We start from the raw sequence: 136,610 nt of genomic DNA, 5'->3' as shown, positions 1-136,610 counted from the left end.
TCATGATCGTGATCATGATAGTACTCGGAAATTAAGGCTGCAGGCAAGGCAGCAGTCTGGGTCCCAGGTGCCTCCTTACTTGCGTCCCGTTATTGAGATCCGCAAGTCGGACCACAAGAAAAGTGGGGACCCTGGACACAGAATCCAGCTTGCTCGTGGCCCATGATGATGACTGTAATCTGAAAGACGGGATGCAGGCACCCCGGGTCTCAGGAGCCGCCTTCCCTGTGGCCTATGATCTTGACTTGAAAGTCGGACCACAGACAAGGCGGAACCCCAGGACCCAGGAGCTGCCTTGCCTGCAGCCGTGATCCTGACCGTGATTTGAAAGCCAGGCCACAGTCAAGGCGGCACCTCGGATCCCAGGAGCCATCCTGCCTATGGCCCAAGATTGTGATTGAGAAGCCAGGCTTCAGGCAATACAGGATCCCAGGACCCAGGAGCCACCTTGCCTGCATCTGCTGATTGAGATCTGAAAGCAGGACCACAGGCAAGTTGGCACCCCGGGACCCAGGGGCGGACTTGCCAGCAGCTGTGAACATGATCATGATCATGATTGTAATCTGAAAGCAGGACCATGGGCAAGTCGGCACACCGGGACCCATTTGAACCCGTGATCCTGATCATGTTCAGAGGGCTGTCCTCAGGAACAGCGGCACAACGGGACCCAGGAGCGGCCTTGCCTGTGGCCTATGACTGTGATTGAGAAGCCGCGTTTCTTCATGGTGGCATCCAAGGACCCAGGATCCGGAGTGCCTGAGCCCCGTGATTGAGGTCTGAAAGAAGGACCACAGGCAAGGCGGCACCCCAGGAATCCTCAGCCGTCTTGCCTGTGGCCCAGGATCATGATCACGATCAGAAAGCTTAGCCCAAGGCCAGGCAGCACCCCCGGTCCCAGGAGCCGCCTTGCCTGTGGCCCTTGATCTTGACTTGAAAGTCAGACCACAGACAAGGCGGCACCCCTGGACCGAGAAGCTGACTTGCCTGCAGCCGTGATCGTGATCCTGATCGAGATTTAAAAGCAGGACCACATGCAAGGCAGCACCCCGGGACCCAAGTGGACCCGTGATCATGATCATGTTCAGAGGGCTGTCCTCAGGCACGTCAGCACAACGGGACCAGGAGCGGCCTTGCCTGTGGCCCATGTTTGTGATTTAGAAGCCACCCTTCAGGCATGGTGGCATCCTAGGACCCAGGAGCTGCCTTGCCTGCAGCCGAGATCGTGATCCTGATCGAGATTTAAAAGCAGGACCACAGGCAAGGCTGCACCCCAGGACCCAAGTGGACCCGTGATCATGATCATGTTCTGAGGGCTGTCCTAAGGCACGGTGTCACAAGGGGACCCTGGAGCGGCCTTGCCTGTGGCCCATGATCGTGATTTCAAAGCCAGACCACAGACAAGGCAGCACCCCTGGACCCAGGAGCTGCCTTGCCTGCAGCCGAGATCGTGATCCTGATCGAGATTTAAAAGCAGGACCACAGGCAAGGCGGCACCCCGGGACCCCAGTGGACGCGTGATCATGATCATGTTCAGAGGGCTGTCCTCAGGCATGGCAGTACAACGTGACCCAGGAGCGGCCTTGCCTGTGGCCCATGATTGTGATTTAGAAGCCGCGCTTCAGGCATGGTGGCATCCATGGACCCAGGATCCTGTGTGCCTGCCGCCTGTGATTGAGGTCTGAAAGGAGGACCACAGGCAAGGTGGCACCACAGGAATCATCAGCCATCTTGCCTGTTGCCCAGGATCATGATCACGATTAGGAAGATGAGCCCAAGGCCAAGCAGCACCCTGGGTCCCGGGAGCCGCCTTGCCTGTGACCCATGATCATGATTTCAAAGCCGGACTACAGACAAGGCGGAACCCCTGGAACCAGGAGCTGCCTTGCCTGCAGCCGTGATCTTGATCCTGATCGAGATAGTATTCCGAAATTAAGGCCGCAGGCGAGGCAGCACCCTAGGGCCCTGGAGCCGCCACACCTGAGTCCCGTGATTGAGATCAGAAGGGCAGACCACAGGGAAGGTGGCACCCCGGTTTCTAGTAGCCGCCTTGCCTGTGGCCCATGATCGTGATTTCAAAGCTGGACCACAGACAAGGAGGAACCCCTGGACCCAGGAGCTGCCTTGCCTGCAGCCGTGATCATGATCCTGATCCAGATTTAAAAGCAGGACCACATGCAAGGCGGCACCCCGGGACCCAAGTGGACCCGTGATCATGATCATGTTCAGAGGGCTGTCCTCAGGCATGGCAGCACAACATGACCCAGGAGCGGCCTTGTCTGTGGCCCATGATTGTGATTTAGAAGCCGCGCTTCAGGCATGGTGGCATCCATGGACCCAGGATCCGGTGTGCCTGCCGCCTGTGATTGAGGTCTGAAAGCAGGACCACAGGCAAGGCGGCACCCCAGGAATCATTAGCCATCTTGCCTGTAGCCGAGGATCATGATCACGATTAGGAAGATGAGCCCAAGGCCAGGCAGCACCCTGGGTCCCAGGAGCCGCCTTTCCTGTGGCCCATGATCGTGATTTCAAAGCCGGACCACAGACAAGGCAGTACCCCTGGACCCAGGGCTGCCTTGCCTGCAGCCGTGATCTTGATCCTGATCTTGATAGTATTGGGAAATTAAGGCCGCAGGCAAGGCAGCACTTTAGGTCCCAGGAGCCGCCACACCTGCGTCCCGTGATTGAGATCAGAAGGATAGACCACAGGGTAGGTGCACCCCGGTTTCTAGGAGCCGCCTTTCCTGTGGCCCAGGATCGTGATTTCAAAGCCGGACCACAGACAAGGCGGCACCCCTGGACCCTGGGGCTGCCTTGCCTGCAGCCTTGATCGTGATCCTGATCGAGATTTAAAAGCAGGAAGACATGCAAGGCTGCACCACGGGACCCAAGTGGACCCGTGATCATGATCACGTTCAGAGGGCTGTCCTCAGTCACGGCGGCACTGGGGACCCAAGAGCGGCCTTGCCTGTGGCCCATGATCGTGATTTCAAAGCCGGACCACAGAAAAGGCGGCACCCCTGGACCCAGGAGCTGCCTTGCCTGCAGCCGTGATCTTGATCCTGATCGTGATAGTATTCGGAAATTAAGGCCGCAGGCAAGGCATCACCCTAGGTCCCAGGAGCCGCCACACCTGCGTCCCGTGATTGAGATCAGAAGGACAGACCACAGGGAAGGTGCACCCCGGTTTCTAGGAGCCGCCTTTCCTGTGGCCCAGGATCGTGATTTCAAAGCCGGATCACAGACAAGGCGGCACCCCTGGACCCTGGGGCTGCCTTGCCTGTAGTCGTGATCGTGATCCTGATTCAGATTTAAAAGCAGGACCACATGCAAGGCGGCACCCCAGGACCCAAGTGGACCCGTGATCATGATCCTGTTCACAAGGCTGTCCTCAGGCATGGCAGCACAACGGGACCCAGGAGCGGCCTTGCCTGTGGCCCATGATTGTGATTTAGAAGCCACGCTTCAGGCATGGTGGCATCCACGGACCCAGGATCCTGTGTGCCTTCCGCCTGTGATTGAGGTCTGAAAGGAGGACCACAGGCAAATTGGCACCGCAGGAATCATCAGCCATCTTGCCTGTGGCCCAGGATCATGATCACGATCAGGAAGCTTAGCCCAAGGCCAGGCAGCAACCTAGGTCCCCGGAGACGCTTTGACTGTGGCCCATGATCGTGATTTCAAAGCCGGACCACAGACAAGGCGGCACCCCTGGACCCTGGGGCTGCCTTGCCTGCAGCCTTGATCGTGATCCTGATCGAGATTTAAAAGCAGGAAGACATGCAAGGCTGCACCACGGGACCCAAGTGGACCCGTGATCATGATCACGTTCAGAGGGCTGTCCTCAGTCACGGCGGCACAAGGGGACCCAAGAGCGGCCTTGCCTGTGGCCCATGATCGTGATTTCAAAGCCGGACCACAGAAAAGGCGGCACCCCTGGACCCAGGAGCTGCCTTGCCTGCAGCCGTGATCTTGATCCTGATCGTGATAGTATTCGGAAATTAAGGCCGCAGGCAAGGCATCACCCTAGGTCCCAGGAGCCGCCACACCTGCGTCCCGTGATTGAGATCAAAAGGACAGACCACAGGGAAGGTGCACCCCGGTTTCTAGGAGCCGCCTTTCCTGTGGCCCAGGATCGTGATTTCAAAGCCGGATCACAGACAAGGCGGCACCCCTGGACCCTGGGGCTGCCTTGCCTGTAGTCGTGATCGTGATCCTGATTCAGATTTAAAAGCAGGACCACATACAAGGCGGCACCCCAGGACCCAAGTGGACCCGTGATCATGATCCTGTTCACAGGGCTGTCCTCAGGCATGGCAGCACAACGGGACCCAGGAGCGGCCTTGCCTGTGGCCCATGATTGTGATTTAGAAGCTGCGCTTCAGGCATGGTGGCATCCACGGACCCAGGATCCTGTGTGCCTTCCGCCTGTGATTGAGGTCTGAAAGGAGGACCACAGGCAAATTGGCACCGCAGGAATCATCAGCCATCTTGCCTGTGGCCCAGGATCATGATCACGATCAGGAAGCTTAGCCCAAGGCCAGGCAGCAACCTAGGTCCCCGGAGACGCTTTGACTGTGGCCCATGATCGTGATTTCAAAGCCGGACCACAGACAAGGCGGCAACCCTGGACCCAGCAGCTGCCTTGCCTGCAGCCGTGATCTTGATCCTGATCGTGATAGTATTCGGAAATTAAGGCTGCAGGCAAGGCATCACCCTAGGTCCCACGAGCCGCCACACCTGCGTCCCGTGATTGAGATCAGAAGGACAGACCACAGGGAAGGTGGCACCCCGGTTTCTAGGAGCCGCCTTGCCTGTGGCCCATGATCGTGATTTCAAAGCCTGACCACAGACAAGGCGGCACCCCAGGACCCTGGAGCTGCCTTGCCTGCAACCGTGATCGTGATCAGGATCGAGATTTAAAAGCAGGACCACATGCAAGGCGCACCCCGGGACCCAAGTGGACCCGTGATCATGATCATGTTCAGAGGGCTGTCCTCAGGCACGGCGGCACAAGGGGACCCAGGAGCGGCCTTGCCTGAGGCCCATGATTGTGATTTAGAAGCCACCCTTCAGGCATGGTGGCATGAACAGACCCAGGATCCAGTGTGCCTGCCGCCTGTGAATGAGTTCTAAAAGGAGGACCACAGGCAAGGTGGCACCGCAGGAATCATCAGCCATCTTGCCTGCTCCCAGGATCATGATCATGATCAGGAAGCTTAGCCCAAGGCCAGGCAGCACCCCAAGACCCCGGAGCCGCCTTGCCTGTGGCCCATGATCGTGATTTCAAAGCCGGACCACAGACAAGGCGGCACCCTTGGACCCAGGAGCTGCCTTGCCTGCAGCCGTGATCTTGATCCTGATCGTGATAGTATTCAGAAATTAAGGCCGCAGGCAAGGCAGCACCCTAGGTCCCAGGGGTCGCCACACCTGCGTCCCGTGATTGAGATCAGAAGGACAGACCACAGGGAAGGTGGCACCCCGGTTTCTAGGAGCCGCCTTGCCTGTGGCCCATGATCGTGATTTCAAAGCTGGACCACAGACAAGACGGCACCCCTGGACCCTGGAGCTGTCTTGCCTGCAGCCGTGATCGTGATCCTGATCGAGATTTAAAAGCAGGACCACAGGCAAGGCTTCACCCCGGATCCAAGTGGACCCGTGATCATGATCATGTTCAGAGGGCTGTCCTCAGGCACTGCGGCACAAGGGGACCCAGGAGCGGCCTTGCCTGTGGCCCATGATTGTGATTTAGAAGCCACGCTTCAGGCATGGTGGCATCCACGGACCCAGGATCCTGTGTGCCTGCCGCCTGTGATTGAGGTCTGAAAGCAGGACCACAGGCAAGGCGGCACCCCAGGAATCATCAGCCATCTTGCCTGTAGCCGAGGATCATGATCACGATTAGGAAGATGAGCCCAAGGCCATGCAGCACCCCGGGTCCCTGGAGCCGCCTTACCTGTGGCCCATGATCGTGATTTAAAAGCCGGACCACAGACAAGGCAGCACCCCTGGACCCAGGAGCTGCCATGACTGCAGCAGTGATCGTGATCCTGATCGAGATTTAAAAGCATGACCACAGGCAAGGCTGCACCCCGGGATCCAAGTGGACCTGTGATCATGATCATTTTCGGAGGGCTGTCCTCAGGCACGGCGGCACAAGGGGACCCAGGAGCGGCCTTGCCTGTGGCCCATGATTGTGATTTAGAAGCCGCACTTCAGGCATGGTGGCATCCAAGGACCCAGGATCCGCCGTGACTGCGGCCGATGATTGAGATCTGAAAACAGGACCACAGGCAAGGTGGTACCCCTGGACCCAGGAGGTGCCTTGCCTGCAGCCATGATCATGATCGTGATCATGATAGTACTCGGAAATTAAGGCTGCAGGCAAGGCAGCAGTCTGGATCCCAGTTGCCTCCTTACTTGCGTCCCGTTATTGAGATCCGCAAGTCGGACCACAAGAAAAGTGGGGCCCCTGGACACAGAAGACAGCTTGCTTGTGGCCCATGATGATGACTGTAATCTGAAAGACGGGATGCAGGCACCCCGGGTCCCAGGAGCCGCCTTCCCTGTGGCCTATGATCTTGACTTGAAAGTCGGACCACAGACAAGGCGGAACCCCAGGACCCAGGAGCTGCCTTGCCTGCAGCCGTGATCCTGACCGTGATTTGAAAGCCAGGCCACAGTCAAGGCGGAACCTCGGATCCCAGGAGCCATCCTGCCTATGGCCCAAGATTGTGATTGAGAAGCCAGGCTTCAGGCAAGGCAGGATCCCAACCCAGGAGCCGCCTTGACTGCAGCTGCTGATTGAGATCTGAACGCAGGACCACAGGAAAGGTGGTACCCCAGGAACCAGGGGCGGACTTGCCAGGAGCTGTGATCATGATCGTGATCATGATTGTGATCTGAAAGCAGGACCACGGGCAAGTCGGCACCCCGGGACCCAAGTGGACCCGTGATCATGATCATGTTCAGAGGGCTGTCCTCAGGCACAGCGGCACAACGGGACCCAGGAGCGGCCTTGCCTGTGGCCCATGAGAGTGATTTCAAAGCCGGATTACAGAAAAGGCGGCACCCCTGGACCCAGGAGCTGCCTTGCCTGCAGCCGTGATCGTGATCATGATCGAGATTTAAAAGCAGGACCACATGCAAGGCGGCACCCCAGGACCCAAGTGGACCCGTGATCATGATCCTGTTCAGAGGGCTGTCCTCAGGCACGGCAGCACAAGGGGACACAGGAGCGGCCTTGCCTGTGGCCCATGATTGTGATTTAGAAGCTGCGCTTCAGGCATGGTGGCATCCAAGGACCCAGGATCCGGTTTGCCTGCTGCCTGTGATTGAGGTCTGAAAGCAGGACCACAGGCAAGGCGGCACCCCAGGAATCCTCAACCATCTTGCCTGTGGCCCAGGATCATGATCATGATCAGAAAGCTCAGCCCAAGGCCAGGCAGCACCCCTGGTCCCAGGAGTCGCCTTGCATGTGGCCCTTGATCTTGACTTGAAAGTCGGACCACAGAGAAGGCGTCACCCCTGGTCCCAGGAGCTGCCTTGCCTGCAGCCGTGATCGTGATCATGATAGAGATTTAAAAGCAGGACCACATGCAAGGCGGCACCCCAGGACCCAAGTGGACCCGTGATCATGATCCTGTTCACAGGGCTGTCCTCAGGCATGGCAGCACAACGGGACCCAGGAGCGGCCTTGCCTGTGGCCCATGATTGTGATTTAGAAGCCACGCTTCAGGCATGGTGGCAACCACGGACCCAGGATCCTGTGTGCCTGCCGCCTGTGATTGAGGTCTGAAAGCAGGACCACAGGCAAGGCGGCACCCCAGGAATCATCAGCCATCTTGCCTGTAGCCGAGGATCATGATCACGATTAGGAAGATGAGCCCAAGGCCAGGCAGCACCCCGGGTCCCTGGAGCCGCCTTACCTGTGGCCCATGATCGTGATTTAAAAGCCGGACCACAGACAAGGCAGCACCCCTGGACCCAGGAGCTGCCATGACTGCAGCAGTGATCGTGATCCTGATCGAGATTTAAAAGCATGACCACAGGCAAGGCTGCACCCCGGGATCCAAGTGGACCTGTGATCATGATCATTTTCGGAGGGCTGTCCTCAGGCACGGCGGCACAAGGGGACCCAGGAGCGGCCTTGCCTGTGGCCCATGATTGTGATTTAGAAGCCGCACTTCAGGCATGGTGGCCCCCAAGGACCCAGGATCCGCCGTGACTGCGGCCGATGATTGAGATCTGAAAACAGGACCACAGGCAAGGTGGTACCCCTGGACCCAGGAGGTGCCTTGCCTGCAGCCATGATCATGATCGTGATCATGATAGTACTCGGAAATTAAGGCTGCAGGCAAGGCAGCAGTCTGGATCCCAGTTGCCTCCATACTTGCGTCCCGTTATTGAGATCCGCAAGTCGGACCACAAGAAAAGTGGGGCCCCTGGACACAGAAGACAGCTTGCTTGTGGCCCATGATGATGACTGTAATCTGAAAGACGGGATGCAGGCACCCCGGGTCCCAGGAGCCGCCTTCCCTGTGGCCTATGATCTTGACTTGAAAGTCGGACCACAGACAAGGCGGAACCCCAGGACCCAGGAGCTGCCTTGCCTGCAGCCGTGATCCTGACCGTGATTTGAAAGCCAGGCCACAGTCAAGGCGGAACCTCGGATCCCAGGAGCCATCCTGCCTATGGCCCAAGATTGTGATTGAGAAGCCAGGCTTCAGGCAAGGCAGGATCCCAACCCAGGAGCCGCCTTGACTGCAGCTGCTGATTGAGATCTGAACGCAGGACCACAGGAAAGGTGGTACCCCAGGAACCAGGGGCGGACTTGCCAGGAGCTGTGATCATGATCGTGATCATGATTGTGATCTGAAAGCAGGACCACGGGCAAGTCGGCACCCCGGGACCCAAGTGGACCCGTGATCATGATCATGTTCAGAGGGCTGTCCTCAGGCACAGCGGCACAACGGGACCCAGGAGCGGCCTTGCCTGTGGCCCATGAGAGTGATTTCAAAGCCGGATTACAGAAAAGGCGGCACCCCTGGACCCAGGAGCTGCCTTGCCTGCAGCCGTGATCGTGATCATGATCGAGATTTAAAAGCAGGACCACATGCAAGGCGGCACCCCAGGACCCAAGTGGACCCGTGATCATGATCCTGTTCAGAGGGCTGTCCTCAGGCACGGCAGCACAAGGGGACACAGGAGCGGCCTTGCCTGTGGCCCATGATTGTTATTTAGAAGCTGCGCTTCAGGCATGGTGGCATCCAAGGACACAGGATCCGGTTTGCCTGCTGCCTGTGATTGAGGTCTGAAAGCAGGACCACAGGCAAGGCGGCACCCCAGGAATCCTCAACCATCTTGCCTGTGGCCCAGGATCATGATCATGATCAGAAAGCTCAGCCCAAGGCCAGGCAGCACCCCTGGTCCCAGGAGTCGCCTTGCATGTGGCCCTTGATCTTGACTTGAAAGTCGGACCACAGAGAAGGCGGCACCCCTGGTCCCAGGAGCTGCCTTGCCTGCAGCCGTGATCGTGATCATGATAGAGATTTAAAAGCAGGACCACATGCAAGGCGGCACCCCAGGACCCAAGTGGACCCGTGATCATGATCCTGTTCAGAGGGCTGTCCTCAGGCACGGCAGCACAAGGGGACACAGGAGCGGCCTTGCCTGTGGCCCATGATTGTGATTTAGAAGCTGCGCTTCAGGCATGGTGGCATCCAAGGACCCAGGATCCGGTTTGCCTGCTGCCTGTGATTGAGGTCTGAAAGCAGGACCACAGGCAAGGCGGCACCCCAGGAATCCTCAACCATCTTGCCTGTGGCCCAGGATCATGATCATGATCAGAAAGCTCAGCCCAAGGCCAGGCAGCACCCCTGGTCCCAGGAGTCGCCTTGCATGTGGCCCTTGATCTTGACTTGAAAGTCGGACCACAGAGAAGGCGTCACCCCTGGTCCCAGGAGCTGCCTTGCCTGCAGCCGTGATCGTGATCATGATAGAGATTTAAAAGCAGGACCACATGCAAGGCGGCACCCCAGGACCCAAGTGGACCCGTGATCATGATCCTGTTCACAGGGCTGTCCTCAGGCATGGCAGCACAACGGGACCCAGGAGCGGCCTTGCCTGTGGCCCATGATTGTGATTTAGAAGCCACGCTTCAGGCATGGTGGCAACCACGGACCCAGGATCCTGTGTGCCTGCCGCCTGTGATTGAGGTCTGAAAGCAGGACCACAGGCAAGGCGGCACCCCAGGAATCATCAGCCATCTTGCCTGTAGCCGAGGATCATGATCACGATTAGGAAGATGAGCCCAAGGCCAGGCAGCACCCCGGGTCCCTGGAGCCGCCTTACCTGTGGCCCATGATCGTGATTTAAAAGCCGGACCACAGACAAGGCAGCACCCCTGGACCCAGGAGCTGCCATGACTGCAGCAGTGATCGTGATCCTGATCGAGATTTAAAAGCATGACCACAGGCAAGGCTGCACCCCGGGATCCAAGTGGACCTGTGATCATGATCATTTTCGGAGGGCTGTCCTCAGGCACGGCGGCACAAGGGGACCCAGGAGCGGCCTTGCCTGTGGCCCATGATTGTGATTTAGAAGCCGCACTTCAGGCATGGTGGCCCCCAAGGACCCAGGATCCGCCGTGACTGCGGCCGATGATTGAGATCTGAAAACAGGACCACAGGCAAGGTGGTACCCCTGGACCCAGGAGGTGCCTTGCCTGCAGCCATGATCATGATCGTGATCATGATAGTACTCGGAAATTAAGGCTGCAGGCAAGGCAGCAGTCTGGATCCCAGTTGCCTCCATACTTGCGTCCCGTTATTGAGATCCGCAAGTCGGACCACAAGAAAAGTGGGGCCCCTGGACACAGAAGACAGCTTGCTTGTGGCCCATGATGATGACTGTAATCTGAAAGACGGGATGCAGGCACCCCGGGTCCCAGGAGCCGCCTTCCCTGTGGCCTATGATCTTGACTTGAAAGTCGGACCACAGACAAGGCGGAACCCCAGGACCCAGGAGCTGCCTTGCCTGCAGCCGTGATCCTGACCGTGATTTGAAAGCCAGGCCACAGTCAAGGCGGAACCTCGGATCCCAGGAGCCATCCTGCCTATGGCCCAAGATTGTGATTGAGAAGCCAGGCTTCAGGCAAGGCAGGATCCCAACCCAGGAGCCGCCTTGACTGCAGCTGCTGATTGAGATCTGAACGCAGGACCACAGGAAAGGTGGTACCCCAGGAACCAGGGGCGGACTTGCCAGGAGCTGTGATCATGATCGTGATCATGATTGTGATCTGAAAGCAGGACCACGGGCAAGTCGGCACCCCGGGACCCAAGTGGACCCGTGATCATGATCATGTTCAGAGGGCTGTCCTCAGGCACAGCGGCACAACGGGACCCAGGAGCGGCCTTGCCTGTGGCCCATGAGAGTGATTTCAAAGCCGGATTACAGAAAAGGCGGCACCCCTGGACCCAGGAGCTGCCTTGCCTGCAGCCGTGATCGTGATCATGATCGAGATTTAAAAGCAGGACCACATGCAAGGCGGCACCCCAGGACCCAAGTGGACCCGTGATCATGATCCTGTTCAGAGGGCTGTCCTCAGGCACGGCAGCACAAGGGGACACAGGAGCGGCCTTGCCTGTGGCCCATGATTGTTATTTAGAAGCTGCGCTTCAGGCATGGTGGCATCCAAGGACACAGGATCCGGTTTGCCTGCTGCCTGTGATTGAGGTCTGAAAGCAGGACCACAGGCAAGGCGGCACCCCAGGAATCCTCAACCATCTTGCCTGTGGCCCAGGATCATGATCATGATCAGAAAGCTCAGCCCAAGGCCAGGCAGCACCCCTGGTCCCAGGAGTCGCCTTGCATGTGGCCCTTGATCTTGACTTGAAAGTCGGACCACAGAGAAGGCGGCACCCCTGGTCCCAGGAGCTGCCTTGCCTGCAGCCGTGATCGTGATCATGATAGAGATTTAAAAGCAGGACCACATGCAAGGCGGCACCCCAGGACCCAAGTGGACCCGTGATCATGATCCTGTTCACAGGGCTGTCCTCAGGCATGGCAGCACAACGGGACCCAGGAGCGGCCTTGCCTGTGGCCCATGATTGTGATTTAGAAGCCACGCTTCAGGCATGGTGGCAACCACGGACCCAGGATCCTGTGTGCCTTCCGCCTGTGATTGAGGTCTGAAAGGAGGACCACAGGCAAGGTGGCACCGCAGGAATCATCAGCCATCTTGCCTGTGGCCCAGGATCATGATCACGATCAGGAAGCTTAGCCCAAGGCCAGGCAGCAAACTAGGTCCCCGGAGACGCTTTGACTGTGGCCCATGATCGTGATTTCAAAGCCGGACCACAGACAAGGCGGCAACCCTGGACCCAGCAGCTGCCTTGCCTGCAGCCGTGATCTTGATCCTGATCGTGATAGTATTCGGAAATTAAGGCTGCAGGCAAGGCATCACCCTAGGTCCCACGAGCCGCCACACCTGCGTCCCGTGATTGAGATCAGAAGGACAGACCACAGGGAAGGTGCACCCCGGTTTCTAGGAGCCGCCTTGCCTGTGGCCCATGATCGTGATTTCAAAGCCTGACCACAGACAAGGCGGCACCCCTGGACCCTGGAGCTGCCTTGCCTGCAACCGTGATCGTGATCAGGATCGAGATTTAAAAGCAGGACCACATGCAAGGCGCACCCCGGGACCCAAGTGGACCCGTGATCATGATCATGTTCAGAGGGCTGTCCTCAGGCACGGCAGCACAACGGGACCCAGGAGCGGCCTTGCCTGTGGCCCATGATTGTGATTTAGAAGCCACCCTTCAGGCATGGTGGCATGAACAGACCCAGGATCCAGTGTGCCTGCCGCCTGTGAATGAGTTCTAAAAGGAGGACCACAGGCAAGGTGGCACCGCAGGAATCATCAGCCATCTTGCCTGCTCCCAGGATCATGATCATGATCAGGAAGCTTAGCCCAAGGCCAGGCAGCACCCCAAGACCCCGGAGCCGCCTTGCCTGTGGCCCATGATCGTGATTTCAAAGCCGGACCACAAACAAGGCGGCACCAATGGACCCAGGAGCTGCCTTGCCTGCAGCCGTGATCTTGATCCTGATCGTGATAGTATTTGAAAATTAAGGCCGCAGGCAAGGCAGCACCCTAGGTCCCAGGGGTCGCCACACCTGCGTCCCGTGATTGAGATCAGAAGGACAGACCACAGGGAAGGTGGCACCCCGGTTTCTAGGAGCCGCCTTGCCTGTGGCCCATGATCGTGATTTCAAAGCCTGACCACAGACAAGGCGGCACCCCTGGACCCTAGAGCTGCCTTGCCTGCAGCCGTGATCGTGATCCTGATCGAGATTTAAAAGCAGGACCACAGGCAAGGCGGCACCCCGGGACCCAAGTGGACCCGTGATCATGATCATGTTCAGAGGGCTGTCCTCAGGCACAGCGGCCCAGGGGACCCAGGAGCGGCCTTGCCTGAGGCCCATGATTGTGATTTAGAAGCTGCGCTTCAGGCATGGTGGCATCCACGGACCCAGGATCCTGTATTCCTGCCGCCTGTGATTGAGGTCTGAAAGGAGGACCACAGGCAAGGCGGCACCCCAGGAATCCTCAACCATCTTGCCTGTGGCCCAGGATCATGATCATGATCAGAAAGCTCAGCCCAAGGCCAGGCAGCACCCCTGGTCCCAGGAGTCGCCTTGCATGTGGCCCTTGATCTTGACTTGAAAGTCGGACCTCAGAGAAGGCGGCACCCCTGGTCCCAGGAGCTGCCTTGCCTGCAGCCGTGATCGTGATCATGATAGAGATTTAAAAGCAGGACCACATGCAAGGCGGTACCCCAGGACCCAAGTGGACCCGTGATCATGATCCTGTTCAGAGGGCTGTCCTCAGGCACAGCGGCCCAGGGGACCCAGGAGCGGCCTTGCCTGAGGCCCATGATTGTGATTTTGAAGCTGCGCTTCAGGCATGGTGGCATCCACGGACCCAGGATCCTGTATGCCTGCCGCCTGTGATTGAGGTCTGAAAGGAGGACCACAGGCAAGGTGGCACCCCAGGAATCATCAGCCATCTTGCCTGCGGCCCAGGATCATGATCACGATCAGGAAGCTTAGCCCAAGGCCAGGCAGCACCCCAGGTCCCCGGAACCGCCTTGCCTGTGGCCCATGATCATGATTTCAAAGCCGGACCACAGACAAGGCGGCACCACTGGACCCAGGAGCTGTCTTGCCTGCAGCAGTGATCTTGATCCTGATCGTGATAGTATTCGAAAAGTAAGGCCGAAGGCAAGGCAGCACCCTAGGTCCCAGGAGCCGCCACACCTGCGTCCCGTGATTGAGATCAGAAGGACAGACCACAGGGAAGGTGGCACCCCGGTTTCTAGGAGCAGCCTTCCCTGAGGCCCATGATCCTGATTTCAAAGCTGGACCACAGACAAGGCGGCACCCCTGGACCCTGGAGCTGCCTTGCCTGCAGCCGTGATCGTGATCCTGATCGAGATTTAAAAGCAGGACCACAGGCAAGGCTGCAACCCGGGACCCAAGTGGACCCGTGATCATGATCTTGTTCAGAGGGCTGTCCTCAGGCACGGCAGCACAACGGGACCCAGGAGCGGCCTTGCCTGTGGCCCATGATTGTGATTTAGAAGCCGAGCGCGCTTCAGGCCTGGTGGCATCCATGGACCCAGGATCCTGTGTGCCTGCCGCCTGTGATTGAGGTCTGAAAGCAGGACCACAGGCAAGGCGGCACCCCAGGAATCATCAGCCATCTTGCCTGTAGCCTAGGATCATGATCACGATTAGGAAGATGAGCCCAATGCCAGGCAGAACCCCGGGTCCCGGGAGCCGACTTGCGTGTGGCCCATGATCGTTATTTCAAAGCGGGACCACACACAAGGCGGCACCCCTGGACCCAGGAGCTGCCTTGCCTGCAGCCGTGATCTTGATCCTGGTCGTGATAGTATTCGAAAATTAAGGCCGCAGGCAAGGCAGCACCCTAGGTCCCAGGGGTCGCCACACCTGCGTCCCGTGATTGAGATCAGAAGGACAGACCACACGGAAGGTGGCACCCTTTTTCTAGGAGCCACCTTGCCTGTGGCCCATGATTGTGATTTAAAAGACACGCTTCAGGCATGGTGGCATCCACGGACCCAGGATCCTGTGTGCCTGCCGCCTGTGATTGAGGTCTGAAAGGAGGACCACAGGCAAGGCGGCACCCCAGGAATCATCAGCCATCTTGCCTGTGGCCCAGGATCATGATCACGATCAGGAAGCTTAGCCCAAGGCCCGGCAGCAAGCCAGGTCCCCAGAACCGCCTTGCCTGTGGCCCATGATCGTGATTTCAAAGCCGGACCACAGACAAGGCGGCACCACTGGACCCAGGAGCTGCCTTGCCTGCAGCTGTGATCTTGATCCTGATCGTGATAGTATTCGGAAATTAAGGCCGCAGGCAAGGCAGCACCCTAGGTCCCAGGAGCCGCCACACCTGGGTCCCGTGATTGAGATCAGAAGGACAGACCACAGGGAAGGTGGCACCCCGGTTTCTAGGAGCAGCCTTCCCTGAGGCCGATGATCCTGATTTCAAAGCTGGACCACAGACAAGGCGGCACCCTTGGACCCTGGGGCTGCCTTGCCTGCAGCCGTGATCATGATCCTGATCGAGATTTAAAAGCAGGACCACAGGCAAGGCTTCACCCCGGGACCCAAGTGGACCCGTGATCATGATCATGTTCAGAGGGCTGTCCTCAGGCACGGCGGCACAACGGGACACAGGAGCGGCATTGCCTGTGGCCCATGATTGTGATTTAGAAGACGCGCTTCAGGCATGGTGGCATCCACGGAACCAGGATCCTGTGTGCCTGCCGCCTGTGATTGAGGTCTGAAAGGAGGACCACAGGCAAGGCGGCACCCCAGGAATCATCAGCCATCTTGCCTGTGGCCCAGGATCATGATCACGATCAGGAAGCTTAGCCCAAGGCCAGGCAGCACCCCAGGTCCCCGGAGCCGCCTTGCCTGTGGCCCATGATCGTGATTTCAAAGCCGGACCAGAGACAAGGCGGCACCCCTGGACCCTGGAGCTGCCTTGCCTGCAGCCGTGATCGTGATCCTGATCGAGATTTAAAAGCAGGACCAAGGGCCAGGCTGCACCCCGGGACCCAAGTGGACCCATGATCATGATCATGTTCAGAGGGCTGTCCTCAGGCACGGCGGCACATGGGGACCCAGGAGCGGCCTTGCCTGTGGCCCATGAGTGTGATTTAGAAGCTGCGCTTCAGGCATGGTGGCATCCAAGGACCCAGGATCCGGTGTGCCTGACGCCTGTGATTGAGGTCTGAAAGCAGGACCACAGGCAAGGCGGCACCACAGGAATCATCAGCCATCTTGCCTGTAGCCGAGGATCATGATCACGATCAGGAAGCTTAGCCCAAGGCCAGGCAGCACCCCCGGTCCCAGGAGCCGCCTTGCTTGTGGCCCATGATCTTGACTTGAAAGTCGGACCACAGACACGGCGGCACCCCTGGACCCAGGAGCTGCCTTGCCTGCAGCCGTGATCTTGATCCTGATAGTGATAGTATTCGGAAATTAAGGCCGCAGGCAAGGCAGCACCCTAGGTCCCAGGAGCCGCCACACCTGCGTCCCGTGATTGAGATCAGAAGGACAGACCACAGGGAAGGTGGCACCCCGGTTTCTAGGAGCTGCCTTGCCTGTGGCCCATGATCGTGATTTCAAAGCCGGACCACAGACAAGGCGGCACCCCTGGACCCTGGAGCTGCCTTGCCTGCAGCCGTGATCGTGATCCTGATCGAGATTTAAAAGCAGGACCACAGGCAAGGCTGCACCCCGGGACCCAAGTGGCCCCATGATCATGATCATGTTCAGAGGGCTGTCCTCAGGCACGGCGGCACAACGGGACCCAGGAGCGGCCTTGCCTGTGGCCCATGATCGTGATTTCAAAGCCGGACCACAGACAAGGCGGCACCACTGGACCCAGGAGCTGCCTTGCCTGCAGCCGTGATCTTGATCCTGATCGTGATAGTATTCGAAAATTAAGGCCGCAGGCAAGGCAGCACCCTAGGTCCCAGGAGCCGCCACACCTGCGTCCCGTGATTGAGATCAGAAGGACAGACCACAGGGAAGGTGGCACCCCGGTTTCTAGGAGCCGTCTTGCCTGTGGCCCATTATCGTGATTTCAAAGCCGGACCACAGACAATGCGGCACCCCTGGACCCTGGAGCTGCTTTGCCTGCAGCCGTGATCGTGATCCTGATCGAGATTTAAAAGCAGGACGACAGGCAAGGCGGCACCCCGGGACCCAAGTGGACCCGTGATCATGATCATGTTCAGAGGGCTGTCCTCAGGCACAGCGGCCCACGGGACCCAGGAGCGGCCTTGCCTGTGGCCCATGATTGTGATTTAGAAGCTGCGCTTCAGGCATGGTGGCATCCACGGACCCAGGATCCTGTGTGCCTGCCGCCTGTGATTGAGGTCTGAAAGGAGGACCACAGGCAAGGCGGCACCCCAGGAATCATCAGCCATCTTGCCTGCGGCCCAGGATCATGATCACGATCAGGAAGCTTAGCCCAAGGCCAGGCAGCACCCCAGGTCCCCGGAACCGCCTTGCCTGTGGCCCATGATCGTGATTTCAAAGCCGGACCACAGACAAGGCGGCACCACTGGACCCAGGAGCTGCCTTGCCTGCAGCCGTGATCTTGATCCTGATCGTGATAGTATTCGAAAATTAAGGCCGCAGGCAAGGCAGCACCCTAGGTCCCAGGAGCCGCCACACCTGCGTCCCGTGATTGAGATCAGAAGGACAGACCACAGGGAAGGTGGCACCCCGGTTTCTAGGAGCCGTCTTGCCTGTGGCCCATGATCGTGATTTCAAAGCCGGACCACAGACAAGGCGGCACCCCTGGACCCTGGAGCTGCTTTGCCTGCAGCCGTGATCTTGATCCTGGTCGTGATAGTATTCGAAAATTAAGGCCGCAGGCAAGGCAGCACCCTAGGTCCCAGGGGTCGCCACACCTGCGTCCCGTGATTGAGATCAGAAGGACAGACCACACGGAAGGTGGCACCCTTTTTAGGAGCCACCTTGCCTGTGGCCCATGATTGTGATTTAGAAGACACGCTTCAGGCATGGTGGCATCCACGGACCCAGGATCCTGTGTGCCTGCCGCCTGTGATTGAGGTCTGAAAGGAGGACCACAGGCAAGGCGGCACCCCAGGAATCATCAGCCATCTTGCCTGTGGCCCAGGATCATGATCACGATCAGGAAGCTTAGCCCAAGGCCCGGCAGCACCCCAGGTCCCCAGAACCGCCTTGCCTGTGGCCCATGATCGTGATTTCAAAGCCGGACCACAGAAAAGGCGGCACCACTGCACCCAGGAGCTGCCTTGCCTGCAGCCGTGATCTTGATCCTGATCGTAATAGTATTCGGAAATTAAGGCCTTAGGCAAGGCAGCACCCTAGGTCCCAGGGGTCGCCACACCTGCGTCCCGTGATTGAGATCAGAAGGACAGACCACAGGGAAGGTGGCACCCCGGTTTCTAGGAGCCGCCTTGCCTGTGGCCCATGATCGTGATTTCAAAGCCGGACCAGAGACAAGGCGGCACCCCTGGACCCTGGAGCTGCCTTGCCTGCAGCCGTGATCGTGATCCTGATCGAGATTTAAAAGCAGGACCACAGGCAAGGCGGCACCCCGGGACCCAAGTGGACCCGTGATCATGATCATGTTCAGAGGGCTTTCCTCAGGCACAGCGGCCCACGGGACCCAGGAGCGGCCTTGCCTCTGGCCCATGATTGTGATTTAGAAGCTGCGCTTCAGGCATGGTGGCATCCACGGACCCAGGATCCTGTGTGCCTGCCGCCTGTTATTGAGGTCTGAAAGGAGGACCACAGGCAAGGCAGCACCCCAGGAATCATCAGCCATCTTGCCTGCGGCCCAGGATCATGATCACGATCAGGAAGCTTAGCCCAAGGCCAGGCAGCACCCCAGGTCCCCGGAACCGCCTTGCCTGTGGCCCATGATCGTGATTTCAAAGCCGGACCACAGACAAGGCGGCACCACTGGACCCAGGAGCTGCCTTGCCTGCAGCCGTGATCTTGATCCTGATCGTGATAGTATTCGAAAATTAAGGCCGCAGGCAAGGCAGCACCCTAGGTCCCAGGAGCCGCCACACCTGGGTCCCGTGATTAAGATCAGAAGGACAGACCACAGGGAAGGTGGCACCCCGGTTTCTAGGAGCAGCCTTCCCTGAGGCCCATGATCCTGATTTCAAAGCTGGACCACAGACAAGGCGGCACCCCTGGAACCTGGAGCTGCCTTGCCTGCAGCCGTGATCGTGATCCTGATCGAGATTTAAAAGCAGGACCACAGGCAAGGCTGCAACCCGGGACCCAAGTGGACCCGTGATCATGATCATGTTCAGAGGGCTGTCCTCAGGCACGGCGGCACAACGGGACACAGGAGCGGCCTTGCCTGTGGCCCATGATTGTGATTTAGAAGACGCGCTTCAGGCATGGTGGCATCCACGGACCCAGGATCCTGTGTGCCTGCCGCCTGTGATTGAGGTCTGAAAGGAGGACCACAGGCAAGGCGGCACCCCAGGAATCATCAGCCATCTTGCCTGTGGCCCAGGATCATGATCACGATCAGGAAGCTTAGCCCAAGGCCAGGCAGCACCCCAGGTCCCCGGAGCCGCCTTGCCTGTGGCCCATGATCGTGATTTCAAAGCCGGACCAGAGACAAGGCGGCACCCCTGGACCCTGGAGCTGCCTTGCCTGCAGCCGTGATCGTGATCCTGATCGAGATTTAAAAGCAGGACCAAGGGCCAGGCTGCACCCCGGGACCCAAGTGGACCCATGATCATGATCATGTTCAGAGGGCTGTCCTCAGGCACGGCGGCACATGGGGACCCAGGAGCGGCCTTGCCTGTGGCCCATGATTGTGATTTAGAAGCTGCGCTTCAGGCATGGTGGCATCCACGGACCCAGGATCCTGTGTGCCTGCCGCCTGTGATTGAGGTCTGAAAGGAGGACCACAGGCAAGGCGGCACCCCAGGAATCATCAGCCATCTTGCCTGCGGCCCAGGATCATGATCACGATCAGGAAGCTTAGCCCAAGGCCAGGCAGCACCCCAGGTCCCCGGAACCGCCTTGCCTGTGGCCCATGATCGTGATTTCAAAGCCGGACCACAGACAAGGCGGCACCACTGGACCCAGGAGCTGCCTTGCCTGCAGCCGTGATCTTGATCCTGATCGTGATAGTATTCGGAAATTAAGGCCGCAGGCAAGGCAGCACCCTAGGTCCCAGGGGTCGCCACACCTGCGTCCCGTGATTGAGATCAGAAGGACAGACCACAGGGAAGGTGGCACTCCGGTTTCTAGGAGCAGCCTTCCCTGAGGCCCATGATCCTGATTTCAAAGCTGGACCACAGACAAGGCGGCACCCCTGGACCTTGGGGCTGCCTTGCCTGCAGCCGTGATCGTGATCCTGATCGAGATTTAAAAGCAGGACCACAGGCAAGGCTGCAACCCGGGACCCAAGTGGACCCGTGATCATGATCATGTTCAGAGGGCTGTCCTCAGGCACGGCGGCACAAGGGGACCCAGGAGCGGCCTTGCCTGTGGCCCATGATTGTGATTTAGAAGCTGCGCTTCAGGCATGGTGGCATCCAAGGACCCAGGGTCCGGTGTGCCTGACGCCTGTGATTGAGGTCTGAAAGCAGGACCACAGGCAAGGCGGCACCCCAGGAATCATCAGCCATCTTGCCTGCGGCCCAGGATCATGATCACGATCAGGAAGCTTAGCCCAAGGCCAGGCAGCACCCCAGGTCCCCGGAACCGCCTTGCCTGTGGCCCATGATCGTGATTTCAAAGCCGGACCACAGACAAGGCGGCACCACTGGACCCAGGAGCTGCCTTGCCTGCAGCCGTGATCTTGATCCTGATCGTGATAGTATTCGGAAATTAAGGCCGCAGGCAAGGCAGCACCCTAGGTCCAGGGGTCGCCACACCTGCGTCCCGTGATTGAGATCAGAAGGACAGACCACAGGGAAGGTGGCACTCCGGTTTCTAGGAGCAGCCTTCCCTGAGGCCCATGATCCTGATTTCAAAGCTGGACCACAGACAAGGCGGCACCCTTGGACCCTGGGGCTGCCTTGCCTGCAGCCGTGATCATGATCCTGATCGAGATTTAAAAGCAGGACCACAGGCAAGGCTTCACCCCGGGACCCAAGTGGACCCGTGATCATGATCATGTTCAGAGGGCTGTCCTCAGGCACGGCGGCACAACGGGACACAGGAGAGGCCTTGCCTGTGGCCCATGATTGTGATTTAGAAGACGCGCTTCAGGCATGGTGGCATCCACGGACCCAGGATCCTGTGTGCCTGCCGCCTGTGATTGAGGTCTGAAAGGAGGACCACAGGCAAGGCGGCACCCCAGGAATCATCAGCCATCTTGCCTGTGGCCCAGGATCATGATCACGATCAGGAAGCTTAGCCCAAGGCCAGGCAGCACCCCAGGTCCCCGGAGCCGCCTTGCCTGTGGCCCATGATCGTGATTTCAAAGCCGGACCAGAGACAAGGCGGCACCCCTGGACCCTGGAGCTGCCTTGCCTGCAGCCGTGATCGTGATCCTGATCGAGATTTAAAAGCAGGACCAAGGGCCAGGCTGCACCCCGGGACCCAAGTGGACCCATGATCATGATCATGTTCAGAGGGCTGTCCTCAGGCACGGCGGCACATGGGGACCCAGGAGCGGCCTTGCCTGTGGCCCATGATTGTGATTTAGAAGCTGCGCTTCAGGCATGGTGGCATCCACGGACCCAGGATCCTGTGTGCCTGCCGCCTGTGATTGAGGTCTGAAAGGAGGACCACAGGCAAGGCGGCACCCCAGGAATCATCAGCCATCTTGCCTGCGGCCCAGGATCATGATCACGATCAGGAAGCTTAGCCCAAGGCCAGGCAGCACCCCAGGTCCCCGGAACCGCCTTGCCTGTGGCCCATGATCGTGATTTCAAAGCCGGACCACAGACAAGGCGGCACCACTGGACCCAGGAGCTGCCTTGCCTGCAGCCGTGATCTTGATCCTGATCGTGATAGTATTCGGAAATTAAGGCCGCAGGCAAGGCAGCACCCTAGGTCCCAGGGGTCGCCACACCTGCGTCCCGTGATTGAGATCAGAAGGACAGACCACAGGGAAGGTGGCACTCCGGTTTCTAGGAGCAGCCTTCCCTGAGGCCCATGATCCTGATTTCAAAGCTGGACCACAGACAAGGCGGCACCCCTGGACCTTGGGGCTGCCTTGCCTGCAGCCGTGATCGTGATCCTGATCGAGATTTAAAAGCAGGACCACAGGCAAGGCTGCAACCCGGGACCCAAGTGGACCCGTGATCATGATCATGTTCAGAGGGCTGTCCTCAGGCACGGCGGCACAAGGGGACCCAGGAGCGGCCTTGCCTGTGGCCCATGATTGTGATTTAGAAGCTGCGCTTCAGGCATGGTGGCATCCAAGGACCCAGGGTCCGGTGTGCCTGACGCCTGTGATTGAGGTCTGAAAGCAGGACCACAGGCAAGGCGGCACCCCAGGAATCATCAGCCATCTTGCCTGCGGCCCAGGATCATGATCACGATCAGGAAGCTTAGCCCAAGGCCAGGCAGCACCCCAGGTCCCCGGAACCGCCTTGCCTGTGGCCCATGATCGTGATTTCAAAGCCGGACCACAGACAAGGCGGCACCACTGGACCCAGGAGCTGCCTTGCCTGCAGCCGTGATCTTGATCCTGATCGTGATAGTATTCGGAAATTAAGGCCGCAGGCAAGGCAGCACCCTAGGTCCAGGGGTCGCCACACCTGCGTCCCGTGATTGAGATCAGAAGGACAGACCACAGGGAAGGTGGCACTCCGGTTTCTAGGAGCAGCCTTCCCTGAGGCCCATGATCCTGATTTCAAAGCTGGACCACAGACAAGGCGGCACCCTTGGACCCTGGGGCTGCCTTGCCTGCAGCCGTGATCATGATCCTGATCGAGATTTAAAAGCAGGACCACAGGCAAGGCTTCACCCCGGGACCCAAGTGGACCCGTGATCATGATCATGTTCAGAGGGCTGTCCTCAGGCACGGCGGCACAACGGGACACAGGAGAGGCCTTGCCTGTGGCCCATGATTGTGATTTAGAAGACGCGCTTCAGGCATGGTGGCATCCACGGACCCAGGATCCTGTGTGCCTGCCGCCTGTGATTGAGGTCTGAAAGGAGGACCACAGGCAAGGCGGCACCCCAGGAATCATCAGCCATCTTGCCTGTGGCCCAGGATCATGATCACGATCAGGAAGCTTAGCCCAAGGCCAGGCAGCACCCCAGGTCCCCGGAGCCGCCTTGCCTGTGGCCCATGATCGTGATTTCAAAGCCGGACCAGAGACAAGGCGGCACCCCTGGACCCTGGAGCTGCCTTGCCTGCAGCCGTGATCGTGATCCTGATCGAGTTTTAAAAGCAGGACCACAGGCAAGGCTGCAACCCGGGACCCAAGTGGACCCGTGATCATGATCATGTTCAGAGGGCTGTCCTCAGGCACGGCGGCACAAGGGGACACAGGAGCGGCCTGCCTGTGGCCCATGAGTGTGATTTAGAAGCTGCGCTTCAGGCATGGTGGCATCCAAGGACCCAGGATCCGGTGTGCCTGACGCCTGTGATTGAGGTCTGAAAGCAGGACCACAGGCAAGGCGGCACCACAGGAATCATCAGCCATCTTGCCTGTAGCCGAGGATCATGATCACGATCAGGAAGCTTAGCCCAAGGCCAGGCAGCACCCCCGGTCCCAGGAGCCGCCTTGCTTGTGGCCCATGATCTTGACTTGAAAGTCGGACCACAGACACGGCGGCACCCCTGGACCCAGGAGCTGCCTTGCCTGCAGCCGTGATCTTGATCCTGATCGTGATAGTATTCGGAAATTAAGGCCGCAGGCAAGGCAGCACCCTAGGTCCCAGGAGCCTCCACACCTGCGTCCCGTGATTGAGATCAGAAGGACAGACCACAGGGAAGGTGGCACCCCGGTTTCTAGGAGCCGCCTTGCCTGTGGCCCATGATCGTGATTTCAAAGCCGGACCACAGACAAGGCGGCACCACTGGACCCAGGAGCTGCCTTGCCTGCAGCCGTGATCGTGATCCTGATCGAGATTTAAAAGCAGGACCACAGGCAAGGCTGCACCCCGGGACCCAAGTGGCCCCATGATCATGATCATGTTCAGAGGGCTGTCCTCAGGCACGGCGGCACAACGGGACCCAGGAGCGGCCTTGCCTGTGGCCCATGATCGTGATTTCAAAGCCGGACCACAGACAAGGCGGCACCACTGGACCCAGGAGCTGCCTTGCCTGCAGCCGTGATCTTGATCCTGATCGTGATAGTATTCGAAAATTAAGGCCGCAGGCAAGGCAGCACCCTAGGTCCCAGGGGCCGCCACACCTGCGTCCCCTGATTGAGATCAGAATGACAGACCACAGGGAAGTTGGCACCCCGGTTTCTAGGAGCCGACTTGCCTGTGGCCCATGATCGTGATTTCAAAGCCGGACCACAGACAAGGCGGCACCCCTGGACCCTGGAGCTGCCTTGCCTGCAGCCGTGATCGTGATCCTGATCGAGATTTAAAAGCAGGACCACAGGCAAGGCGGCACCCCGGGACCCAAGTGGACCCGTGATCATGATCATGTTCAGAGGGCTGTCCTCAGGCACGGCGGCCCACGGGACCCAGGAGCGGCCTTGCCTGTGACCCATGATTGTGATTTAGAAGCTCCGCTTCAGGCATGGTGGCATCCACGGACCCAGGATCCTGTGTGCCTGCCGCCTGTGATTGAGGTCTGAAAGGAGGACCACAGACAAGGCGGCACCCCAGGAATCATCAGCCATCTTGCCTGCGGCCCAGGATCATGATCACGATCAGGAAGCTTAGCCCAAGGCCAGGCAGCACCCCAGGTCCCCGGAACCGCCTTGCCCGTGGCCCATGATCGTGATTTCAAAGCCGGACCACAGACAAGGCGGCACCACTGGACCCAGGAGCTGCCTTGCCTGCAGCCGTGATCTTGATCCTGATCGTGATAGTATTCGGAAATTAAGGCCGCAGGCAAGGCAGCACCCTAGGTCCCAGGAGCCGCCACACCTGCGTCCCGTGATTGAGATCAGAAGGACAGACCACAGGGAAGGTGGCACCCCGGTTTCTAGGAGCTGCCTTGCCTGTGGCCCATGATCGTGATTTCAAAGCCGGACCACAGACAAGGCGGCACCCCTGGACCCTGGAGCTGCCTTGCGTGCAGCCGTGATCGTGATCCTGATCGAGATTTAAAAGCAGGACCACAGGCAAGGCTGCACCCCGGGACCCAAGTGGACCCATGATCATGATCATGTTCAGAGGGCTGTCCTCAGGCACGGCGGCACAACGGGACCCAGGAGCGGCCTTGCCTGTGGCCCATGATCGTGATTTCAAAGCCGGACCACAGACAAGGCGGCACCACTGGACCCAGGAGCTGCCTTGCCTGCAGCCGTGATCTTGATCCTGATCGTGATAGTATTCGAAAATTAAGGCCGCAGGCAAGGCAGCACCCTAGGTCCCAGGAGCCGCCACACCTGCGTCCCATGATTGAGATCAGAAGGACAGACCTCAGGGAAGGTGGCACCCCGGTTTCTAGGAGCCGTCTTGCCTGTGGCCCATGATCGTGATTTCAAAGCCGGACCACAGACAAGGCGGCACCCTTGGACCCTGGAGCTGCTTTGCCTGCAGCCGTGATCGTGATCCTGATCGAGATTTAAAAGCAGGACCACAGGCAAGGCGGCACCCCGGGACCCAAGTGGACCCGTGATCATGATCATGTTCAGAGGGCTGTCCTCAGGCACAGCGGCCCACGGGACCCAGGAGCGGCCTTGCCTGTGGCCCATGATTGTGATTTAGAAGCTGCGCTTCAGGCATGGTGGCATCCACGGACCCAGGATCCTGTGTGCCTGCCGCCTGTGATTGAGGTCTGAAAGGAGGACCACAGGCAAGGCGGCACCCCAGGAATCATCAGCCATCTTGCCTGCGGCCCAGGATCATGATCACGATCAGGAAGCTTAGCCCAAGGCCAGGCAGCACCCCAGGTCCCCGGAACCGCCTTGCCTGTGGCCCATGATCGTGATTTCAAAGCCGGACCACAGACAAGGCGGCACCACTGGACCCAGGAGCTGCCTTGCCTGCAGCCGTGATCTTGATCCTGATCGTGATAGTATTCGGAAATTAAGGCCGCAGGCAAGGCAGCACCCTAGGTCCCAGGGGTCGCCACACCTGCGTCCCGTGATTGAGATCAGAAGGACAGACCACAGGGAAGGTGGCACTCCGGTTTCTAGGAGCAGCCTTCCCTGAGGCCCATGATCCTGATTTCAAAGCTGGACCACAGACAAGGCGGCACCCCTGGACCTTGGGGCTGCCTTGCCTGCAGCCGTGATCGTGATCCTGATCGAGATTTAAAAGCAGGACCACAGGCAAGGCTGCAACCCGGGACCCAAGTGGACCCGTGATCATGATCATGTTCAGAGGGCTGTCCTCAGGCACGGCGGCACAAGGGGACCCAGGAGCGGCCTTGCCTGTGGCCCATGATTGTGATTTAGAAGCTGCGCTTCAGGCATGGTGGCATCCAAGGACCCAGGGTCCGGTGTGCCTGACGCCTGTGATTGAGGTCTGAAAGCAGGACCACAGGCAAGGCGGCACCCCAGGAATCATCAGCCATCTTGCCTGCGGCCCAGGATCATGATCACGATCAGGAAGCTTAGCCCAAGGCCAGGCAGCACCCCAGGTCCCCGGAACCGCCTTGCCTGTGGCCCATGATCGTGATTTCAAAGCCGGACCACAGACAAGGCGGCACCACTGGACCCAGGAGCTGCCTTGCCTGCAGCCGTGATCTTGATCCTGATCGTGATAGTATTCGGAAATTAATGCCGCAGGCAAGGCAGCACCCTAGGTCCAGGGGTCGCCACACCTGCGTCCCGTGATTGAGATCAGAAGGACAGACCACAGGGAAGGTGGCACTCCGGTTTCTAGGAGCAGCCTTCCCTGAGGCCCATGATCCTGATTTCAAAGCTGGACCACAGACAAGGCGGCACCCTTGGACCCTGGGGCTGCCTTGCCTGCAGCCGTGATCATGATCCTGATCGAGATTTAAAAGCAGGACCACAGGCAAGGCTTCACCCCGGGACCCAAGTGGACCCGTGATCATGATCATGTTCAGAGGGCTGTCCTCAGGCACGGCGGCACAACGGGACACAGGAGAGGCCTTGCCTGTGGCCCATGATTGTGATTTAGAAGACGCGCTTCAGGCATGGTGGCATCCACGGACCCAGGATCCTGTGTGCCTGCCGCCTGTGATTGAGGTCTGAAAGGAGGACCACAGGCAAGGCGGCACCCCAGGAATCATCAGCCATCTTGCCTGTGGCCCAGGATCATGATCACGATCAGGAAGCTTAGCCCAAGGCCAGGCAGCACCCCAGGTCCCCGGAGCCGCCTTGCCTGTGGCCCATGATCGTGATTTCAAAGCCGGACCAGAGACAAGGCGGCACCCCTGGACCCTGGAGCTGCCTTGCCTGCAGCCGTGATCGTGATCCTGATCGAGTTTTAAAAGCAGGACCACAGGCAAGGCTGCAACCCGGGACCCAAGTGGACCCGTGATCATGATCATGTTCAGAGGGCTGTCCTCAGGCACGGCGGCACAAGGGGACACAGGAGCGGCCTGCCTGTGGCCCATGAGTGTGATTTAGAAGCTGCGCTTCAGGCATGGTGGCATCCAAGGACCCAGGATCCGGTGTGCCTGACGCCTGTGATTGAGGTCTGAAAGCAGGACCACAGGCAAGGCGGCACCACAGGAATCATCAGCCATCTTGCCTGTAGCCGAGGATCATGATCACGATCAGGAAGCTTAGCCCAAGGCCAGGCAGCACCCCCGGTCCCAGGAGCCGCCTTGCTTGTGTCCCATGATCTTGACTTGAAAGTCAGACCACAGACACGGCGGCACCCCTGGACCCAGGAGCTGCCTTGCTGCAGCCTTGATCTTGATCCGGATCGTGATAGTATTCGGAAATTAAGGCCGCAGGCAAGGCAGCACCCTAGGTCCCAGGAGCCGCCACACCTGCGTCCCGTGATTGAGATCAGAAGGACAGACCACAGGGAAGGTGGCACCCCGGTTTCTAGGAGCCGCCTTGCCTGTGGCCCATGATCGTGATTTCAAAGCCGGACCACAGACAAGGCGGCACCCCTGGACCCTGGAGCTGCCTTGCCTGCAGCCGTGATCATGATCCTGATCGAGATTTAAAAGCAGGACCACAGGCAAGGCTTCACCCCGGGACCCAAGTGGACCTGTGATCATGATCATGTTCAGAGGACTGTCCTCAGGCACGGCGGCACAAGGGGACCCAGGAGCGGCCTTACCTGTGGCCCATGATTGTGATTTAGAAGACGCGCTTCAGGCATGGTGGCATCCACGGACCCAGGATCCTGTGTGCCTGCCGCCTGTGATTGAGGTCTGAAAGGAGGACCACAGGCAAGGCGGCACCCCAGGAATCATCAGCCATCTTGCCTGTGGCCCAGGATCATGATCACGATCAGGAAGCTTAGCCCAAGGCCAGGCAGCACCCCAGGTCCCCGGAACCGCCTTGCCTGTGGCCCATGATCGTGATTTCAAAGCCGGACCACAGACAAGGCGGCACCACTGGACCCAGGAGCTGCCTTGCCTGCAGCCGTGATCTTGATCCTGATCGTGATAGTATTCGGAAATTAAGGCCGCAGGCAAGGCAGCACCCTAGGTCCCAGGGGTCGCCACACCTGCGTCCCGTGATTGAGATCAGAAGGACAGACCACACGGAAGGTGGCAACCTGGTTTCTAGGAGCCGCCTTCCCTGAGGCCCATGATCCTGATTTCAAAGCCGGACCACAGACAAGGCGGCACCCCTGGACCCTGGAGCTGCCTTGCCTGCAGCCGTGATCGTGATCCTGATCGAGTTTTAAAAGCAGGACCACAGGCAAGGCTGCAACCCGGGACCCAAGTGGACCCGTGATCATGATCATGTTCAGAGGGCTGTCCTCAGGCACGGCGGCACAAGGGGACCCAGGAGCGGCCTTGCCTGTGGCCCATGAGTGTGATTTAGAAGCTGCGGTTCAGGCATGGTGGCATCCAAGGACCCAGGATCCGGTGTGCCTGACGCCTGTGATTGAGGTCTGAAAGCAGGACCACAGGCAAGGCGGCACCACAGGAATCATCAGCCATCTTGCCTGTAGCCGAGGATCATGATCACGATCAGGAAGCTTAGCCCAAGGCCAGGCAGCACCCCCGGTCCCAGGAGCCGCCTTGCTTGTGGCCCATGATCTTGACTTGAAAGTCGGACCACAGACACGGCGGCACCCCTGGACCCAGGAGCTGCCTTGCTGCAGCCGTGATCTTGATCCTGATCGTGATAGTATTCGGAAATTAAGGCCGCAGGCAAGGCAGCACCCTAGGTCCCAGGAGCCGCCACACCTGCGTCCCGTGATTGAGATCAGAAGGACAGACCACAGGGAAGGTGGCACTCCGGTTTCTAGGAGCAGCCTTCCCTGAGGCCCATGATCCTGATTTCAAAGCTGGACCACAGACAAGGCGGCACCCCTGGACCCTGGGGCTGCCTTGCCTGCAGCCGTGATCATGATCCTGATCGAGATTTAAAAGCAGGACCACAGGCAAGGCTTCACCCCGGGACCCAAGTGGACCCGTGATCATGATCATGTTCAGAGGACTGTCCTCAGGCACGGCGGCACAACGGGACACAGGAGCGGCCTTGCCTGTGGCCCATGATTGTGATTTAGAAGACGCGCTTCAGGCATGGTGGCATCCACGGACCCAGGATCCTGTGTGCCTGCCGCCTGTGATTGAGGTCTGAAAGGAGGACCACAGGCAAGGCGGCACCCCAGGAATCATCAGCCATCTTGCCTGTGGCCCAGGATCATGATCACGATCAGGAAGCTTAGCCCAAGGCCAGGCAGCACCCCAGGTCCCCGGAACCGCCTTGCCTGTGGCCCATGATCGTGATTTCAAAGCCGGACCACAGACAAGGCGGCACCACTGGACCCAGGAGCTGCCTTGCCTGCAGCCGTGATCTTGATCCTGATCGTGATAGTATTCGGAAATTAAGGCCGCAGGCAAGGCAGCACCCTAGGTCCCAGGGGTCGCCACACCTGCGTCCCGTGATTGAGATCAGAAGGACAGACCACACGGAAGGTGGCAACCTGGTTTCTAGGAGCCGCCTTCCCTGAGGCCCATGATCCTGATTTCAAAGCCGGACCACAGACAAGGCGGCACCCCTGGACCCTGGAGCTGCCTTGCCTGCAGCCGTGATCGTGATCCTGATCGAGTTTTAAAAGCAGGACCACAGGCAAGGCTGCAACCCGGGACCCAAGTGGACCCGTGATCATGATCATGTTCAGAGGGCTGTCCTCAGGCACGGCGGCACAAGGGGACCCAGGAGCGGCCTTGCCTGTGGCCCATGAGTGTGATTTAGAAGCTGCGCTTCAGGCATGGTGGCATCCAAGGACCCAGGATCCGGTGTGCCTGACGCCTGTGATTGAGGTCTGAAAGCAGGACCACAGGCAAGGCGGCACCACAGGAATCATCAGCCATCTTGCCTGTAGCCGAGGATCATGATCACGATCAGGAAGGTTAGCCCAAGGCCAGGCAGCACCCCGGGTCCCAGGAGCCGCCTTGCTTGTGGCCCATGATCTTGACTTGAAAGTCGGACCACAGACACGGCGGCACCCCTGGACCCAGGAGCTGCCTTGCTGCAGCCTTGATCTTGATCCGGATCGTGATAGTATTCGGAAATTAAGGCCGCAGGCAAGGCAGCACCCTAGGTCCCAGGAGCCGCCACACCTGCGTCCCGTGATTGAGATCAGAAGGACAGACCACAGGGAAGGTGGCACCCCGGTTTCTAGGAGCCGCCTTGCCTGTGGCCCATGATCGTGATTTCAAAGCCGGACCACAGACAAGGCGGCACCCCTGGACCCTGGAGCTGCCTTGCCTGCAGCCGTGATCATGATCCTGATCGAGATTTAAAAGCAGGACCACAGGCAAGGCTTCACCCCGGGACCCAAGTGGTCCTGTGATCATGATCATGTTCAGAGGGCTGTCCTCAGGCACGGCGGCACAAGGGGACCCAGGAGCGGCCTTGCCTGTGGCCCATGAGTGTGATTTAGAAGCTGCGGTTCAGGCATGGTGGCATCCAAGGACCCAGGATCCGGTGTGCCTGACGCCTGTGATTGAGGTCTGAAAGCAGGACCACAGGCAAGGCGGCACCACAGGAATCATCAGCCATCTTGCCTGTAGCCGAGGATCATGATCACGATCAGGAAGCTTAGCCCAAGGCCAGGCAGCACCCCCGGTCCCAGGAGCCGCCTTGCTTGTGGCCCATGATCTTGACTTGAAAGTCGGACCACAGACACGGCGGCACCCCTGGACCCAGGAGCTGCCTTGCTGCAGCCGTGATCTTGATCCTGATCGTGATAGTATTCGGAAATTAAGGCCGCAGGCAAGGCAGCACCCTAGGTCCCAGGAGCCGCCACACCTGCGTCCCGTGATTGAGATCAGAAGGACAGACCACAGGGAAGGTGGCACCCCGGTTTCTAGGAGCCGCCTTGCCTGTGGCCCATGATCGTGATTTCAAAGCCGGACCACAGACAAGGCGGCACCCCTGGACCCTGGAGCTGCCTTGCCTGCAGCCGTGATCGTGATCCTGATCGAGATTTAAAAGCAGGACCACAGGCAAGGCTGCACCCCGGGACCCAAGTGGACCCATGATCATGATCATGTTCAGAGGGCTGTCCTCAGGCACTGCGGCACAACGGGACCCAGGAGCGGCCTTGCCTGTGGCCCATGATTGTGATTTAGAATCCACGCTTCAGGCATGGTGGCATCCACGGACCCAGGATCCTGTGTGCCTGCCGCCTGTGATTGAGGTCTGAACGAAGGACTACAGGCAAGGCGGCACCCCAGGAATCATCAGCCATCTTGCCTGTGGCCCAGGATCATGATCACGATCAGGAAGCTTAGCGCAAGGCCAGGCAGCACCCCAGGTCCCCGGAACCACCTTGCCGGTGGCCCATGATCGTGATTTCAAAGCCGGACCACAGACAAGGCGGCACCCCTGGACCCAGGATCTGCCTTGCCTGCAGCCGTGATCTTGATCCTGGTCGTGATAGTATTCGAAAATTAAGGCCGAAGGCAAGGCAGCACCCTAGGTCCCAGGGGTCGCCACACCTGCGTCCCGTGATTGAGATCAGAAGGACAGACCACAGGGAAGGTGGCACTCCAGTTTCTAGGAGCAGCCTTCCCTGAGGCCCATGATCCTGATTTCAAAGCTGGACCACAGACAAGGCGGCACCCCTGGACCCTGGGGCTGCCTTGCCTGCAGCCGTGATCATGATCCTGATCGAGATTTAAAAGCAGGACCACAGGCAAGGCTTCACCCCGGGACCCAAGTGGACCCGTGATCATGATCATGTTCAGAGGACTGTCCTCAGGCACGGCGGCACAACGGGACACAGGAGCGGCCTTGCCTGTGGCCCATGATTGTGATTTAGAAGACGCGCTTCAGGCATGGTGGCATCCACGGACCCAGGATCCTGTGTGCCTGCCGCCTGTGATTGAGGTCTGAAAGGAGGACCACAGGCAAGGCAGCACCCCAGGAATCATCAGCCATCTTGCCTGTGGCCCAGGATCATGATCACGATCAGGAAGCTTAGCCCAAGGCCAGGCAGCACCCCAGGTCCCCGGAACCGCCTTGCCTGTGGCCCATGATCGTGATTTCAAAGCCGGACCACAGACAAGGCGGCACCACTGGACCCAGGAGCTGCCTTGCCTGCAGCCGTGATCTTGATCCTGATCGTGATAGTATTCGGAAATTAAGGCCGCAGGCAAGGCAGCACCCTAGGTCCCAGGGGTCGCCACACCTGCGTCCCGTGATTGAGATCAGAAGGACAGACCACACGGAAGGTGGCAACCTGGTTTCTAGGAGCCGCCTTCCCTGAGGCCCATGATCCTGATTTCAAAGCCGGACCACAGACAAGGCGGCACCCCTGGACCCTGGAGCTGCCTTGCCTGCAGCCGTGATCGTGATCCTGATCGAGTTTTAAAAGCAGGACCACAGGCAAGGCTGCAACCCGGGACCCAAGTGGACCCGTGATCATGATCATGTTCAGAGGGCTGTCCTCAGGCACGGCGGCACAAGGGGACCCAGGAGCGGCCTTGCCTGTGGCCCATGAGTGTGATTTAGAAGCTGCGTTTCAGGCATGGTGGCATCCAAGGACCCAGGATCCGGTGTGCCTGACGCCTGTGATTGAGGTCTGAAAGCAGGACCACAGGCAAGGCGGCACCACAGGAATCATCAGCCATCTTGCCTGTAGCTGAGGATCATGATCACGATCAGGAAGCTTAGCCCAAGGCCAGGCAGCACCCCCGGTCCCAGGAGCCGCCTTGCTTGTGGCCCATGATCTTGACTTGAAAGTCGGACCACAGACACGGCGGCACCCCTGGACCCAGGAGCTGCCTTGCTGCAGCCGTGATCTTGATCCTGATCGTGATAGTATTCGGAAATTAAGGCCGCAGGCAAGGCAGCACCCTAGGTCCCAGGAGCCGCCACACCTGCGTCCCGTGATTGAGATCAGAAGGACAGACCACAGGGAAGGTGGCACCCCGGTTTCTAGGAGCCGCCTTGCCTGTGGCCCATGATCGTGATTTCAAAGCCGGACCACAGACAAGGCGGCACCCCTGGACCCTGGAGCTGCCTTGCCTGCAGCCGTGATCGTGATCCTGATCGAGATTTAAAAGCAGGACCACAGGCAAGGCTGCACCCCGGGACCCAAGTGGACCCATGATCATGATCATGTTCAGAGGGCTGTCCTCAGGCACTGCGGCACAACGGGACCCAGGAGCGGCCTTGCCTGTGGCCCATGATTGTGATTTAGAAGCCACGCTTCAGGCATGGTGGCATCCACGGAACCAGGATCCTGTGTGCCTGCCGCCTGTGATTGAGGTCTGAACGAAGGACTACAGGCAAGGCGGCACCCCAGGAATCATCAGCCATCTTGCGTGTGGCCCAGGATCATGATCACGATCAGGAAGCTTAGCGCAAGGCCAGGCAGCACCCCAGGTCCCCGGAACCGCCTTGCCGGTGGCCCATGATCGTGATTTCAAAGCCGGACCACAGACAAGGCGGCACCCCTGGACCCAGGATCTGCCTTGCCTGCAGCCGTGATCTTGATCCTGGTCGTGATAGTATTCGAAAATTAAGGCCGAAGGCAAGGCAGCACCCTAGGTCCCAGGGGTCGCCACACCTGCGTCCCGTGATTGAGATCAGAAGGACAGACCACAGGGAAGGTGGCACTCCGGTTTCTAGGAGCAGCCTTCCCTGAGGCCCATGATCCTGATTTCAAAGCTGGACCACAGACATGGCGGCACCCCTGGACCCTGGGGCTGCCTTGCCTGCAGCCGTGATCATGATCCTGATCGAGATTTAAAAGCAGGACCACAGGCAAGGCTTCACCCCGGGACCCAAGTAGACCCGTGATCATGATCATGTTCAGAGGACTGTCCTCAGGCACGGCGGCACAACGGGACACAGGAGCGGCCTTGCCTGTGGCCCATGATTGTGATTTAGAAGACGCGCTTCAGGCATGGTGGCATCCACGGACCCAGGATCCTGTGTGCCTGCCGCCTGTGATTGAGGTCTGAAAGGAGGACCACAGGCAAGGCGGCACCCCAGGAATCATCAGCCATCTTGCCTGTGGCCCAGGATCATGATCACGATCAGGAAGCTTAGCCCAAGGCCAGGCAGCACCCCAGGTCCCCGGAACCGCCTTGCCTGTGGCCCATGATCGTGATTTCAAAGCCGGACCACAGACAAGGCGGCACCACTGGACCCAGGAGCTGCCTTGCCTGCAGCCGTGATCTTGATCCTGATCGTGATAGTATTCGGAAATTAAGGCCGCAGGCAAGGCAGCACCCTAGGTCCCAGGGGTCGCCACACCTGCGTCCCGTGATTGAGATCAGAAGGACAGACCACACGGAAGGTGGCAACCTGGTTTCTAGGAGCCGCCTTCCCTGAGGCCCATGATCCTGATTTCAAAGCCGGACCACAGACAAGGCGGCAGCCCTGGACCCTGGAGCTGCCTTGCCTGCAGCCGTGATCGTGATTCTGATCGAGTTTTAAAAGCAGGACCACAGGCAAGGCTGCAACCCGGGACCCAAGTGGACCCGTGATCATGATCATGTTCAGAGGGCTGTCCTCAGGCACGGCGGCACAAGGGGACCCAGGAGCGGCCTTGCCTGTGGCCCATGAGTGTGATTTAGAAGCTGCGCTTCAGGCATGGTGGCATCCAAGGACCCAGGATCCGGTGTGCCTGACGCCTGTGATTGAGGTCTGAAAGCAGGACCACAGGCAAGGCGGCACCACAGGAATCATCAGCCATCTTGCCTGTAGCCGAGGATCATGATCACGATCAGGAAGCTTAGCCCAAGGCCAGGCAGCACCCCCGGTCCCAGGAGCCGCCTTGCTTGTGGCCCATGATCTTGACTTGAAAGTCAGACCACAGACACGGCGGCACCCCTGGACCCAGGAGCTGCCTTGCTGCAGCCGTGATCTTGATCCTGATCGTGATAGTATTCGGAAATTAAGGCCGCAGGCAAGGCAGCACCCTAGGTCCCAGGAGCCGCCACACCTGCGTCCCGTGATTGAGATCAGAAGGACAGACCACAGGGAAGGTGGCACCCCGGTTTCTAGGAGCCGCCTTGCCTGTGGCCCATGATCGTGATTTCAAAGCCGGACCACAGACAAGGCGGCACCCCTGGACCCGGGAGCTGCCTTGCCTGCAGCCGTGATCGTGATCCTGATCGAGATTTAAAAGCAGGACCACAAGCAAGGCTGCACCCCGGGACCCAAGTGGACACATGATCATGATCATGTTCAGAGGGCTGTCCTCAGGCACGGCGGCACAACGGGACCCAGGAGCGGTCTTGCCGGTGGCCCATGATCGTGATTTCAAAGCCGGACCACAGACAAGGCGGCACCACTGGACCCAGGAGCTGCCTTGCCTGCAGCCGTGATCTTGATCCTGATCGTGATAGTATTCGAAAATTAAGGCCGAAGGCAAGGCAGCACCCTAGGTCCCAGGAGCCGCCACACCTGCGTCCCGTGATTGAGATCAGAAGGACAGACCACAGGGAAGGTGGCACCCCGGTTTCTAGGAGCAGCCTTCCCTGATGCCCATGATCGTGATTTCAAAGCTGGACCACAGACAAGGCGGCACCCCTGGACCCTGGAGCTGCCTTGCCTGCAGCCGTGATCGTGATCCTGATCGAGATTTAAAAGCAGGACCACAGGCAAGGCTGCAACCCGGGACCCAAGTGGACCCGTGATCATGATCATGTTCAGAGGGCTGTCCTCAGGCACGGCGGCACAACGGGACACAGGAGCGGCCTTGCCTGTGGCCCATGATTGTGATTTAGAAGACGCGCTTCAGGCATGGTGGCATCCAAGGACCCAGGGTCCGGTGTGCCTGATGCCTGTGATTGAGGTCTGAAAGCAGGACCACAGGCAAGGCGGCACCCCAGGAATCATCAGCCATCTTGCCTGTGGCCCAGGATCATGATCACGATCAGGAAGCTTAGCCCAAGGCCAGGCAGCACCCGAGGTCTCCGGAACCGCCTTGCCTGTGGCCCATGATCGTGATTTCAAAGCCGGACCACAGACAAGGCGGCACCACTGGACCCAGGAGCTGCCTTGCCTGCAGCCGTGATCTTGATCCTGATCGTGATAGTATTCGGAAATTAAGGCCGCAGGCAAGGCAGCACCCTAGGTCCCAGGAGCCGCCACACCTGCGTCCCGTGATTGAGATCAGAAGGACAGACCACAGGGAAGGTGGCACCCCGGTTTCTTGGAGCCGCCTTGCCTGTGCCCCATGATCGTGATTTCAAAGCCGGACCACAGACAAGGCGGCACCCCTGGACCCTGGAGCTGCCTTGCCTGCAGCCGTGATCGTGATCCTGATCGAGATTTAAAAGCAGGACCACAGGCAAGGCGGCACCCCGGGACCCAATTGGACCCATGATCATGATCATGTTCAGAGGGCTGTCCTCAGGCACAGCGGCACAACGGGACCCAGGAGCGGCCTTGCCTGTGGCCCATGATTGTGATTTAGAAGCCGCGCTTCAGGCATGGTGGCATCCACGGACCCAGGATCCTGTGTGCCTGCCGCCTGTGATTGAGGTCTGAAAGCAGGACCACAGGCAAGGCGGCACCCCAGGAATCATCAGCCATCTTGCCTGTGGCCGAGGATCATGATCATGATTAGGAAGATGAGCCCAAGGCCATGCAGCACCCCGTGTCCCGGGAGCTGCCTTGCCTGTGGCCCATGATCGTGATTTCAAAGCCGGACCACAGACAAGGCGTCACCCCTGGACCCAGGAGCTGCCTTTCCTGCAGCTGTGATCGTGATCCTGATCAAGATTTAAAAGCAGGACCACATGCAATTCGCACCCGGGACCCAAGGTGACCCGTGATCATGATCATGTTCAGAGGGCTGTACTCAGGCACGGCAGCACAACGGGACGCAGGAGCGGCCTTGCCTGTGGCCCATGATTGTGATTTAGAAGCCACGCTTCAGGCATGGAGGCATCCACGGACCCAGGATCCGGTGTGCCTTTGGCCCGTGCTTGAGGTCTGAAAGAAGGACCACAGGCAGGCGGCAACCCAGGAATCCTCAGCCATCTTGCCTGTGGCCCAGGATTATGATCACGATCAGGAAGCTTAGCCCAAGGCCAGGCAGCACCCCCGGTCTCAGGAGCCGCCTTGCTTGTGGCCCATGATCTTGACTTGAAAGTCGGACCACAGACAATGCGGCACCCTTGGACCCAGGAGCTGCCTTTCCTGCAGCCGTGATCGTGATCCTCATCGAGATTTAAAAGCAGGACCACAGGTAAGGCGGCACCCCGTGACCCAAGTGGACCCGTGATCATGATCATGTTCAGAGGGCTGTCCTCAGGCACGGTGGCGCAACGGACCCAGGAGCCGCCTTGCCTGTGGCACATGATCGTGATTTCAAAACCGGACCACAGACAAGGCGGCACCCCTGGACCCAGGAGCTGCCTTGTCTGCAGCCGTGATCTTGATCCTGATCGTGATAGTATTCCGAAATTAAGGCCGCAGGCAAGGCAGCACCCTAGGTCCCAGGAGCCGCCACACCTGCGTCCGGTGATTGAGATCAGAAGGACAGACCACAGGGAAGGTGGCACCCCGGTATCTAGGAGCCGCCTCGCCTGTGGCCCATGATCGTGATTTCAAAGCTGGACCACAGACAAGGGGGCACCCCTGGATCCTGCAGCTGCCTTGCCTGCAGCCGTGATCGTGATCCTGATCGAGATTTAAAAGCAGGACCACATGCAAGGCGGCACCCCGGGACCCAAGTGGACCCGTGATCATGATCATGTTCAGAGGGCTGTTCTCAGGCACGGCGGCACAAGGGGACCCAGGAGCGACCTTACCTGTGGCCCATGATCGTGATTTCAAAGCCGGACCACAGAAAAGGCGGCACCGCGGGACCCAGGAGCTGCCTTGCCTGCAGCCGTGATCGTGATCCTGATCGAGATTGAAAAGCAGGACCACATGCAAGGCGGCACCCTGGGAACCAAGTGGACCCGTGATCATGATCATGTTCAGAGGGCTGTCCTCAGGCACGGCAGCACAACGGGACCCCCGAGCAGCCTTGCCTGTGGCCCATGATTGTTATTTAGAAGCCACGCTTCAGGCATGGTTGCATCCAAGGACCCAGGATCCGGTGTGCCTTCGGCCCGTGATTGAGGTCTGAAAGCAGGACCACAGGCAAGGTGGCAACCCAGGAATCCTCAGCCATCTGGCCTGTGCCCCAGGATCATGATCACTATCAGAAAGCTGAGCCCAAGGCCGGGCAGCACCCCCGGTCCCAGGAGTCGCCTTGCCTGTGGCCCATGATCTTGACTTGAAAGTCGGACCACAGACAAGGCGGCACCCCTGGACCCAGGAGCTGCCTTGCCTGCAGTGGTGATCGTGATCCTGATCGAGATTTAAAAGCAGGACCACAGTTAAGGCGGCACCCCGGGACCCAAGTGGATCCGTGATCATGATCATGTTCAGAGGGCTGTCCTCAGGCACGGAGGCACAACGGGACCCAGGAGCCGCTGTGGCTGCAGCCCCTGATTGAGATCTGAAAGCTGGACCACAGACAAGGTGGCACCCCAGGACCCAGAAGTGGCCTTGCCTGCAGCTGTGATCATGATCGTGACATGATCATGATTGTGATCTGAAAGCAGGTCCACAGGCAAGGCGGCACCCCAGGAATCATCAGCCATTTGCCTGTGGCCCAGGATCGTGATCACGATCAGAAAGCTGAGCCCAAGGCCAGCCAGCACCCTGGGTGCCAGGAGCCGCCTTGCCTGTGGCCCATGATCGTGATTTGAAAGCCGGACCACATACAAGGCAGCACCCCGGGACCCAAGTGGACCCGTGATCATGATCATGTTCAGAGGGCTGTCTCCAGCACGGCGGCACAACGGGATCCAGGAGCGGCCTTGCCTGTGGCCCATGATTGTGATTTAGAATCCCCGCTTCAGGCATGGTGGCGTCCAAGGACCCTGGATCCGCCGTGCCTTCGGCCCGTGATTGAGATCTGAAAGAAGGACCACAGGCAAGGCGGCACCCCAAGAACAATCAGCCATCTTGCCCGTGGCCCAGGATCATGATCATGATCAGAGCTGAGGCCAAGGCCACGCAGCAGGCTGGGTCCCAGGAGCCTCCTTGCCTTTGGCCCATGATCATGATTTAAAAGCCGGACCACAGGTAAGGCGGCACCCCAGGGATCATCAGCCATTTGACTGTAGCCCAGGATCATGATCACGATAAGAATGCTGAGTCCAAGGCCAGGCAGCACCCCGGGTCCAAGGAGCCACCTTGCCTATGGCCCAAGATTGTGATTTAGAAGCCGGGCTTCTGGCAAGGCGGCACCCCAGGACACAGGAGTCGCCTTGCCTGCAGCTGTGATCATGATCGTTACCTTGATCATGATTGTGATCTGAACGCAGGACCACAGGCAAGGCGGCACCCCAGGGATCATCAGCCATTTGCCTGTGGCCCAGGATCATGATCATGATCAGAAAGCTGGGCCCAAGGCCAGGCAGCACCCCGGGTCCCAGGAGCCGCCTTGCCTGTGGCCCATGATTGTGATTTAGAAGCCGGGCTTCGGGCGAGGGGGCACCCCAGGATCCTGGAGCCGCTGTGCCTGCAGCCCGTGATTGACATTGTAATACCGGACCACAGGCCAGGCCAAACCCCGGAACCCAGGAGCTGCCTTGCCTGCAGCCTGTGATAGTGATTTGAAAGGCGGGTCGCAGTCACAGTGGCATCTCGGCTCCCAGGAACAGCTGTGCATGCGGCCCGTGATTGACATTGTAATACGGGAACACAGGCAAGGCAAAACCCCGGAACCCAGGAGCTGCGTTGCCTGCAGCCCGTGATAGTGATTTGAAAGCCGGGTCGCAGTCAAGGCAGCACCTCAAGTCCCAGGAGCCACTCTTGCCTGCGGCCCGTGATTGAGATCTGAAAGGTGGACCACAGGCAAGGTGGCACCCCAGGACCCAGGAGCCGCCTTGCCTGCAGCCCCTGATTGTGATCTGAAAGCAGGACCACAGGCAAGGCGGCACCGCAGGAATCATCAGCCATCTTGCCTATGGCCCAGGATCATGATCACGATCAGAAAGCTGAGCCCAAGGCCAGGCAGCACCCTGGTTCCCAGGAGCCACCTTGCCTGTGGCCCATGATCGTGATTTGAAAGCCGGACCACAGACAAGGCAGCACCCCTGGACCCAGGAGCTGCCTTGCTTGCAGCCGTGATCGTGATCCTGATCGAGATTTACAAGCAGGACCACAGGCAAGGCGGCACCCTGGGACCCAAGTGGGCCTGTGATCATGATCATGTTCAGAGGGCTGTCCTCAGGCACGGTGGCACAACGGGACCCAGGAGCGGCCCTGCCTGTGGCCCATGATTGTGATTTAGAAGTCGCGCTTCAGGCATGGTAGCATCCAATGACCCAATATCCGCTGTGCCTGCGGCCCGTGATTGAGGTCTGAAAGCAGGACCACAGGCAAGGCGGCACCCCAGGAATCATCAGCCATCTTGCCTGTGGCCCAGGATCATGATCATGATCAGAAAGTTGAGCGCAAGGCCAGGCAGCACCTCGGGTCCCAGGAGCCGCCTTGCCTGTGGCCCATGATCGTGATTTGAAAGCCGGACCACAGACAAGGCGGCACCCCTGGACCCAGGAGCTGCATTGCCTGAAGCCGTGATCTTGATCTTGATCGTGATAGTATTCGGAAATTAAGGCCACAGGCAAGGCAGCACCCTAGGTTCCAGGAGCCGCCACACCTGCGTCCTGTGATTGAGATCAGAAAGACAGACCATAGGCAAGTTGGCACCCCGGTTTCTAGGAGCCGCCTTGCCTGTGGCCCATGATCGTGATTTGAAAGCCAGACCACAGGAAAGACGGCACCCAAGGACCCATCAGCCATCTTGCCTGTGGCCCGGGATCATGATCATGATTGGAAAGGTGAGCGAAAGGCCAGGTAGCACCCTGGGTCCCAGGAGTAGCCTTGCCTGTGGCCCATGATTGTGATTTGAAAGCCGGACCACAGGCAAGGTGGCACCCCGGGACAAATGGGCCGCCTTGTCTAGGCCCGGGATTTTGATCATGATCAGAAAGTAAGGCCGCAGGCAAGGCAACACCCTGGGTCACAGGAGCCGCCTTGTCTGCATCCTTTGATTGAGATAGTTAAGGCGGACCACAGGCAAGGTGGGACCCCGTGTCCCAGGTGCTGCCTTGCCTGTGGCCCATGATCGTGATTTGAATGCCGGACCACAGGCAAGGCGGCAACCCGGGACCCACTAGGTGCCTTGCCTGCAGCGTGATCCTTATTATGATAGTGATAGTAATTGGAAATTAAGGCCGCAGGCAAGGCAGCACCCTGTGTCCCAGTAGCCGCCTTGCCTGCGTCCTGTGATTGAGATCAGAAGCTGGACCATAGGCAAGGTAGCACCCCGGGACCTTGGAGACGCCTTGTCTGTGGACCATGATCATGATTTGAAACTCAGGCCACAGTCAAAGCGGCACCCCAGGACCTAGCAACTGCCTTGCCTGCAGCAGTGATTGTGATCATGATCTTGATCTGAAAGCAGGACCACAGGCAAGGCGGCACCCCAGGAACCATCAGCCATCTTGCCTGTGGCTCAGGATCATGATCCTGATCAGAAAGATGAGCTGAGGCCAGGCAGAACCCTGGGTCCCAGGAGCCCCCTTGCCTGTTGCCCATGATCATGATTTGAAACCTGGAACACAGGTAAGGTGGCAACCTGGGACTCAGGGGCCGCCTTGTCTGTGGCCCGTGATCTTGATCGGGATCAGAAAGTAAGGCCACAGGCAAGGCATCACCCTGGATCCCAGGAGCTGCCTTGCCTGCTTCCCATGATTGATATTATAAAGTCGGACCACGGGCAAGGTGGCACCCCAGGTCCCAGGAGCCGCCTTGCCTGTGGCCCATGATCGTGATTTGAAAGCCAGACCACAGGCAAGGCGGCATCGCAGAACCCAGGATGTGCCTTGCCTGCAGCTGTGATCGTGATCATGAATGTGATAGTAATCTGAAAGTAAGGCCGCAGTCAAGGCAGCACCCTGGGTCCAAAGAACCGCCTTGCCTGTGTCAGGTGATTGAGATCGGAAAGCCGGATCACAGGCAAGGTGGCACCCCGGGTCCCAGGAGCCCCCTTGCCTGTGGCCCATGATCATGATTTCAAGCAGGACCACAGGCAAGGTGGCTTACTGGGACCCAGGAGCCTCCTTTCCTGAGAACTGTGATCGTGATTTGAAAGCTGGCCACCTGCAAGGCCTCACCCGAGACCTCTGAAATGCCTTGCCTTCAGCCATGATGGTGATGTTGATCTTGATCTGAAATCAGGACCACTGGCAAGGCGGCACCCCAGGTCCCATCAGCAATCTTGACTGTGGCCCGTGATTATGATCATGATTGGAAAGCTGAGCCGAAGGCTAGGCAGCACCCTGCGTCCCAGGAACCGCCATGCCTGTGGGCCATGATCGTGATTTGAAAGCCAGACCACAGGCAAGGCTGCAACCTGGGAACAGGGGCCGCCTTGCCTGCGGCCTGTGATCGTGATCAAGATCAGAAAGTAAGTCCGCAGGCAAGGCAACAATCTGGGTCCCAGGAGCCGCCTTGCCTGCATCCGGTAATTCAGATAGGAAAGCTGGACCACAGGGAAGGTGGCACCCCGTGTCCCAGGACCCGCCTTGCCTTTGGCCCATGATCATGATTTGAAAGCCGGACCACAGACAAGGCGGCACCCCGGGACCCAGGAGGTGCCTTGCCTGCAGGGTGATCCTGATTATTTTCGTGATAGTAATTAGAAATTAAGGCCACAGGCAAGGCAGCACCCAGTGTCCCAGGAGCCGCCTTGCCTGTGCCCTGTGATTGAAATCAGAAAGAAGAACCACAGCCAAGGTGGCACACCGGGACCCAGGAGCCGTCTTGCCTGAGGACTGTGATCGAGATTTGAAAGCTGGGCCGCAGGCAAGGCGGCACCCCGAGACCTACGAACTGCCTTGCCTGCAGCCATGATCGTGATCTTGATCTTGATCTGAAAGAAGTCCACAGGCATGGCGGCACCCAAGAACCCATCAGCCATCATGCCTGTGGCCCGTGATTATGATCATGATCAGAAAGCTGAGCCGAAGGCCATGCAGCACCCTGTGTCCCAGGAACCGCCATGCCTATGGGCCATGATCGTGATTTGAAAGCCAGACCACATGCAAGGTGGGACCCCGGGACAAAGGGGCCACCTTGCCTGTGGCCCATGATTATAATAGTGATCAGAAAGTAAGGCCTCAAGCCAGGCAACACCCTGGGTCCCAGGAGCCAGCTTTCCTGCATCCGGTGATTAAGATAGGAAAGCCAGACCACAGGCAATGTGGCCCCCCGGGTCCCAGGAGTCACCTTGCCTATGGCCCATGATTGTGATTTGAAAGAAGGACCGCGGGCAAGGCGGCAACCCGGGACCTAGAAGATGCCTTGGCTGCAGCCGTGAACGTGATTGTGATCGTGATAGAAATTGGAAATTAAGGCCGCAGGCAAGGCGACACCCTGGGTCCCAGGAGCTGCCTTGCCCTCTTCCCATGATTGAGATCTGAAAGCTAGACCACAGGCAAGATGGCACCCCAAATCCCAGGAGCCGCCTTGCCTGTGGGCCATGATGGTGATTTGAAAGCCGGACCACAGGCAAGGTGACAACCCGGGACAAAGGGGCCGCCTTGCCTGAGGCCTGTGATTGCGATCATGATCAGAAAGTAAGGCCGCAGGCAAGGCAACACCCTGGGTCCTCAGCCTTGCCTGCATCTGGTGATTGAGATAGGAATGCAGGACCACAGGCAAGGCGGCACCCCAGGACCCATCAGCCATCTTCCCTGTGGCCCATGATCGTGATTTGAAAGCCGGACCACAGACAAGGCGGCACCCCGGGACCCAGGAGCTGCCTTGCCTACAGCCGTGATTGCGATCGTGATTTAAAAGCAGGACCACAGGCAAGGGGGCACCCCGGGACCCAAGGGGGCCCGTGATCGTGATAATGCTCACAGGGCCGGCCTCAGGCATGGCGGCACACTGGAACCCAGGAGCCGCCTTGCCTCTGGCCCATTATCATGATCCTGATCTGAAAGCCTGGCCTCAGGCATGGGGGCACCCCGGGTCCCAGGAGCCGCCTTGCCTGTGGCCCATGATTGAGATTGGAATGCAGGACCACAGGCAAGGCCTAACCCCGGGACCCAGGAGCTGCCTTGCCTGCAGCCCGTGATAGTGATTTGAAAGCCAGGTCACAGACAAGGGGTGCCCCTCAGACCATGGAGCCACCTTGCCTGTGGCTTGTGATTAAGATCGAGATCAGAAAAGAGGACCCCAGGCAAGGCAGCCCCTGGGCACAAAGGTGCCGCCCTGCCTGTGGCCTGTGATTGAGATCTGAAAGCAGGACCGCAGGCAAGGCGGCACCCCAGGACCCATCAGCCACCTTGACTGTGGCCTTTGTTCGTTTTCATGATTGGAAAACTGGGCCGCAGGCAAGGCACCACCCCAGTACCCAGGAGCTGCCTTGCCTGCAGCTCGTGATCGAGCACTTGATCGTGATCAGAAAGCTGGGCTCTTGGCAAGGCGGCACCCCGGGACCCAGGTACCTCCTTGCCTGCGGCCCGGGATTGAGATTTGAAAGCCAGGCCACAGGCAGGACAGCACCTTGGGACACAGGAGTCGCCTTGCCTGCGGCCCATGGTCGTGATCATGATCTGAAAGCTGGGCCGCAGGCAAGGAGGCACCCTGGGACCCAGGAGCTGCCTTGCCTGTGGACATGATAGTGATTGTGATCTGAAAGCCAGGCCCCAGGAGAGGCGATGTCCCCTGACCCAGAAGCTGCCTTTCCTGCGGCCCATGATTGTGACTGTGATCGTGATCGTGATCGTTATCAGAAAGTCGGGCCGTGGGCAAGGCGGAACCCCTGGACCAAGGTTCATAAAATTGTTATGAGAAAATATTGAAAATGTGTACTCTTACTGGTTATTTTATTAATAAAGACTGACTATTAATTGTGTTTGTGTGATCATGTTATTGCCATTGTTTAAAAGAAAAAAATTGTTATTTTTCAGATTAAGATCCTAGAATTCCAAGATATGCTTTAAAGAATGTGGAGGAGAAGGGAGTGTGTAGGCAATAGGCATGTATGACTCAAGAGGGCCTGAATTAATAATTGTTAAAACTAAATGATAAGAACATAAAAGTTCATTATTCTATTTTCTCTATTTTTTATACATTTGAAATTTCAATATCAAAAAGTTATTTTTAAAAGTGGGGATGGGTTGACAGTCTTGGGGGGATAACAAGTAGCCAAAGTCCTTAAACACAGAGATTTGAAGTCACGTGGAATCTGTGCATGCCTACAACCGTACCGTTCCACTCATTGGTGTTTAGAAAATTCAAGTTCTGAGAGGCTGAATGACACGCTGAAAGGTTTTTGAAATCTCAGGCTATTGCCTTCTTAATATCTTAAAATTATCAATGCTTATAAGAAACTAGAGGCCCGGTGCACAAAAATTTGTGCACTCGGGGGGGGAGGGGGGGTCCCTCAGCCTGGCCTGTGCCCCCTCGCAGTCTGGGACCCCTCGGGAGATAACAACGTGCTGGCTTAGGCCTGCTCCTGGGTGGCAGAGGGCAGGCCCAATCCCTAGGTGCAGCCCCTGGTCTGGCTCAGAGCAGGGCTGATTGGGGAGTTGGGGTGCCATCCCCTGTCATGCACAGAGCAGGGTGGATTGGGAGGTTGCGATGCCACCCTCAGTCACGCTCAGGGTAGGGCTGATTGGGGGGTTGGGGCACAGCCCCCTATTACACTCAAGGCAGGGTCAATGGGGAGGTTGTGGCACCACCCCCTGTGATGCACAGAGCAGGGCCAATCAGGGGGTTGGGGCGCTGCCCCCTGTCACTCACAGAGCAGGGCCAATCAGGGGGTTGGTGCACTGCCCCCCCCCCGTCATGCACAGAGCAGGGCCCATCAGGGTGTTGGGGAGCTCCCCCGTCACGCACAGAGTAGGGCCGTTAGGGGAGTTAGGGTACCGTCCCCTGTCACACACAGAGCAGGGCGGATCAGGGGGTTGGGGCGCCACCACTGTCACACTCAGGGCAGGGCCGATGGGGAGGTTATGGCTCTATCCCGTCACAGACACAGCAGGGCCCATGGAGGGGGGGGGGGGGGGTTGGGGCGCCAACCCCTGTCACACACAGAGCAGGCCGATCAGGGGTTTCAGGAGCTGCCCCCTGTCACGGTGATCCGGTGCCAGGAGGCCTCGCGGTTCCGCTGATCCCGGTGCTGGGAGGCATATTACCCTTTTACTATATAGGATAGAGGCCTTGGGGCCGGCTGGTTTGCCCTGAAGGGTGTCCTGGATTAGGGTGGGGGTCCCCACTGGGGTGCCTGGCCAGCCTGGGTGAGGGGATGATGGCTGTTTGCAGCTGGTCACACACCCTTCAGGGTGGGGGTCCCGACTGGGGTGCCTGGCCAGTCTGGGTCAGGGGCTGAGGGCTGCTTTCAGGCTGGCGGTTTTGACTGAAGCTCTCAACCACTCCTTTTTTCTTTTTTTTATGTTATTTTGGGCCAGCTTTAGCTCTGGCTCTAGCTCTGAGGCTTCCGCTGCTGGTTTGTTTGCCGTTCTGTAATCGAAACAATGTATAACTTCAGCTCTGAGATCCCAGCCGGCTATATTTGTTACAAAGTTTCAAACTGCCAGCTCAGAGGCCTGCAAGGCAGGCGGGAACATTGGAGTCTGCAGTCCCTGGAGCAAGCAAGCCTCATGTTCGCTTCCAGCTGCCTGGCTGCCGGCCGCCATCTTGGCTGAAGTTAATTTGCATAAGGATATGCTGATTAGCCAATGGGAAGGGTAGCGGTTGTACGCTAATTACCATGTTTCTCTTTTATTAGTGTAGATAACACAAGTTACATTTAATGAGGCAATGGGAAGATAAGCTGGCTGCCATGACTATAGATATCAGTTTTTATGTTTTGTTGTTTTTATGAAATATCTAAGGTGCATGCAGTAAACAGATTTATAGAAATATCTCACACAAACAACTATGGGTGTGGTCCATAGTGGAAAATTGGAAGTGATATAAATATGCATTAGTGGAAGAATGGTAATGCACTCAATGTGCAAACGTAAAAATGAATAAACTAGATATAAACGTGGGAAGTTTCCAAAACATAATGTTGAACAGAAAAAAAAGCAAGTATAAAAGATCAGCCAGGCACTGGCCGATGTGGTTCTGTGGTTACAGTGTGGACCTGCACGCCAAAGTGTTCAAGGACACATACCTGGGTTGCAGCTTCAATCCCAGGTCCCTGTTGAGTCATGAGCAGAGGTAACCAAAAGGTGTATCTCTCTTCTCACATCAGTGTTTCTCTCTCCCTCTCTTCCCTCCCTGCCTCCCTTTCCACCCTCTCTAAAAATCAGTGGGAAAAATATTCTTGGGTAAGGATGAACAACAACAGAAGAAAGTCAGTAGGATAGATGACAAAGACATGAATGAAAAAACTGGACTTGAAATACTAGGGAATAAGAACAATTAGTGCAAATAGGAATAATGCATATGGTGTTCAAGTGCACCTGTGAACTTTTTTTCTAGAGATGAGTGGTAGGTGTGTGTATGTTGGTTAGATTAGCTATACCTTTTTGTAGCCCTGAAATCTATCTATATCTACTCTAATAAAAGAGAAACATGGTACTTAGCGTACGACCGCTACCCTTCCCATTGGCTAATCAGCATATCCATGCACTGAAGCGAACAGGGAGGCTTGCTTGCTCCAGTGACTGCGGACTCCAACGTTCCCCACCTGACTTGCCGGCCTCTCAGCTGCAACTCTAAGCAACTATGTTGCAAATATAGAAGCTAAACATAACCCCAGAAACCGGCTTTCAGTCAGCCGGGCATCAGCCAGCTGGACCGCAACATTGTATCAAAGTTTTCAGCAGCGGAAGCCTCAGAGCTAAAGCTGGCCCAGAATAGAAAAAAAAAGAAAAAGATAAAAAGGAGCGGTAGGGAGCTTCAGTCACCCGCCAGCCGGAAAACTGCCCTCAGCCCCTCACCCAGACTGGCTAGGCACCTGAGTGGGGACCCCCGCCCTGATCCAGGACACCCTTCAGGGCAAACCAGCCATCCGCCACCCATGCACCATGCCTCTATTCTATATAGTAAAAGGGTAATATGCCTCCCAGCCCCAGGATCAGCTTGACAGGGGGCAGCACCCCAACCCCCTGATCTGTCCTGCTCTGTGCCTGATAGAGGGGAGCTCCCCAATCCCTTGATCGCCCTGTGGCTCTGTGTTTGACAGGGTGCAGCGCCCCAAGCCAACCCCCCCCCCATGGCCCCTGCTCTGTGTGTGACAGGATGCGGCACCCTAACTCCCCCCCCCCCCAACAGGCCCTGAACTGTGTGTGACGGGGTAGAACCATAACCTCCCCATCCTCCCTGCCCTGAGTGTGACAGTGGCGGCACCCCAACCCCCTGATTGGCCATGCTCTGTGTGTGACAGGGTGCGGCGCCCCAACCCTCTCAACCCCATGGGCCCTGCCCTGTGTGGGACGGAGGAGAGCCATAACCTCCCCATTGACCTTGCCCTGAGTGTGACAGGATGCAGCGCCCCAACCCCCTGATCTGCCCTGCTCTGTGTTTGACAGGGCGGTGCCCTAACTCTCCTATCCACCCTACTCTGTGAGTGACAGGGGGCAGCTCCTCAACCCCATGATGGGCTCTGCACTGTGCATGCCAAGGGGGAGCTCCCCAACCCCCTGATTGACCCTGCTCTGTGCGTGACAAGGTACGGAGCCCCAATCCCCCTGATAGGCCCTGCTCTGTGCGTGACAGGGGGCAGCACCCCAACCCCCTGATTGGCCCTGCTCTGTGAGTGACAGGGTACAGTGCCCCAAACCCCTGATCGGCCCTGCTCTGTGCTTGACAGGGGGTGGTGCTGCCACCTCCCCATTGACCCTGCCTTGAGTGTGACAGGGTGCAGTGCCCCAACCCCACAATTGGCCCTACCCTGAGCGTGATTGACGTTGGCATCCCAACCTCCCTATCCACCCTGCTCTGTGCATGACAGGGGCGGTGCCCCAACTCCCCATTCGGCCCTGCTCTGAGCCTGACCAGGAGCTGCACCTAGGGATTGGGCTTGCCCTCTGCCACCCGGGAGCAGGCCTAAGCCAGCAGGTCGTTATGTCCCGAGGGGTCACAGACTGTGAGAGAGCACAGGCCGGGCTGGGGGGGATCCCCTCCTCCACCCTGAGTGCACAAACTTTTGTGCACCCAGCCTCTAGTATATATATAAAACCCTAATATGCAAATAGACCAAATGGCTGAACAACCGAACAACTGAACAGCCGGTCACTATGACGTTCGCTGACTACCAAGGGACGTGCGCGGAACATGGCGGTGGCGCCAGCAGGCGGTAGAGTGTGGAACATGGTGGGAAATGGCCACAGAGGGACCGTGGAGCAGGTGAGCCGGGGCGCCAGACCAAGGCAGAGCACTGGTTGCTGTCATCAGGGCTGGCTTCTCATGGTTACAGAAAATTCTTTGCTCCCATGTGCCACTGTCCCGCCCGGCGCTTGCCAGCGCTGGCCCTGATCACTCAGTGCCGTCAGTGGGTGTGAGTGGTGGCTACTGGCCCCGATCACCCCTCAGGGTTTCTATACCTCCTCCTGTTCCTGAGGGGCGATCAGGGCCAGCAGCCGCCTCTCACACCCACTGCCTGCGACGGCCCCACTCGTACCCGCTGCGGGCAACAGAGCCACCGCTCGCACCCACTGCTGGCACTAGCCCTGCTCACACCCACAGCCAGCGCCAGAGCCACCACTCCCACCAGCTGCCAGTGCCTGGCGCCAGTCCCAATCGCTCCATGCTGTTAGCACATGGGAGCAGTAGCAGCAGGACCTAGGCTGCTGGCAGACAGGGGAATGGGGTCCATGGCAGGAGGGGCCGGGTAGGGGCACAGAGGATGGGCTGAGACCTGACTCTGTGCCCACTACAGCCTCGTGGCTTACAGTTCCTTTCAAGGTACAAAAATACATGCACTGAGCTCCTAGTTTTGATAAGACAAAGTAAAAATTGAACAACGTTCCTATTAGCCAGCCTCAGTGACAGGCCTGGGGGTGGCAGAAAGGTCCTGCAGCCAGCCAGATTGTCACTCATTCATTCACTCATCAGATAGACTTTATCCTATTTGTTAGTGTTAGCGATATTTTAAAAATTGAAAGGCTGTTTTCTGGGAGGCAAAACTCAATTTTCAGAATAACATCACTTCTCTGGACTTTGTTGTTTTAAGTGCTGAAAAAAGAATAAAGGATTTGTGAGGGGATTCATCTACTTATCTAGATTTTAAGACCTGAAGAGGAAATATTAACAGAATACATTCAGAATCTCAGATGAGAGGTATTAAAGAAAAATGCCTAAGGAATGGATGTTTAGACAATATCTATTTACATAAGACACAAAATTTTTATAGGATTTGGAAAATAAAAAGGAGACTTAGAATCTCAGTTGGTATCTAATTAGAACCAGGTTAAGAGATCTGGGTTTTTCCTCTCAACCCCGGTTCTAAGATGACAAGTTTCTGATGAGTGTCCTAGAAAGCAACAGCTCTGAAAACTGATCAAAAGACAATGTAACATCGCCATCTCCTGAGCACTTGATAACTATACACAGAAACTTGGGACCTGTCCCAAGGTATAGAAAACATAGGTTGAAGTGAAGGATCTATAATAATAAAAGGGTAATATGCTAATGAGACTGGATGTCCTTCTGGATGACCTTCCAGATGAAGCCAGGACTTCGAGGGAAGACCGGGTCCCAGGTGCCAGAGGGAAGCCGGTGCTGGCAGCAGGGGAAGGAAGGCCTACTCTTGCACGAATTTCGTGCATTGGGCCTCTAGTAAATATGTAAATGTACAATGCCTCAGGAAAGCTTTACAGTTGACATATTTATTTTATCCTTTAATACTAATGAAAGTAGTAAAGTAGAACATGTAACAGCAATGCTACAGAAGTATTTCAAATGATGAGGTTTGGTTTTGCTGTTTACAAATTACTGTACTATATTATTATTTACAAAAAGACAGTCTTAAGATGTCTTTTACTTCAGAATCGTGGCACATAAAGTGGGATTTAGGGTGCCAGAGGGGTGTACTGGAAAAGGCTTAACAGTCAGCCTTCTGAGGCATCAATGACATTGCTATTCTGTTGTTATCATTTAACTGTTTTAAAATTTCTAGTTCTGCCCTGGCTGGGGTTTCTCAGTGGTTAGAGCATCAGCCTTTGTGCCAAAGGGTTTCAGGTTTGATTCCCCGTCAAAGGCATGTACCTGAGTTGTGAGTTCAGTCCCCGACCCGGTTGGGGCACCTGCAAGAGGCAAGAAATCAATGTGTCTCTCTCACATTGATGTCTCTCTCTCTCTCTCTCTCTCTCTCTCTCTCACATTGATGTCTCTCCCCCTTTCTCTCTCCCTCTCCCTATGTCTCTCTCCCTCACTCTCACATTGATGTCTCTCTCTCTTTCTTCCATCCCTCCACAACTCTCAATAAAAAAAATCAATGGAAAAATTTCCTCAGGTGAGGATTAACAAAAAATAAATTAAAAGTTCTTGTTCTGCTAATGGACTAAACACACCGACAGCTATCATTTCATGTTTTGTATTTGCACAAGAAAATTAGGAATTTTTAAATGAAAAAAATTAATTTGCAATGGTCATTTGATCTTAATGTAAAGTCATGCTTCATGGAGTGACATGCAAACTCACCTTTTGTGGCTACTTACAGCCCTTCTAAAATCCCTACCACTTTAATATATATGCAGACATTTCTTCAATCCATTTGTTCTGTGATCAGTGATATCACCCTGTGATGGATAGTTGATGTCAGTCCATAGATATTTTGTGAAAATAATTCATTTATCATCACCTTCCTTGAGAAACAGAAATAGTACCTAATTGTTTTAATTAAATATGCATTTCCAGGTTTTGTTTTTTTTTTAGCTCATTGCTCTTAAGGAAATTTATTGTGAAATTTACAAAGCATTACCAAATAATGGCATGATTAATGAACAATTGTAGATTTACACCATACAATAGATAACAAAACTACTCGATTCACTCTTTAACAGGACAGCTCAGCTTTTATTTTCTGTACATATTTCAAATACTCCTAAATATAGTTTCCCAACTTTCCCGCTGATCACACCAGCTGGCAGTTTATGGGCTTCACGCTTCTCATAGGACAATGGGTAGGGGCCACGGCACAATTGGCTGGTATTATACCAAATGGCCAGAAGGGGCCACTTGGACACCCATCAGAAGTTTTTGTCAAGAACTTCTTTTACTACAATTCAAGACAAAGAAGAACGTTTATTTTTAAAGCACTCTGCATGGTGTCCATCAAAGAAAAACTTTAGTTATGCGGCATCAGGAGAGAGTTGGTGAAAGGAAACTGTGTTATCTCTGGTTGCCTTTAAGATTTAACAATGTGTTAAAGTATGAACTCTACTATTTATACATCCCACGCTACTAGGCAAATCCTGGCAGATGCTGAAAGAAGAAGGTCCACTAGAACTTTCCTGTCTTATTTGAATGCAACTATTAAACAAAATTTTGTTTCAAAATGAAAAAGCCTAGGACAAATGCTAACCTAAAAAGCATTTTGAGAAAATGTGCACAAGCCAAAACTGAGCAGGGAAAACCAGGACATGGTCGGCTAATCATAGGGAATGTCCATGTTTCACTTTAGAAGATACTGGCAGTTTCCCAAAGTGGTTGTTGGAATTTACATCCCCACCAATAGCATCTGAGAGCTAGAATTACTCCACTTCCTCACCAACATTTGACACCATTTTTAATTTAATTTTTGACCATTTTGACATATATACAATGCCACCACATTGTGTTTCTAATTGTACTTTACCTGCTTAATAATAAGATGAACACATGTTTATTGACCATTGGATATACTCTTTTCTTGAGGTGCCTGCCTTCTCAAGCCCATTTGCCAGCGGGTTGTGTATGTATGTGCATTTTTCTTACTGGTTTGTAGTAGTTATTAGTATACTAGAGGCCTGGTGCACAGGTGGGGTCCCTCCACATGGCCTATGGATATCGGGCCGAAACTAGCTCTCTGACATCCCCTGAGAGGTCCCAGATTGTGAGAGGGCAGGTCTCAGGTGACATACCCCTGAATTGGGCTGTATCTGCTCTGGTTCTAGGTGTGTCACCTGAGAACCGCAGCTGCCAAGTCATCGCAGCTTGGCAGCTCCTATGTTGAACGTCTGCCCACTGGTGGTCATTGTGCATCATAGCTACGGGTTGGATTGTCGAATGGTCGGAGCTCACTTAGGCTTATCTATATATATAAAGAGCCAGGATCCGTAACATCCACAATGACCAAGGCTCCACTGAACACCGAACACTGGAAGTCAGTTCTGGGTAGCCGTGGCTACCCAACACTGACTGCAGCCAGTACCGGGGCAGTGACCCAGCACTGACTGCCGAGGAGGCTGCAGATCAGGCCTGGAGAGAGGCCCAAAGACAGAGGCAATGTCTGATCTGCAGCCTCAGTGGCAGCTGTTGATCAGCCATTGCCTCTCTCTTTCTCTCCTGGCTTCGCCAGCAGCCATGCCTCTGTTTCTCTCTGGGCCTCCACAAGAGTGGGGGAGGGGGTGCTGATCAGCTCTGCCTCTTTGATCAGGCCCAGAGATAGGCCCAGATTCGCTGACTGGCAGACAACCGACCAATCAGAACCAAATCTGGGTGAAGTGCCAGGAGCCAATGGCTGCCTAGGTGGTGGAGCTTTTGACACTGACTGGCATAGAAACAAGCCAATCAGAACCTAATCTGGGTGAACTGCAAAGGGAGAACCTAAGGTAGGGGCTGAGGAGGGGTTTTAAGGCCAACAGCTGTTTGGTGTAAAGTGTAAGAAAGCAGATCAATTTTTTAATGACCGCTTTGGCAGTATAGTGCATATGGCTGGCTATCAGTCCAGATATAGGGACTCTGTGTGTTTGTCTGCCAAGAGCATCTCCTCCTGCTGAAAAAGGCTCCCCACCCCCCATTTAAGCAATCCTAGCCTAAATAATCTATCTATACTAATAAAAGTGTAATATGCTAATTAGATCAGGTCCACCAGCCATCTTCCGGACATTTGACTTCCTTCCAGTCAAAGTGATGGTGGTGGGGGCCAAGGCAGAGGCAGTTGGAGGCGAGATCAGGCTGGCAGGGGAGTGTAGTTAGGGGCAATGAGGCAGGCAGAGGCAGGTGGGGGCGAGATCAGGCTGGCAGGGGAGGGCAGTTAGGGGTGATCAGGCAGGCAGGCAGGTGAGCAGCTAGGAGCCAGCAGTCCCAGATTGCCAGAGGGATGCCTGGTTGCCGGACATTCCCCAAGGGGTCCCTGATTAGAAAGGGTGCAGGCTGGGCTGAGGGAACCCACCTCCCTACATGAATTTTATGCACCGGGCCATATATATATTTGAACTATTAGTTATATGTGTTGTAAACATTGTATACGACTCTCTGGTTGCCTTTTGGGCACCTAAATGGTTTATTTTGGTAAACAAAAGTTCTTAATTTTATGTAGTCCAATTTTCTGTTTAAGAAATCATTCCTTATTTGAAGATCAGGAAGATATTATCCTATGTCATTGTCCTAAAGTTTAGTTTTTAACCTGTCATAGTTAGGTATACAATACTACTCAATTGAACTTGGAATATTTAGTAAGGAAGAGGGATACTTTATTTTTTCCATATTGCTATCCACTTGATCAAGCATCATTTTTTCAGAAGATTTTCTTTTCCTTCTGAGTTTCAGTAGAAATTCTGCCATAAATTGGGAAGTTATGAAACTGTATGTTTGGGCTATTTCTGGATTCTCTATCTCTATCCCGTTCCACCAATCTGCTTGACTTTCCCCATGCCAGTACTGTCCCATGTCTTAGAACTCTAACTTTATAGTGAATTGGTTTCTGGTGGTAAAAGTGTTCATTATGTACTGCTTTTTATTTATTTTTTTAAAATATATTCTATTGAATTTTTACAGAGAGGAAGGGAGGGGGATAGAGAGCTAGAAACATCGATGAGAGAGAAACATCGAGCAGCTGCCTCCTGCACACTCCCCACTGGGGATGTGCCCGCAACCAAGGTACATGCCCTTGACCGGAATCGAACCTGGGACCCTTGAGTCTGCAGGCCGACGCTCTATCCACTGAGCCACACCGGTTAGGGCATGTACTGCTTTTTAAAGACTGGCTTGGTTACTCTAGCTTCTTTACATTTCCATATAAATTTTAGACTCAGCTTGTCAGTTTTCACTAGAAACTAACACACTCTGCTCAAATTTAAATTGTGTTGCCTTAGCACAATTCACCATAGCTAAGATCTGGAAACAGCCTAAGTGCCCATCAGTAGATGAATGGATTAGAAAACTGTGGTACATCTACACAATGGAATACTATGCTGCTGTTAAAAAGAAGGAACTCCTACCATTTGCAACAGCATGGATGGAACTGGAGAGCATTATGCTAAGTGAAACAAGCCAGTCATTGAAGGAAAAATACCACATGATCTCACTCATTCATGGATAATAAACACCATTACAAACTTTTGAACAATAATAGATACAGAGGCAGAGCTGCCTCAAACTGATTGTCAAACTGCAGTGGAAAGGCCAGGGAGGGTTGGGGGGGTGGAGAGAGGGGATTAAGAGATCAACTGAAGGACTTGTATGCACCCATATAACCATAACTAATGGACATAAGACACTGGGGGGTAAGGGAGGGCAGGGGCTTGTCAAGGGCGGGGGGGAAAAAAGGACACTTATGTAATACCCTTTGTAATACTTTAAGCGAAAAATAAAAAAAAATAAAATAAAAATAAATAAATAAAGCAAAAATAAATAAATAAATAAATAAATAAATAAATAAATAAATAAATTGTGTTGCCTTGCATCTATGGGTCAATTTGGGATGAATTGACAATAATAGTGAGTCTTCTAGCCATGAATGTGGCATATTCTTTCATTTCTCTCAGCAATGCTTAGTAGTTTTCAGTGCAGACATTACACCTATCTTTTAGATATATTACTATATATTTTACTTTTTTCATGTTATTATAAATTCCATTCCAATTTCATTTTCTTTTTGTTAATTGCTAACACATAGAAACACAAGTGATAATTATATTCTAAACTTGTATCCAGGAACCTGTTAAATTCACGTAAGTCCAAAATTCATATGTTGAAGCCCAACCTCCAGTACCTGAGAATGTGACTGTATTTGGAGATAGGGCCTTAAAAGAGGTAACTAAGTTAAAATAAGGCTGTTAGGATGGGCCCTAATCCAATATGATAGGCATCCACATTAGAAGAGATTAGAATATACAGTGAGATATTGGGGGTCAGAAGCTCCCATACACAGAGGGACAACCACGTGAAGGGGCAGCAAGATGATAGCCATTTGCAAGCCAAAAGGAGAGGCCTCAGTGGACCAGACCTTCAGTGGACTTCTAGCTTCTAGAACTGTGAGAGAATCAATTTCTGTTGTGCAGGCCAAAGCAGACTACTACAGAGGAAGACCCTGATTAGAGCTCAGTAAACCAGGAGGGGGTTCAGAGAGCTTCTGAGCCGGTGAACACAGGGGGTTGCTGGAACAGTGTCACCTGAAGAGGCTGTAGAAACTCCACGCCCTTCCCCTTGACTTACCTAAGCTCTCTTCCATTTGGCTGCTCCAGAGTTATACCCTTTTAGAATAAATCAGTGATCTACTAAGTAAAATGTGTCTCTGGGTTCTGTGAGCCACTTTAGCAAATAATTCCCAAAGAGGAGGTGGTTGGAACCTCCACCTTATCACCAGTTAGAAACACAGGGGACAACCTGAAGTTGTGACTAGAATCTGAAGTGTGTGTGTTGGTGGCGGGTGGGGTGGGGGGTGCGGGGGAGCAGTCTTGTAGGACTGAGTCCTTACCTATGAGACCTGACACTATCTTCAGATAGATACTGTCAGAATTGAGTCAAATTGCAGGACCCCCCAATTGGTGTCCAAGAATTATTGGGTCGATGGAGGGTAAATCCCTCGTTTATGTCCCTTCTTTATGTCCCATTGTTGGGGACGATTTGTATCAGTACTGTTGGGAAAGTGGAAATTTCAAGAAAAGCCAGGTTTAGGGGATGATAACATGAACTAACTGCCAAGACAACAATCATGTGTTTTTTGGTTTGTGTTTTCTTTTTGTTTTCCTTTTTTTGTTAATCCTCACCCAAGGATACTTTTTCCATCTATTTCCTGAGAGAGTGGAGGAGAGAGAGAGAGAGATCAGTTGCCTCCTGCACTCAGGATTGAACCTGCAACCCAGATACCTGTCCTTGACCTCAAACCAAACCTGTGACCCTCCGTGTGCAAGCCGAGATTCTAACCACTGCCACACCGGCTTTTCTTTCTTTTATTCACAAATTATCATTCATGTGAGTGAATCAAATAGTTGTTTTGATTTCATATAAAAAGAACTGAAAGTAAATATTGAATCATCTAACAACATAACTAATATAATGAAATATTTTAGAATTAAATTAAAATGTTTAAAAATTGAGTAACTTATCAGTAAGAGGAAAATCTACGCTTTTAGAAAATGACAAGGAATTTTCTGTAATAAAAATAATGTTTTAAGGAACATGTTGAATTCCCAGGAGTCAAAAAATATGTTTGGAGTTTTACAGTTTTCTGAAGATGAAGCCTACAATTCTAGGACAGGTGCTGTACTCTTTCTTAATATTTAGATGCCAAAAAAAGGAAGGGGACCAGCAGTTATTCCCTTCCCACTGGAATAGAAATCTTTCTCATATTTAATATTAACAAGTAATTTTGCTAACAATAGACTCTCCAACGAAAATAAAGATGGTTTTACATAAGGAGGGCCATCAAAAGAAAAAGATCCATTCAAGAGATATCAGTATGAATTTCAGGAAACACTGAAACTATTAGCCAAGTCCAGCAGGAAGTATAAACAATATTACCTTTCCCGAGAAATATGTCTTATCCCAATGATTATTCATCAAGACACAAAGCCAGGCAACTCTTCAATATTTTGTTTTATAGAGGATAGCAAAAGGGGAATTCCACTTAGAAACCTAGCCAAGAGACTAGCTCCTGGCATTTCAATCAAATATTTAAGCCATCACAGGAATAATTTGGGATACTAGAAAGAGGAAGTTTATGCACCTGGAAAAAAACTACATAAACCTGGAGAACTTAATGTTCCTGTGTGTGCCATCCTCAATTCCTTCAATTTGGTTTTCTCAAGAACCCTGTCAGTTTGCAATTGGGAAGGGCTGGGTGTACAGGGAAATCTACATCCACATTACCAGCCCTTTCAGCTCCTTGAGGACAGGAACATTGTCTAGTTCACCCCGAGGACTCCTCCTAGTAGGTCTTTAAGATGTACTTATTTAATTTGCCCTGGCTGATTTGGCTCAGTGGATAGACTGTCGGCCTGTGGAATGAAGTGACCGGGGTTCCATTCTGGTGAGGGCACATGCCCGGGTTTCGGCTTCGATCCTCAGTGGGGGGTATGCAGGAGGCAGCTGATTAATAATTCTCTCTCATCATTGATGTTTCTATCTCTCTCTCCCTCTCCCTTCCTCTGTGAAATCATAAAAATATGTTTTAAAAAAGAAAAAATGTACTTAATTAAATCAAATGGTGTTTACCAAAGCTAAGATTTCATTTATAAAAGGATGGAAATTAATAATGGCGATCTTCCTGTATTTTTTATTTCATCAAATTGGGAAGTTTTGTTTTTGCATATTCTTTTCCTCTTCTCCTCTACCAAGCACCAACTCTTGAGGGAAAAGAACCTGTATCATTTGTCTTCTTACTCTGACTCTAGCGTAGCAAAAGTTCAATACTGCTTTTAAATGAGTGGAATGAATGTTGCTTCAAATTCCTTTTTGTTAGACATGATCACTCTATACTGAAGAAAATTAATTTAAAGAAATAGTGGCTCAGGAACATGACAAAAAAATAACACCTAGTACAGGGGATGGGATAACAATAGGTAGACAAAATAAACTAAGCATGCACGTTTTAGCTCTGTCTAATGCAAATTTAAAATATGAAACGGATATTCTGGATCAACAAAAATGCAAAAGGACCAATAGGATAATATCAATAATCAATAAATTATGTCCATAAATATAGGGTCCAAGCTCCATGAGTTTCAATATTAGTAGGAGAAACTATAAACTAGATTAGAGAATGCTTTTAAATTCTAAGTGCAAAGCAAATCGAAAAGATAAGTAATGACAAAAAGATAAGTAGTGATAATCTTGCTCTAAGTGCCACCCTAATCCCAATAGTTCCTTTTCATCACTAACTCCTGAATTTCCATCAACTTATGATTATATCAATTGATGCAGAAAAAGCACTTGACAAAATCCAACACCCATTGCTGATAAAAATTCTCAGTAAAATAGGAATAGAGGGATCATATCTCATCATAATAAAAGGCATATATGACAAAACCTACTGCCAAGATCATACTCAATGGGCAAAAAAGAAAACCATTTCCCATAGGAACGGGAACAATACAGGGATGTCCTCTTTCACCACTCTTGTTCAGCATAGTACTGGAAGTCCTAGCCACCGTGATCAGACAAGAAGTCATAAAAAAGAGATCCAAATTGGAAAGGAGGAAGCAAAACTCCTTATTCTCAGATGACATGATACTGTACTAGAAAATCCTAAAGACTCCATAGAAAAATTACTGGATTTAATAAATTCAGAAATGTAGCAGGATACAAAATTAACACTGAATCACCGATGGCTTTTCAATACACCAATAATAAACGAATAGAAAGAGAAACTAAACAAAAAATTCCATTTAACACTGCAACAAAAAAATTAAGATTCTTAGGAATAAAATTAACATAGGAGGTAAAAGAAAGAGCTCTTATTTGCAAGTTGACTTCCAAGAAAACAGGAGGCTAGTGCCAAATCTGTCCCGCTGGTCAAGGAGCAAGATTTAAGGAGCTCCAGTACCAGATCATCCTGGCCAATAGACACTTTGCTTCAGAAAGGGTTCTGGGGTTCAGGTTCTAATCATATGGTTATTTTGGATCCATGGGGGTGGAGAATAGTTACTGGTGCACAAGTGTCACTCATGAATGGTGTTTACCTATAAGTGGTGTATCCAAGGTTTAAACATTTTGAATCTGGTTAGAAACAGCATAGGACCAGTTTAAGCTGGTTCTGTGGTCACAATTTCTTAAAATGAGAATAATAATAGCATCTTCTCAAATAGTTAACTTAGCCTGACTACCTTAGCCTTATATATAATAAGCAAATACTTACTACCAGTTGATGCATTATCTCCACATTCAAAAGTGCATTTCTGTTGTCTCTCCCCCAACAGCCCCACGTTGATGACAATTCCATCATTCCAGGTGTTTTGGACAAAAGCTTTGACTCCTCATTCCCTCACACTGCACATCCATTCTGTCAGGAGATTCTGTTGGTTCTACCTTCAAAATATACGCTGATTCACAAAGCTTCCTAATGGGTTCCTTGCTCTCATCCTTGCTCCTGTCAGTTTATGCTCAAGCAGTGGAGGTGAGACTTTTAAACATCAGGCAGATCAGGTTGACTCCTCTTCTCAGAATCCCACAGTGGTCCCTCAATTTCACTATGAGTAAAAGCTAAAGATTTTTAAATGGCCTACAAGAACCTATAAGATCTGCCACCTCTTCACATTCCTATTACCCCTCCAGCCACATCTCCAGTTCCTCTCTCCCTGCTCACTTACCTTCCCTCTCGTCCTGCTCACTTACCTTCAGCCTCATGGGCCTCTGTGTTTCCGAAATATACCAGGCATACCCCTGACTTACAGCCTTGGCACTGGCTGTTTGCGTTGCTTGGAAGAGTTACCTCAGGGAGCCTCTTAACTCCTTCAGACCTTTGTTCAAATTCATCTTCTCCATGAGACCAAGCCTTACCAACTTCTATAATATCATAATTGTACTTCACTAAACTTTGTGTTTTTATAGCCCTTTTAACTTACTAATATCTATATTATTTCCTTATATATTATGGTTATTAAGTATTGTCTGTGTCTCCTCACTAGAATATAAACTACACAAATGCAGAGCCCTTTGTCTCTTCTGTTTACCAACATATCCCATGCACCTAGTATAGTATTTGGAAAATATCTTTGGAATGATCAACTTGTATTTAAAGTAGAAATCTAGGTATTATGGAAGAAGTAGCAGTCCCTAAATTCCTTATTTTACTTACACTTAAACGTTACAGTGATGAATCTGAGTCATAGCAATATCTTTACTGATACAGCTCCAACGGCAATGGAAACTAAGGAGAAAATAAACAAATGGTACTACATCAAATGAAAAAGCTTCTGCACAGCAAAAGAATCCATCAACGGAAGAACAAGAAAGCCCACTGCATGGCAAAACATATTTGCCAATTTTATCTCCGATAAGGATTTAATCTCCAAAATGTATAGGGAATTCATACAACTTCATAAAAGGAAGATAAATAATCCCATCCAAAAATGGGCAAAGGACCTAAATAGACACTTTTCAAAAGAGAACATACAGAAGGCCAATATGAAAACACTATTGCCCAGGGCACGGATTAGTGCACATTGAAAGGAAATTAATTAGAAGAAATATTTTAATATTACTCTTCTCCCTGTCTTTATAAGTGTCAGAGATGAAAGAAAATTAGTAAAATCATCACACAGATGGCCAGTCACTTAGCATTATATATAGACTAGAGACCTGGTGCACGAAATTCATGCACAGGGAGTGGGGGAAATGTCCCTCAGCCCAGGCTGCGCCCTCTCCAATCCGGGTCCCCTCAGGAGATCCCCTGTGGGATCAGGCCTAAACTGGCAGTCAGATATCCCTTTCACAATCTGGGACCACTGGTAGCTAACTGCTCACCTGTCTGGCAGCCTGATTGCAGCTAACTGCTCTCCCCTTCCGGCCTGGTCGCCCCTATGCGCCGCTGCCTCGGCCCCTACCATCATGGCTTTGTGCAGAAGGACATCCGGAATGATGTGTGGAAGATGTCCAGTCTAATGAGCATATTACCCTTTTATTAATATAGATCATACAACATAACCTTTAAGGCAGAGTTGCATTAGTAGAAATGAAGAGACATTTCATTTAAAAATGTATATTAGTTTGCTATGATTCAAATCCACTTGTTTATGACAAAAATCAAGCCTTTAAGCATAAGATTGCTTGTCCTATCTGGTTTTTCTCAGTTGCTAGAGCTTCAGCCTGAGGACTGAAGGGTCCCAGCTTCGATTCTGGTCAAGAGCACATGCCTGGGTTGTGGGCTCGATCCCCAGTAGGATGCGTGCAGGAGGCAGCCGATCAATGATTCTCTCGCATCATTGATGTTTCTATCTCTCTTCCTCTCCCTTCCTCTCTGAAACCAATAAAAATGTACTTAAAAAAATAAAAGAATAAGATTGCTTTGCTATCAAAGCCAAGTAAGATGTGTCATTCGATGTCTCTGATGAAGTCTGAGCAGCTCAGTTGCTAAGCAACTTCACTGGGTTCTTATCAAATGAAATCCGTGGAGAAGCAACTAAAACCACCATGAATTTAGGCTATAAAGAACGAAATTTGTGGAGGACAGAGTGTTTCTGGGGCTGGAGACAGTGAGGGTCAGTGGCCAGCAGGCAGGGTAGATGCCAGAATGCCCAGTGCCTGGGAGTACTGGAGGGTCTCTGATATGCAAATCTTCTGGGGGTGGGGTCACGCCCTGTGCTCCCTGAGGTCAGGTCTAGATGGAGGGCAGGGGTGCAGTTCCAGGGTGTCCCCGTCCTGCAGGGCTCCTCCACCTCCCCTTAACCCCCTAACCTGTCCTTTTGGATAAAGTGGGTGGGAAGCAGGTACACAATGTCTGGGCAAGACGTCCCTCAGTCCCAGATCTCTCCAGGGCAGGGAGGGGTGTTTGTATTGGTTTATTTGATTCTCCTTACATGTTGGTTGAAGGGGGTAGCACGGGAGTGTCTGCCAGACATGGTTTCCTTCCACTTGCTCGCCAGAGCTGCCCCACATGATGCCTTTTCCCTTCTTTCCCTGCTGACTGAGCTAATGCACATGACATCGCCAGGGACGAAACTGGGGCCCCGTCGTATTACCTGGAGATTGCACTCCACAGGAACCTGCCTGTTCAAGGGAGGGCTGGCGTCATTCACTGCTGGAGAGGCTCGATTTAAACCAAGCCTCCACTTGCCGCAGCTTAGATAGGTGCTGGCTGAGTTTGAGGAGGGTTTATCATCCCTTCTGGCTTTTTCCTTGGGAACCACAAACTCAAGATAGCAGAGCTCTTGCCCTTCACATCTCAGCACCTGCTCTCCTCAGTCAGCTGCTGAATTTACTTGAAGGATGTAGAATAATTTGTAAACAATACTAAAGTGTGTACAATTAGGCAAAAGCATTATGCAATTGTTTCCTATTAATTTGTATGATTTAGGGTCCTGAGTGATTGAGGATGTCAGCTCTTACAGATCATAGTGATTTTAAATATTGAATTTAACCAGAGTTTTCAGTGACTCTTTCAGCTGGGCGGCCTCCAGCCCGGGTGCAGGGTGCCTGCTTGCACCTCTGCCGATGGCCACTTCTGCCTGGAGCAGCGCCTAGGCCAGGCAGTGAGGCTTGCCTCTTTGTGACTCCTAGCGGGGTAGCCTCAGAGCTGAGCGGCGCCCCTGATGGTGGCCACTTCCTCTGGGGGCCACTTGCAGGCTGCACCTAACAGGTCCTGATTATTAAACACCTGACTGGTCATAACTAATTAGTATATATGGGCTAATTAGCATATTCCTCTTTTATTATATAGGAGTGCGAGAGGGCATTCTTCAAAGTTGCTGTCCTACAGGCTGTGAAACGCAAACACGGGTGTACAGTAAAACAGATTCAGGGCCAACAGTGCCCCAGCAGCACAATCCAGAGCCTCCGCCCACCCCAGCATGGGATCCGGGCCTGTCGTGTGTGGGGCTAAGTGGGAGGCAGCATGATCTGACTGGCCACCCGACCCATCGCGGGATCCGGGCCTGCCATCTGCGACCAGGAGAGACGGGGCAGACACTGCGGTATTGGGCGTGCCAGCGGCCACCAGAGGAGCAGGCCTAAGCCAGCAGGTGGTTATCTCTCGAGGGGTCCCAGACTGTGAGAGGGCACAGGTTGGGCTGAGGGACTCCCCCCGCCCCGGCCCCCGCCAGTGCACAAATTACTGTGCACCGGGCATCTAGTATATTTATAGATGCTCAAAGTCAGTAATCATCTGAGAGATGCAAATCAAAAGAGCAATGAGATACCATCTCACACCTGTCAGAATGGCTATCGTCAACAAATCAAGAAACGACAAGTGCTGGAGAGGATGCGGAGAAAAAGGAACCCTCTTACACTGCTGGTGGGAATGCAGACTAGTGCTGCCACTATGGAAACAGTATGGTGTTTCCTCAAAAAATTAAAAATGGAACTCCCATTTGACCCAGTGATCCCACTTCTAGGAATATGTCTCAAGACAACAGAAACAATTATCAGAAAGGATACATGCATCCCTATGTTCATAGCAGCACAATTTACCATAGCTAAGATTTGGAAACAGCGTAAGTGCCCATCAGCAGATGAGTGGATTAGAAAACTGGAGTACATCTACCCAATGGAATACTATGCTGCAGTAAAAAAGAAGGAATTCTTACCATTGGCAACAGCATGGATGGAACTGGAGAGCACTATGCTAAGCAAAATAAGATATTCAGAGAAAGAAAAATATCACACGATCTCATTCATGTGTGGAATATAATGAACATAAACTGGTGAACAAAAATAGAACCAGAGTCATAGAAGCATTTAACAGACTGTGGAACCTGTGAGGGAAGGCAGGGGGTGAGGGGGTAAGAGAGCAACCAAAGGACTTTTATGCAAGCATATGAGCATAACCAATGGACACAAACAGTAGGCGTGTGAGGGCATATGCTGGGGGTGGGGGCGGCCAGGCAGAGGTCAATGGGGGGAAAGAGAGACTTATGTAATTCTTTAAACAATAAAGAATTTAAAAATAGAATAAAAGGAAAACATTTACAATAACATTTAGGATTAGATTAAAGTAACATAAATAGTATTGCCAAGTAACATGAACAGAGAATAATGATGCTTATCTCAGATACATTTAATGATGTGACCTGTGGTTTTTCATAGTCTCGCACTTCATTTAGTGATCATTTTTATGCCGAAATTGCCTGGTTAGACCATCTTATAGAAGACCACAATTGCAAGTTTAAACTGCACAGGCTCGTAAACTTTGCAGGCACAAAGCACTATCCATTAGGAATCCATAGTGATTGATCCTTGGTGAGCAAAGGCATAACAATTTAGAATCCAGAAATTACAGCACACTATAATAGGGAGCAGCTAATGACCTCACTGGGGTCTCCACTGAAGGAGCCAACATGATCTATCTAATACCTAATATTAAAATAATTCACATATTGTATTCTAATATTTGTAGAATAATTTAGTGTACTCTATACAAACTGATAAAATAGTGTGAAACTCTTTTTGAACTTTAATGTATAGGATACATCTTCACATTCCTCCCATACCCCCAACTTTATAGCTTTGAGCTCCTATTGTATTTTTCTTGTTCCAGTGGCATACTGGAGACATTGCTGCTAACACCTACATTGCAATGCAGTTAGGCCCCAAACAAAAACAACCTTGCTAATCCTGCCCACAATCATTCATTCAAAAAACAGATCAGGGTTTACCAAGTGGCAAGGAATAGAACTACATACATGCATTAAGGCAGCTCCTACTCTAGAGAAAATAATAATCAAGTGGAGAATATAAAATAGCCTCAAAATAATCTTAGCACTTTCCTTTAATTCCTTTCAATGCAACATAGGCCTAATTACTTTGATTCTGCATGCCTACTGAATATTAATTAGAAAATGTCAAACATTTCCAAAGACAAAAAAATTACCCATTCATTCTCATATTACATAGATATAATTTATATACATATTACCTCAATCTTTTGTTTAGAAAGATATTTAACATCTCAACTTTGTTTCTTTTAAAACAAGTCCCTATAAACTGAGCCTTTGGTCCTATTTCAGTCATAGTCAAGATTTCTGTTTCCCCTGGTTACTTTTTAAAAAATGTATCTTTATTGTTGAAAGTATTACAGCTGTCTCCCCCACTATCCCCTCCCCAATAAGCACCTCCACCCTATATATGTCCATTGCAGGTCTTCATCACACTATTGTCTGTGTCCCAGGGCTATGCATGTATACATATGAGTTGCCCTGGTTACTGTCTCCCCACCCATATCCTACCCCTACCTTCCCTCAGATTCCTCAGACTATTCCATGCTTCTGTGTCTCTGGATCTATTTGGTCCATCAGTTTATTTTGTTCATTAGATTCCCTGGTTCCTTCTTATCTTTGTTTTGCTTTTCAATTTAGTTTTATTGTGGTGAACTATGCCTAACAAAATGTATTATTTTAACCATTTTTAAATGTATAATTCAGTGGCATGAAGCACAGTCACAATATTGTGTAACCATCATCCACTGTCGTTTCCAGAACTTTTTATCATAACTAACAGATATTCTATACAAATTAAACACTAACTTCTCATTTCTCCCTACGTCCAGGGCCTTCTAATCTCTATTCAACTTTCCATCTCTTTGAATTTGTCCACTGTAGATATCCCATATAAATGGAAACATATTTGTCCTTTTTTCCCCCTGGCTTACTTCATTCTTACCATGTTTTCAAGGTTCACCTACGGCAGCATGAATCAGAATTTCATTACCTTTGTAAAATGAATAATATTCTGTTGTATGTATATACAACTGTTGTTGGTCCATTCCTCTGTTGATAGACATTTAGGTTATCTCCGCCTCTACATTATTGTAAATAATGCTTCTATGAGCCTTGGTGGACACATGTCCATTTGGGTTCCAGATTTCAAGTCCTTTTAGTGTATACCATAAAATGGAATTGTTGGGCCCTGGCCAGTGGGGCTCAGATGATTGGACACCATCCCTTGCACTTAAAGGTTGCCCATTTGATTCCTGGTCAGGGCACATATCCAGGTTGTGGGCTCCATCCCTGGTAGGGGCACATACAGAAGGCAACAAATTGATGTTTCTCTGAAACATCAATGCTCTTTCTCTTTCCCTCCCTCCCTCCCTTGTTCACTCCCTCTCCCATTTTCTCTCTAAGCATGTCCTTGGGTGAGGATAAAAAAAAAAAAGCTGTGGTACATATACACATGGAATACTACTTGAACATTAAAAAGCAATCTTACCTTTTGTGACAGCATGAATAGTCCTAGGGGGTATTATGCTTAGTGAAATAAGTCAGGTAAAGAAAGACAAATACCGTTTGATTTCCCTTACATATGAAATCTAAAGAACAAAATAAGCAAGAAAATAGAAACAGATTCACAGATACAGACAACAGAGTGTCAATTGATAGAGGAGATGAAGGCTGTGGGCACTGGGTGAAAAAGGTGAAGGGACTAAGAAGTACAAATTGGTAGTTAGAGAATAGTCCCAGGGATGTAAATTATAGCACAGGGACTAATCAATATCGTAATAACTATGTATAGGGCCATGTAGGTACTTGAAATATTGGGGGAACCAGTCTGTAAATTACATGATTTTCTAACCACTATGCTGTACATCTGAAAGTATTCTATACATGTATAAAAACCCAGTGACCAGAATGCCGTAATGACTGGAACAACTAATCACTATGACGCCCTCTGTGGCCAACGAAAGGGCCGTTCCGGGGTTTGGCCCCCTAGCCAAACTCTCCTGGCCTTTCCTCCTGGCCAGCCCCGCCCCCGATGGGCTCACCCTGTGCCTGATTGCCCCCCCACCCCAATAGGAGGTGGGGCTGGTGGCCAACCTCCTGCAGCCCCTCCTCCTAGCCAGCCCCAACCACAATGGTCCCCCACCACCCTGCTCAGCCTGCAGCCCCTCTCCCCAGCTGTCCCTGCCCCTGATCGAAACCCTCTACCCCAATAAGGGGCGGGGCAGACAACCAACCTCCTGCAGCCGCACCCCATTCCTTGCCCCACCCCCAATTGGCACCCCCACACCAATTGGGGGCGGGGCCCACCGGCCAATCACCCACAGCCTCTTCCCCCTTCTGGCCTGGCCCTGATCAGAGCAGTCCTGCTGGACACCCTCCCACCTTCTCCTCCTCCCGACAGGCCCAGCCCTGATCCACCCCAATCGGGGCCTGGCCAGCTGGACTGTACCCATGCACAAATACGTGCACTGGGCTTCTAGTACAGAATAATATTAAATGTAAATGTAACTGAAAATAAAAGTAGTATATCTTAAGTATAGGCAAGGTGTTGAAAACACAATTGTCTTTGATCTCAAAGAACTTATAAAGGAGCTGTGAGAGGTAAACAAATGCAACACATTATGATGTATGCAACGAAATGTGAAGTAGAGTGCTCTGCACACATATACAAGAGTAGGCTTTAAAGAACACAGAAAAGGCAACCCAGGAGCAGTGACATCTAACTTGACAGCTGAAGGTATTTGGGAAGATTGCCTGCTAAAAATCTGGAGGGAGTAGAGAGGTAAGTGGAGTGGAGAGTATTCTGACCAGAAGGAACTATATAAATGAAGCTCAAAACAAAAAAGTTGGATGAGCTGACAAAACTGAGACTGCAGTATGACTACAGTGTAAGAATGGAGAGAGAAGGTTATAGAAAGAAGGCTAAGAAATTAACAGAAACCAAAAGCCTGAAGTATTTTGAACTGAATCTGAACATTAATGTCAGTATGGTGACAGAATCAGATTTGCACTTTGTAGAGGAGGCTCCCTCTGACTACGCTGGGAAGAAAGGATAAACACAGGCAAGATTGGAGGCAGGAAGACCACTTGTTCACCTTCAAGTCACCTATACTTAGAACATACCCTGGCACATAATAAGCATTTGATAATTGTTTGTTGACTAAGTGAACGATGCAAAAATAATATCCAGGGTCAAGAACTGCTGAGAATACCTCATTGTAATTATTGCCTCAATGATCATTACAAGACATACCCAAGACACAGGAAAATGAGAGAGGGAATGATACAATACCTTACAATGTTATCATCCTATCTAATAAAGAGGGAATATGCAAATTGACCATCACACCATCAAGGAGATGGCAGTGCCCACAGCGGAGGCGGGGTTTCCATAACAAAAAAGACTGCACTCACAGCAGAGGCTGAGTTCCTGTAAGAAGCCTTAATGAGCAATCAGCAGGGACCTGAGGCTGCGTGGTGCTGCGCCTGGGCAGGGGACCTGACGCTGCACCCCCTGCCTAGTGGGGCTTGACAGGGAACCTCAGGCCATGACCCCCGCCCCAGCCCAGGGGACCTCAGGCCATACCTCCTTGCCCAGCCGGGCTCGACGGGGGACCTCAGGCTGCACCCCCCACCCCGGCGCTGGGGCGGGGGATCTCAGACCTTGCCCCCCACCCTGGCACTGGGCCAGGAGACCTGAGGTCGCACCCCCCATCCAGTGGGGCTTGACAGGGGATCTCAAGTTACACCCCCTGCCCAGATGCTGGGCTGGGAATCCTCCGGCTGCTCCTCCTGCCCTGGGCTGGGAGACCTGAGGCTGCACCCTCCACCAGGCAGGGCTTGATGGGGTCCTGAGGCTGTGCCCCCCCAACAGGCAGGGCATGGCGAGGTACCTCAGGCCATGCCACCCGCACTGGTGCCAGGCCAATGGACCTCAGGACATGCCCCCTGGTCTGGTGCTGGGCCAAGGGACCTGAGTGTGCGCTTGGGAAGCTGAGGATGCACCCCCTGACTGGTTCCAGGCCAGGGGACTTGAGGCTGCACCCCCCCCCCCCCCTGCATGGTGGGGCTTGACAAAGGTGGGGCTGGCTGGGTCTGGATCTCACCCAATGGTGTTGGGGCTGGCTGGGTCTGGGTCTGGGTTTCTGGCGATTTTGGTAGGCGGGGACTTGACTCAGTCCCACGGTTCACCCCAGACTCTGATAGGAGAAAGAATTTCATATACATTTTACTAATTTTCTTTTATCTCTGACAATTCTATTATAGAGAAAGGGCAAATAGCAATATCAAATTATTTCTTCTAATTAATCCCCTTTTAATGTGCATGAATTTTGTGCACCAGGCCATTAGTTTCATTATAATCACCTTTAGAATGAAAGTGGTGAGAATATCTGCCTCCCAAGTTGGTTGTTAGATTTAAAATATAAAGGACTGTAGAGGTAGCACAGGCTGGGACATTTTGAAGCTCTTCGTCTTGCCTGGGCAGGGGAGGAGGGTGACTGTACTCAAACTTTCATCTTGCTGTCAATCTTCCTCTTGTTCTCTGTAATCACCCTGTCTAATACAGCGGTTCTCAACCTGTAGTCACGACCCCATTGGTGGTCAAACGACCATATCACAGGGGTCGCCAAAGACCATCCTGCATATCAGATATTTACATTACGATTCGTAATAGTAGCAACACTACAGTTATGAAGTAGCAACGATAATAATTTTATGGATGCGTCACAACATGAGGAACTGAATTTAAAGGGCCAGAAGGTTGAGAACCACTGGATACAACCCAAATTAGAAAGATATGAGGAAACTTGTTACTACATAGCTTTTTCTCAAAGCTTGATTCATGATTGCTTTATTTTTTCCAAAGCCCATAACTTGCTCTACTAACAAGACAAAAGATGTCCAAATGCCTAGCAACCCATTTCCCACTTTTATTTTATAAATAAAAGGTGCACCTTTTATTTATTGTTTCATTGGTTGTTTTTTTTTCCTTTCTTTTTCTTTATTTCTTTTCATTAAATTTTTTGAGGTGACATTAGTTAACATGCACATTTAGGTTTAACGTGTGGATTACTAAGTTGGTTCACCTTTTAGTAGTGACCAGTCAAGGACTCACCATCAAGGACTCACCATGCGGGAAAGGCTTTTCTCCAGGAGCAAGTGGGAGATACTGCTTTTGAACATCAGTTTCAGTTCAAGGTTTCCAGACACTCAATGCCAAATCTTCTAGCCAGAGATGTCCTCGCAAGTTCCTATAGGTACAACCATTTTGAAAATCAGTGAGCTCCTGCATTTTCCATTCCAACTTAGCCATAATGCCCTGACGTAGCCAGGCAGACCAAGAGATGACAATGGGGCAAGGGAGAGAGAACCCAGACTGTCTCTGCAAAGTCAGAAGCACTGCTTAGAGTTCTCGCAAACGGGTCCCGTCAGCATTAATGTGCTGGGTATTTATTTCCTTGTTGGAAACTCAGCTCCCTCATCTATAAGCTGAGGCCATTGGAATGGATTCCCTATATATCTATTTCAGAGCTAATCTCCGGTGTCCTGCATTGAACATTCATCCAAGTGAAAGCACTGTGTCTGAAGGTTCTCCTCCGCCTTCTGCTTTATTAACGTTGTAGTTTGTGTTTTAAGAAAAGAATGTCTCCAGTTGCCTGGGGCCTGTGGACAGCCATGGATGATGGGGACGAATGTGTTAGGGTTGGGGGAGGCCAGGTCCTGGTTTAGTGGCCTAGCTACAGCAAGTAACCAGTGGTGCCGCTCAATTAATCGCTTTGCTGGTCTGAGTGCCATTTTCCTTCACTGTAAGATAAGCCAGAGGACACATAAGGATCGATAACCTTAGTTGCCCCTAGACAGAGCTTTGTTAGCTGGAGAGCGGTTTTAGGTTTCCGCTGTACCCTTGTAACTCTCGTATCCTGTGAGTTTTACACACACACTTGTACCACCTTTTCATTAAGCAAATACATGTTTAAAAATCTGTAACCTAGGAGTTGACGTATTTCCTTCCATTGGCAAAACCTGCGGTTGTATTCCTAGCCCACGATCTATATGCTTCCGAGGGTGTATAGGGCCCCCTTCATTTATCGTCGTCATGATTTTATGAACAAAACTTGAATCTGGCTCTAAGAAAACTAAGTAAAATGACAAAGAAAGCAGCCCATTCTGATGCAGGTCATAAGCAGGCATGAGGAGGCCCAAAGCTGTTCCCCAGCTTGGAGCACTCATTCCACAGCTGGCAGCACAAAGCACAGTGACACTGCCATGTAACCGCACCTTCTTAATTGGGAGTGTTCTTGCATGGGCAGCCAAGATGTTCCTGGAGAAGGAATGCTGCCGCCACAAAGACAGCCAGGCTGCCAGAGAGAATTTTCACCGTCATCGCATGGAAATTGATTTAGTTAATATAATAAATTCCATCCCCAACTTCATTTTATAGGAAATGCCTACTATCTGGAACCTGTGCACTAATGCCTGGTGATTTTCCACAGGGGTTTGAGCTTCGTTTTGTGGGAAAATGTAATGTATGTATGTGTCATATATATATTCTCTCAGATGTGTATGTCTGAGAGTACGGAGGATAGAGGAAACAGAATTAGGAAACTTGGCAGCAACATCTCAGAAGCAAGATGTGCAAAAGATTCTATCTAGATGATAATTTCCCAAGTCTAACACAGTCAATTTCCAGAAACATGGCCCACCTTTCATGTTGACAGGAAGATGGCTCTTTCACTGCAGGCTGTTTTATGTGAATCTTTTTGACCCCTGACCTTGGCGCATCCTCTGCGTGTCTATCTTCGAGATTTGAAACCTGAGTGCCAGAGACATGCTGGCTGTTCACAATCGGCAAAAGCAAAGGGATGTGCAGGATTCCAGGGATAAGTTTTTGTTTTGTTTTTCTTGATTTTTAGAGAGAGAGGAAGGGAGAGAGATAGAGAGATAGAAACATTGAGGAGAGAGGAGCATCACTGGTCAGCTGCCTCCTACATGCCCCACACTGGGGATTGTGTCCACAACCCAGGCATGTGCCTCAACCGGAATCAAACAGACAACCTTCTGGTTCCTGGGACTATGCTCAACCACTGAGCGACACTGGCAGGACAAAGTTTTGTTTAATCGCTTGGTGTAGGCAGGAAGAAACCATCTCAGAGAGGTTGGGCACTCCCCTGTGGTCACACAGCCAGCAGGGGAAAAGCAGGAACTACAATGCTTTCAATACCTTTGATGGCTCCCAAGCGCTTCCCATCTCTGGCAGGTGAACATGTGACTTTTCCAGGTCGGGAAGAGAAGCTGGACAGCTGTTAAAGGTAGGGTCTTCCCCAAAGAAGTGACCATAGAAACAGCATGCAGTGGAGGATTTGTCCGGGCCATTCATGGTTTCTGAATTGTGTCATCTGAATCTTTATCCTTTTTAACAAGTATTAGATTCCAAGAAGGACTGTCGCTGTAGACCCTGCTCTCCGAATGCACCAGCAAGGCAATCATTTTGCAGCGCTGGCAGCTGTACTTAGGGCTCTGTGATTTACCCCGTCTCTGACCTACCAAGGATTGTGAGGTGGCCAGATGCTCTGCGCTTCCATGGGAATGACTAAGCAGTCCCATTATTTCAATGAAACTCTTGAGTGAAGTAATCACCTTCAAAAAACAGACACAGGATGGGAAGAGGGGATACGGCCATGCAGGTAAGGACCCTGACTGGGCCCAGGCCAGGTGTGATGAAGGCATGCTCAGTGAGCACAGTGATACCCTGGGCCCTGTGAGGACCCGGGTGGGTGTGACACTGCAGTTCCCAGTGCAGCAGGATAAAGAGGAGGGCAAATAGCCATACGCAGGTTGTGGGAAGTGCCTATCCCAGCAGTGAGGATGTTCTAATGCTAACCTATCTTGACGGTTCTGGGTGGCAGGTCTAACCCAGTTACAGACCTACTGTGTATCTGTGTGGGCCCCTGGAGGCACTGTGAAGGTGGGAACAGGCTGAGAGGTGGGTCTGAGGGCAAGAGGGAGAAGCTGGGGCAGGTGGGAGATGCTGGGGCAGGAGGGAGAAGCTGGAGCAGGAGGGAGGCCTGAGAGACCACCCCGACACTCCTACCCCCCACCCCATCCCCTGCAGCAGGAATCCAGTTTCCTCCAGGGAACAGGACTGCACACAGGGGGCTGGAAAGGACAGGCGGCCTCTGAGAGAACAGGGCACACCCCTGTCCAGGTGCCCTGCTTGCCCAGGTCCACCAAGCTGGTGCACCCGCAGGTGCAGATCCCATGGCCTTCCCCAGGCTCGGTAGCAGGTCCACCTCAGCCCCCAAGACAAGTGGTGCAGGACCAGCCTCCCCTCCCCAGCATACCCAACAGGCACAGACATCACTCCTGTGGACAGACAGCTTCACTCCTGCGGGGCAACCGAGCCATGGCTTCTGACAAATGGGAGAAAGAGACCCACAGGGACGCCTGGAGTGAGACCTTCGTCCTTTCACCCACACTGGTGGTGGTAGCTCCCCTGGGGCTCTGCTTACCTGCAGGTCCCCGCAGGACAGGGTGGTCACAGCCACCCCCAGGAGCCTTCCCCCTGGAATAAGGGGAGCACAGGGACCACAGAGTGTCACCACGTGCACAGGCCTCCCTGACCAAAGCGCTCCACTCCCGCAGCTCCTGCCCAGGAGGTCCAGAGCAAGTGCCCAGGGCGTCAGACCACATGCTCTGTGCGTCAATACGCATGCCCTGTGCATCAGAGCGCGTGTTCCCAGTGTCAAAGTGCATGCCCCCAGCGTGGAAAGCGTGTGCCTCTGATGTCAAGAGCGCATGTGGCTTCCCCACACCACCAGGCATCGAGAGCAGACCAGAGGTCACTACCGCAGGACCCCTTTCAGGACAACATACCAGAGACAGTAGAGAAAGCTGTTGAGCCGGGGGAGCTCCCAGGGCGGAGGGGCCACTGAGCACTGCAGTCCAGGCACTGGGCCCTTTCTGGGGGCTGGTGGCGAGGGTGGGAAAGGCTTGAGCGGTGTGGCGGGCTTTAGCCAACCTGGTGGACAGGTCAGGGGTTAGGAAAGAGAAACAGCGGAAAGGGCCATGCAGCATGCAGCAAATTTTCCTGGCTAAAGTTTCAGGTCTAGAAAACGCGAATTTTGAGGATTATGTCTGCCAAAGTCAGCTGGAAAGCTGGTCAAACCCCACACAGAGGGAGAACCAGGGCGTCCAGGTCTCACGTGGAGATTTCCAGTCCAGCCCGCGGGAAATGGGAGCGTGGTTCTTACTGAGGAGATGGGATGGTCATCTCCAGCCTCCAGAGAGCACAGGGGCCCTGTCAGGCTGGGCCTGCCCACCGGGTGTGCACTCACCTGCCTTCCTGCTCAGGCACAGCTGTGTCCCCACCTGCCAGCCAGGCTCCCCGAGGCTGCCCAGTCCCCCAGCCATCACATGCCTGCCTTCCTGGGGTGCTGAGCCCCTGCCCAGTCTGCCTTGTGCTGTGGGAAGACCAGCGCGGTTACACTGAGTCCTCCCTGGGGAAGGGGGTCCTAGGCTCAGGGCTTCTGGTCCTTGTGGATTCAGAATTCAGGGAAGGCTGCAGACCCTGGCCCTGGAGGCAGGGCGTGGTCTCTGGGAGGTGGCAGGGTCCAAGCTGCTGACTCCTGGCTGGGCACATTGCTGCTGGGCTAGGCTCTGCTGGGTGCTATGCACAATGGGAGGAGTCTGGCAGATGCAGATGTGGCAGGGATGTGCCCCTTTCTCCAGCCCACAAGCGGATTCCATGGACACCCCCTCTCCTGGGTGGAGGTGCGGAGATGGAAGGCGGGCGGGGCGGTTCCTTCCTTCCAAGGTCTGCATCCACCTGCATCCATGGAGCCTGCCTGTCTGGGAGAAGCCCCAGACACTATGGCAACAGGACGCCTTACCCTGAGCACCAGGCCCTGGCTCCCTGGGATCTGGCAGCAGTGTTTGGGGCGCTGTCAGAAAAGTAGAAGGGGGTGGGGAGAGTGGGCTCCAGGTGCTATAGGGACAGGCTTATGCCCTCTGGCACAGGCTTTCTCCATGCTGATCCTGGGAAGGGAAGGCGGGAGGAAGGGCGCAGTCCTCAGAAAGAGCACCTGTTCTTAGGTTTCTGGGGCCTGGAGGGAAAACCTTAAATGTCTGGCAATTGAAGTCTGAGTTTTGTTGTGCGCGTCTCTGGCGTTAAGTGCAGGCACTGTTTACAACATAATCTTCAGTGTTGTCTCAAGCTTCCAAGAGCCATCCAAAATGCTATCTAATGACATTCCTAGGACTTTAGACAATAATATTATTAATAGCATCCAGTTAAATCCAGGTTCTAAGGACGTAACTAGATGCTATTTAAAAGAAACTGAAGTTCATCAGGTCATTTCCCATTCCACTGTGGTCTCCACATGTTAACATCTTGCTCATTCTTGTCACCAGACATATCTCTTATACTGTTGAATATTAATAATCTCTGTTTCCCTGATTTTTTGAGGTGACCTTTTTCTCCTATTCTTTTAATAAAGGAAAACACTCCCTCTGGTCCTTTGGGGGGGCAACTATTTGATTGAAGGGTTTGTAAATGTCTTTACATTTTGCAATTACTGTACACTTCTTTTTCTTCTCGATTTTTTTCTGTTTTTCTCCAAAACGTGTACAGTAACTGAAAAAATGTATTCACTTCTTTGCCATCGCCAAGGGCATTTGCAGGTTTCCTGCCCTCCTGACAACATTTGAGTGTGTTTAGGAAATGCTGTTTGGAGCCCGAGGCTGGGCCACATGAGTGCGCTGGGAGAGGGGATAGAGGGCCTACAGGGCAGGGAGGACCAGCATTCTGACCCACTGCCTTCCCTGCCAGGTGGGCACGCGGAGGGAACGCTGCTGTGATTGGTCCCTCGTAACCAGGTGACCACAGAATGTGTTCTGGTTGGCTGGGGCCTGCCAGGAGCCCTGCCTTCAGTTGAGAAGCAGCTGTGGCAGGCGGTGGAGCTTTGGCTGTGCTCTCTTCTTGCAGTGGTTGTGATTCTCAGCAGTTGCCTGATCAGCACACCTTTTAAATACGTGAGACTGCTGGCTGTCCTCACAGACTAGTCAATTCTGTGGAGGCAGCAGCAGCTGACAGCTGGGCGGGGTGTCGGGGGCCCCTGGGTTTGCCCTTTTGGGGGTTGGGCGGGGCGGGGGGGTGGTTAGGGGGACTGTTGAGTGAAGGCAGTGACAGCAGCGCGAGTAGAGGTTCCTCATGGGAAACAAATTCAGCTGCTGCCTGAAGCCCAATGCCAGCCCCAAGGTGGGCCAGAGCTTGGAGTGGGTGAATCCGCACCCTGAGTCTGATGCCTGTGAGGTGACTCAAGCTGCCTGGGCACATGAGGACTTGGGTCTCCTGTTCTGCAAATGCCACCCTGTGCTGCGCCTCAGTAACCGGCAAACGCCCAAAGGTAAGGGGTGGCAGGGGTTCGCTGATCTCAGTCACACCTCTGGGCTCTGCTGACCCCAGGACCCCCTAGATGGGCACCACCTCAGACTCCTCCTTGCCTTCTTTCTGGCATCCCGAACCTTTATTTCCCCACCCCCGTCATGTCTGGCCAGTTTCTTTCCCTGTTCAGTACCCAACTACCCAGTTCTTTCTTCCATCCCCATTCAGCCTGAGACACTCCAGTTGGCCCTTCCTGTTCCTGGCTCTCTGTAGTGTCTCCTGGGACTCCAGGAAGAATTGTGGGTATATTCTCTCCTTTTTCTCAGTGAAAACTTTAACATCCCAACTTCCAAGGTTCCATCCCATCTCCCTGTCCTTACCTAGCCTTTTGGTTCTTAGTGAAGGAATCAGGTAGGGCCCAGTGATACCCTTGTTTCCACCTGTTAAGACAGTTGATACTCTGAACAGTTCTGCTGCAAAGATTTTAGGGGTTGTTAGGTAAATTCGAAATCAATAACCGACATAGAACCTATATAGTGTTATTACATTGGCTGTTTTCAGTTGCCTGGATAGAAGCTATTTCTTCCTTCCAGCTTATAATTTGAACACAGAAGGAAATGGTGGGAGAGGGAACTCAAAATTTCTCGAATCATGTGAAATGTTACTGCCAGTCATACAGAGAATAGTTGCTTGTTTGTTTTTTTTATTTATAGCAGAACCCAGGGAGTTCTGATTACTTTGATATGTCCACGTTGACACAAAATTTCCTCAGTCTTCCTTCAGTGACCTAACAGACTTCCCTGTCACATTGTTTGTCCCAAAGGAGCGGGGATGGTTCACAAGAGTGTTGGTCAAAAGTTTCTAAAGAGAACACACATATGTAGACTTTAGTTTGTAACATAAAGTCTTGGCAGTTAAGATGTAAAATTGTGTGCAAGAATGTTTGTCCTCATCGTCTCCCGTACTGCCAGTAGCTTCCTGTTTAACTGTAAGAATGTTGAGGTGAAAGTTCTGAAGACCAGATGCCTGAAGAGGGGTTTGGGGAGTGGAGAAGTGGGAGGAGAGAGGGAGAAGAGTGGAAATATGGTACTTGGTTTAAAATAATTCTGGGTAACAAATATAGCTAATGAAGACTGTGATTTGTGAAGTAGGAAACATACATTTACAAAGATGTTAAAGCCTCTTTGGCCCTTTTTTTTTCATTTAAATGGTAGAGATTATTTCATAGAGAAAACACATCATAGCTCTTATTCTATTTAAACTCTAGTTTAGCTTTTAATTTCTTTAAAAGTTAGAATAATTAAGCCTAGGGGTTCACCTGGATGGTCGCTATGTCTTTATAACTGAAAAGTACTCCCTGTTCAGTATATTAAAATAGTATGAAAAAACGAGCAACGTTCTTGAATTAATGAATTGTACCTTTAAACACAAAACAAGTGAGAACCTGTGAAATTTTCTGTTCACTCTGTTTGGTGCTATAAGGTAAGCCTCTGTCTGAGTGGTTTTATAAACCAGTTAGTAGATGGGTAGTTTTGGATGAGAGACCAAAATAAGACCGTTATATATTTAAGATTTACAGCTCACTCCCATGTATAGCCCATTTGGTCCTTCTAACTGCAAACAAGTCCCGTGTATATTCTTCTATTGCTGATGAAGAAACTGACACTTAGAGATGTGAACGGATGTGTAACCAGCTGCTGAACAGGACAGGCTGACATGCTGGTGATAGATGTGCCAAATTCAATTTGTTGATGTACACAGCGCTCCTTAGAATGCAGCCTATATGTTAGAAACTCTCCACAAAGTGAGCCTATTTAACTTGCTCCAGTCTTGATTATTTCCATTTGATATTATTGTATACAACTCAGAAACAACAATTACCACTCCATCTATGTCTAAAACATCAACAACAACAAACTGATGAACAAAATAGATCCAGAGACATAGAAATATGAAACAGCTGATGAATCTCAGAGGGAAGGCTGGAGTGGGTGGGTGGGTGGGACTAGATCAAGCAAAGAATGCAAGTGAAAACTTTCACATATATGCGTAACCCATGGACACAGACAATAGGGGGGTGATGGCCTGGGCGTGGGCTAGAAGGGGACAATTGTGGAAACTAGGGGACATCTGTAATACTTTGAACAATAAAGATTGAAAAAAATCACTTTGATGAAAGTATAAAAAGTCACTGTCGTGAAAGTTTCCCCGTAGATTAAAACATTGAGCTTTTATACTACCCTTTTAAACATGCCACGATGAATAGCGCCAAGTAAGCCACAGCTAACTAAATAAGTTCATTTTGTGAATGAAGTTAGAATTAGCCAAATGGTAAAGAATATTTGCCAAATATAGCTCATGATTTGGGCATATTTGATGTATTAGCAGGTATCTGACAGTAACTGGCCACAGTTTAATTTGTTTCTTAACACGGTTTCTGAAATGGGCTGGTAATATCAGCGTGAAAGAGACTGACTATATTTCTAATTGATAAGTAGAAGTGGGGAAACACATAAATAATCCATAGATTATTTAGGTGCAAGTTAGAAAAAAAAGTCTAAGACATAGCCGGGTTTTACTGCACATGTATAGCAAGATTCTGCAATTTTGAATTTTCTGAGTAGAATTTTTATATTGTTGCCTTTACTAAAATTGGCTGATTACCATTACTTAAAATGTCTTCCCATGCCCTAACCGGTTTCCCTCAGTGGATAGAGTGTCGGCCTGCGGATTCAAGGGTCCCAGGTTCAATTCCTGTCAAGGGCATGTACCTTGGTTGCGGGCACATCCCCAGTAGGGGATGTGCAGGAGGCAGCTGGTCGGTGTTTCTCTCTCATCAATGTTTCTAACTCTCTTTCCCTCTCCCTTACTCTCTGTAAAAAAATCAATAAAATATATTTTTAAAAAAGTCTTCCCAACAGGAAGTGATATAAGTTGATGTGTAGCTATTTTTTAAATTACCAATTTTTCTACTCAACAAAATTGTATGCCTTTTCTCTTCTTCCTTCAGGTTTAATCCCTTCTGGCCATCCTGGGGCTGGCACAATTTTCCGGAAGAAATGTCAAATGATTGGTAAGTCAAGATAGGATTGAGGTCACAGGTTTTTGTTTGAACAAATAAAAAACATTGCAGTTGTTTACATATGAGGATTGAATTTGTGATCTTACATAGTGCTCAAGCACAGGATCCTGTCCCACATTAGAATTTGAAGCTATTCAAACTCTCTCCCCTATGTAATGCTGCCAGAGTACCTCAGAGGAACAGAGCCCTATGGGGTTCCCAGAAGCCTAGCAGGAACACCTACAACTATGTCAATTTCCTGTGTCCTGTTTGTTTTAGGATAAGAACCAGAACTGTAGGACTTTAATGCTTCTGCTTGCCTGCTTATTTCCTTAATGTTATGTTCAATCGAGTTTACTTGCTTAAAAAGGCACAAGGATCGAGTCTCAGTTGATTGTGACAGCAGAAGTACAGGCAGGGAAGGGTGCATTTTATTTGAATCCATGCAGCTCAATACAAAGTGGGGGTTTTAACATGCGTTTTCATGGCATGTGTGCATGACTGTCTGGAGCTGATCATTTTGATTAGGATTGCTGCATTTCTCAGTTTCTTCCAGAGCCAGGGGCTCCTCACCTGTAGAGAGAGGGTGAGAGAGTAAAGGAAGTGCTATCCCATGCCCCTCTCCTCAGTCCTAAGGAATGTGTGCCTATGATGCCCCTGCCACGTTAAAGGAGGCAGAGTGGGAAACAGAGTTCAGCCCAAGACCCTCTTTGGAGCTTTTATTTTTCTTCAGATCTTTATTGGAGCAAAATGATTTTGTGTGTTGTACACTTGTTTACTTAGCTTAGCCCCATCATTTTAAAGTTTAAATTGGATAGGTTACTTTGCAGTTGAGTAGAGATGCATTTAATTTCTTAGTAAGATATTCTAGGTGGTTACCTAAGTGGTTCAGGATGCTTGCAGGTGCCTGGCCAGAAACTGGTTCTTAGAGCCCTCAACTGTTAGATCCTGGTGGTTCAAGTACAGAGGGTATCCGTGTAGAATTGGAAACTCCGACTGAGTACTGGCTCAGAGGCACAACAGATAAGTTTTTTTATTAGCCAAGTTTCTCCCCTGGCTTTGCCCTTTGCCCTTTCCTTCTGGACATGAGGGACTTTTATTTGTACCTAAAACAGAATATCCATTAGGTCAAAAGTATAAAACTTAGTTTTAAGATACTGCTTATGGGACTCATCTTGCCAGCTGCTTTAAATTTTAAATTTTGTTGGAAGTTATAAAAGAAATGGAATAAAATTTGGTCTTATCTATATATATAAAAAGCCAGCGACTAAAACACCATAATGGGTGGGATCAGGCCAGTCGTTTTGACACCCACTGTGGCCAGTGAACTGACCAGATTGTGGGGGGGCTGGCTGGCCAACCTCCTGCAGCCCCTACCCCAGGCCCGCACCATCCCTGCTGGGCCCCCACCACTCCCAGTGGCCCACAACTCCTGCCCCAGGATGGTCCTGCCCCTGATTGCTCCCCCTCCCCAATAGGGTACGGGGCTGGCCAGCCAACCTCCTGCAGCTCTAATCCCCAGCCAGCCCACTCCTGATCACCCACCACCACCCTGATTGCCCATGGCCCCTCCCCACAGTCAGCTCTGCCCCTGATCACTGCCCCCGACACATCCAGCCCCTCCCCACAGCTGGCCCCACCTTCAATCTGCCTCCCCCACCCCAACTGGGGGAGGGCCTTCTGGTCAATCACCCATGGCCCCTCCCCGCACCCAGCTTGGCCCTAATCAGGCCCTAGTCAGGGCAGGCTGGCTGGCCAACCTTCTGCCATTTCCTCCTCTCAACAGGCCTGCCCACATCTGTCCTGATTGGGGCCTGGCCAGCCAGACTCCACCCTTGCACGAATTACTTCACTGGGCCTCTAGTTTTGTATATTAATAATCTTTCAGAAAATCAGTAACTTATGTTTTTCTGTGGCATTTGTATCAGTATTGATCAGTTCATTCTTTGTATTCTTAGTGGGAGAAAAGAGGAAGAACAACTATTTCTACCATGTAAGTACATACTCAAAAAGTTATGTAAGAAATTAATAATTTGAATTAAAAATTGTCTGCCATAATTGTTAAAAATCTATTGAGTCCAGTATCATTAGCATGAACCTGTTTTGGAAGATTTTCTTAATCACTTCTGTTACCTTAATTAACAAGTTTACATATTCAGGAAAGTTTTCGCTTAGTAATGGTCATTTTTTAAGGGGTTCTGACCTTTAAGTTAAATGTCAGTAACATGGTTGTGATAAAAAGATCTACCTTAATTTTGTGCCTTAACTTTTAATTTTGTTTTTTAACAAAAGTAACAACCATATAATAGCTACGGCAATTTTTGTGTTATCTATTGACTTGTTGTTTTAGCAGCTGACAGCTTAGCTTCCTCCCTCCAGTGTGGTCTTCTTTCCCTCCTTCTGTTCTCCCAACATGTATCATGGTTGTTAGTAAATCTGAATCAGTGTTTCTGTTATCATGACTATGCAAATGTTTGTTACCGTTGAGCCCTCTAGTTCTCTGGCTGTGCCTTTTCCTTGTATGCCCTTCATTCTTTTGATCAAAAAATGTATACGCACTCTGCATGATTATGTTGGTGTTTATTAACTTACTTGAGGCCACGTGCATGTGATTCAGGCCCTGGTGGGGGGTGAGGCCTGTGGGGATTGGCCCGCTGTGGGAGCCTCAGAGCGGCACTCCCACTGTGGGAGTGCACTGACCACCAGGGGGCAGCTCCTGCATTGAGGGCCTGCCCCCCACTGGTCAGTGCACATCATAGCGACCGGTCATTCCACCGTTTGGTCGTTTTGCACATTAGGCTTTTATTATATAGGATAGTTCATTTTCAAAATTTGAAAGAATCTTCAAAAGTGAATAATTTTGTGAATACCTGTTTTCAAGTTGATGACCATTCTGGTCCAGGCACTGCTAACAAAACTAAGCAGTGGAATTGCAAATGTCAAGAATTAATATTTTAGTCGATATTTGTGTGCCCTCAATTTGTCATCTATTGCTGGTTTTCTATCTCCCTATTAAAAAAAAGTCTAGTCAGAGATTAGAATAAGTTTTCTTTATTCAAAGCATAGTCTGACTTTACCTATTATTTTGAATCAATTAAACCTGAAAAGGAGTGAAAATTGAGTTATCATCTGTTAAAATGTGTATTCATTTTTGGGACCCCCTGGATTACTGAAATTTGAGCACTGCTACACTTCATCAGAATAATCCAAACCCTCTCCCTTGTCAACATGATCTCACGTAGTCAAAGGCAGCAGGTAGGCTGGTCTCTCTGATTTCAGAAATAACTGCTTTATATCTAACAATCTAGTAACTTGGCAGAGAAAGATGACTGTTGGCAAAAACTCTACATTTATGCTACATTAACATAATACCTAGTAAGTTTTCCTTTTTATGTAGTGGAATTAATTTTTTTAGTGTATTCACATCTTCTTTTCTATTTTTTTTCCCGAACATGCTGTGAATTTTGTCACAGGCCTATCAAAAATATTTTCCATGTACTGACCACATTTGTTCCATTTGTCATTGGAAGCCATCTCCCTAGCCTTTTGTTATCCTCCTCTACTATGCACTTGTTCTCTGAAGGCCTGATCTGTGTCTGATTTGAAGCATATTTCTTTAAAGTCATCCGGGATCTCACATACTGCTCTCTTATGTTGGATACCCGATTTCTTAGATCAGCAGTTTTCAACCTTTTTCATCTCATGGTATGAAAAAACTAATGACTAAAATTCTGTGACACACCAAAAAAATATGTGTCTTACCAATCTAAAAAAAAAAGTATAATTGTGATTCATTCACTTTTGGCATCTATTGTGGTGTTGGTTGTTGTCATTTTGTTATTTGACAATGTAAGGGAAAATGTCAATGCCCCTGCCCAAATAGTCAGGTATTGCATTTTGTAAATATTCTTGCCACACACCAGTGTGCTGGGTGGTACACTGGTTGAAAATCTTTGTCCCGTGTTTACGTTTTCCTCTGTATTGTTATTCTCCTTTGTTTCACTAAAGCACTTTTTGCTGGGAAAGGATACATGGGCAGAAATTGTTTGAAGATCTAGCCCCTCTGAAATGCCTCTTACTTAACAAAGCAGAGAATTCTAGGTTGAAATTAATTTTTGCAGTTCTAAAGACATTTCTACTGTTTTCTCATTATAGCGTTGCTCTTAAATATATTGGCAATGTATGATACACTGTATATTTGGAATTTCAATAATTTCCTCCACCCTTTCTTCTCTGGAAATGTTTAGAAGCTTATCTATTCCTGGGATTCTGAAATTTGATGGTATGTTTTGGTATGCACCTTTTCATTTAATTGTGGCCATCAAGACTCCAGGTCTTATCTACTTTCAGGGGATATTTTTGTTTCTTTTATACATTCTTTACTCCTTCTTTTTCCTAACAGTCCCATTACTCAGACATTGGAACTCTTAGACCAGTATTCCTGGACAAAGCTCTAAATATTTCCCCCCTCTTATTTCCCATTTTGTCTTTTTCTGCTTCCTGGAGGTTTCCTTGACTTTGTTCACCAACCTCCTTTTTTAAAAATTTCTATTGATTTCAGAGAGGAATGGAAAAATAGAAACATCAATGATAAAAGATAATCAGTGATCAGCTGCTTTCTGCACGACCCCTACTGGGGATTGAGCCCGCAACCTGGGCATGTGCCCTTAACCAGAATCAAGCCCGGGACCCTTCGGTCTGCAGGCCAATTCTCTATCCACTGAACCAAATTGGCTAGGGCCACCAATACTTTATAATTCTGTTTTGTTTATCTAGTTTTTAATTGATAGTGTTCTCTTATACCCTGTCATTTTTTATAGCATTTCATTCTTTTACCAATGCAATGTTTTGCTTTTCTGAAGTTTATTTATTTATTTGTTTTTTTGTTTACTAGAGAGCTGGTGTACAAAGTCGTGCTCAGGTGGGGTCCCTCGGTGTTTGGGACGGATGGGGGGTGTGGCTAGCAGGAGGGAGGGACCTTGGGAAGTTGGCCAGCCAGCCCCCCCTTATTGCCAGCAGCAAGCAAGGCACGGTTAAGGCACGGCCAATTCCATGAGGAATCGGGCTCCCTCCTCCCTCCTGTCTGGGTCCGGGGTGAGGGTGAACCAGATTTGAGGATGTCAGGGCCCCAGCTGCAAGGTCTGGGTCAGTGCGCATCATAGCTACAGGATAGTGGTCCAGTTGTTCCGGTTGTTGGGCTTTAATATAGAGAAAATTTTAATCTTGACCTGAAGATACTTTTCTATTGCTTTTCAGAGAGAGTAGAAGAATGGGAGGTAGGAAGCAGGAAAGGAGAGAGAGAGAGCGAGAGAGAGAGAGAGAGAGAAAAACATCTATGTGAGAAATACATCCACTGACTGCCTCTCAAATGCTCCCCAACCAGGGGAAGGGAGTGAATATAAAACCCAGGTACTTGCCCTTGACTAGGAACCAAACCCTAGACCTTTTGGTGCAAAGGACAATGCTCTAACTACTGAACATCAGTGGCCAAAGGAAGACTGGATCAGGGTGGGGGAAGCCTGCAGGGTGGAAGGGCCACTGGGGCAGGGGCTGTGGGGTTTGCAAGCTGGCCCTGCCCCCAAACTCAGTGGAGGTCCCCAATGGGGGCAGGGCTGACCTGGGCGAGGGGTCTGGGGCAGTTTGCAGGCTGACCATGCCCCCAATTGGGGTGGGGGTCCCTGCTTGGCTGTGGGACTGGTCTGGGTGAGGGGCTGAGTGTAGTTTTCAGGCCAGCCACAATCCCAATTGCGTTGGGGTCCCCACTGGGGGTGGAGCCGGCCTGGGTGAGGGGCCTAGGTGGTTTGCAAGCTGACCTCATCTCCAATCAGGGTGGGGGGGGGTCCCTGCTGGGTGTGGGGCTGGCCTAGGCAAGGGTCCTGGGGTAGTTTACAGGCCATCCAAGTCCCCTGCTTTGTCAGGACAGTCCTGTGGAAGATGTCCGGTCTAATTAGCATGTTACTCTTTTATTAGTATAGACTAGAGGCCCGGTTCAAAAAATTTGTGCACTCGGGGGAGATGGGGGCGGCGTCCCTTAGCCCGGCCTGTGCCCTCTTGCTGTCTGGGACCCCTCAAGAGATAACGACCTGCTGGCTTAGGCCTGCTCCCGGGTGGCAGAGGGCAGGACCAATCCCTAGGTGCAGGCCCTGGTCGGGCTCAGAGCAGGGCTGATTGGGGAGTTGGAGCGCTGCCCCCTGTCATGCACAGAGCAGGGCGGATCAGTGGGTTGGGGCGCCACACCCTGTCACACTCAGGGCAGTTCCGATGGGGAGGTTATGGCTCTACACTGTCAGACACAGAGCAGGGCCCGTGGGGGGTGGGGTTTGGGCGCTGCACCCTGTCACACACAGAGCAGGGCCGATCAGGGGCTTGGGGTGCTGCACCCTGTTACACACAGAGCCGCAGGGCAATCAGGCGGTTGGGGAGCTCCCCCCTATCAGGCACAGAGCAGAGCTGATCAGGGGGTTGGGGAACCTTCCCCTGTCACAAACAGAGCAGGGCGATCAGGGGGTTTGGGCGCTGCCCCCTGTCACGTTGATCCCATTGCCTGGAGGCCTCGCGGCGCCACTGATCCCGGTGCTGGGAGGCATATTACCCTTTTACTATATAGGATAGAGGCCTGGTGCATGGGTGAGGGCCAGCTGGTTTGACCTGAAGGTTGTCCTGGATCAGGGTGGGGATCAACACTGGGGTTCCTGGCCAGTCTGGGTGAGGGGCTGAGGGCTCTTTTCAGGCTGGCGGGTGACTGAAGCTCCCAACCGCTCCTTTTTTTCTTTTCTTTTTTTTTAATTCTGGGCCAGCTTTAGCTCTGAGGCGTGGCTCCAGCTCTTAGGCCTCAGCTGCTAAAAGCAGGTATCTGGCTTGTTTGTGTTCTATCATCGAAACACTGTTTCAACTCCAGCTCTGAGATACCGGCTGGCTGAAAGTAGGTTCCTGGAGTTTGTTTAGCTTCTATATTTGTAACAATGTTTCAAACTGCAAGCTCAGAGGCCGTCAGCAGCAGGCGGGGAATGTTGGAGTCCTCCATCACTGAAGCAAGCAAGCCTCATGTTTGCTTCAAGCTGCCTGGCTGCCGGCCGCCATCTTGGCTGGCCTTTAATTTGCACATCGTCCTGATTAGCCAATGGGAAGGGTAGTGGAGGTACGGCTAATTACCATGTTTCTCTTTTATTAGATAGGATAGGACAACCCATTTGCTGATACCACAGATTCTAAATTGTTCTATGAAAGTAATAACTAAGAAATATGATGTTCTTAGCATGTAGATTTTAGGAAATGCTTTCAATCTGCTTTTTGTTTATGACTTCAGATTTTTTAAATTAAATTCATTGGGGTGACATTGGTTAAAATCCTTATTTAGATTTCAAGTGTACATGTCTCCGATACATGATCGCTACATTGCATTGTGTGACCACCACCTAAAGTCAAATAATCTTCCCTCAGCATATATTTGGTCCCCTTTACCCTTTGCTTACCCCCACACCCCTTCCCTCTGGTAAACACCATACTGTGGTCTATGTCTATGAGTTTTAGTTTTATTTTCCACATATGAGTGAGAGCATATGCTTCTTAGCTTTTTCTGTCTGACTTCATTTAGCATATAATACCCATGTTGTGACAAATGGCAGTACTTCCTCCTTTCTTATGGCTGAGTTGTAGCATCATACACACAAACACACACACACACACACACGCACGCACACGCACACCACATCTTCTTTATCCAAACATTTACTGAAGGACACTTTATTTTCATGTTTTGGCCATCAGGAATAATGTTACAATGAACATATATCTTTGAAAACAAATGTTTTTTCAATTTTTCTGGTAGATAACCAAAAGAGGGGTTGTCGGATCATATGGTAATTCTATTCTTGTTTTTGTGAGGTAATTCCATACACTTTTCCATAGTGGATGTACAGTTTATGTTCCTACCAGCAGTGAATGAAGGTTCCTTTTTCTCCATAACTTCTACAACACTTGTGATTACCATTCTGCTTTGGTCTGTCTTTCTTGTTGGCTTCCTTCAGATGTGTGGTGGTCCCTGGCTCTCTTTTTATATCTAACAAGAGGCTCAGTACACAAAATTCGTGCACTGGGGTGTGGCGGGGGCTGTCCCTGAGCCCGGCTGCACCCTCTCCAATCTGGGACTTCCCCCTCATCACAATCCAGGACTGCTGGCTCCTAACCACTCGCCTGCCTGCCTGCCTGCCTGTCTGATTGCCCCTAACCACTTCTGCCTGCCAGCCTTATCACCCCCTAACCACTCTCCTGCCAGCCTGATAGCTCTCTAACCGCTCCCGTGCCGACCTGTTTGATACCTAACTGCTCCCCTTATAGCCCGATCACCCCAACTACCCTCCCCTGCTGGCCCAATCGCCCCAAACTGCCCTACAAGCCTGGTCAGCTCCAATTGCCCTCCCCTTCAGGCCTGGTCACCCCTAACACCCTCCCCTGCAGGCTAGGACACCCCTAACTGCCCTCTCCTGCCTGCCTGTTTGACCCCGAATGCCCACCCTGCCAGCATGATCGCCTGCAACTGCTGTCCCCTGCCAGCCATCTTGTGACTTCCATCTTGTGACAGCCATCTTGTGACAACGTCGCGTGACACTACCTATGCTTTTATTATATAGGATATGTTAAGATGAGGCAGTAGGCAGGATTTCAACAGGTACTTGATAGTAAGGTTTGAGTTGTCACTTAGACTCCTAGGCATGATAATTTTTCTAGCCTTTGCTATTGAACTTAAATCTGAGGAACCCTGGGTTCTATTCCATTAGTCTATTTGTCTTTTCTTGTCCCAGTACCAGGCAGTTGTGAGAACCATGTCTTGCTGATATAGCTTCATTTCTGGTATTGTGATCCCTCCAACTTTGTTCTTCCTTCTCAGCATTGCTGTGGTTATTCAGGGTCTTTTTTTATTCCATATAAATTTTAGAAAAGTTTGTTAAAGATCTTTGAAATGTGCAATTGGTATTTTCATGGGGATTGCATTGAATCTGTAGATTGCTTTGGGTAGTATGGACATTTTAATGATGTTGATGCTACCAATCCATGTGCATAATATGTTCTTCCATTTGTTTAGATCTTCCTCTATCTCTTTTTTCAATGTCCTATAGTTTTCTGAGTAGAGGTCTTTTACCTCCTTAGTTAAATTTATTCCCAGTTATCTTAATTTTTTTGGTGCACTGATAAATGGGATTTTTTTTTCATTTCTCTTTCTGTGAGTTCATTATCCTATATAATAAGAGAGAAACATGCAAATTAACCATCTCTCTGCTATGCCCAAGCCACGCCCACAAGCCAATCCGAGTGACTATGCAAATTATCCAACAAGGATGGCGGTTAATTTGCATATGCAGGTGTCAAGTGCCCCAGAAGGCAACGATGGCCGCAGCCACGGGCTCCTGGGATCTTCACCAGCCCCAGGAGGCACGCCAAGCCACACCCATGGGCTCCCAGGACTTTCACCAACTCTGGGACCATCACTTCTGCTATGCTCACCAGCCAATCAGGATGAGTATGCAAATTAACCCAAAAAAGATGGCAGGCCTGTGGGCAGCGTGCATGTGCATAGGCACCGAGCGCCTTCGGGCAGGTGTCTCACCCTGGCCGCTCCGTGCCAGTGTGCAATGCGTGGAGGCATGGAGCGGCCCGCCACAGCAGAGCGGGATGCCTGGCTTCCACTCCATCCCAGCCGTTGTGGGTAGGTGAGCAGCACTCGCCAGCGTCCCGCCCCGCCCAGACTGCTCTGGGCCTGTGGTCAGTGCGTAAGAAGAGCCTCTGGACAGGGGAGGGCGGCCAGCACTCCCCACATGGTGGCAATGGCAGCCGTGAGCGTGCCATCCTGGAGCCTGTGGGTCGAGGTGAAGTGCCAAGAAGTGGCTGCACAAGTCCCACCTCCTGGCCCAGTAGGTGTGTGATCACAAGGACAGCCACCATGGACGGCCAGATTGATGTCCTCCTGGCCACACCCTGGGGGTTTGCATATCTGCAAAGCCATAGGCCTCCGGTGTACATATCCTCTCCTCCCCCCCTTGCATGCGAACATCCCCCAAGGTGTTGTCACCCTTGTGCGCCTGCAACAGTCCTGGAACAAGGCTTCCACAAGTTCCCCCCGCCCCTCCACTGCACTTCCATCAACCCTAGCATGCCTAAGACCCCACAGGATGTGCACTCGTCCCCTCCGACACGCTCACGTCCTTTGGAGAGTGGCTGAGTGTTCTGGGTGCTGAGGGTGCGCGCCTGTGAGATGACAGTGAGAGGGTGGAGTGAAGATGCCCTGTTCCCGTGGAGGCCAGTGCAGCTTGAAATCACCTCTGTGGGGCTAATGCAGGTGCCTAGGTGGGAGCAGGTGCAGACAGACACCCTGGTGGGCACAGGCGGCCCTCACTGAGGTGCCTTTGGTCAGCATTCAAGATCAAGAATCCAGAGGAGTCGAAGAGGTCCGTCCTCTCACTGAAACAGTGGGATAGTCGGGGTGATTGCAGAGGAGGAATGTGCACTTTGGGTGCCAGCACCCATGAGCAAAGGCTGGCCTGACTGAGCCTCGCTCGTATGGTTCCTAGCAGCTCACACCTGCCAGGCGGCGGGTGAGAGGATGTGCTTTTCCTAGTTAATGACAGAAAACATTGATTCTTCCGCTGCCCGTGAGGGTGGAAAGTGAAGTGGGGAGACATGCGGAGAGTGAGCGAGGTTCCCTGTCTGGGGGTTCCAAATCCGCTGTTGGTTCCTTTCACCGCTGACTAGAGATAGACAGAGTGTCCTCCCAAAATGTATACACACTCTGAATACCTACTAATTCCAATTGTTTTAAGCATGAGAAGAAATAAACAACAGTGGAGCTGTCATCTGTTAAAAGTGTGGGAACAAACAGGCAGTCGGACATTCCCCGAGGTGTCCTGGATTGGAGACGGTGTAGGCCATACTGAGGGTCCCCCTTTCCCTCCCACCCCCATGCATGAATTTTTGCACTGGGCTACTAGTCTATATATATAAAGAGCCAGGGACCATAATGTACAAAACAACTGAAGGGACGACCGAACACCACACTTCACACACAGCAGGCTCGGGGGAGCAGGGACTGGCGAGCAGGCTGAACTGCTGACCTCTCAGAAAACGGGAGAGACAGGGCTGATCAGCTGCTGTAGGTTCTGGTGAGGCCCAGAGAGAGAAGCAGGGTCTGATCCGCAGCCTCCGTGGCAGCTGCTGATCAGCCCTTGCCTCTCTCTCTCTCTGGGCCTCACCAGCAGCAGCAGCTCGCTCTCTCTGAGAGGTCAGCAGTTCAGCCTGCTTGCCAGAAGCCTGGGGTGGCTGCTGTTCAGCCACGCCTCTCTGGTCAGGCCCAGAGATAGGCCCAGAGATGCTGACTGGCATAGAAACTGACCAATCAACCAAATCTGGGTGAACTGAGAAGAGCCAATGGCTGCCTAGGAGGCAGAGCTTTTGATGCTGACTGGCATAGAAATTGGCCAATCAAAACCTAATCTGGGTGAACTGTGAAGGCAGAACTTAAGGTGGGGGCTGAGGAGAGGTTTTAAGGGCAAAGGTTGTTTGGTGTAAGGTGTGAAGTGTAAGAAAGCGGTTCAATTTTTTGATGATAAGTTTGGCTGTACAGTGCATAGGGCTGGCTCTCAATCAAGATACAGTGATTATGTATTTTTGTCTGCCAAGTGCATCTCCTCCTGCTGAAAAAGGCTTCCCTCCCCCCTTTAAGCAATCCTATCCTATATAATTTATTTATACCAATAAAAGGGTAATATGTTAATTAGACTGAGTTGACCCACCATCTTCTGGACGTCCAACTTCCTTCTGGACAATGCCATGGTGGTAGGGGCCAAGGCAGATGCAGTTAGGGGTAATCAGGCTGGTAGGGGAGTGCAGTTGTGGGTGAGATTACGCTGGCAGGGGAGAGCAGTTGGAGGCAACCAGGCCAGCAGGGGAGGGCCATTGAGGGCAAGATCAGCCCATCAGGGGAGTGCAGTTGGGGGCGATTGGGCCATCAGGCAGAAGCAGTTAGGGGCAATCAGGCAGGCAAGCAGGCGAGTGGTTAGGAGCCAGCAGTCCCAGATTGTGAAAGGGATGTCCAACTGCCGGTGTATGGATTGGGCTTAAACGAGCAGTAGGACAACCGCTAGGGTTTCCAGATTGGAGAGGGTGCAGGCTGGGCTGAGGGACACCACCCCCAGTGCACAAATTTCATGCACAATGCCTCTAGTGCTGCTATAAAAAAGAAGGAACTTTTACCATTTGCAACAGCACAGATGGAACTGGAGAGCATTATGCTAAGCGAAATAAGCCAGTCAGAGAAAGATAAATATCACATGATCTCACTCATATGTATGTTATACTGATGAACATAATTTGATAAACAAGAATAGATCCAGAGACAAATGGCAGCGGGGGCGGAGGGGTGGTAAGAAGAGAAACCAAAGGACTTGTATGCATACATATTAGCATAACCAATGGACACAGACACTGGGGCGGTAGGGGCTTGCCCACACGGGGTGGGAATGGCAGGGGCAGACAATTGGGGAAAAAGTAGACATGTAAAACTTTAGACAATAAAAAACAACCATAATAATAAATAAGTAAATCTAACGAACCGCTTCCCTTTCTTGAAAAGATTGTAAAAGTCAATCTATTCTACCATTTGTTCTGAATGAGTGAACATACAGTAGGATTTTTGCCTTCTATATTCTAGTGACCTACTGAAATACCTACAAAGACTACCTTGTCATTAGCATTTAGGTTCTTTGATTCTTTTTTAGCATTTGCTTTTTTATCTCTATGGTTTTCTGTGGAGTTTATTGAGGTTGTAAGCCAGCAACAGTAAAGTTTTAACCATAAAGAACAATTGTTTTACATATTCAAGCAAGATGAGAGGAACATAATCATCTGGCAGCCAGTATATCCAGGATTTGCTACGAGGTTTAATTCTGCCACCATAGTGGGTACTAGATACTTGGTACTGGAAATTTTGAAAAATTGGGAGTAGACCTGGACTGATGGGGAAGTACTCAGTGTTGCTTTGATTGGACCTAACAGTACTATACTGTAAAGTGTTGCTTTACTAAATGAACCCCCATAGACCTGTGAGCCCATGTCTGATTAAAAATTTTCAGTGTTTTAGCACTATTTTCAAATAGAACACAATGTACATTTATAATGGAAAAAAATTTAAATAGAGGAAATGGAAGCAAATATCACCCAAAGTTTTACTAACTAGTCTATATTTTGGTGCATTTATTCCTATTCTTTTTACTCCCCCCTATATAGGTTTCTGGTCATAATTGACTTTATTATGGTGTATTATATGCCATATTGCAGCTGTATAGTAGTAAACCTTCCATTTAGTAAAAAAGTATTTGGATGAGTTTTCATATTTTAAGCTGTATTTGTCTGATGAGATCCGAAAAGTAAAGTATATGTTAACTGCATGGCATAAGAAACATATCAGAGTTTTAGCTATAGTTAAGATATTTCTAGCTTGAAGGAGAATTTATTCCTCCAAATAGTGATTGTTTTCAAATTATGCCATCTGGAGCTTCTGGTTACTGAGGAGTCAGTGGCTTTAAACGGAAGCATCTGAAACAGGCAAATTGATATTTTATCTATAATAATAAAAGTATAATATACTAATTTGACCCCACATCCTCCCGGACAACCAACTTCCAGATGAAGCCAGGGCTGCGAGGGAAGCCTGGGTCCCGGGTGCCAGAGGGAAGCTGGTGCTGGCAGCCAGGGAAAGGAAGGCCTACTTCTGCATGAATTTTGTGTATCTGGCCTCTAGTATAATATAAAGATATTTCTGATTTTTGGATACTGGCAGTTTTTAAATGCTCTGTATTTTAAAAGATATCAACCGGATAATCTCCCTTCCTGTCTTTTGTGTATATGAGGGGCACACTGGTGGGAAAGTATGACAGCATGATGAAAGCTATTTTATAGGAATATGAGGAAAGAAGGCTTATCTGAATTAGTTTATAATAACACAAGAAAACTGATACAGTAGGCAGTGAGGCAGACACGAACAGAGTAGGAACGATAGGCCAAGTATGTCACCAAAGTAGAAAGCTGTTGGTGCCTAGCAATGGGCAAAACTGGGAAACCAAGTATTGTAGGGTGGGACCTCACCCAAGGGTGACCTTTCCTCCCTTAGCTTATCACGGGTCATGCAGTTTACAACCCCTGAACTTTCATATCTCTGGTCCCCTCACTTTTCCTCCCCCAGCATATGGACACCCTTAAAGAGAAACAAAGGGCCCAGAGAATAGCCTCATACAACTTCCATGCATGCCCTTGCATCCTGACTCCCATAGCATTAAGCCCTGAGGACAAAAGAGGTTCTGGCCTGATTCTAAAAATCTTAGTAACAAAGCCTCCAGTCTGCTGAGCTTAGAGACAGAGTTTTGGTCAAAGTAGAAGTAATATCTAGACCTCAGTTGGTTTCAGCTTCAGGCCCAGCTTAGGTCCCCTAAGACCATCCCTAAAATTTCTGCCTTTAGGTAAAAGCCCTTAAGATGAAGGACCCAGCACCTGTGCTCTCTCTCCCTTGAGCATGCCTGTAGTTTTCCCCGCCCTCTTCTCAGGTGCTCTCACTCTGGAGCATGCCCATGCCTTCCCCCTCTTGTTCCCCCGGGCGTGTATATTCTTCCTTTCTTTCTTCTAAGTTCCAGGGGCCCTTCTTCTGCCTCTGTAACTTGTGTGTGGAGCCCACGCAGCAACACTGGCTCACTTCTACCTCTGTGACTTTCTAAATATACTTTCTCTTATAATTTAAGTTCTTGGCTCTAAATTCTTCCTCAGCAAAACTCAACGACAAATGTCAAACCTCTGGTGCCATTTTGCCACTAACAAAATGAAGCTTATTAAAATTGTTGGTATTCTGTCATATTAAAGAATACTACTATTACTTTCAACTACTTACAGTGACTAGAATTGGGTTTTGGTTTTACTCTAAGAGGATTTTTGTAACATCGTTTGGGCTCTTTCCGTATTTGATTATTGCTGTATTGTTGGGCTCTTAAATTAATGGGTACTTCTAAAAGACATGAATATTTCTAGTGTTTTAAAGATAATTTATTCTCTAGCATATCTCAAAAAATCATTGTCATATGTCTGACACCACTGCAGGTAAATTCTAATTTGTATCAGTAGGAGGATTTGCCTTCCAGTTGCAATTGATTTTAGACAATTGGTCAAACACTTGTGGCACGCCTAATTTGCCCCAGATTCTGTGCTGAGAAGGTTGGAGGTACAAGAGGAGTGAAAGTCCTGTCTTCCCTAGAGAAGCTCACTTTTTATGAGAGGGATGCCCTGGAAGCAGTTGATACCATGTAACAAGTAGTAACTCAGGTGTGTGAGTGCAAAGAAAGGGACAGTTGTGTCGTGTGGCTGCTGGCAGAGGTGTCCTGGAGGTAGATGGGAAGTGGGGTTAACCTTGCTGGGAAACAGTGGAAGAAAAACGCCTTGTAGTCAGAGAGAGCATATGAGTGAGGCAGGGTCCTGATAAGTATCATGTAGCTTAGGGAATCTATATATATAAAAGCCTAACCAACTGAACAACCAGTAGCTATGATGCATACTGACCACCAGGGGACAGACACTCAATGCAGGAGCTGACCCCTGGTGGTCAATGTGCTTCCACAGCCAACGTCCCACAAACCCTCCCCCGACCAGCCAGCCAGCCTGATGGCCCCGATGGCCTGGCCAATCTCCCGCAGTCTCTCCCTTGGGCCGGGCAAACTCCCATGGCCCCTCCCCCCAGGTGACTGGCCAACCCTTTGCAGCACATCCCACTGACCAACCAACTTCCCATGGCCATAACCCAAGGCCGGTTGACCAACATCCCTCCAGTTGGTCCCAATGGTCCTGATTGAAACCTCCAATGACCCCTCCCCTGGTCAGCTGGCCCCAATGGCCCCGATCAGGCTGGCTGGCCAACCTTTCATGTCCCGTCCCACCTGCCAACCTCCCACAGCCCCAATCAGCCCTGATTGAGGTACCCTACTCGTACATGAACTCTTGCATTGGATCTAATATATATATATATATATATATATATATATATATATATATATATGCCTAAGAGACCGTTACAACCAGTCAACCCGTCGCTATGATGCCCACTGACCACCAGGGGGCAGACACTCAATGCAGGAGCTGCCCCTGGTGGTAAATGTGCTCTCAAAGCCAACCTCCTGTGGCCGGCCAACCTCCCATAGTCCCTCCCCCTGGCTGGTTGGCCCTGATCAGCCCGGATCAGGACTGGGCAAGACAGCCCCAATGGGCCCTGATTGGCGGGCAGGCCAAGGGACCCCCTACCTGTGCATAAATTTGTGCACCAGGCCTCTAGTAGAATTTGTAATATCATGTTAAGTACCGTATTATCTGAGGTTCTCTTTTGAGTAATGTAATAATAGTCTTATTTCAACATGAGGAGAGAGTTAAATTCTCAGAGTTGTTTGATCTATTTTTGGATGTGAGAGAATCTTAAAACAATACTTTTTAATTCTCAAGGTGAGGAAACTGAGGCCCAGAGAGAACTCTGGTCCCTAACTTGTGAGCCGCAGGCCAGCCCCAGCACACACACACCTCTGCCTCAGATACATGTATTTTGTCACACTGTCTCCTGAACTAACATTTATTATTGGCTTTTATGTACTTCAGTAAAAGCTCTTGCTTCAATATTATAGAAGGCAGTATGTCTTAATGTAGAAAATAAATAGTAGAAATAGAAATCTTGGAAGGATTCATTTCTCAAGGAAAAAACACTAAAATCTTATTTTAAATGTTTTACATTGTTATAAAGGGAATTAATCATAGGTGTTTGCCAAGTTGGATTATAGGTAGTATGTCAAGGGCAGCATTTGATGACCCCCTCGTCAATTCTCATCATTAGAAGAGAGAGCATGCAGTGTGTTTACCGTAGAGCTGCACATGGTATTGCACTGAAGCAGTTCATAGGGTATGAGAACAATTGTAATGCTTAATTGTCTGACATTTTAACCAAGGAAAAACACACTTTTATAGGTTTAACTTACTGTGATATTTTCCTCTCTTCCCCTTCCCCTTCAGGTGTCTCCTGGTCACCCTAGGGAAAAGTACAGCTCGTGTGCTACAGTATTTGTAGACAGCACTATTTCTCAGTCTGATTTGAAAATCACCTTGCAGTGGTGAGTACAAATAGGGGACAGAACCCTTATCCTGCCCACATGTACATTCATTTGATTGTCCTTTTCAGTGCTCAGGTTAAAACACTGGTGTCAATTATATATTGATTTCCACTTCCATTTTAATCTTAGAGTGACTGGAAGAAGGGAAACCCACTTAACAATTAAAAAATCCCCCCAAAAGTGTTTATCTTTTCTTGAGGCATTACTGTTCCTGAGACATTGTTGAACCAATGAAAGGAGAGGTGCGTTTTACCGAATGTTTCTGGAATAGAGTATTTCTTCATGAGATACAGGCCTAAAACCATGTGTACTACCCTGGAAGCTGCTCTTGGAAGAAGGGACCGCTTGTCCCCTACTGGCACCAGAGTGTATCTGCAATTACAGTTCATTGGATTGTGTCAGGTTTCCCCCATCCTACTTTCTTTTTTCCTGCACTATTTCTATATTGAAATGCACTCTCCTTCCAGGAAAAATGCATCAAAGCAGTCTAAAGGAACAACTTTTCAAAATAATTTCTTTGAGGGTTAAATTTGTTCAACTGAGGTTTTAATTTCATAGATGAATTAAATTTAGTTATATATATATGTATAGATATATATTTACACATCTTCAAGAAACTACATTATATCGATCCATATATAGCAAAATCATGAGAGAGGTGAAGTTTGGGAAACATAGTCACAGTCAGGTTTACGCTTAAGCAAACATAACAGTGTCATGATGATGAAAACTATTCATTAAATTCTGTGAGTTCATAGTCCACAATTGGAGATGCACTTTAAAAACACCCTAATATGAAACTTTCAAGCTTACTTAAGAGCAAAATAAAACCAAAACTTGGATGTAGAGCTTCCTGAATCCCATTGGTGCTGTCCAAGGATCATTATTGGTGTCTCTCCAGGATGAGAGGGTTGACTTTCCAGAACACAGTTTGAGAAATTCTACCTGAAAATATTAAAATCCTCATTCCTGATTTTATTTTTCAGTCCTAAGACATAATTTATTTATAAACTTAATTTTGTTTATATTGTATCAGCTTTTTGGCTACTTAAATTCTCAGTAACTTCTACTTTAATTATAACAGCCAGTTCACAATCATAATAATGTAAGTTTCTTCTCTCATAACAACAGTTGAGATCAAATTGTGTTTCAGCAAAACTGGAGCCCGTCTCTCTCTAAAGTCCTGAGCTTTGGCACCCAACTCACAATCACTGAGTCTTTTTCTTCAGTCTGGCCACTAAATCCGGGAGTAAAAACCAGTCCTTTCTGGCTGCATTTCATAGCTTCTTTTGAATTAGATGATTCTGGTGTTACAATATATAATTCAAGAGTTGTTTTGAAGATTAGCCTTACTTAGACAAGTGGGTGTTATGCCTTTTCTCTCCGAATTCGTCTAATTTTTGGAAGTACAGTAAATTTTCATTTGCTTTTATCAAGTTTTGAAAATGATCATTCAGTACATTTACTATTGGTAAATTAAAGGTTTAGTGAGAATATTAATAGAGCTCATTAGCTTTTAGGAATGGTTTTGAAAAAAAAGTTTATTCTGGGATAATAGTGCATTGTTCTCAATGGGATGGGTGAGCCTTATTAGAATCACTTACACAATTTTTGTCTAAATGTGTCTCTAAACACATGCATTCCATTTCTCCTTCCCTAACACACTCTGTCACTCTCACAAGACTTCTGATAAGCTGAGGAGGGATGGAAGGCATTTTTATGTGGAGAAAAGCATCTGGGATGATTTTGATTTTTACTCTACTTAATGTGTTCTCAAACTTTGCTGCACTTTGTCATCACCCGAGAAGCTTCCAAATTTAACCAATGCCCGTTAAATCAGAGCATCTCAAGGTGGAAGTAGGCAGTTTGTAAAACTCCTCTGATGATCCCAATGCACAGCCAAGCTTGGGAAACACACTGCCTGGTTAGAGGGTAGAAGAAGGAGAACTGCTTCTCACTCTTGGTGGGACCTTGAGCAAGTCAGTTTTAAGCCTTGGTTACTTTCTCTGTAAAATGGGTTGTTGAGTTAAATATCATCACAAGTTCATTGGTTCCTTTCAGCTTATATGCTTCAAATTCTATGATTTTAAAATCATTTTGAAGATGAAACTGTTTGAAGCACTACAGAAGTGCCCATCTTTGATGCTAATACAGGCCTTTGTACAACTGCTAATATTCTATAGCCTAGTTATAAAATTCAGATTTGCTTTTCCTCAATTATTTGGAGCTTCATTTCTGACATTTGGGGCAAAGAGAAAAAGCATATAACTTGATCTACAGCACTCCTTTGTTTCATGTTACACAGCATCTGGGAATAACATAGGGATATAGGAACTTACGCAGTATGTGAGGACTTACATCTGCTCATTAAAATTTTATTTAAACTAATTTGGAAATAAATGTTTTTAATACTACACGGTGTATAATTTTACTTCATTGCATTCTTATATTTGCCATTACATTTTCTTAACAATTATGTAAAAGTGACCTTAAATGATACGCTTCGGTATAGAGCATTTTATTTAACTTTAGGGGAAGAAGGAAAATAGGTGGGCAGGTGGAAAAACTACTGTGGCTTAAATTTAAGCATGTGTGCAAGTAGATCTAACTTGTACAGGATGAAAGGTTCTCTGAGTAGAAAGGCAAAAGATAGGGCAAGAGTGTAATAACTTATATGTTATAATGATCACCCAAAACATGTCTTCTAACAGCATATTCCTTAGCATTTTGGTTTTCCTAATTTTAGTAACTGACAAAGAACTACCACAAGGCAGAAAGTGCTTGGGCGATACTTTCTGAATGAGGATCTCATGGCCACTGGGCAGCTGGGATGGTCTTCCCCCACCACAACCCTTTTAAAACCTGTCTTCAGACCTGACATAAAGTCAATTGTTACTTTTTCTTTTCTCCACAGCCTGGCACTAGCAATATATTACCACATAAAGAAGAGGTGAGTTTTAAAACCAGTCTTGTTATTCTAGCTAATAAACTTACAAGATATAAAGTTAGTGTTAGATTTTAACTATGGATATTATTGGAGTAAGCTATAGTGCTCTTATTACATTGTTGAAATGAACCATTTGTTTTAGTCTTAGTACTCCTAATGCATAAGTTATTGAGGATCCTGAAGAAAATTTGTTTATGTGGGTTATATTGATATTTACTGTATTAGAAATTAAAATTGAGAATTTAAAAATGAATTCCTTGTATGTTGAAACATGGTTTTTATAGCACTGTTGAAATTTTGAGCAGGATACTGCTTTGTTGTGGCGGATTGCCTTGTGCGTTACAGGGTGTTTACAGCTTCCCTGGCCTCTCCACACTAGATGCCAGTAGCATAATCTTCCCAGGCCCCATTTTGACAACAAAAGCTGTATCCACCATGGCTGAATGTTTCCTGGGGGGCAGAAACACCCCTGATAGCAAGTCATAGTGGTAACAAAATTCTTTATAAAAGAGAATCATTTTCCACAATAAATTGGTCGAATGGAAATTGTGTCACTTATTTACATTTTGCAAATCTCTTTATGTCTGGTTCAACAGAAGACAGCTGATTCTCACTTACACCCTGTCTTCAATCCTTAGTGATTACCTCAGTCATTTCAATAATTTGTTTTGAATAAACAATATGCAGACCCAGCCTCATGTATCTTTATGGCTAGAAAAGTTTGTATTTTCAAAGCCTTCAGATAATTTTGGATATTCTTTGATACTATACCAGAAGTCCACAGAAGCTGTCTTCTGAAATTAGTTACAATGGAATTTTAAATCCTATCCTTGAACTTGTACTAAGGTCTCTGTTAAATTAGTACCCATGCATACATCTTCTATGCTAAATGAATCTCTTAAATTGTAAGTAATTTTCAAATAACATTGTGCATTGGTCATTTGGAAAGTATCAGCTCACATTTCTTTTTACAGTATCAAAACTCACTTTTGTTAGGTAGCATCACATAACCACCAGTCTTCCCAGAAAAAACTTTAGGTATTGAAAAACTGTTAGGTTACAAAAAGGATACAAGTTTTCCCCAATCTTGATTTTGAGCTTGATAGCTGGAACTGTGCAATTGGCAAGAAATGTATAAGTTATTTTCCTGGAAGTGACAGACTCACTTTTCAGTCTTGAGTGCACGACACTTGTATTATCAAATAAAAATATTATTCTCTGAGAACAGTAGGGCATTCATCTCACAACTAATTCCAAGTGCTTTTCCTTAACAACCACATTTCAGTATGCAGAAATGCTTAATGCATACTTCCCCTTGCAGCATTTCTCAACCTGTGGGTCACGAGCCCTTTGGCGGTCCAATGATCCTTTCACAAGGGTCACGTAAGACCATCCTGCATATCAGATATTTACAGTACAACTCATAACAGTAACAACGTTACAGTTATGAAGTAGCAACGAAAATAATTTTATGGTTGGGTCACAACATGAGGAACTGTATTTAAAGGGCCAGAAGGTTGAGAACCACTGTAGAGTATAAGAAGAAGATTCAACTTTTAATAACATTATTCATTGTCACTGCTTTATCAAAGATGTGCTTAAGTAAAGCATATTTCTTGTCAACAAGTGGCAGTGAAGAATAGAATAACTACTAGCACAGATTGGGACCCCTGCCTTGATTCTTGCTCAGAAACCAGTTTTACTGACTTTGGCTTTTATCCAGTCATTGCAAATGTCAGTGTAAATGCAGGCAGTGCCTTAATATTTCTATACAAACAGTTTTGGCCTCATGGGTCTCCTGGAAATGGTCTAGTGGAACCACTGAAACTTGCAAAACACACTTGGAGAACCACTGTGTAAATGAGCAGAGTGTAGTAGTGTGGAATATTAAACCTAAAAACCCCCAGAAGACTGGTTTCCCTCACTCAGTTGGTTGGAGCATTGTCTTGTACACCAAAAGCTGGCAGGTTTGATTCCAAGTTAGGGCAGCACATACCTAGGTTGTAGGTTCAATACTGTAAGGCCACATAGCTAGTTTTCCAGTTCCATGTATAGGAGGCAGCCAATCCATTTTTCCCCCTCAAATCAATAGAGTGGTCACTTCTAAAATACAAAGGCAAATTTTAACCTCAGATTATTGTAAAGAATCAAGAAGAATATAATATAGGAAACTAGTAAGAGAAAAAACAGTGGAAAAAAAAAAAACAGTAACCTCATTCTCACATGAAGAATTGCCCACTACTACTGCGTTGTAAAATGTTCCTGTGTCTGCCAATGAGAGGTTAGAGGACTGGCCATCGATTTGGTTGCCTAGCGTTGCCTATTAGGGAGGGTCAATGCTTATAAAGGCAGCTCTGGCAGGTCATTGTAGAAAAAATTTCAGAGAATTTGATGTGCTGAATAAAAAGAGGTCAGAAAATTCCTACGGGATCTAAGAGAAGAATTTGTAGAAGGACTTTCTTTGTTGAAGGTTAAGCTCCCTCCACCCCCCTCTACTCCCAGCAGATGTGTTGCTAACACAACAATTCCTGGATTAGTTTTTTTTCAATCACGTTCTTGTTTTCTAGAGATGCAAATAGATCCAAGGACATTTTTGATGAGAGACTCCATCCTGTCACAGTAAGTGCCAGTTGTATTGAGGTTGTCCTTTTCTCTCAGACAGTTGTGCTTATTCCATGCTGATTTGCTTCAAAATTAATCACTAGTAAAAAATTACTTTCTCCAGCTTGGAGTTCACATTACCTTCCTTTAAGTTTTCTTCCCCATCACATGTTGTATCTAATTATTTTACAAAAGGAATCTCTATATATAAAAGCATAAGCGACTGTCTAACTGGTAGCTATGGCACGCACTGACCAACAGGGGGCTGACACTCAATGCAGATGCTACTGAGTTTCTGTGACTTGGCAGCTGTGGTTCTCAGGTGATGAACCTGGAACCTGAGAGGAGGGACCCGATTCTGGGGTGTGTAACCCGAGAACTGCCCTCTTGCAATCCCGGATGCTTTGGGGGATGTCGAGAGCGGTTTCAGCCTGATCCCTGCAGGCCAGACCAGGGGAGCCCACCTGTGCACAAATCTGTGCATCAGACCTCTAGTGTTATATAAGAAACTAGAGGCCCAGTGCACAACATTTGTGTACTGGGGTGAGGGGTGCCTCAGCCTGACCTGCACCCTTTCACAGTCCGGGAGCCCTCGAGGGATGTTGGAGAGCTGGTTTTGGCCTGATCCCCGTAGGCCAGGCCGCGGGACCCCACCTGTGCTCAAATCCATGCACCAGGCCTCTAGTTTATAATAATAAAAGTGTACTCTGCAAACCGACCAAACAACCAAACAGCAGAACGACCTTCCAGATGAACTTTGGATGACCATGCTATGACACACACTGGTGCCAGGCCTGCCAAGGTGGGTGCAATGTGATTGGTCAGGGGGCCCGGCCATCGCCCCATGATCGCCCTACAGAGGGAAGCCAAGGCCCCAAAGAGGGAGACACATGCCTCTGGCTGGCGGGGCGATCGATCGGGGTGAGGTGGCACTCCGTGATCGCCCCAATGAGGGAGGCCCAGGCCATCCTCTGGGCGGTGACCATTTGTGGAGCCCCAGCTGGGTGGGCAGAGCCCCACGACTAATTGTCCTAAAGAGGAAGATCCAGGCTACCCCTACAGACAGCACTGTCGTGTGTGGGCAGGGCCACCCTCTGCAGAGTGATTGATCTGGGGGCACCTACAATCAATCAACCCACAGAGGGAGGCCCAGCCCACTGGCTAGCAATGTGGTGGTGGGTGTGCAGGGCCAGCCAGTGATCACCCCGCAGAGGGAAATCCCAGGCCAGCCAATGATCACACCCCACGCCTGTTGCCCGCAGAGGGAGATGCCAAGTGATGGGGTAGGGGTTGGCAGTGCCACACCAATGGCAAGCAGTGGCAGGAATGGGGGCATGGCCAGCTGCCAGTAGCCAGGAGAAGGAAAGCCCCAATAGGGCCTCATCACCAGTCAAGCCTAGGGACCCTACTTGAGGGGTCCCAGATTGTGAGAGGGCACAGGCTGAGGGCCACCCACCCATGCACAGATTTTGTGCACTGAGCCTCTCATGTTATATAAGAAACTAGAGGCCCGGTGCGTGACATTCATGTACTGGGGGTGGAGGATCCCTCAGCCCAGTCTGTGCATTTTGCAGTCTAGGAGCCCTTAGGGGATGTCTGACTGATGGCTTACATCCTTAGCACTGCCACGGAGGCGGGAGTGGCTCCTGCCACAGCCACTGTGCTCGCCAGCCATCGGCCTGCCTTCTGGCTGAGCAGCACTCCGCCTGTGGGAGCACACTGACCACCAGGGGTCAGCTCCTGTGTTGAGGCTCTGCCCCTTGGTGGTCAGGGGCATCACAGCGACCAATTTTCCGCCATTCGGTCGATTTGCTTATTACCCTTTAATTATATAGGATAGGTCAGTAAGAACTGAGTTTCAGCTTTGTATAATTAGTGAGCTACAGTGGACAACATGCCTGAAAAACAAAAATGTATATTTTTAAAAGAAAATTTTCAATAACATCAAGCAATATGAATATTTGTACATAAACCTAATAGATATGTCAGGATCTCTAGAAGACAATTAAACAGCTATTTAAATATTGAATTAATTAGAATGACAAAAATTTTCAAATGTCTTCAGATATGCTCTATAACAATATGTGGCTGGTGAGCACTGTATGTACAGCACAGCCTTAGAGCCTGATGGTTACATTCTCAAAGTTGATTGCAGAGAAGTATGACATGATAACCAACAAGTCTTTGGAGCCTAAAAATAGTTCACATTTAGACAGAATATTGTAGGGGAAGGTGGAAAGGAATATATAAATATTCTGAGGTTGTGCCTGTATTTATCTTTATTGAGTGTCAATATTCAGTCGCTGTTTTTTAAGGTCCCATTATTTATATTTAAAAGGCTAAAATACATGTCAGCCAATCAAAATTATTTTAAGCGGCACATGGGCACAAGTGGAACATGGTTGTTACAAAAGTACTTAATATTTTTCTTCAATGGGTACTTTCTTTCAGGAAGAAAAGGTTCCTGAGGAATTCTTTCATCATAATCCTGATCCCGAATCAATTTACAGATTTATTCGACCTTTCTTCATTGCCTTTAAGGCAACAGGAGGTTATGCCATAACAACATTGGTAAGATAGTTCTTCCTTCAGAACTTTATTAAGGGAAACCTATCAAAGGATGTAAAGTTCACACACTTGAGCTTAATAATCACTATGATTTAAAATGTCCTTGCTTTTTTCACCACAAAGCGATTGTTTTCAACGGCAGCAGGAGGGAGAGGTTTCCAATTTCTCCCTCCAGACCTCAGGAGACATAGGCACATGCAGTGCACACAGGCATACATACAAGGTGTGCTGATGGGGCAGGATGGGGGCAATAACAGAACCTTCTGGGCCCCAGGCAGTGTCAGGTTCAGTGTAGGTCTAAGCTGAGTCGCAGGCTGCATTCCCCAGGCAGTTGTAATGTGTGTCCTGACTGAGAACTAGAGCCCAATGTTCTCTGTTCCTTGGATGATGGGTGTTCATCTGTCCTTGCTGTCCTCCTGTGCCTGCCTGTGATGTTTCCATGATTCTAGTGCCAGTAGGACCTGAAAGGGCTTTGCTGGTTGTCTGCTCAGCTACAGCTGTGTAAGGGGCTCTGTGTCATTCATCCAGGATTTCTGTGGAAAGAGTGTGTCATTTGGAATGAGTGGTCCATTCTAGTGAGAAGGAATGGGGATTGTATCACTCCTCCCTCGAACAATCCTAAAGGGGAAAGTCTCCTGCTTGGTCTGAGGGAAGAGTACTTAGTGCAGTGCCTCCTCCGTCAGTGTTCAGTCAGAATTTTGGAGAGGCAGCCTGTGCTTCCGAATAGAGACCCCTCAGTGGGCACTGGATTAGACACAGGCTTTTCCACGTATCTGCCAGCCCTCTGGAGTGCTGAGCACAGCTGATCAAAGGCGGGAGTGGTGCTCCCACTTGAAGAGCTAGGGAACTCAGCAAGGAGAGCATCTGGGGTAGAAGAGGGTGAGTGCTTTTCAAACACATTAAGATGATGCACCTGTGAGACAGAGGGGCATCTCTAGAGATCATCCTACTATATAAAAACCCTGAGTTCATCATAATCGGAGGTTCAGCCAACCGAAAGTCAGTCCTGCAGTCAGCACTTGGTTGCCGTGGTGACCCAGCACTGACTGCTGTGGCTGCAGGCACTATGACCCAGCACTGACTGCTGAGGGGACTGCAAACCAGGCCCAGAGAGAGGCCTGAAGAGAGAAGCAGGGTCTGATCCATAGCCTGTGTGGCAACTGTTGATCAACACTTGCCTCTCTCTTTCTCTCCAAGAAGGGCCAGCAGCAGCATCTCTATTTCTCTCCAGGTCTCCACCGGGGCTGCTCATCAGTGCCGCACTTCTGAGCAGGTTCTGTTGATAGACCCAGAGACACTGACTGGCATAGAAACTGACCAGTCAGAACCAAATCTGGGTGAAGTGTGAGGAGCCAATGGCTGCCTAGGAAGCAGAGCTTTTGATGCTGATTGCCATAGAAAGAGACTAGTCAGAAACAAATTGGCCAGCAGAGGAGGGCAGTTAGGGGTGATCAGGCAGTCAGGCAGAGGCAGTTAGGGGCAATCAGGCAGGTAGGCATGTGAGCAGTTAGGAGCCAGCAGTTCCAGATTGTGAGGGAGATGTCCGACTGCCAGTTTAGGCCCATGGGATTGGGCCTAATCTGGCAGTTGGACATCCCCGAAGGGCTTCCCAATTGGAGAGAGTGTAGGCTAGGCTGAGGGAACACCCCCCTCCATGCACGCTTTTGATGCACCAGGCCACTCGTTTGAATATGTGGAATTCGAGCATGAATCTGAGCTACTGGCAGGGAATTAGTATTAGCTATTCCAATACCGAGAAAATGTGTGAATAAAAAGTGCATGGAAGCAGGAAGAGTAACAACAGCAGGTATTTAGTGGATATTTATGGAACGAGCAACTTCTTGTCAGCATTGAGCACTTTGACCTCACTCTCTTTCTGGAACCTCGCTTATCTTCCTTCTATTTTATTGTTTCTCCCTGTTTTCGATATCATCCTAAGCTATGCCTGATGATTTCTCCTTCAGAGCTGAGTCCTTACAGATCTAAGTGCAGAGGATAGAGGAGAGCCATGGTTGAATAAAGTGTTTGCTTTTATGGAGCTTCTGTCCTAGTGAGGAAGAGATAAATATTTCTTTAACTGAGTGTTGTTAAAAGGTGAATATCTCAGGTAGTAGTAAATATCACGAAGGTACAGCAGGGTGACGTGATATCATGCTGAGAGGGGCTTGCTACTTGAGAGAGGTGATCAGGAAGAGCCTCTGTAAGAGATGACATCTGACCCTGGCCTGACTGAACTGAGGAAGATGAGGAGCTCTGGCGTTATGTGCAGAGGGAATAAGTGCCAGCCTCTGAGATGGGAACTTATACTTGGTATTTGAGTAAGAGTGAGGTATGGCCAGTGTGGTCAGAGTGTGGAATGAGGGAGGAGAGAATGTAGGTCATGTGGACCTAGAAGGGCAAGTGCTACCTGATTGGGCCTTGCAGCTTGCAGGCCATGGGAGAAAGTGACATTTTTATTTGTTTGGTGGAAACACTTTGGCAGAGTTGAGCAGGGTGGGGAAGTGCTCTTGATTACAAAAGCTATCCAGGCTTCTTTGGGGAGAATGATTGTAGCTGGGAGTCTGAGTGGAGGCCGAGAAGTCAGGGGCAATAACATTGACATGGGTGAGAAGTGACAAATAGACTAGGAAGCAGACTCACTATCAGTGACAGGCAGCAATAACAAGAGTTGCTAACAGTTTGGAACAGGTCAACTCAATTGGACGTCTTTGGCCAAGCACCTAGGCAAATGGCAGTGCCCCACATGACATTAGGGAATGCGTAGGGAGTGGGGAGCTGGGGTGAAGAGCTCTGGTTTGTATGTGCACACGCACCGATGACCTTAGCAGTAGTAGTTTCAGTCGAGTGACAGTGCCAGGGGCAGACTACAGTGGGTGAAGGAGAGAGTGGGAGATAAGAAGCAGCTTCAGGGCATTCACTGTGAGCAAACAGAGAGGAGGCAGTCTAGGGATTGTGGGGAGTGGGATGGGTACCACATAAATATATTCATATTAGGAAGAATCTCTGTCACAGGAAAGTGTTCAAGAAGAGGTAATTGTGGGAGGTGTTCTTCAGAAGTGGGATGGGATTGACTTCACTGCTGGAAGAGTGAAGAGAAACTCAGTGAGAAGAGAAACTCAATTCCACTGACACAGGAGGGCAAGTGGTATAAATGAATGAGTAATGGCACATTCTAAATCTGTAGAAGTGATGAAGGAAAGTTGAGTGATTTCCAATGTTGTGTATGTCTCTAATTATTCCCAGAAAGTTGACAGTTGAACCTTGCAAGGAGGTTCATTCTTAGGATATCTGGGAGCATTTATCTTTGGAAGATTGGTGCAAACTTTCACTAATAGCACATAATGTTCAGTAACCTTTTGCTTTCTAAAATACAGTTGGGTTTTAACACCTTTGGCTAATGTGAGCTGTCAATCTGATAACCTCGGACAGTAAACATATTCTCCTTCAAAGAACCCTTTGACGAAACAGCAAATCACAGGTTGCCTCTATAATCTTTGCTTAGCTGTTAACTTCACCCAGTTCTTTGTAGAATAGACATGTAATACATGTGAAGAAATCATGAGATCTCACCAGCTATCTGGCAGGTTTAGAGGAGAACCAGGGAGATAGAGACTGGCAGCTCTGCTACCAACTGAAACCAACAGAACTGACCAAGCCTCAGGTTGTGTAAGACAGAGATGGATTTCACAGAATCGTGATGGAGATGTGAGGCTTAGGGGATATGAAATGTCTATCCTTGGTGTGCGTGTGTGTTTCTTACAAAGGCACTAAGTCCAGGAATACCTGACAGTTGTAGAGACCTGCCTCAGACACACCTGTTTGCACTGCCTGTCCTGCTGCACCACACAGCAGCCACTGGGGGGACTCTCTTTAAAAAAATTTTTAATCCTCACCAGAGGATATTTTATCCATTGATTTTCAGAGAAAGTAGAAAAGACAGGGGAGGAGAGGAGAAATAGAGAGAGAATCATCAGTATGAGAGAGAGACATCTATGGATTGCCTCCCGCATGAGTCCTGACAGGGGCCAAGAGTGGAACCAGCGACTCTTTGGTGAGCAGGCTGGAAATTCACATGGGAAAGTAGGCAGTAGAAGTGTCTGATTTGCAACTGTTTCTTGGCCTCTGGCTTTGGCTGGCCAAGCAGTCTCTCTAGAAGCTATGAATAAAAGGCATGTCAAAAACTGATGAAATCTATCATTCCTGAAAGTTCTTATCACAGCACTTAAACTGAACTAGAATCAAAAACCAGTGTTCTACTTTGCAGGTTTACATAGAAAGACTTTTATCTTATGCTGAAATCGACATTTGCCCATCTAACTGGAAACGCATTGTTTTGGGAGCGATTATTCTGACCTACAAGTATCTGCACGATGAGGCTATGTGGAATTTTCACTTCTTCTCATTGCTAAGGGGCATTACAATCAAGAACTTGTGAGTTGGCAAGATTTTGATGAAGTTTCAAACCATTTTCGAATACCTTATTTGCCCCCATAAAGTTTACAAAATAAGAAATATTTTGAAAGGTTGCATTGTGCAGAGGACTGAACTAGGCATAAAATTACATACATTTTTCTATCCATATTTGCTTTGACATTTCATACTCCTCATTAATTAGTATGTCTTCATGTGTTATTATTGTAATAATCTGTGTGATAATTTGGTATATTTCTCTGGTAGCAAAGTTTGTAGAAGCTCAGATTCAAAAACAACAGTAATGTAAATACCTTCAGGCCTTTCTTAACGCTTTCCACCAGTTCAGGTCTTTTATTCCCCCGTTTTCAAAATTTCATTTATTTTCAATAAGACTTTACATTCAATATCTATATATAAAGAGAAACCTAAGCGACCAGCTGCCCAGCCAGTAGTTATGATGTGCACTGGCGACCTGGGCAGATGCTTAACACAGGAGTGAAACCATAGGAATGGGAACATGGAACAGACTGATGAATCTCAGAGAGAATGGGAGAATGGGAAGTGCGGGAAGAGATTAACCAAAGATCTTATATGCATACTAGAGGCCCAGTGCACAGATTCGTGCACCAGTGGGGTCCCTCGGCCTGGCCTGCAGGGATCAGGCCGAAACTGGCTCTCTGACATCCCCCGAGGGGTCCCGGGTTGTGTAAGAACATAAATCTGTGCACCGGGATTCTAGTTATTTCATATTAGTCTCAGGTGTACAGCATAATGGTTAGAAAATCATGTGCTTTGCGAAGTGTTTTCCCCAGTATTTTTAGTACTGACCTGACACCATGCGTAGTTATTGCAGTATTATTGACTCTCTTTCCCATGGTGTAATTTATATCCCCATAACTGCATTGTAATTGCCAGTCTGTACTTCTCAATTTCTTCACCTTCTTCACCCAGCGCCCCCAAACCTCTTCTCCTCTGGCAACCATCAAAATGTTCCCTTTACCTCTGAGTCTGCTTCTGTTTTGTTTGTTCATTTATATTGCTTTTTAGTGAAATCATATGTTATTTGTATTTCTCTGACTGACTTATTTCACTAACATTATACCCTCTAGGTCAAACTATTCTCTCACAAATGGCAGGAATTCATTCTTTTTTATGGATGAGTCATAATATTCCACTGCTTTTTTATCCACTCATCAGTTAATGGGCACTTGAGTTGCTTCTACAGCTTAAGGATTATGAATAATACTGCAGTGAATATAGGGTGCATATATCCTCTCAATTAGTGCCCTGGTTTTCTTCAGATATATACCAGGGGTAGAATCACTGAGTCATAGGCAGTTCAATTTTTAATTTTTGAGGAACTTCCATACTATTTCCCACAGTGTCTGCACCAATATACCTTGCCACCAAAAGTGCACGAGGGTTCCCTTTTCGCCACATCCTTGTCAGCACTTGCTCTTTGTTGATGATAGCCATTCTGACAGGTGTGAGGATATCTCATTGTGGTTTTAATTTGCATATCACTGATGATCAGTGATGTTAAGCATCTTTTCCTATCTATCAGCCATCTGTATGCTCTCTTTGGATAAGTGTCTTTTCAGGTCCTCTGTCCATTTTTTAATTAGATTGTTCGTATTTTTGGTATTGAGCTGTATATGTTTTTTATAAGGTGTTGCGTTATATATGTTTTTTATAAATTTTGAATATTAAACCCCCTATTAGATATATCAATGTCACATATGTTTTCCCATCAGTGGGTTGTCTTTTTATTTTGTTGCTGTTTTCTTTTGCTATACTAAAACTATTAGTTTGATATAGTCCCATTCCTTTATTTTTTCTTTTATTTTGCTTGCTCAGGGTAATCTATCAGCAAAGCACTAAGAGAAATATTCCAGATTTTAGTGCCTATGTTTTCTTCTAGGAGTTTTATGGTTTTGACACTTACATTTAGGTTAACAATCCATTTTGAGTCTATTCTTGTATATGGTGTAAGAAGTGGTCTAGCTTCAATGTTTGAATGTATCTGTTCAATTTACCCAACATCATTTATTGAATAGACTGTCTTCATACCATTGAATGAAGTCTCCTCTTTTGTCAAATAGTAATTAAACATATAGGTGTGGGGTTATTTCTGGGCTTTCAATTTTGTTTCATTGATCTATGTTTGTTTTCATGCTAGTACCATGCTGTTTTGATGACTATAACCCTGTAGTGGAGGTTGATATCAGGTAGTGTGATACCTCCAGCCTCTTTTGTTTTTCTCTCAACTGCTGTGACGAATTGTCCAGGGTCTTTTGTGGGTATGTATAAAACTCTGGATTAGTTGTTCTACTTCTGTAAAAGATGGCATTGGCATCTTGATAGGAATTTGGTTGAAAGAGATTATTTGAGGTGGTATGGACATTTTAAAGGTGTTAATGCTTCCTGTCCACGAGCATTGTACATGCTTCCATTGATTTGTCTCTTCCTCAGTTTGTTTTTTGGTGTCTGATAATTTTCCAAGAGTTTTCCCCTCAAAGATAAGAGTGGTGGTTCTGAATGGATCCATTTGTTGCTGTGGTGATGCGCCCAGTCCTTTTGTTGGCACATCTCTATTTTACTAATCCTCTTCCTGCTATCAGCCTGGTAAAATGTCTGCAAGTTCTTCAGGGCTAAGAAACAGCATACATCATTCCTTTCATCTGAGCAGTAGAGTGGAGCCCTGAGAGTGAGCAAGAAGAAGAAACCTACAGCTGCACTAATGGGACTCTGATAATTGAGCCCCTAGTCAACAGCTGTTGTGCACAAGAGACATAACCTCCTTCCCTTTGTCCCAAACTCAAAGTCCTTCCCCTTGTCCCAAACTCAAAGGGGACCACAAATTGTTGAGCCTTGTTTGCCTGGTTGAACATTAGTGTATTAGCCCAGCTGGGTAGCCTTTATTTAATTCAAAACTAACCTCAGAGCCAACCTAGTAGCTTAGAATGACAATATTGAAGAGAACCAAGTTGACTAAAATTGCCCTGTGGTGGTTTTGTGTTTTCCTTCTTCCCCAGAAATGAGTTGGAAAGGCAATACATATGTCTACTGCGGTTTCGTCTGTATGTTTCTACCAGTGTCTATGCCCAATACTATTTTGACCTTCGGTCCTTAGCAAGTGACCATGGATTGTTGCCTATTGCATTGACTCCTCTTCGAAAAGAAAGAGCACTGAACCTAGAGGTAAAGCTGTGGAATCACAAAGTGGGGTTTTCTGTCAGACTCAAAATCCAGTATCTGTGCATAAATCATATTATGTAGAGACTAGGAAAATGAAAAGCTGTTTTAAACTAACACATTGAATAAGACTTATTAACTCTCTCACATCATATTAGCAGTATTTTTATGGTGTATATAAGAATCCTACATTATAAAAATTACCTTTTCTGTGACCACGATTCAGAATAATTTAAATCCATTTTAAACTTTGATGGTTTTTTTTGAAACTGTATTCTATTTTATAACCATACATGAATAATTTCCTACAATTGTATCATTAATCATATCTACAACCATATTCTACTTATCACTCTTAACTCAGTTTGCAAATTCATGTCTTTTCTGTATAGATCACAGTTCAGTACCTTCAGTTCGTTAGACAGAAGTAACCTGAGAGAGTGATACTTAGATTGTAGAATATGTACTTCAAACACTGGGTGTAGAAAGTATATGGGTTTTTAATGGCAATTGTAAAGTATGTGCGACAAAATAATATTTATGGCTTATGAATTCTGGGGAGTATACAACAAAATTATAACTAAAATGGACAGTTTTTTTGGTACTTAATAGTCCTTTAGAGTGCGTCTGCCTTAATGTGCAAGTGAAATAGTACCTTGATGGTGCATCAGTCACTAGACCTTTCGAGCTTTCAGTAAAATACAGCACATGCCTGCCTCATTAAAATTTGCTTAGAGTAAATGCTAGCTAATGAAGATGGGATAGAATGTAAATAGCTGAGTAAACAATAACATTTCCCAACTGTATATTTATTATATTTAAGGAACCAAGTGTACAGACAACAGATGATCCTGTTGTTAGGAAGACTGTCACACCTTTGACATCTTGAAAAAACTCAATCTAAAAAAAAAATACTGAGTTCCCCTTTGCTCTGTCAATCTAATCAGAGTCCCTAAACTACTTAACTTCGTGGATGAACATAAAATAGGATCCCAAGGACCATGCAGTGTATACGCCAGCTCTCCGAAGAGGCAATGACTATAATCCATATAAAGAAGTGGGACTGTGTGGCTATCAGTGATGCTTTCTCTGTGAAAGCTGCAGCTCCTTTATTTTGAATGTACCTGTGTTCTATCTCATGTCTCCCCCTAGGCCATTTCCAGATATTGTGAAAACAAAAACCTGTGCAGGGTGGCCACAAAAAAATCTGGCAGCTGTGCTAACCTTACTGATGTGCAGCGTGGCCATGCCATCTTATCTTAAGGAGGAATGAGGGCTGTGACATGGTGAGCGCCTCATCTGCAAGGACTGGAGAAGAATCACTGCTTCTGCTCCAATCCCAGATAAGTTCTTTTCTTTTAAGGGAGACGGGGGTGGCGGGGAGGGGGAGGTTGACATAATGAGTATCTCACCTACCAAAACAAGGACTGTTGAAGTATAATATTCCCTATTCTGGCAAGTTTAGTATTTCCTCTTAAAAATAAGTGAAAGGTTTTAACCTGATGAGGATCTTTTTTAGCCTATGCTTCATTTATGATCCTTAGTATTTTTCATTTCCCTTTGATTATTTTTATTACTAGAGGATATTACATTTGTTTAATTTTGTTTTCATTTTTGGATACAAAGGAAATGTCTCTCTTAAACTTTTAACAATTTCTAGTTAACCTGCCACTTGACGTTTTCTTTTCAGCTTTGGTCCTCTCACTTAGTAAGTTTAAAGTACCTATTTCTGTATACTAGTATAGTTTCAAATGCTTTAATGTTTACTTTAATAACGTGGAAAATGGATTATTTTACAGTAGAAAATTCCTTAAATATTTATATTGCTTCGTAGAGCAAAATGGCTACTTTTTTAATATATATATTATGTGCTGTTTCCTTTCCTCCGGAACCTTTTGGACATTGTTACCATATATGAATTACTTTAAAATAATTTTAATTATGAGTTTTCATTTTAGTTTTTCTGACTTTGAAGATTTCTCTTTCTTTTTAATTGATTTCAGAGGGAAAGGAAGGGAGAAGGAAAGGGAAAGGGAGAGAAACATGGATATGTGAGAAATATCTACCAGTTGCCTCCCATCCAGTGTCTGAGACTGGGGATCAAACCTGGCACCTGGGTATTTGCCCTGACTGGTCACTGAATCCTGGACCCTTTGGTGCCTGGGAAGACACTCCAATCCACTGAGCCATCTAGCCTGGGTGAAGATTTCTCTTTCAAAGAAATTAAATAACAACTATTCTCATTATAAAAATCATATATTTTGTGCTCTTTAGCCTTTGAAAATTCTTGTGTAACTGGCCTTAAAACTGCCCCAATGAACTAGTGAAGTGTAGATTTCTGGTGGTACAGACGCTGGATACAAAGGGTGGCTGTTCTGTATTACTTTCCAGGACCGCCTTGCTAGGAGGTATTTCCAAGGGCTTAAATTGAGTAAGTGACTTACTCTACCTATAATGCATGCCATTAGCTATCATGTCTAGAAATTGGTTTTAAAGAAATTAGACAACCAGTATCTAGAAAATAAAATTTCATTGTTTGTGATCTACATCTTGCTTTCCCTGTAGGACTGTCTGTGTTGCACTATTGCCTTTTTGAGTTAAAATGTGTCCGTGATGTCAGCATTTTCTCTCCTAACTCTGCAGTTACAATGGGGAATTCAAAAAACACATTAGCAAGGAAGAATTTTACAAATTTGAACACTTCCATGATGTTTCTTCTTGAGTCTTTGCAAGCATAACCTTTCAAAAAATTTAACATGTTTAGAGTTGATAATACAGTTGAAAGAAGTGAGTAGAAAATATTCAGTAGGCTAGGATGTGAGTCAAAAGGGTCATTAAGTTGAGTTTAAATATTTTCCAGGTTTTACTGTGTTGCATGTAGGCATATTTAATATTTCATTAAAGTTATCAGAATGTTGGCAGGAATAGTTGAAGTAATTAAAATTTATTGTAAAGATTAGGTGCTTAAAGCCAGTCTCTATATTAAAAAGTAAGGAAATAGTAAGATCTTTTATTGTAACTTTTTTTATTAGTGTCTTAGTATATACTGTATACTTACTGTGTACAGTGGTGTAAGTTCCACAGTGATAGATTAAAAGGCTTCATAATACATTAAGTTTGCTACTTCAGTAACTAATTTAAGTGGGCATACTACACTGAATTCCCATTTGAAAAATATAGTTTCGTACTTTTTCAGTTTACTTTGCCTCATTTTTAAAGTGAACATGAATAAAATGAGATTTTAAATTTTTTATATCGTGATATACATTTGAAAAGTTTTGTTAACTGAAAATATGAGAATTTATCTTACATGTCAACATGTGATCATGATTTAAAAGCCGGGCCGAGTGCAATGTGGCACCCCAGGACCGAGGAGCTGCCTTGCCTGCAGCCGTGATCTTGATCCTGACCTCGATCTGAAAGCAGGACCACAGGCAAGGCAGCACTCCAGGACTCAAGGCGGCCCGTGATCTAGATCATGATCAGAAGGCCGGCCACAGGCACGGTGGCACCCTGGGACACAAGAGCCTCCTTGCCTGTGGCACATGATCATGATCGTGATCAGAAAGCCAGGCCTCAGGCACGGCTGCACACCAGGACCCAGGAGCCACTGTGCCTCTGGCCCGAGATTGAGATCAGGAAGGTGGACCACAAGCAAGGCGTTACCCCGGAACCCAGGAGATGCCTTGCTTGCGGCCCGTGATTGTGATTTGAAAGCCGGGCCACAGGTAAGGTGGCACACCAGGACCCAGGATCCGCCTTGCATGCAGCTCATGTTCGTGATCATGATCGTGATCGTTATTGGAAAACCAGGTCTCAGGCAAGGCGACTGCCGGGACCCATGAGGCTCCTTGAATGCGAACGGTGATCGTGATGTGAAAACCGGGCCGCAGGCAAGGGGTCCGCAGGAGACCCAGGAGCCACCTTGCCTGTGGTTTGTGATTGAGATCAGAAAGCAGGACCACAGGCAAGGTGGCACACCTGGACCCAGTAGCCGTCTTGTCTTTAGCCCATTATCGAGATTTAAAAGCCAGAACTGCAGGCAAGGCAGCACTAAAGGACTCAAGGAGGCCCGGTGATCATGATCAGGATCAGAGGGCCAGCCGAAGGCACAGCAGCACACCGGGACCCAGGAGCCATGTTGCCTGTGGCCTATGATCATGATCGTGATTAGAAAGCCCGGTCTCAGGCAAGGTGGCACCCCAGCTCCCCGGAACCGCCTAGCCTGTGGCCCATGATCGTGATCATGATAGAAAGGATAGGCCTCCCGCAAGGCGGCGGCTCGGGACCCATAATCCTCCTTGCCTGCATCCTGTGATCAATTTTGGAAAGCCAGGCCCCAGGCAAGGGGTCCCCCAGAGATCCAGGAGCCACCTTGCCTGTGGCTTGTGATCATGATTTGAAAGCCGGACCACAGGCCAGGCTGCACCCCGGGACCCAGGAGCTGCTTTGTCTGCAGCCATGATCGTGATCTGAAAAAAGGACCACAGGCAAGGGGGCAACCCAGGACCCATCAGCCAACTTGCCTGTGGCCGGTCATCATGATCATGATTGGAAAGCTGGGCCGCAGGTTAGGCAGCAACCCAGGATGCAGAAGCCACCTTGCCTGCAGCCCATGATCGTGATCGTGATTGGAAAACAAGGCCGCAGGCAAGGCAGCACCCTGGGTCCCAGGGCCCACCTTGCCTGCATTCCATGATTGAGATCAGAAAGCCAGACCATAGGCAAGGTAGCACCCCGGACCCAGAGGCTGCCTTGCATGCGTAGCGTGATTGTGATGGTGATGGTGATCGTGATCTGAAAGAAGGACCACAGGTAAGGCAGCACCCCAGGACCCAGAAGCCAACTTGCCTGCGGCCCGTGATTGTGATCGTGATCATGATCGTGATCTTTATCCTGATCCTGATCAGAAATCAAGGCTGCAGGCAAGGAAGCACCCTGGGTCCGAGGAGCCGCCTTGCCTGTGGCCCATGATCATGATCGTGATCAGAAAGCCCGGTCTCAGGCATTGTGGCACTCGGGTCCCAGGAGCCGCTTTGCCTGCATCCCGTAATTGAGATGGGAAAGCCGGACCACAGGCAAGGTGGCACCCTGGGACGCATTAGCCGGCTAGCCTGTGGCCCATGATTGTGATTTAGAAGCCGGGCTTCAGGCAAGGGGGCAACCCCCTACCCAGGAGCCGCTATGCCTGCGGCCTGTGATTGAGATTGGAATGCACAACCACAGGCAAGGCGGAACCAGGGACCCAGGAGCTGCCTTGCCTGCAGCTCCTGATAGTGATTTGAAAGCCAGGTCGCAGACAAGGGGTGCCCTGCAGACCAAAGAGCCACCTTGCCTGTGGCTTGTGATTAAGATCAAGATTGGAAAGGAGGACCTCAGGCAAGGCAGCTCCTGGGCACAAGGGTGCCACCCTGCCTGTGGCCCGTGATTGAAATCGGAAAGCAGGACCACAGGCAAGGTGGCAACCCGAGACCAAGGAGCTGCCTGCCTGCAGCCGTGATCATGATTGTGATCCTGATCCTGATTGTGATCTGAAAGCAGAACCACAGGCAAGGTGGCACCCAAGGACCCATCAGCCATCTTGCCTGTGGCCTGTGATTATGATCATGATTGGAAAGCAGGGCCACAGCTAGTCAGCAACCCAGGACCCAGAAGCCACATTGCCTGGGGCCTGAGATATTGATCGTGACCTCGATAATGATTGTGATCGTGATCATGAACCAAAAGCATAACTGCAGGCAAGGCAGCACTCCGGGAACCCAGAAACTGCCTTGCCTGCAACAGTGATACAGATCATGATTTTGATCTGAAAGCAGGACCACAACCGAGGCGGAACCATTGGACCCTGGATCCGCCTTGCCTGTGGCCTGTGATCATTATTGTGATCATGATTGGAAAGTAATGCCCTAGGCAAGGAATTATCCTGGGTCCTCGGAGCCCCCTTGCCTGCATCAGGTGATTGAGATCAGAAAGCGGGACCACAGGCAAGGTGGCACCCCAGGGAAAGGGGCCGACTTGCCTGCGGCCTGTGATTGTGATCTTGATCAAAAAGTAAGGCCTCAGGCAAGGTGGCACCCCGGGTCCCAGGAGCTGCCTTGCCTGTTGCCCATGATGGTGATTTGAAAGGCAGGCCAAAGGCAAGGCGGAAACCCGGGACTAAGGAGGTGCCTTACCTTCAGCCATGATCGTGATAGTAATTGGAAATTAAGGCCACAGGCAGGGCAGCAACATGTGTCCCAGAGCTGCCTTGCCTGCTTCCTGTGATTGAGATCAGAAAGCCACACCACAGCCAAAGTGGCACACTGGGACCAAGAAGCCACCTTGCCTGAGGACTGAGATCGTGATTTGAAAGACAGGCCACAGGCAAGGCAGCACCTCGAGACTTATAAGCCGCTTTCCCTGCAGCCATGATCATGATCTTGAGCTTCATCAGAAAGCAGGACCACAGGCACAGCGGCACCCCAGGACACATCAGCCACCTTGCCTGTGGCCCGTGATCATGATCATGATCAGAAAGCAGAACCGAAGGTCAGGCAGAACCCTGGGTCCCAGGAACGCCTTGCCTGTGGCCCATGATCATGATTTGAAAGCCAGACCACAGGCAAGGTGTCACCCCGGGAAAAATGGGCTGCATTGCCTGCGACCTTTGATCGTGATCTTGATTGGAAAGTAAGGCCTCAGGCAAGGCAGCACCCTGGGTCCCAGGAGACGCCTTGCCTGTGGTCCATGATCGTGATTTGAAAGCCGGACCATAGAAAAGGCAGCACCCCGGGACCGAGGAGCTCCCTTGCCTGAAGCCGTGACAGAGATGATGATCCTGATTTAAAAGCAGGACCACAGGCAAGGGGGCACCCAGGGGCAGAAAGGGGACCGTGATCGTGATCATGCTCTGACCTACGGCCTCAGGCATTGCAGCACACCTGGAAACACGAGCCCACTTGCCTCTGGCCCATTATTATGATCATGATCTGAAAGCCTGGCCTCAGGCATGGGGGCACCCCGGGTCCCAGGAACCACCTTGCCTGTGGCCCATGATTGTGATATAGAAGCCAAGCTTCAGGCAAGGGGGCACCCCATGACCCAGGAGCCTCTGTGCCTGCGGCCCGTGATTGAGATCGGAAAGCTGGACCACAGGCAAGGTGGCAATCCGGTTCCAAGGAGCCGCCATGCCTGTGGCCCACGACGTGATTTGAAAGCCGGACCATAGGATAGGTGGCACCCCGGGACAAAGGTGCCGCCTTAACTGCGGCCCGTGATTGAGATAGGAAAGCTGGAATAGAGGCAAGGTGGCACCCCGGGTCCCGAGAGCCATCTAGCCTGTGGCCCATGATGGTGATTGGAATGACGGACCACAGGCAAGGTAGCAACCCGGCACCCTGGAGGTACTTTGCCTTCAGCCATGATCATGATCTTTATCATGATCTGAAAGCAGGACCACAGGCACGGCGGCACCCCAGGACCCAATAGCCAACTTGCCTGTGGCCCATGATCATGATCATAATCAGAAAGCTGAGCTGAAGGTCAGGCAGAACCCTGGGTCCCAGGGGCCGCCTTGCCTGCAGCCCATGATCATGATTTGAAAGCCGGACCACAGGCAAGGTGGCACCCCGGGACAAAGGGGCCGCCTTGCCTGGGGTCTGTGATCGTGATCTTGATTGGAAAGTAAGGCCTCAGGCAAGGCAACACCCTGGTTCCCAGGAGCCACCTTGCCTGCGTCCCCTGTTTGAGATAGGAAAGCCGGACCACAGGCAACGTGGCACCCGGGGTACCAGGAGCCGCCTTGCCTGTAGCCCTTGATGGTTATTTCAAAGCCAGACCACAGACAAGGCTGCACCGCGGGACCCAGGATCTGCAGTGCCTGCAGCCATTTTCGAGTTCATGAGCGTGATTTAAAAGCAGGACCACAGGCAAGGGGTCAGCCAGGGACACAAGGGAACCCGTGATCTTGATCATGCTCAGAGGGCCAGCCTCAGTCACTGCGCCACACCCGGACCCAGGAACAGCCTCGCCTCTAGCCCATTATCATGATCGTGATCTGAAAGCCTGGCCTCAGGCATGGGGCACCCCAGGTCCCAGGAGCTACCTTGCCTGTGGCCCGTGATTGTGATTTAATGCCAGGCTTCAGGCATGGGGGCACGCCACGACCCAGGAGCCGCTGTGCCTGCAGCCCGTGATTGAGATTGGAATGGACGACGACAGGCAAGGCGGAACCCCGGGACCCAGGAGCTGCCTTGCCTGCAGCCCCTGATAGTGATTTGAAAGCCAGGTCGCAGACAAGGGGTGCCCCACAGACCAAAGAGCCACCTTGCCTGTGGATTGTGATTAAGATCGAGATCAGAAAGGAGGAACACAAGCAAGTCAACTCATGGGCGCGAGGGTGCCACCCTGCCTGTGGCCCGTGATTGAGATCGGAAAGCCGGACCACCGGCAAGGTGGCAATCCGGGTTCCAGGAGCCGCCTTGCCTGAGGCCCACGATCGTGATTTGAAAGCCAGACCATAGGGTAGGTGGCACCCCGGGACAAATTTGCCGCCTTAACTGCGGCCCATGATGGAGATAGGAAAGCCGGAGAAGAGGCAAGGTGGCACCCCAGGTCCCGAGAGCCGTCTAGCCTGTGGCCCATGATGGTGATTTGAATGACGGACCACAGGCAAGGTGGCAACCCGGCACCCAGGAGGTGCCTTGCCTGCTGCCATGATGGTGATCTTGATCATGATCTGAAAGTAGGACCACAGGCACGGCGGCACCCCAGGACCCACCATCCAACTTGCCTGTGGCCCATGATCATGATCATGATCAGAAAGATGAGCTGAAGGTCAGGCAGAACGCTGGGTCCCAGGAGCCGCCTTGCCTGAGGCCCATGATCATGATTTGAAAGCCGGACCACAGGCAAGGTGGCACCCCGGGACAAAGGGGCCCCCTTGCCTGTGGCCTGTGATCATGATCGTGATTGGAAAGTAAGGCCTCAGGCAAGGCAACACCCTGGTTCCCAGGAGCCGCCTTGCCTGCGTCCCGTGTTTGAGATAGAAAAGCCAGACCACAGGCAACGTGGCACCCGGGGTACCAGGAGCCGCCTTGCCTATGGCCCTTGATGGTTATTTGAAAGCCGGACAACAGACAAGGCGGCACCCCTGGACCCAGGACCTGCTGTGCCTTCAGCAGTGATCGAGATCATGATCGTGATTTAAAAGCAGGACCACAGGCTAGGGGGCACCCAGGGACACAAGGGAGCCGGTGATCTTGATCATGCTCAGAGGGCCGGCCTCAGGCACTGCGCCACACCGAGACCCAGGAGCTGACTTGCCTCTGGCCCATGATAATGATCGTGATCTGAAAGCCTGGCCTCAGGCATGGGGGCACCCCGGGACCCAGGAGCCGCCTTACCTGTGGCCCATGATTGTGATTTAGAAGCCGGGCTTCTGCCAAGGGGGCACCCAGGACCCAGGAGATGCTGTGCCTGCAGCCCGTGATTGAGATTGGAATGCATGACCACAGGCAAGGCGGAACCCCGGGACCCAGGAGCTGCCTTGCCTGCAGCCCCTGATAGTGATTTGTAAGCCGGGTTGCAGACAAGGGGTGCCCCAAAGACCAAGGAGCCACCTTGCCTGTGGCTTTTGATTAAGATCTAGATCAGAAAGGAGGACCGCAGGCAAGTCAGCTCCTGGGCATAAGGGTGCCACAGTGCCTGTGGCCCATGACTGAGATCAGAAAGCAGGACGACAGGCAAGGTGGCACACCGGGAAAAAGGTGCCGCCTTGCCTGCGGCCAGTGATTGTGATCATGATCAGAATGTAAGGCTTCAGGCAAGGTAACACCCCGGGTCCCAGGAGCTGCCTTGCATTGGTCCCATGATAGAGATAGGAAAGCCAGACCACAGGAAAGGTGGCAGCCCGGGTCCCGGGAGCCGCCTTGCCTGTGGCCCATGATGGTGATTTGAAATCCGGACCATAGGGTAGGTGGCACCCCGGGACAAAGGTGCCGCCTTAACTGCGGCCCGTGATTGAGATAGGAAAGCTGGAATAGAGGCAAGGTGGCACCCCGGGTCCCGAGAGCCTTCTAGGCTGTGGCCCATGATGGTGATTTGAATGACGGACCACAGGCAAGGTGGCAACCCGGCACCCAGGAGGTGCCTTGCCTGCTGCCATGATGGTGATCTTGATCATGATCTGAAAGTAGGACCACAGGCACGGCGGCACCCCAGGACCCACCATCCAACTTGCCTGTGGCCCATGATCATGATCATGATCAGAAAGCTGAGCTGAAGGTCAGGCAGAACCCTGGGTCCCAGGAGCCGCCTTGCCTGCGGCCCGTGATCATGATTTGAAAGCCGACCACAGGCAAGGTGGCACCCCGGGACAAAGGGGTCGCCTTGCCTGGGGCCTGTGATCCTGATCTTGATTGGAAAGTAAGGCCTCAGGCAAGGCAACACCCTGGTTCCCAGGAGCCGCCTTGCCTGCGTCCCGTGTTTGAGATAGGAAAGCCAGACCACAGGCAAGGTGGCACCCGGGGTACCAGGAGCCGCCTTGCCTGTGGCCCTTGATGGTTATTTGAAAGCCGGACCACAGACAAGGCGGCACCCCGGGACCCAGGACCTGCTGTGCCTTCAGCCGTGATCGAGATCATGAACGTGATTTAAAAGCAGTACCACAGGCTAGGGGGCACCCAGGGACACAAGGGAGCCGGTGATCTTGATCATGCTCAGAGGGCCGGCCTTAGGCACTGCGCCACACCGAGACCCAGGAGCTGCCTTGCCTCTGGCCCATGATAATGATCGTGATCTGAAAGCCTGGCCTCAGGCATGGGGGCACCCCGGGACCCAAAGCCGCCTTGCCTGTGGCCCATGATTGTGATTTAGAAGCCGGGCTTCTGCCAAGGGGGTACCCCAGGACCCAGGAGCTGCTGTGCCTGCAGCCCGTGATTGAGATTGGAATGCATGACCACAGGCAAGGCGGAACCCCGGGACCCAGGAGCTGCCTTGCCTGCAGCCCCTGATAGTGATTTGTAAGCCGGGTCGCAGACAAGGGGTGCCCCAAAGACCAAGGAGCCACCTTGGCCTGTGGCTTTTGATTAAGATCAAGATCATAAAGGAAGACCGCAGGCAAGTCAGCCCCTGGGCATAAGGGTGCCACAGTGCTTGTGGCCCATGACTGAGATCAGAAAGCAGGACGACAGGCAAGGTGGCGCCCCGGGACAAAGGTGCCGCCTTGCCTGCGGCCAGTGATTGTGATCGTGATCAGAATGTAAGGCTTCAGGCAAGGTAACACCCCGGGACCCAGGAGCTGCCTTGCCTGCAGCCCCTGATAGTGATTTGAAAGCCAGGTCGCAGACAAGGGGTGCCCCACAGACCAAAGAGCCACCTTGCCTGTGGATTGTGATTAAGATCGAGATCAGAAAGGAGGAACACAAGCAAGTCAACTCATGGGCGCGAGGGTGCCACCCTGCCTGTGGCCCGTGATTGAGATCGGAAAGCCGGACCACCGGCAAGGTGGCAATCCGGGTTCCAGGAGCCGCCTTGCCTGAGGCCCACGATCGTGATTTGAAAGCCAGACCATAGGGTAGGTGGCACCCCGGGACAAATTTGCCGCCTTAACTGCGGCCCATGATGGAGATAGGAAAGCCGGAGAAGAGGCAAGGTGGCACCCCAGGTCCCGAGAGCCGTCTAGCCTGTGGCCCATGATGGTGATTTGAATGACGGACCACAGGCAAGGTGGCAACCCGGCACCCAGGAGGTGCCTTGCCTGCTGCCATGATGGTGATCTTGATCATGATCTGAAAGTAGGACCACAGGCACGGCGGCACCCCAGGACCCACCATCCAACTTGCCTGTGGCCCATGATCATGATCATGATCAGAAAGATGAGCTGAAGGTCAGGCAGAACGCTGGGTCCCAGGAGCCGCCTTGCCTGAGGCCCATGATCATGATTTGAAAGCCGGACCACAGGCAAGGTGGCACCCCGGGACAAAGGGGCCCCCTTGCCTGTGGCCTGTGATCATGATCGTGATTGGAAAGTGAGGCCTCAGGCAAGGCAACACCCTGGTTCCCAGGAGCCGCCTTGCCTGCGTCCCGTGTTTGAGATAGAAAAGCCAGACCACAGGCAACGTGGCACCCGGGGTACCAGGAGCCGCCTTGCCTATGGCCCTTGATGGTTATTTGAAAGCCGGACAACAGACAAGGCGGCACCCCTGGACCCAGGACCTGCTGTGCCTTCAGCAGTGATCGAGATCATGATCGTGATTTAAAAGCAGGACCACAGGCTAGGGGGCACCCAGGGACACAAGGGAGCCGGTGATCTTGATCATGCTCAGAGGGCCGGCCTCAGGCACTGCGCCACACCGAGACCCAGGAGCTGCCTTGCCTCTGGCCCATGATAATGATCGTGATCTGAAAGCCTGGCCTCAGGCATGGGGGCACCCCGGGACCCAGGAGCCGCCTTACCTGTGGCCCATGATTGTGATTTAGAAGCCGGGCTTCTGCCAAGGGGGCACCCAGGACCCAGGAGATGCTGTGCCTGCAGCCCGTGATTGAGATTGGAATGCATGACCACAGGCAAGGCGGAACCCCGGGACCCAGGAGCTGCCTTGCCTGCAGCCCCTGATAGTGATTTGTAAGCCGGGTTGCAGACAAGGGGTGCCCCAAAGACCAAGGAGCCACCTTGCCTGTGGCTTTTGATTAAGATCTAGATCAGAAAGGAGGACCGCAGGCAAGTCAGCTCCTGGGCATAAGGGTGCCACAGTGCCTGTGGCCCATGACTGAGATCAGAAAGCAGGACGACAGGCAAGGTGGCACACCGGGAAAAAGGTGCCGCCTTGCCTGCGGCCAGTGATTGTGATCATGATCAGAATGTAAGGCTTCAGGCAAGGTAACACCCCGGGTCCCAGGAGCTGCCTTGCATTGGTCCCATGATAGAGATAGGAAAGCCAGACCACAGGAAAGGTGGCACCCCGGGTCCCGGGAGCCGCCTTGCCTGTGGCCCATGATGGTGATTTGAAAGCCGGACCATAGGGTAGGTGGCACCCCGGGACAAAGGTGCCGCCTTAACTGCGGCCCGTGATTGAGATAGGAAAGCTGGAATAGAGGCAAGGTGGCACCCCGGGTCCCGAGAGCCTTCTAGGCTGTGGCCCATGATGGTGATTTGAATGACGGACCACAGGCAAGGTGGCAACCCGGCACCCAGGAGGTGCCTTGCCTGCTGCCATGATGGTGATCTTGATCATGATCTGAAAGTAGGACCACAGGCACGGCGGCACCCCAGGACCCACCATCCAACTTGCCTGTGGCCCATGATCATGATCATGATCAGAAAGCTGAGCTGAAGGTCAGGCAGAACCCTGGGTCCCAGGAGCCGCCTTGCCTGCGGCCCGTGATCATGATTTGAAAGCCGACCACAGGCAAGGTGGCACCCCGGGACAAAGGGGTCGCCTTGCCTGGGGCCTGTGATCCTGATCTTGATTGGAAAGTAAGGCCTCAGGCAAGGCAACACCCTGGTTCCCAGGAGCCGCCTTGCCTGCGTCCCGTGTTTGAGATAGGAAAGCCAGACCACAGGCAAGGTGGCACCCGGGGTACCAGGAGCCGCCTTGCCTGTGGCCCTTGATGGTTATTTGAAAGCCGGACCACAGACAAGGCGGCACCCCGGGACCCAAGACCTGCTGTGCCTTCAGCCGTGATCGAGATCATGAACGTGATTTAAAAGCAGTACCACAGGCTAGGGGGCACCCAGGGACACAAGGGAGCCGGTGATCTTGATCATGCTCAGAGGGCCGGCCTTAGGCACTGCGCCACACCGAGACCCAGGAGCTGCCTTGCCTCTGGCCCATGATAATGATAGTGATCTGAAAGCCTGGCCTCAGGCATGGGGGCACCCCGGGACCCAAAAGCCGCCTTGCCTGTGGCCCATGATTGTGATTTAGAAGCCGGGCTTCTGCCAAGGGGGTACCCCAGGACCCAGGAGCTGCTGTGCCTGCAGCCCGTGATTGAGATTGGAATGCATGACCACAGGCAAGGCGGAACCCCGGGACCCAGGAGCTGCCTTGCCTGCAGCCCCTGATAGTGATTTGTAAGCCGGGTCGCAGACAAGGGGTGCCCCAAAGACCAAGGAGCCACCTTGGCCTGTGGCTTTTGATTAAGATCAAGATCATAAAGGAGGACCGCAGGCAAGTCAGCCCCTGGGCATAAGGGTGCCACAGTGCTTGTGGCCCATGACTGAGATCAGAAAGCAGGACGACAGGCAAGGTGGCGCCCCGGGACAAAGGTGCCGCCTTGCCTGCGGCCAGTGATTGTGATCGTGATCAGAATGTAAGGCTTCAGGCAAGGTAACACCCCGGGTCCCAGGAGCTGCCTTGCATTGGTCCCATGATAGAGATAGGAAAGCCGGACCACAGGAAAGGTGGCACCCCGGGTCCCGGGAGCCGCCTTGCCTGTGGCCCATGATGGTGATTTGAAAGCCGGACCACAGGCAAGGTGGCATCCTGGGACCCAGGAATTGCCTGGCCTGCAGCCATGATGGTGATCTTGATCTTGATCTGAAAGCAGGACCACAGGCCCGGCGGCACCCCAGCACCCATCAGCCTTCTTGCCTGTGGACCCTGATCATGATCTTGATCAGAAAGCTGAGCTGAATGTCAGGCAGAACCCTGGGTCCCAGGAGCCACATTGCCTGTGGCCCATGATCGTGATTTGACAGCTGGACCACAGGCAAGGTGGCACCCCGGGACAAATGGGCCGCCTTGCTTGGGCCTGTGGTCGTGATCTGTATTAGAATGTAAGGCCGCAGCAAGGCAACACCCTGGGTCAAAGGAGCCTCCTTGCCTGAATCAAGTGATTGAGATGGGAAAGCTGGACCACAGGCAAGGTGACACCGAGGGACACAGGAGCAGGCTTGCCTGTGGCCCATGATGATTGCAGTCAGAAAGCCAGGATGCAGGCAGCCTGGGTCCCAAGAGCCACCTTGCCTGTGGGCCATGATAGTGATTTCAAAACCTGACCACAGGCAAGGTGGCACCCCAGGATAAAGGGGCCACCTTGCCTGTGGCCTATGATCGTGATCATGATTGGAAAGTAAGGCCTCAGGCAAGGCAGCACTCTGGGTCCCAGGAGACGCCTTGCCTGTGGCCCATGATAGTGATTTGAAAGCCTGACAACAGGCAACGTGGCACCCCAGGACAAAGGGGCCGCCTTGCCTGTGGCCTGTGATCATGATCGTGATTGGAAAGTAAGGCTTCGGGCAAGGTAGCACCCTGGGTCCCAGGAGACGCCTTGCCTGTGTCCTGTGGTTGAGATAGGATAGCAGGACCACCGGGTTCTCAGGACCCGCCTTGTCTGTGGCCCTTGATGGTTATTAGAAAGCCGGACCACAGACAAGGTGGCACCCCGGGACCCAGGATCTGCCGTGCATGCAGCCATAATCGAGATCATTATCGTGATTTAAAAGCAGGACCACAGGCAAGGGAGCACCCAGGGACACAATGGAGCCCGTGATCATGATCATGCTCAGAGGGCCGGCCTAAGGCACTGCACCACACCGAGACCCAGAGGCCGCCTTGCCTCTGCCCCATGATCATGATCGTGATCTGAATGCCTGGCCTCAGGCATGGGGGCACCCCGGGTCCCAGGAGCCGCCTTGCCTGTGGCACATGATTGTGATTTAGAAGCTGGGTTTCTGCCAAGGGGGCACCCCCGGACCCAGGAGCCGCTGTGCCCCCAGCCAGTGATTGAGATTGGAAAGCATGACCACAGGCAAGGCGGAACCCCGGGACCCAGGAGCTGCCTTGCCTGCAGCCCCTGATAGTGATTTGAAAGCCAGGTCGCAGACAAGTGGTGCCCCAAAGACCAAGGAGCCACCTTGCCTGTGGCTTTTGATTAAGATCAAAATCAGAAAGGAGGACCGCAGGCAAGTCAGCTCCTGGGCATAAGGGTGCCACCGTGGCTGTGGCCCATGACTGAGATCAGAAAGGAGGACCACAGGCAAGGTGGCACCCCGGGACAAAGGTGCCGCCTTGCCTGCGGCCAGTGATTGTGATCGTGATCAGAAAGTAAGGCCTCAGGCAAGGTAACAACCTGGGTCCCAGGAGCCGCCTTGCATTCGTCCCGTGATTGAGATAGGAAAGCAGGACCACAGGCAAGGTGGCATCCCGGGACCGAGGAGGTGACTGGCCTGCAGCCATGATGGTAATCTTGATCAGGATCTGAAAGCAGGACCACAGGTACGGCGGCACCCCAGGACCCATCAGCCTTCTTGCCTGTGGACCCTGATCATGATCATGATCAGAAAGCTGAGCTGAATGTCAGGCAGAAACCTGGGTCCCAGGCGCCGCCTAGCCTGTGGCCCATGATCGTGATTTGAAAGCTGGACCACAGGCAAGGTGACACCCCGGGACAAATGGGCCGCCTTGCTTGGGCCTGTGTTCGTGATCTGTATTGGAATCTAAGGCCGCAGCAAGGCAATACCATGGTCAAAGGAGCCTCCTTGCCTGAATGAAGTGATTGAGATGGGAAAACTGGACCACAGGCAAGGTGGCACCTAGGGCCACAGGAGCAGGCTTGCCTGTGGCCCAAGATGATGATTGCAATCGGAAAGTCGGGATGCAGGCCCCCTGGGTCCCAGGAGCCGCCTTGCCTGTGGTCCTTGATGGTTATTTCAAAGCCAGACCACAGACAAGGCGGCACCACGGGTCCCAGGATCTGACGTGCCTACAGCCATAATCGAGATCATGATCGTGATTTAAAAGCAGGACCACAGGCATGGGGGCTCCCAGGGACACAAGGGAGCCCGTGATCGTGATCATGATCAGAGGGCCGGCCTCAGGCACTGCGCAACCCCCAGACCCAGGAGCCAACTTGCCTCTAGCCCATTATCATGACCGTGATCTGAAAGCCTGGCCTCAGGCATGGGGCACCCGGGGTCCCAGGAGCCGCCTTGCCTGTGGCCCATGATTGTGATTTAGAAGCCGGGCTTCAGGCAAGGTGGCACGCCACAAACAAGGAGCCACTGTGCCTGCAGCCCGTGATTGAGATTGGAATGCATGACCACAGGCAAGGCAGAACCCCGGGACCCATGAAATGCCTTGCCTGCAGCTCATGATAATGATTTGAAAGCCAGGTTGCAGACAAGGGGTGCCCCCAGACCAAAGAGCCACATTGCCTGTGGATTGTGATTAAGATCGAGATCAGAAAGGAGGACCACAGGCAAGTCAGCACATGGGCACGAGGGTGCCACCCTGCCTGTGGCCCGTGCTTGAGATAGGAAAGCCAGACCAGCGGCAAGGTGGCAATCCGGGTTCCAGGAGCCGCCTTGCCTATGGCCCACGATCGTGATTTGAAAGCCAGACCATAGGGTAGGTGGCACCCCGGGACAAAGGTGCAGCCTGAACTGCGGCCCGTGTTTGAGATAGGAAAGCTGGAATAGAGGCAAGGTGGTACCCCGGGTCCCGAGAGACGTCTAGCCTGTGGCCCATGATGGTGATTTGAATGACGGACCACAGGCAAGGTGGCAACCCGGCACCCAGGAGGTGCCTTGCCTGCTGCCATGATGGTGATCTTGATCATGATCTGAAAGTAGGACCACAGGCACGGCGGCACCCCAGGACCCACCATCCAACTTGCCTGTGGCCCATGATCATGATCATGATCAGAAAGATGAGCTGAAGGTCAGGCAGAACGCTGGGTCCCAGGAGCCGCCTTGCCTGAGGCCCATGATCATGATTTGAAAGCCGGACCACAGGCAAGGTGGCACCCCGGGACAAAGGGGCCCCCTTGCCTGTGGCCTGTGATCATGATCGTGATTGGAAAGTAAGGCCTCAGGCAAGGCAACACCCTGGTTCCCAGGAGCCGCCTTGCCTGCGTCCCGTGTTTGAGATAGAAAAGCCAGACCACAGGCAACGTGGCACCCGGGGTACCAGGAGCCGCCTTGCCTATGGCCCTTGATGGTTATTTGAAAGCCGGACAACAGACAAGGCGGCACCCCTGGACCCAGGACCTGCTGTGCCTTCAGCAGTGATCGAGATCATGATCGTGATTTAAAAGCAGGACCACAGGCTAGGGGGCACCCAGGGACACAAGGGAGCCGGTGATCTTGATCATGCTCAGAGGGCCGGCCTCAGGCACTGCGCCACACCGAGACCCAGGAGCTGCCTTGCCTCTGGCCCATGATAATGATCGTGATCTGAAAGCCTGGCCTCAGGCATGGGGGCACCCCGGGACCCAGGAGCCGCCTTACCTGTGGCCCATGATTGTGATTTAGAAGCCGGGCTTCTGCCAAGGGGGCACCCAGGACCCAGGAGATGCTGTGCCTGCAGCCCGTGATTGAGATTGGAATGCATGACCACAGGCAAGGCGGAACCCCGGGACCCAGGAGCTGCCTTGCCTGCAGCCCCTGATAGTGATTTGTAAGCCGGGTCGCAGACAAGGGGTGCCCCAAAGACCAAGGAGCCACCTTGCCTGTGGCTTTTGATTAAGATCTAGATCAGAAAGGAGGACCGCAGGCAAGTCAGCTCCTGGGCATAAGGGTGCCACAGTGCCTGTGGCCCATGACTGAGATCAGAAAGCAGGACGACAGGCAAGGTGGCACACCGGGAAAAAGGTGCCACCTTGCCTGCGGCCAGTGATTGTGATCATGATCAGAATGTAAGGCTTCAGGCAAGGTAACACCCCGGGTCCCAGGAGCTGCCTTGCATTGGTCCCATGATAGAGATAGGAAAGCCGGACCACAGGAAAGGTGGCACCCCGGGTCCCGGGAGCCGCCTTGCCTGTGGCCCATGATGGTGATTTGAAAGCCGGACCATAGGGTAGGTGGCACCCCGGGACAAAGGTGCCGCCTTAACTGCGGCCCGTGATTGAGATAGGAAAGCTGGAATAGAGGCAAGGTGGCACCCCGGGTCCCGAGAGCCTTCTAGGCTGTGGCCCATGATGGTGATTTGAATGACGGACCACAGGCAAGGTGGCAACCCGGCACCCAGGAGGTGCCTTGCCTGCTGCCATGATGGTGATCTTGATCATGATCTGAAAGTAGGACCACAGGCACGGCGGCACCCCAGGACCCACCATCCAACTTGCCTGTGGCCCATGATCATGATCATGATCAGAAAGCTGAGCTGAAGGTCAGGCAGAACCCTGGGTCCCAGGAGCCGCCTTGCCTGCGGCCCGTGATCATGATTTGAAAGCCGACCACAGGCAAGGTGGCACCCCGGGACAAAGGGGTCGCCTTGCCTGGGGCCTGTGATCCTGATCTTGATTGGAAAGTAAGGCCTCAGGCAAGGCAACACCCTGGTTCCCAGGAGCCGCCTTGCCTGCGTCCCGTGTTTGAGATAGGAAAGCCAGACCACAGGCAAGGTGGCACCCGGGGTACCAGGAGCCGCCTTGCCTGTGGCCCTTGATGGTTATTTGAAAGCCGGACCACAGACAAGGCGGCACCCCGGGACCCAGGACCTGCTGTGCCTTCAGCCGTGATCGAGATCATGAACGTGATTTAAAAGCAGTACCACAGGCTAGGGGGCACCCAGGGACACAAGGGAGCCGGTGATCTTGATCATGCTCAGAGGGCCGGCCTTAGGCACTGCGCCACACCGAGACCCAGGAGCTGCCTTGCCTCTGGCCCATGATAATGATAGTGATCTGAAAGCCTGGCCTCAGGCATGGGGGCACCCCGGGACCCAAAAGCCGCCTTGCCTGTGGCCCATGATTGTGATTTAGAAGCCGGGCTTCTGCCAAGGGGGTACCCCAGGACCCAGGAGCTGCTGTGCCTGCAGCCCGTGATTGAGATTGGAATGCATGACCACAGGCAAGGCGGAACCCCGGGACCCAGGAGCTGCCTTGCCTGCAGCCCCTGATAGTGATTTGTAAGCCGGGTCGCAGACAAGGGGTGCCCCAAAGACCAAGGAGCCACCTTGGCCTGTGGCTTTTGATTAAGATCAAGATCATAAAGGAGGACCGCAGGCAAGTCAGCCCCTGGGCATAAGGGTGCCACAGTGCTTGTGGCCCATGACTGAGATCAGAAAGCAGGACGACAGGCAAGGTGGCGCCCCGGGACAAAGGTGCCGCCTTGCCTGCGGCCAGTGATTGTGATCGTGATCAGAATGTAAGGCTTCAGGCAAGGTAACACCCCGGGTCCCAGGAGCTGCCTTGCATTGGTCCCATGATAGAGATAGGAAAGCCGGACCACAGGAAAGGTGGCACCCCGGGTCCCGGGAGCCGCCTTGCCTGTGGCCCATGATGGTGATTTGAAAGCCGGACCACAGGCAAGGTGGCATCCTGGGACCCAGGAATTGCCTGGCCTGCAGCCATGATGGTGATCTTGATCTTGATCTGAAAGCAGGACCACAGGCCCGGCGGCACCCCAGCACCCATCAGCCTTCTTGCCTGTGGACCCTGATCATGATCTTGATCAGAAAGCTGAGCTGAATGTCAGGCAGAACCCTGGGTCCCAGGAGCCACATTGCCTGTGGCCCATGATCGTGATTTGACAGCTGGACCACAGGCAAGGTGGCACCCCGGGACAAATGGGCCGCCTTGCTTGGGCCTGTGGTCGTGATCTGTATTAGAATGTAAGGCCGCAGCAAGGCAACACCCTGGGTCAAAGGAGCCTCCTTGCCTGAATCAAGTGATTGAGATGGGAAAGCTGGACCACAGGCAAGGTGACACCGAGGGACACAGGAGCAGGCTTGCCTGTGGCCCATGATGATTGCAGTCAGAAAGCCAGGATGCAGGCAGCCTGGGTCCCAAGAGCCACCTTGCCTGTGGGCCATGATAGTGATTTCAAAACCTGACCACAGGCAAGGTGGCACCCCAGGATAAAGGGGCCACCTTGCCTGTGGCCTATGATCGTGATCATGATTGGAAAGTAAGGCCTCAGGCAAGGCAGCACTCTGGGTCCCAGGAGACGCCTTGCCTGTGGCCCATGATAGTGATTTGAAAGCCTGACAACAGGCAACGTGGCACCCCAGGACAAAGGGGCCGCCTTGCCTGTGGCCTGTGATCATGATCGTGATTGGAAAGTAAGGCTTCGGGCAAGGTAGCACCCTGGGTCCCAGGAGACGCCTTGCCTGTGTCCTGTGGTTGAGATAGGATAGCAGGACCACCGGGTTCTCAGGACCCGCCTTGTCTGTGGCCCTTGATGGTTATTAGAAAGCCGGACCACAGACAAGGTGGCACCCCGGGACCCAGGATCTGCCGTGCATGCAGCCATAATCGAGATCATTATCGTGATTTAAAAGCAGGACCACAGGCAAGGGAGCACCCAGGGACACAATGGAGCCCGTGATCATGATCATGCTCAGAGGGCCGGCCTAAGGCACTGCACCACACCGAGACCCAGAGGCCGCCTTGCCTCTGCCCCATGATCATGATCGTGATCTGAATGCCTGGCCTCAGGCATGGGGGCACCCCGGGTCCCAGGAGCCGCCTTGCCTGTGGCACATGATTGTGATTTAGAAGCTGGGTTTCTGCCAAGGGGGCACCCCCGGACCCAGGAGCCGCTGTGCCCCCAGCCAGTGATTGAGATTGGAAAGCATGACCACAGGCAAGGCGGAACCCCGGGACCCAGGAGCTGCCTTGCCTGCAGCCCCTGATAGTGATTTGAAAGCCAGGTCGCAGACAAGTGGTGCCCCAAAGACCAAGGAGCCACCTTGCCTGTGGCTTTTGATTAAGATCAAAATCAGAAAGGAGGACCGCAGGCAAGTCAGCTCCTGGGCATAAGGGTGCCACCGTGGCTGTGGCCCATGACTGAGATCAGAAAGGAGGACCACAGGCAAGGTGGCACCCCGGGACAAAGGTGCCGCCTTGCCTGCGGCCAGTGATTGTGATCGTGATCAGAAAGTAAGGCCTCAGGCAAGGTAACAACCTGGGTCCCAGGAGCCGCCTTGCATTCGTCCCGTGATTGAGATAGGAAAGCAGGACCACAGGCAAGGTGGCATCCCGGGACCGAGGAGGTGACTGGCCTGCAGCCATGATGGTAATCTTGATCAGGATCTGAAAGCAGGACCACAGGTACGGCGGCACCCCAGGACCCATCAGCCTTCTTGCCTGTGGACCCTGATCATGATCATGATCAGAAAGCTGAGCTGAATGTCAGGCAGAAACCTGGGTCCCAGGCGCCGCCTAGCCTGTGGCCCATGATCGTGATTTGAAAGCTGGACCACAGGCAAGGTGACACCCCGGGACAAATGGGCCGCCTTGCTTGGGCCTGTGTTCGTGATCTGTATTGGAATCTAAGGCCGCAGCAAGGCAATACCATGGTCAAAGGAGCCTCCTTGCCTGAATGAAGTGATTGAGATGGGAAAACTGGACCACAGGCAAGGTGGCACCTAGGGCCACAGGAGCAGGCTTGCCTGTGGCCCAAGATGATGATTGCAATCGGAAAGTCGGGATGCAGGCCCCCTGGGTCCCAGGAGCCGCCTTGCCTGTGGTCCTTGATGGTTATTTCAAAGCCAGACCACAGACAAGGCGGCACCACGGGTCCCAGGATCTGACGTGCCTACAGCCATAATCGAGATCATGATCGTGATTTAAAAGCAGGACCACAGGCATGGGGGCTCCCAGGGACACAAGGGAGCCCGTGATCGTGATCATGATCAGAGGGCCGGCCTCAGGCACTGCGCAACCCCCAGACCCAGGAGCCAACTTGCCTCTAGCCCATTATCATGACCGTGATCTGAAAGCCTGGCCTCAGGCATGGGGCACCCGGGGTCCCAGGAGCCGCC

At 51.2% G+C, this 136,610-nt stretch overlaps 1 protein-coding gene across 1 annotated transcript; it reads left to right on the top strand.

The window, feature by feature from the left end:
* Positions 1–43,771: 43,771 nt before the first annotated feature.
* On the top strand, positions 43,772–115,185 carry LOC139014868 (cyclin-Y-like protein 1). The gene is made up of 8 exons (XM_070421754.1): positions 43,772–43,900; positions 98,101–98,198; positions 101,113–101,148; positions 103,713–103,764; positions 106,198–106,317; positions 110,579–110,745; positions 113,763–113,928; positions 115,075–115,185. Exons 1-8 carry the CDS (start codon positions 43,772–43,774, stop codon positions 115,183–115,185), a joined length of 879 nt encoding a protein of 292 aa, XP_070277855.1.
* Positions 115,186–136,610: the final 21,425 nt, after the last annotated feature.

This window comes from Myotis yumanensis, unplaced genomic scaffold (assembly GCF_028538775.1).
Source record: "Myotis yumanensis isolate MYYU_CA2020_CCGP unplaced genomic scaffold, mMyoYum1.0.hap1 SCAF_1, whole genome shotgun sequence".
In the NCBI taxonomy this organism is placed as follows: Eukaryota; Metazoa; Chordata; class Mammalia; order Chiroptera; family Vespertilionidae; genus Myotis; species Myotis yumanensis.
The sequence above is the reverse complement of the archived record's forward strand: the minus strand, read 5'-3'. Positions and strand labels throughout refer to the sequence as shown.

What these genes read in the sequence shown, in the direction of transcription:
- LOC139014868 (XM_070421754.1), top strand. Translation starts at nt 43,772, where the DNA reads ATGGCGGCACCCAAGAACCCATCAGCCATCATGCCTGTGGCCCGTGAT. An exon ending in CATGCCTATGGGCCATGATC is followed by an intron (nt 43,901 to 98,100) that starts GTGATTTGAAAG and finishes CTTCCCCTTCAG; the next exon opens with GTGTCTCCTGGTCACCCTAG. An exon ending in TATTACCACATAAAGAAGAG is followed by an intron (nt 101,149 to 103,712) that starts GTGAGTTTTAAA and finishes CTTGTTTTCTAG; the next exon opens with AGATGCAAATAGATCCAAGG.